The sequence below is a fragment of the Ornithodoros turicata genome, chromosome 4 (genome assembly GCF_037126465.1).
Source record: "Ornithodoros turicata isolate Travis chromosome 4, ASM3712646v1, whole genome shotgun sequence".
NCBI classification, from domain to species: domain Eukaryota; kingdom Metazoa; phylum Arthropoda; class Arachnida; order Ixodida; family Argasidae; genus Ornithodoros; species Ornithodoros turicata.
This window is the reverse complement of record NC_088204.1, coordinates 20431262-20574284: the sequence shown is the minus strand read 5'-3', so window position 1 is coordinate 20574284 and position 143023 is coordinate 20431262. Positions and strand designations below refer to the sequence as shown.

General features: G+C 47.7%; 5 protein-coding genes and 1 long non-coding RNA gene across 12 annotated transcripts; 1 reads left to right on the top strand and 5 right to left on the bottom strand.

The window, feature by feature from the left end:
• Positions 1-9891: 9891 nt before the first annotated feature.
• Positions 9892-12988, bottom strand: LOC135392781 (uncharacterized). Of its 2 annotated transcripts, XR_010422218.1 has the most exons (4): positions 12624-12988; positions 12357-12546; positions 11768-11845; positions 9892-11660 (listed from the first exon to the last, which is right to left on the bottom strand). It is a non-coding gene; the product is annotated as an uncharacterized LOC135392781 (long non-coding RNA). The 2 variants fall into 2 exon arrangements; XR_010422217.1 differs by lacking the exon at positions 12624-12988 and having other exon boundaries at positions 12357-12613.
• A 1298-nt stretch (positions 12989-14286) lies between these two features.
• LOC135391292 (zinc finger protein 664-like) lies at positions 14287-26621 on the top strand. Its single transcript, XM_064621503.1, has 4 exons — positions 14287-14386; positions 16680-16787; positions 19475-19582; positions 24860-26621. Exons 2-4 carry the CDS (start codon positions 16685-16687, stop codon positions 26137-26139), a joined length of 1491 nt encoding a protein of 496 aa, XP_064477573.1. The 5' UTR covers positions 14287-14386; positions 16680-16684; the 3' UTR covers positions 26140-26621.
• Positions 26622-31839: 5218 nt separating this feature from the next.
• On the bottom strand, positions 31840-77355 carry LOC135391289 (low-density lipoprotein receptor-related protein 1B-like). 4 transcript variants are annotated; one of them, XM_064621498.1, is made up of 30 exons: positions 77078-77355; positions 70025-70153; positions 67237-67355; positions 61626-61685; positions 61408-61494; positions 61301-61360; positions 60354-60425; positions 59839-59898; positions 59526-59762; positions 56860-56913; positions 54353-54511; positions 52899-53063; positions 51830-52063; positions 51172-51207; positions 48542-48664; positions 47264-47302; positions 45890-45925; positions 45596-45643; positions 45470-45517; positions 45364-45408; positions 44927-44986; positions 44809-44850; positions 44559-44591; positions 44433-44459; positions 42787-42909; positions 41807-41929; positions 34989-35024; positions 34148-34180; positions 32450-32569; positions 31840-32385 (listed from the first exon to the last, which is right to left on the bottom strand). In XM_064621498.1, the coding sequence occupies exons 1-30, from the start codon at positions 77338-77340 to the stop codon at positions 32264-32266; spliced, it is 2793 nt and encodes a 930-aa protein (XP_064477568.1). In that variant the 5' UTR covers positions 77341-77355; the 3' UTR covers positions 31840-32263. The 4 variants fall into 4 exon arrangements, with proteins under 4 accessions (XP_064477568.1, XP_064477571.1, XP_064477569.1 ...); XM_064621501.1 differs by having other exon boundaries at positions 70025-70179; positions 77078-77166; XM_064621499.1 differs by lacking the exon at positions 45890-45925.
• Positions 77356-78752: 1397 nt separating this feature from the next.
• On the bottom strand, positions 78753-87518 carry LOC135392779 (pancreatic lipase-related protein 2-like). Of its 2 annotated transcripts, none has more exons than XM_064623500.1 (10): positions 87365-87518; positions 85153-85427; positions 83899-84045; positions 82676-82784; positions 82249-82368; positions 81324-81452; positions 80973-81233; positions 79887-80007; positions 78969-79142; positions 78753-78882 (listed from the first exon to the last, which is right to left on the bottom strand). In XM_064623500.1, exons 1-10 carry the CDS (start codon positions 87435-87437, stop codon positions 78795-78797), a joined length of 1497 nt encoding a protein of 498 aa, XP_064479570.1. In that variant the 5' UTR covers positions 87438-87518; the 3' UTR covers positions 78753-78794. The 2 variants fall into 2 exon arrangements, with proteins under 2 accessions (XP_064479570.1, XP_064479571.1); XM_064623501.1 differs by having other exon boundaries at positions 78753-78879.
• A 9315-nt stretch (positions 87519-96833) lies between these two features.
• LOC135391288 (pancreatic lipase-related protein 2-like) lies at positions 96834-114632 on the bottom strand. Of its 2 annotated transcripts, none has more exons than XM_064621496.1 (10): positions 114493-114632; positions 112475-112749; positions 110054-110200; positions 108754-108862; positions 104910-105029; positions 100258-100386; positions 99902-100162; positions 97958-98078; positions 97050-97223; positions 96834-96962 (listed from the first exon to the last, which is right to left on the bottom strand). In XM_064621496.1, the coding sequence occupies exons 1-10, from the start codon at positions 114563-114565 to the stop codon at positions 96875-96877; spliced, it is 1497 nt and encodes a 498-aa protein (XP_064477566.1). In that variant the 5' UTR covers positions 114566-114632; the 3' UTR covers positions 96834-96874. The 2 variants fall into 2 exon arrangements, with proteins under 2 accessions (XP_064477566.1, XP_064477567.1); XM_064621497.1 differs by having other exon boundaries at positions 96834-96959.
• Positions 114633-128829: 14197 nt separating this feature from the next.
• Positions 128830-132829, bottom strand: LOC135392778 (uncharacterized). The gene is made up of 2 exons (XM_064623499.1): positions 132164-132829; positions 128830-129663 (listed from the first exon to the last, which is right to left on the bottom strand). The coding sequence occupies exons 1-2, from the start codon at positions 132797-132799 to the stop codon at positions 128860-128862; spliced, it is 1440 nt and encodes a 479-aa protein (XP_064479569.1). The 5' UTR covers positions 132800-132829; the 3' UTR covers positions 128830-128859.
• Between the last annotated feature and the right edge of the window lie 10194 nt (positions 132830-143023).

Sequence of the window (143023 nt, the reverse complement as noted above, 5' to 3'; positions counted from 1 at the left end):
AGGATGTACATTTGCAGAGTAAAATCAGAGTAGTCTGTGAAAATTTATTGTCCCGAAATCCCCGCTTCACTGTGTTTGTTTTCGTCGCCATTTTGGGTGGCAGTGAGGTGTCATGGCGACCCCCTTGATAAAGAGCATACCAATCAGTGGAGCGAAACTCTGATTGACAAGTCGAGCCTCTTCTTGTGACTCCTCCCAATGGCCAGACTCCCTTTTAATATACGGCTCTGACCAGCCCCACAGACTGGCTCCCTCTAACGTTTCACACGGACTAAACTAAGGCTACGTAGATGCCAACTCTAGAGCAATATGATCTCTATCAAGACGGAGTAGTTGCGGTACACAAGTTGTGGGCTGGACGTCAACAACTGTGTGTATTGGCATCGAGGCGGAAGACCAGTCACAAGGACTGGCTCCCATATAACTACAACACTCTCTCTGTATTGGCATCAGAGCGGAAGACCAGCCACACAGACTGGCTCCCTCTAACGTTTCACACGGACTAAACTAAGGCTACGTAGATGCCAACTCTAGAGCAATATGATCTCTAGATTAATATGTGTGCTGGACGTCACCATGCAACGAACGAAGACTCGCGGAAAGCTGCGAACGTGACAACGGCACACTGTACTTGGCCACCTAAAAGTGAAGCACATACGTACCTCTATCATCTTCAAAGAGGACCGAAGATGTCTGCCACCGTCTTGCAAAGTGCACAGCTCCCAGCACAGCTCTCTCTCTACGAAGAGCGCGACGAACCCCTGCTCGAACAAGATTTAGCACTTCTGCTACACTACGGATGCGGCCACCCTGTGCTGCAATGCAGCGAGAAATCCACACCTGGTAGTTAATCTCAACTGCCAGAAGGAGGAACTGTTTCCTATCGCGATGCGGGACGGGAGGCTGAAAGAGCGTTTGAATGACAGCCCACCGAATGCGTGACACACCGAACAGGACTTCAACTCTGTGCCCTATGGCACAGAGTTGAAGTCCTGTCCTCTATAGTATCTCTTCTATACTATCCTCTATAGTATAGAAGTCCGATACTCTATAGTATCGGGCACAAGGCACTGATGAAACGCGTGTTCCGCAGTTTCGTGACAAGCACAGAATGGACAGAAAGGAGTGGTGACTCCGTACCGAGCAAGACGGTCCCAAAGCGGTAAAACGCCGTGTGCCAAGCGCCATTGCAGGCTAGCCCGACGTGCGTCGAACCAGCCCGCGGTGACAAGACGCCAAGCAACCTGCCGGGGCACACCAAGGCCCACAGCCGGCGGAGGCATGGCAAGAAGCTCCAAGAGAGATTTGTACAGTCGCTTCACAGTCCAGGTAGAAATGCGTTCACCTGGGTAGGACTCGCGTAGGCGCCGCATGGAGGAGGCATACTCCCTGAGGTGGGGTGCGACAAACTCAGACCGAGGCCTACTCAGCGAAAAAGCCGAAAAAAACCTGACATCAGGACCCAGGAGGAACTGTAACAGATCATGGGCAGGGTGGCACGGCTCCATGAGCGCATCAAAAATACCTTTAAGACCAAGGGCGAGACACTTGGTCTTCATATGTGGAACCCATAGGCCACCTAACTCCCGCTGCAAGCACATGCGGGCGCGTGACACCCATTCCACGCTGCCACCCCAGATGAAACGAAAAGCTGTGCGAGTAGCAGCTACCAAGATCTGACGAGGGGGAATAACGACACTGCCATGGTACCAGTACTTACTGAAAAACCATGAGGCGGCAAGACGGGCTCGACACGTGATAGGGAGCACCAAACCTCTGAGATCAGCAAGAACGGGGACACTGCGCTGGTGCACCCTCAGCCATGAGGACGGCGACAGTCCGCGACTATTAAAGTTATATCCTAGTATGCGAACATCGTCTTTAACAGGAATGCCAAAGGGCGCAGGGCACGAAGGGGTAGCATTAAGGAAGAGCAAAACACTCTTCGCCCGATTAATGCGCGCATTTGATACGTTGCCATAGGCATCTAGAACACCTAGGACAGCGGTAACAGAAGCTTCATCTCTAAGTATTAGAGATAGGTCATCCGCGTACGCAAAAAGCGGAAGAGCTGTAGAGCCAGGTAGTTTGAGCATACGTGAAGGGAGGAAAGTTGCAAGAGACTCCAAAAGTGGACTAAAGACCATGGCGTAGAGAGCAGGAGACAAAGGGCAACCTTGCCGCACACCGGACTTTATTGGAAAACGGTCAGACTGAGCCCCATTTAGCCCGATCGTAGCTGAAGCTCCGGCGTACAGAGTTCTGACCCAGTCAATAACCGTAACAGGGAAACCAAAAGCGTGCAGGACCTGGTACATGTACCCGTGGTGCACCCTGTCGAAAGCCTTCTCTTGGTCAAAAGAGGCCAAAACTGCAGGTTGGATGCGACTATGAGCCCAATAAAGGGCATCACGCAACGCAGAAGCGTGGAGCTGGAGGGACCGTCCGGGGACAGCGCAGGCCTGCCAAGGAGGAATAACAAGGCCCAAAACAGGAGAAATTCGTTGCAATAGCGCGTTAGAAATAATCTTATAGTCCGTATTCAATAGAGACACGGGCCTATAAGCGTTCCGATTGAGCCTGCGAGACTCGTCTTTGCAGAGCAAGATAATAACGCTCTCGCGCATGGAAGGACACAAGAGACCGCCCGCCAAGCAGCTATTGAAAAGGATAGTCAAAGGACGGGACAAAGTCGACCAGAAGCATTTATAAAATTCGGCAGGAAGTCCATCAGAGCCGGGAGACTTTCCAGTGTGCAGGGCCTTGACTGCAGCCGAGTATTCAGCTCGCGTAAAAGGGTCGGCGCTGAGAGCAAAGTGCTTTGCACAAGGCAAGAAAGAGCGGGCCTCCTCAGTGGGCAGGATCGCAGCGTCGTATAGGGTCGCAAAATGTTCTCGAAAGAGCGACCTAATGCCATCGGGCTGCCCACAGACAGACCCGTCAGACGCCGACAGCTCCCCAATGACACTCTGAGGGCGGCGATAGTAACGGCCAAGGAGGAGGCGGGAACAGCATGATTCCCGTGACCAACGCTCAACTGACTGGAGCGAGGCAAAGCGATCCCAGGCCTGCATTTGCAAGGCAGAAATCCTTCGCAGGACTTCCTGTATGGCCTCGTCATTTCCAGGGCTCCTAGACCCCGGATGGCGCAGTATAGATAGCACCTGCCGTAGATGCTGCATTAGCTGCCGACCCTCACGCGGACGTCTCGCCCGCCACTGACGAAAAAGCCTCGCGGCCCCGATCTTCGTCTCCTCCCACCAGCCTGGCGTGAAAGGGGGGGACACACAACGAGCCTCAAGCCATGATTTCACATCATTGCGAATTTCAGAGTCTTCCAATAGCGTGACAGGCAGCCTCCAACATCCTGATCCAGCGCGATAATTGCAGAAGCCATTAAGGACGAGAGAAACCCCCTCATGATCCGACATTTCCCCAGACGGAACAACAGCACACACACTCATGCGCGACACAAGTGCGGGAGACACGTAGAAACGGTCAATACGACTATGTGCACCACGAGAGTTGGACCAGGTATACTGGTACTGCCCCGGCTGCAAGTGCGTGAAAGCGTCCACAAGACTTAAATCCCGGACCAACTGAGACAACTCCGCGTTTATAGGGCGACGACCACTACCATGGCCGTCAATGCAGCAGTTGAAGTCTCCCGCAACAATTAGATTAGAATTGCCAAGAAAGAAGCAGTCGAGACTTCGAAAGAACTCGGCCCGTTCAGCCCGCCGAGCTGGGGCATACAAATTAACAACTCGAAGGGATGACCCGCCGAGTTGTAATTCAACAGAAATAACACGCCCATCATTATCACGATCATACCAACGTACGTCGCCTCGAAATGAAGGAAATAATAAAATTGCAACACCAGACTGATGCGGAGATCCGTGGCTGAAGAAAGGGCGCACCCCATAGTCTGTTACTAAGTGCCTAATAGTCCATGCCGATAACACGGGTCCCCTGAAGCAAGAGGACATCAACACCTAAACTACGTGCCCACTGAATAACGGAAAACTGCTTTCGGCCACTGCGAAAGCCCCTGCAATTGAGCGTTGCCAGAGAGCAGGCCATCAAAAACCAAAGAAGGCAAAAGAAGAAATAACTCATTGTAGCATTAAAGAAGCGACTGGCAACAGTGCCCCAGATGCCACAGGGAGAGACGCCCTGCGCTTGACTGCGGTGCGAGACATTTTCACGGCCCGACCATCATTGTCAACACTTCCTGGTTGCAAGCCACTGGGCGAGCGCAAAGCCCCTGAGCCCGTTACACCACTCTTCGCATCAGAACCGAGGGCAACCACAGAATCGGACACCCTCCTCTTAACACCGTGGCGGGACTCTACCGCTGCATTGTCCGCACTAACTGCGCTTTCCATGCTCTCCAGCGACGAATCACTAGGAAACCACGGAGTCTCTGAACCTCCCACGCGCCCTGACCGGGCCTCTCCCTGAACGACGATCCCTTTGCCCGACAGAGCAGGTACAACACGCACCTGGGACGCGCACCCTGCTGCTACTGGCCCAGAAACGTCGACAGGGGCAACAACAGCAGAACGCGAACAAGTAGCGCTCGGCTCCATCGAAGCAGACACCGCGGGCCCCATTCCTCTACCCTTCTCCCCCTCCCCCTCTACCACGCCTTGGCGCTCGGACACTGCGCCGCCGGTCTCTGAGCCATTAGGCATGACCCCCACACGGCTCGCCCATGTCCTTACCGAGCATGAAGCAGACGGATGACCTCCCCCACAACGACGGCAGGGTCGTTCGCATGAGCTGTGACCCACCTCACCACACCTAGCACACGCAGGTGCCGGGCAAGCTCTTTTGAAGTGACCAGACTGCCCACACCTGAAGCAGACTCGCCGCATTCCGGGATAGCGAATTATAACTCTTCTACCCCTAAGACGCAGGAAGTTGGGCACCGGAGACTTCATCTCCATCACCACACGGCGATTGCCGGTCTCGATGGAGCTCAAATCAGGGTGCTCGTACTTCTCCCGCACAATGTCCTTCACTGCAGTGTATTGGCATCAAATGGAAGGCCGGCCACAGGGGCAGGCTTCCTGCAGCATCTCAAATAGACTCGAACAACATTCTGAATACCAACTCTCGCCCAGCGACTAAGGCTGGTCAGAGATTGCTATACGTGTCCGTTTCGCCATGCAACAGTCCATGACACTGGAAAGCTGCAAGTGAGAGAACAACACGAGGATGTGGACACCTCATAGGTTAACATGGAACTTGCCATTGTCCACCCTGAAGAGGATGTCAGAGGTCATCCAGCGACGGTGAAACTCAACTGCTCCAAGCACCGCACGCTCCCTGCAAAGAACTTTGCGAATACCGGCGTTACCGGCAACAACTGAGGGGATTGATATATGGCAGTCGTCGAAAGAGAGACAGCAGCGGGCGGCGTCTATCATATATCCAGACGCACATTTGTAGCGGTGTCTATTCAATTACACTAGCTCGTAGCACGTGGTCAGCGCCTTTTGCGCACGGTTGATCGTTGTGCACCAAATTATTCAAACACAAACGAAAGTCGTAAGACGCGTGCTCCAAGCGCAATAATAGTAATAACGCACCGTTTCCAATTTTTCTGTGGTGCACAGAGTGTGTCATCTAGCTGATAACCAGAACTGCGACAGTATAAATTAGTGTAATGCTGGCTTTGTGGCCAGCATGTGTACTTGGTTGCAGTCGCTCAAGGGAAATGGCGTCAACTGTAATCAAGTCAGCAATTCTGCTTGCTATTTTTATGAGATATGGAACTGGAACGCGGGTTAAGGCGTCCCGCTCGTTGATTGTGGCCAAGGTCGCGCTGAGGATTGGGAGGTGGTGGGTTCGAATCCTACCCCCGGCTGTGCTGTCTCAGGTTTTCCCAGGGTTTCCCGAAGACTTTCCCGACGAATGTCGGCACAGTTCCCCCTGAAGTCGGCCCAGGACGCATACTAACCCCCTGCCCCCTCTTTCCTGCTGTCCTCTCTCCAGCTGTCCACATCGGTCATAGCCACAGTTCCTTCCCGGCGCTAACACGAAGTAAAAAAAAAAATGGAACGCTATAAACTGCGTCTGTTCATAAATGGCTGGTACAAAACGGAGAGCGCCCACATGGGCGTACAGACATGAGGGCCTGCCCTCCCTCCCCCTCTTGGAACTCGAAGGTCACTTGTGGAGATTTTGTGCTCTTAAGCTATCGTTGGTCATGATTATTCTCAGATGTCATCATATGAACCTCTGAACACCCACGTACACCGTACACCGCAGCGTCCGTCTCCAGGAAAGAAGGAAGGAGTGAGGGGGGAAAGGGGGGACGCTTTGCCCCCTTGGAAAAAATCCTGGAAACGCCCGTGGGCGCCTTTCTACTACACTGCCAGCCATTATTCCGACGTTTACGCGACTCTCGAAGACTATACCGGTGTACTGCAGGCGCCTTAGTCGCGCGTCTTGGTTTCTTTCTTTAGTGTGTGCGCAATGCTATCGCGTACAGGCGTGTAGTCCCGTGCAGCAGCGTAGCCAGGAAAAAAAAAAAATGTTCGGGAGGTGTTCTACAGGAACTTTGCAAGGAGGAGAGGGAGGGAACTTGTTAGAAAATCCACGGGACCAGTGTCGTAGCTAGAGGGAGGGTTTCTGAGGTTTAACCCCCCCCCCCCCCCCTCTGACTACGACACTGGTCCTGTGTATTTTCTAAAAATTACGGAGGCTTTCTTTGGCGCATGGGACAGAACAGAGGCGTCGCGTGAAAGGCTCCTTGCTAGCCTTGAAATTCTCCAGTTGTGTGGATCTGCCTTCGCTAGCCTTCTTGCCCCCGGCTTCGGTAGGATGCCACCAATCCCACAGCAATGCGGTTCCTACAAGCAACCTGGAGGCTGTTACAGAGCTACTCTGTACAAACTCCCATTATCCACTGCCCGAGAAATTTGCGTATTATCGTCTCAGGGTGGTGTTGGTGAATAGACCTCTACCCGAGAAACGCCCACATGACGTTGGTAGACAGACTGACACCGAAACAAATCGGAAGGGGAGGGCTGGGTTCCACCACCTTGGTTCCACGTATGTTCTGAGGCTGGAACAACATAGAAGGGACAAATACATACAAAGCCTCAATTTCAGTGACTTTCATCTTTCATCGTTAATTTCTTAGGCAAATTGAGGCTTTGTATGTATTTGTCTCTTCTATGTTGTTCCAGCCTCAGAACATCAGTTCTTTCATGTTCATCAGTTGCAGCTTGCGTCGATCCATCGTATGAATGTGTGTATGAGTGAGCAAAAATGTAAGAGTGAAAGGAGGATGAGTGAGAGAGAGTGGTTGGTTTGTCCCTTCAGATGACGCACCCTGGAAGTCGCTGAGAAGGCGTGTTAGCTGAGCTCAATTGGTAGTGCCCTGGACCAGCAATCCAGAAGATGTAGGTTCGAGTCCTACAGCTGGGCTAACCTTTTCAGTGACTTTCATCTTTCATCATTACTAGAAGAATTATTTCATCTCCACTTCATGACAGACTTTACATATCGCCTTCAGAATGCTACCTCATTCTCTGTACACTACCACCTGCATCACTTCGTCTGCGCTGTTTCACGCTTTACCGCATCATAGACTCTGCAGAAAATACTTTGATCACCAGAGGTCTTTGAAAGCCAAAACCTCTACGGAACAAGTTAAGTCCGCCAGTTTGCAGACACGCGACAGTGTGTCGACGGTCTGGTCGCTGAACACGATCGACGCGACCTTGATCGAAGACAACGGTGACGCCGATGTTCTGCGAGAGCTGAGTACTTGGCGACGACGTTGTGTATAGGGCCAGCTTATCGGCGTGCGCGTTGACGATGACCCAGCGGACATCTTCACGCTATTCAACAAGAAGGACAGTGTACAGGGGTCTTAGGTTCGACATCGAACTCGAGTACGGTTGTGGTCCTTTGTGACCGTCCACGTTAGACCCGATGCCGGCTTAGTCCCTGGGGATTGCGTAGACGCGGAGGTCTTGCAGCAAATCAGCCAGCATTACAGATGTCGAGCAGGCCCAGTAAACCAGAAATATCCCAGGTACGTCCCACAAAGGTCGCACACGTCGCATATATGTCCGCCACGTCTATGCGACGTTACCTGTACGTCCACCCATGTGACTTTGAAAAATATCTTACTTTCTACATCCCTGGGACATCTCATAGATGTAAAAAGAAAGGAGCAAGCGCGCGTTATTTTTCAGAGACATCTAAAGGCACGTGACCCTTAGTGGCATGACGTAAGCAAAAGGGAAAAATGTTGGGTTTACTACCTTATTTACCAAGTAATCACATTATACACGGTAGCTTGAGTTAAAAACAAGATACTTGTATGGATGGGGTGTCAGGAACGTTCACTGGTATTCGCTGACGTCGTTTGCAGACTTGCAGACTCACAAGCTATCTGCAAAAACGTTGTAACCGTTGCAAACGTCATACGCCGGCTACACTTTATGAACGTACTCCAACAATTCGTATTTCAGTATATGCTCGTTCTGGTATCTCTTGAAATCCGCGTACGCGGTGGAGGGGCCAAAAAGGCAGCCTGCGTCTCATGGTGAAAGGCGAAAGAACATTTATTAACGCGCGGTCTGCATTCGTCTTGGATCAGGCCGAAAGGCCTCTGGGCTGCCATTTACCACACTACAATACGCTTATGGTGCCAAAAACCTATTCGCTCCGAGATCGAACGGTGTCGGCGCGCTGCGGAGAACGGAGAACTATCGCAGTGTGGGCGCGTCGTCTGCTTTTACACGTTTATTCCGCGTTCAGTGCCGTATGCGGAACCGAATAGTATCGTACCATCGCGGCACAGGTGATCTTCCGGTGAATATACACAAGAATTACGAAAAAGGACCATCAAATCCGAACTTCGTCCCACGTGTTATCCACACTAGAGTGGTGACAGTATCGCCTCCTATAGGTCGATCTCGCAGCGAATAATGTAGCCTTGAAATAAAACATTGTTACATATCTTATGAGAATGTGTGGCACCCCACTGCATAGTATATAGCACATTTCTGAAATAACACATTTATAGCAATATGTGCACATTTGAGAACATCCTGTGAATATCCAAATATTCCGAAGTTGACGTCCGTGGAATGTGGAAATGGTGGGACAAACCATAGTCGCCAGGACGTACATGCGATGTCTACGGGCTCTCTGCAGTGATCCATGGGATATCCAAACATCCAATTTGGGATATCAGGTGGACATCTCCTAGACGTCTATGGTTTACTGGGGGCCAGGGAAAGGTTGTAGGTCAGAACGGCGAAGAGTCCGACCAGCATATCGTAACTTCTAGTTCACCATGGTTGAACACGAGGGTTGACGACGACGACGAATACGTTTCGTGTATCTGCCTTCACATCGCTTCCGGTGTACCGTCATGTGCACCAGCGAGGGAAATCCAATGTATATACCGTATTTTCACGCGTATTAGCCGCGGCATATGCGCGATTTTTTTTTTTTTTTCGCGGACACTCTGCGGCTTATTTGCGGGTGCGGCTTATCTGGTGACTATTTTTCCCTGGTACTTTCCCCATACCCCGAATTAAACGAAAGGGCCGACAGTGCCTCATGTTTTTCGGAACAGGACCGCCCTGCCAGTGCACAAATAATACCGAACAGAGGCGGGTCCACATTCGAGTGGACTGACCTTCCCAATACATTCCCCCACGCAGCTTTAACAAAAGGGGTGAAAGTGATTCATGTCTCCTGGAACACCAGTAACCCGTCAATCCACGAAAAACATGCAACAAGGGCACAATCCGATCTTAGTAGAACACTAGAACTGACCTCCTTTGTTATACATCATTCCGACACCGGAATGTGGACAGGGTTTATGGCCTTCCCTACACTATAAAGTCCGTAACCCATAAATAGAAGTAAAAAACTTGCAAACTTTTTACCTCTATTTCTAGAGGTAACTATGTTACCTATACTCTGAATAACCCTTGTACACAGGTTAAAGCATAACCTGTAGTCACTTTCCACGTTGCTGCCCATGTAACTCTTACACAGAGGTTAAAGTATAACCTATACCCACCCACTGCGTTGCTAGGTTTGTAACCTTTATCTTAAAGTTATTCAGTGAAGCCATCTACACAGGAAGGCGGGGTGAGGCGTCCCTGAGAACATTGCACGAACTCCCAATAAAAGAAGCACACCACAGAGAAATGTGTCCTAACAGTATTGGGTAATCATAACTATGCGCTCGCGGATGCCGATTTGCCTGTACCTGAAGCAGAGTAAGCTCGACACGCGCATCCTTTTGGAAAAATAAAAAAAAATCACAATACTAAAAAAAATTGTGGAGCTCAGTTGCAAAAAAAAAAAAAAAAAAACGAGTAAGAATGGAACCACTGAAAACAAATTAAACGCATGTCACGAGTTTCCAAAAACCTCACGGAACTAAATATCGTTCACTGCATGCCGCTATGTAAAGTATTTCATTAACTAAAAGGTTGTGACACGTTCTCAAGGACACCTTGCCCAATAAAACGCAGGAAATGCTAAACGAAAATATGAAGCTTTTCTTTGCAAACACAGCGTTACTTTATTATCAACGGTTCATACTACATAGTATTCAACGCAAAATACTCGAAAAATATACTGTAAAATTCTTTATCATCTTCATATGACACATGGAAAGACCATTCAAAGAATGAATTGTAACATATTAAGTAGGAGTAATATTAAAAGTTCAAGATGCAATACACTTTGCACTGAAAGTCAAAATCGAGTTCACAAGTCTCTTCTTCAGTGGAGCAAAATATCTCCGAAGGATCATGCAGAGAAAAGGCATATATGAAATATGAGTATTACTAAACTGCAGAACACCTTGCACTGAATGTACATATAATGGAACTGAGTTGACAAGTCACTTTTTGACTTTAGCAAAATAGATAATTCGTAGTCATCTTCATATGACGTGTAGAAAAATTATCTAAATGAAAGTTTAATGAGATAAAGAACCCCAACGCATTTTGCACTTAAGGCACGTTACAAAAAATCAGGGGTTCCTCATAATGCAACTTCCGAACCTGATCTGATTTTACCAAAGTGGTGTCAATCTGCACACCCATTTCCTGAAACAATTCCTCTATGCTGCTTACAACGCAATCGACAACCACCTTGGAGCACATGTGGTGGCCCTCTGGGTTATGGCATAAATAGCCTTTTTTTTTTCAGATTATTCTTCGAACTTTGATCTGTTCTTTCCATCTGCTCAAGTAGCTCACCTATACATTGTGTTGGCTGGCTCATCCTGTCATGTTATGTCATCCTGTACTCGTGTGCTTAACTAAATACAAAAATTCAAATGATGTATGTATCTTGAGATGGTTTCAAACGTTGTTCCACAAGTATCACAAGAAGGGAGAAAGCCACACCCAACACACTGAACAACGTGGTCACAAAGGCACTGGAAATACCTAGTCGACAATCTACAATGTTGGCAAATATAGGTTCGTACATGGCTGGCTGGCTGGGTTTGCGACGAATCCCGAGCTTGCGGAGAGTTGTGGGAAGGACCTGGTTTGCTGCTATCTCTCTGAGCCTCTGCAGAGTTATAGACTGGGATTGGGCTGCTGCTGTATTTCTGCTGGACTGTTCGTATGTACTTCTGTGGCACAAGATACCTAAATATAAACCGCAACGTCAAAAGGGGGCGCGCTGATTATTTCATTTTTACACGTATCCCCACAGTTTACGAGTGCAGGAACCATTACCCACACTATTCACTTACCCTCTGCCACAATACTGCCAGGTAACTCATGGCTGTGTCCATCAAATTTGGAACTAGTGGAGCTGCGCTATGGGTTAGCTGCGAAGAACAATTTTTTTTACTGCAATATTCTGCACAAATTGCAAGGCCATAATATATCGGGTGCTTTTAGTCCCACCACTTTCTGTGCTATTGCGCCGAATGCAATTGTAACATTAAAAATGCTTTGCTCATGACGTCTCAAGTTCAAAACAACCTGCGAAGAGCCAAATGATAACGGTTACACAAGTCTGACGTGGAAACGCGCAGCTTGCTTATCCTCCTTTTCGGAATTCTATCATGTAGTCACAGGCAACCAAGTGATGATAACCGACATTTCAGTGCAATGACAGAAGAAAAAAAAGACCAAAGCGACCGTTAAAATAACTGGTTAGGAATCGACTTAAACAATAGTGAAGGAAAAGAACGAATGTCTAATTCAGGACGAGGAAGAAGCAGTCGCAATTATGATGCGTCTTTGGGATCACTAAAAGCGAATGCATCAAGAAGTTTCACGCAACGCAATCACTTGCTCAACGCATGCATAAAGCGCGTTCCTCGTGTTACTAACCTGTTTCACTCAGTGCTGCATGCTTGGCTCGTGCATGGTGACAATAACAGCATGCTACTTCCAGTGCATGTCCATTTTCATCCATTTCTCCAATAAATGCATCACGATCACAGCCGGCGTCCGTGCAACGTCCCTGTGTGAAACCTCGAATGTCTGTGTGCGTCCGTCACATCATATATCCACCTGCGAGCTTCGCCCATGCAACATTGCACTAACATGAGAGTGAACTACGCAGGAATGTAATAGCAAATGCAGAAGGTTACTTACTATCTGACTTTGAATTCCGTTGTTTCCAATGCAACGGATGTCGAAGCGGCGAGGTACCACACAGCAAGCGAAACGCTCCTCCCGCTTTTTCCTGATACACGCTGTTGCCAACTGCCACTTGACGTGCAACCTCCACCTGCCGACTTTCGCGAAACTGCGGACCACTTCGCTTTTATAAGTAACGCTGGTAACTTCTCCAAAAGCGTAACGCCGTCCTTAGGGGTAACGCCACTGTTTCTCTCGCAATGTAACCTGTAAGAGGGCAGCGCACGTCCGCATGTAACCTTTGAATGGGCTGTAACCTTTACATCGAGCACAAATAACTTGTATTTCACAAGTTAGGTGTGTATCAGAGTAACGTTAGAGGGAACTAGATTAAGAGTGTACGGTCTCCTCTGTCGGCAGACCCACAGGAAGGGTTCAGTACACCTGACATCGGGATAAAACGTGGTCAGCTAAGCGTCAGTTCTGATTTGACCAGAGCAGCAGCATTCGTGAACACGGGCACGGCAGTTAGAGGTGAGGCATGGCTCTAACGCGAAGGCACAGCTACGACAGCGGCTTCAAACTAAAAGACGTCGACTTCGCGGACCAATACGGGAACAGGACAGCCGGCAGGGAGTACGGCGTCGACGAGCGTTGAGCGTCTCTATTGATTTTGTATGTGCATCACTGGTTTAGCGCACAAAGCAGTCGCGTCGTATTACCCGCGGCTAATCTGCGAGTGCGGCTTATCTTCAAAATTTTCAAAATGTATCTAAAAACGAGTCCTGCGGCTTATCTGCGGTGCGGCTAATACGCGTGAAAATACGGTATATAAACTGACTTTTTTGGGGGATCGCCCCCCCCCCCCCTGGATCCGCCACTGGGAAGAATAGAGGACTCATAACAGACACAGCCTGACTTTTCCTCAAACGTTTTCATGTGGTTGTGAAACCATTTCCAAACTTTTGATAAAATAATGTACGTCAAAGTCACAGTTTGCGATCCCGCAGCTGGGCGAGCTCCTCCGTCATTTTCAATCATTCCCCTTGTCTCCCGTTTTTGGAGTGGAAAAAGGAAGTGCATCCTTTTCGGCTTCCATGACGACGCAGGCGGTTGTGACTATAGTGACGTGTGGATGAAAGATGGAAGTCACTGAAAAGGTTAGCCAGCTGTAGGACTCGAACACCACATCTTCTGGATTACCGGTCCAGGCCAATTGAGCTAAGCTAACACACCTCCACAGCGACTTCCAAGGGCGCGTCATCTGAAGGGACACATCAACCACTCTCTCTCATTCAACCACTCACTCAATCAGTTCTCTCTGTGACTGAGCAGCAAAGTGCTGAGAAATTCGAGACGACTCGGCAGACCGGCCGGCAACACTGCGCCACGCCACTGCACGGATAGGGGTGCTCGGTAACACAGACACATAGAGTAACAACCATGTCCGTAGCTCTTCATGGATTGCTTCATCCCACTTGTCTTCTCATCGTTTCAGGAAATCACACTTGAAATCAGGAAATCAATACAGTTGCGCAACAAGACTAGTGATGTTGTTGTTCTCTTAATATTTGTAGTTTATCCGAAATAACCGTGGGGGCAAGTGATTCCGTATTGATCAAGAAATAGCCCCCATTGCACTACGTCTTCTGCTAGGCACCTTACGATAGGTGAGAAACTTGTTACCTTCGTACAGACGCTGCACAAATTATGGAAGTCAAGGGCGTTGCTCTCGGTGGCAGGTGGAAGTTCTCGTGCCGTTGCTGCTACTTGCTGGGGTAATGAACAAGCACAGAACAACAACCATGAACAAAGCATGGCATCCGTGGAATGGATTGTATCGTACTACATGGCGGCATTCAGATGAGATATTTGTAGTCCTTGCGCTAATCTGATACTTGCTTGACACTGACAGAAATGAGGAGTTTCGATTTCAAAATGGGAACTTTCGGCACCCTGGTCATTATTTGAAAAGAAAGGAAAAACGGAAGGACTATCTCAGTCTCCAATTATTTCGTTTTTTAATAACTCCAATGACTTCGTTAAAGCAGCCGAAGTCACATGCTTGATGACACTGAATAATGTCATCGATGTCATGTATATGACTATGACAGAGGAGAATGTATTGCTGTAAGACACAGAAAATTCTGAGCAGATGACAGCTCAGACATTGTACTGCCTTATGTCAACCTACTTAATGTACTAATGTGACTAATGCAATGTAACAATGAAGCCTCACCTTCCTGACTTAGACGTGTTCCGTGAGTCCTTCACAGTTTTGTTTTATGAAATTAGGGGAATCACCACACAGTACACTTGAAATACACCTGCAATACACCTGCAATACAATGCACATATCGTATGTGCCATATTTAGGATGTCGTACAAGTACAAAATAGGAACGTCGCAGAAATGGTCCTCCACAGTAGGTGTTCTTCCCACAAGAAATTCTACAAAAGATTCCTCTTCTGAGTGTTTATTGTGTGTGTTGTGTTTGCATGAGGAATGTTTTTGTCAAATTCTGTTTTGGACGGGACATCAGTGCAAGGTGATACGATTCGTAAGACAACTCTTACCAGGGCGATCAATTCTGGAACAACTCATAGCAGCCACTTGGAAAATATTTTCCACAACTGTTTCGACGCATTATGGCCCGTGAGCTGATGCGCCATTAAAACCTGAATGGTCATCCGAAACTGCGAGCTTATTGAAATGAAAATGAAACTTTTTCAAAAAGTTTCCTTTGTTGTTCCTTCGAAACAACAACTGCCAACCCTCCAATCGAAATCGAAAAAGATATGCTAGGCACAAATACTTCCTTGTTGCAACGAAACCATGTACACATAGGGGAATATATAACAGACAACTGCTTACGTGAGATAGGTATTTCCAGTCTGTATTCATATTTTGTTGTTGATGTTGGGGATCTCTCTGCTTTCTGTGTGTCTTTTCACAATGACTTCGCCAATGCCGACATCGGAAGGCAGGAAATAAACAGACATGAGACTCTAACAGTGGGGAAACCCTCACGATTGAAGATGATGTGTTATGTATCATGTAGCCTTTCTCCTAGTTCAAGGTAGTAACAGATTATGATGCATGATGCAAGGTTATGCAAGGTATGCAAGGTATGATGCAAGGTTATGATTAGAAGTTCCTCGCAGGAAAGAAATTTGTACGATAACTAGTAGTAACTATAAAGTAGCCAAAAATGGCCAATTTCCCTTGTATGTAGCCGATTCAGTAGCCACTGGTGTGGAGGCATTATATCACATGAAGTACACTTTAGCATGCATTAAAACGCCAGCAGGGAAACAAAACAGCCCAACATTACGGGAAACAGAATTAACACACTCTGCGTACTTCGGCATTACATGGTGTGTGATGAAAACGCCAGATTTATGTGCGCAGGAGTCTCAAATGTAGTGGGAAGAAGTATCCACAAAAATAGCAAGGAAATAACGAAGTCACCATTGCCCAAATTTTGGCGCCACACCAGACAGAAAGTAGCCAATTTGGCGCAAAGTAGCCAAGTTCTGCAACCCTGTTACCATATATTCACATGAGTGACATTCCCTAGAATACATCAACGGAAGGTGTGAAGAACGTCACAGCTTTGGGCTGCCCCATAAGCGCATCAGCACTCGACAGCAAGCGTCTTTTTGTGCTCAGCTAACTGTAGGGAATGCCTTACGACACTTACAAACAGTTTCAGTTTCTGCAGTAACCGTCACAAAATTAGAGTCATACAGTATTTCTGCGGGTTCCAGACATTAGCAAATCAAGACATCACGCACATTCTGCTCCTCGGACATTGCATGTTCTACAACAAGAGGGAACCCAACGGAAATATTGTAAGCTACACATTATTATGAAGGATTCGGCAGTAATTAAGTGGGCAAGAAGCCAGAGGCAACTGCTTGAACTGTAACATAGTTTGCATTTGTGGTATACTTGAAAAGCAAAAGACAAAGAAAAAAATATTGCAAGCCACTTTTTTATTGGGCATTCTGCCAAAGCTAATGAAATCTGGAGGTTAACGGTCTAAAAAACTGTCTTGCTCTTCCTTAGAACCAATGTATGCAAGTACATACATCAAGCAGGAACCTCCGGACGAAAGCCTCTCTCCACCAGGAAACCGTAGACACACTGAGGAACTTATAACAGATGACTGTGCAGGTGAGATATTTATGGCAAGCCTATAGTGGTACCAAGTCGGTAGCCAAGTGGCTATCAAATGGTGTCCAGAAAGACCAGAGTCAACTGCATACACTCAAATATAGTTATCATTAACGGTACGTCCAGAAAGCACACAAACACACACAAAAAAAGAAGAAAAAATCAACCATAACTGTAATCCACTTATAGCTTGCACTCTTCCAGAGTTAGAGAAATCTGAAAGCGAGGAACTGCAAGGACATATTTTCATTACCGTTTCCATTTTTGTTCTTGAAATATTTCCATTTTTACTTTGCGATACCAGTTTCTGTTCATTTCACTTTCTGTTTCCATTACGTTTCCGTGCCTGGTGATGAAACTCCTCTTATAGAGCTGCCCAAAGTGCTGGACACTTCTTTCAGGTCTGTAGCTTTTGCCAAAGCACTGCTTTAGAGTACATAACATGTACACACAGCACAAGTGATTTTCCCTTCAGTAAAATAGTGCATAGTTCTGAAGAAAAATCTATGGAAACGTGCTTTCATCGTGTATAGAGTCCGGCGAGACGACATGAGTGCAAGCAGACCTCCTACCATGGCGCGATGGTTGCGGCATGTCGAAAAAAGAAATTCTCTCTCATCAGTGTCAATATCAGTGTTTCTATTGTGCACTTCAGTGAATCATCCTGAGCTGCCTTTGAGGAGTTTACGGAAATTGAAATTCGTTTGCACAAACTCAATTCAATTTTGTATCTTACTGGTGCCTACAAACAACCAGGAATGGCTTAAGTGTTGGTGTACCACACTAAAAGAACAAACAGCAAATTAATGCGTGAGCATTACTCAGTAAGCATAACAAAATCTCTGTTAAACTTGACAAGATTTCATATGACAACATCTGAAGCCCTGTGAACACACATGCTCGCTAGAATTCATCGCTCAAATTAGAGGTGCGTGAATATTCAAAATTTCAAATGTGAATTGAATATTTGCGATGTTCGATTCTTATTCGTCGTCAAAAATTTGATATTCGAACTTGTTGTATATTTGTAACAGTTCGAATATTCGAATTTACTCGAACATCGTAGCAGAATACTAGAGGTGAGTGCGGGTAAGCAAACTTGGACCCGCATAGTACCCGCGCCCGCTAGAATTTTACCTGGGCGACACGCACCCGCAGTGCTGTCTGTATACCCGCATACTCGCACTGGGACCCGCAGGGGGAAGTGTTCCTCATCCATTTTACCGCTGTTCCTATTTTAAAACAATGGAAATTCTGAGTGTTGGATATGTGTCTCGGACGGCTTCAATCGTATTCCAATAAAACTACAATTCAACAGAGCCATATATATCTGCATTAATAATCGAACTCGCCCGCCAGCACTTGCCTGCTGCGGTCTGGCACATGAATTTATACGGCCAACGACATAGGGCACTGCTGAGCTCGCGTGTGACAGAGACGGATCACTTAGTTGGCAATGGAGTGAGGGTAATGCGGGTATACCCGCGGGTATATAATGCAGGTATACCCGCATTACCCGCGGTAGCATTGCGGGTACACCCGCATTTTACCCGCTACCCGCAGCGATCGCGAATTCCTACCCGTAAATCGTGACGTTGTGCGGGTAACTACGGCTGCCCGCGGGTATACCCGCACCTGCGCTCAGCTCTACAGATTACTATAAAACTGTTGCGGGCAGTGCACTGGGATTTCTGTGTTGCGGTAACAGCGATGAACATTAATATGGTAGCAGAACAGCTGCAAAGCGACGCGCGGAGCTTTCGAGGTACGCTCATCTGCGAATGCATCGCTAGACGCTCAGTGACCGAAACAGAAAATAGTGTGCAGTGGTGTGCAGCTGCCATTAAAGTCCGCCCCAGCCTAATTCAAAACAGCGGTACGCTTCATGCATTATCAGCACTGTCGAGGCTTTAGTGGATTGCAAATGAACTCTGAACATTCGTGTGAGGCCTACAGTTAGGGGGAAATTCTGGTTAAATTACGAAATTTTGCTGCCGTTTAGCTGAACAACACTGTTCACCATGCCACTGCATGCACAGCCAGAAACCACGTCTCAAAAGTGTTATTTCGGTTTTCGATTTGTGGTAGTCAGCGATATATAATAAAATTTTTCAAATAAAGAACTACATGTGTGCATATTGTATTAGCAACCATCCAGTCAGAAATCAATGTTGTGTTACATGATTGTTGCATTCACAATTGTTAACTTTGTCTGGATTCCCACTGGCAGAAGCAACCAAATATAAGCAAATCCATTGTGAAACCATAACATGTACGTCTTTTGCTAGAAACGTCATTCTCGAAAGCGGCTTGTGCTAAAAGCATCTTGTGCTAAAAGCATCTTAGGCTCCTGACTGATGCATCCCAAGAATCCCCTGAGTTTGTACCTGTGTCTGTCATGTGTCATTAAAGGTATAAAGTGAAACAAAAACAAAAAACACTCATCTCATTATTACATAGCATTAGTACCCATTGCTGGAATTCAATACTGGTCAATCATTTTAGTTTCCATTTCTGTTTCCGGCAATGCAGGAACGTGGCATGCGTTTCTATTTCCAGTATCGTTACCGGCTTAAATTTTGGTTATACATGTATGCTTTTTCATTTATGTTAACTTTACCAATACCTTCCCCTATCTGAAAACCATCAGGGGAAAAATAAAAGGAAAGCATTTTTCTCCGCCTTAGAACCAGTACATTCAAGTGCATACATCAAGGAGGAATCTCTCGACCAAAGACTGTCTTCACCAGGAACCCATGAAGACACTGAGGAACTTATAACAGGTGACTGTACAGGTGAGATATTTATAGCAATCCCACCTATAGTGGTACCAAGTTGAGTCATGTGGCAGGACTGCATCCCATTGCTGGCTGTCTGGGATTTTGCATGGGATTTCTGGCAAAATTTCAAGACAAGTGTCGACCCCGTTCCCCCGGCTTTGCGCAGGAGGGATACTAATTCCCTCTCCCTCGCTTGCGTGTGCTGTTCCCTTTCCATTCTATGTATGTCTGTACATCACTTATGGCAACAGTTGCTCTGTGGTGCAGCTTGGGACAAAAGTTTACGGAACACCGGGGTGTCACATTTCTCCATTGGAGTGGCACCCTAGCAGCAAGCAGGGGTGGACAGACGTACCGGGAGGTGGACAGGATAGCAGGTGTTTGTAGCCAGCAGGGGGCCACTACGATGAAGAAATACGCCAGTGCTGTGTTCCGTAAACTTTTGTCCCAAGCTGTACTGACTGAACTAAAGTCAAAACGTACCAACTCGTACGGAAAGCTTTGTTTGCTGTTCAGTCACAAAGTGGCTGAGCATTGTAGTGCGAATGTACAAGGCAAAATGTACAAAGCCTATGGTGAAAACGATACATAGGGTTGGTACAGTGCTGGACAAAAGTTTACGGAACACCTCCACGACGTTTCTCCCTCATAGTTACATGCTAGCAGCGAATGGTACCGTACGGACTTGCAAACAGGTGACTGGGTTATCTAGCCACATGTCTGTAAGTCCATGCAGTCCCATTCGCTGCTAGCGTGCCACTCTGTGGAAGGAAGGCGGTGGAGCGTGTTCCGTAAACTTTTGTCCAGCGCTGTACTTGCACAGCTCTACGGGGAGGTATGGATGTTCCGACCCACTTCAATACAACAAGAACTTAATTTTATTGAGAATGAATGGGGTCTGCAGTTTTCGGTTTTACCTGAATACGGCAAATTTTCTGCCGCGAATTTAACCCCGAATCGCACATTTAGAGATTCGGGTAAAACCCGATTTCTTCCCGAACCGGAGGCCCTTTTTGTCGCGCTGCGTGGAACCATGGCACAGCACTGCACTATTGGAAGAGAGGGAGGGATCACCGACGAAAGTAGGTGACACCGTGGCCGTGAGTACGAAACACATGGCACGTTTCGGCAGCGTCAAAACGCATGCCGTGGCCTTGAATGCGCGGCGAAGAAAGACCCACTGACGACCACCCGAAACGCATGGGAAAGGGACAGGGCGAGTGATGAGTGCCAATGTTGTCACATAAGTCGACGTGTTCGTGCGCGAATATCAGTAGCCGATACATTCACGCGTACATTCTCCACGAGTTAAAGAGACTATGTTTTCCGAGGTCACATGCACGCGCGCGTCGTGAAGTCGTCGGAAGAACATTGCGGCGCGCGTAGCTTCCGGCAGACCCGCACCCATTCAGGATAGCTGTACTGCCCCGCGTCCGAAACCGCCCAGCACCCAACAACCTAATAGCAATTTAGATAGTTCCGTAACGTAACGGAACTCCGACGCTCTTTTCTTCTGCTTCGGCATGGAAACGTAAACAAAAGCGTTTCTCGCGTGAAGACTCGTAGCAGCGTCACACTATTGGGGCTATCGCATCCATTTCAGGTGATTCCGAAATTTCAGTACCACGATATTCCTCTGTGATCTCTGATAATGGAGCGAAAGCCCCGAGTGAATAGGTTGCATACTTGCTGAGCAATCTGATGAAATACATCGCAAGAGCAGCATTCTGGAAGACCCTCTCCACAAAAGCCCCGAAGACGTCGCGCGTAATTGCACCAATGAGAGCACGTCTTCCCGCACAGGTGATCGGTAGGCGTCGGATAGGTGAGCGTGCCGGCGAGTGTCGGTTGTGTCTAGATCGTCAGAATCAGAAGGTGATGCCGCTTCGCTTGAGGAATGCAGTAGTTGTGAAATTGATAGATACCTCTGCACCCCAGTGGAACCTCCCGAACATGTATGCTGTACAGTGAAACCCGCGTATAACGATATTGACGGTAATCGCTAATTCCATCGTTATACGGGGTACATCGTTAAACAAGGGTTGACCTAAATAGCGCGTCTCGAAAAGTCACGCGCCACCCCGAGTGTAGCAAAAGAAACAGATGATAAAAAAACCTCGAAGCTGTGTAACATGGCACTGGCTTGGGAAAACAGAGACCGGAACTCGTGGAGGGAACCAGGGAACATATCAGGACAACTTCTGGCGACATTACGCGTCACCATTCCGCAAGTCGGCTTCACCTAACGCCTACGTGCTTTAGGAAAAGCTCGCTTTAGAACACTCGCGCGACTCGTGGGTGGAAAGCACGTGCTGGGCCTTTTGAATCATCTTTTCATCATCAATTTGAGCAGCATTGGCCAAATACAGAGATACAAAAGCATTACCACCGACCTCTTTCACTAACAGTATTGGGAAATGAACAGTCCCTGTTTAGTTTCTTGCCTCAATTTTTCTTTTGGTTTAATTCTTATGATACGAATTTCGGATGATTCGTGGCGTTCGCCACGACGACACAAGGTCTGACTCGGCAGGCACTTAAAAAACAGTCCCAGTTCGTCGGCGTTGTAAACATCGCACGGGGCATACTCCCTCAGGACGGTTTGCAGCCTCGTTGCTTGCCAATTGGTTACGGCGCTCGGATCCACTGCAGCCTCCTCAGCGCTGACAGCTTTGAAGACCAGGCCGTCTCTCTCTTTAAATCGCGAGATCCAACCGTTGCTACATTTGAAATCCGCAAGTCCGAGACGCTCCGCCAGTTCGTTGGCTTTCGCCTGCAGGATAGGGCTGCTTACCGGTAGATTAGAATTTCTGGCTCGTTTCAGCCACAGGAGAAGTGCCTCTTCCACACGCGGATGCGCAGCTTCCCAAAGCCTTTTCCGCTTCGCTGTAAAGCCTTCCCCGCTTCGCTCTAAAGCCTTCCCTGGAATCTTGTCTTTACTTTTTACGATCGCCGCTATAGTACTTTTTGCGATGCCATACTTAGTCGCGACAACAGTCTTCTTAAATCCCGACTCCACTTCGTCGATAGCAGCCAGCTTTTCCTTCAGCGAAAGCGTTTTATACTTGGCCCTCGTTGACATTGGTTGCAGCACACCGCGGACACCGTTGGTTTCACTTCTCGCGAAGAGGATGCACGCAACACGCTGTTCTGAGTGGACAAAACGCAAATACGCAATTACCGGCCACGCTCGCACGTGCACCTTCTGAGAGGCACACTCTGCTCTCGGCTCTCCCTCTCGCACGGAATCCAAATTAACCGGAGTCGAAGTTTGAATTAAGCGGGCTTCAAATGCATTGAAAGCATAGCAGGCCAAACAAAACTTCAAAATTTGTTTGAATTAACCGGGAATTTGAATTATCCGAGTTCGAATTAACGAGGTTCTACTGTATAACAAACGCCTCCCCTGCATGTCTCTGGTTACCATTTGCCCTTGGAACAATTTGAACACAGTCGGGCTTTAGCCACTTTCTTTTTGCAGCTAGCCCAATGTGCACTTGCAGTAAACCTGCTTCGTCACAAAATTCCACACAAGCTTCATCGACAAAATACGAGGTACAAAGGTGCCGAATGGGCGATCCTTCTACCTTGACAGGAAGCCTGCATTGGTACAGTCATGTGTATATACGTAGTCACAGTCGTGTAGTCATACGTACATAGTCACAGTCATGCAATCATATATACATGCTTGTGCATCGTAATGAATTCAAAATAGTGTATTAGTGTGTTGGTGTTAGATGTTGAATAAATTTTCTCAAACAGCCAGACAGCGATTGCTGCTTCCCGGTTTAGCTGGCGTCCCTGTCCTTGCATCCTTGAAACGTCAGTTCTGGGCTAGCCTGACATGGTGTTTTCCAGCCAGGAACACAATACTGCGTAACCAACACTCTGCCACACATCGCAACTTTGCTATTAAGCAAGAGTGTTGGTTACGCAGTATTGTGTTCCTGGCTGGAAAACACCATGTCAGGCTAGCCCAGAATTAACATTTCACGGATGCAAGGACAGGGACGCCACCTAAAACGGGAAGCAGCAATCGCTGTTTTGCCGATGAAGCCTGTGTGGAATTTTGTGACGAAGCAGGTTTACTGCAAGTGCATATTGGGCTGGCTGCAAAAAGAAAGTGGCTAAAGCCCGACTGTGTTCAAATTGTTCCAAGGGCAAATGATAACCAGAGACATGCAGGGGAGGCGTTTGTAGAACCTCGTTAATTCGAACTCTGATAATTCGAATTCCCAGTTAATTCAAACAAATTTTGAAGTTTTGTTTGGCCCGCTATGCTTTCAATGCATTTGAAGCCCACTTAATTCAAACCTCGACTCCGGTTAATTCGAATTCCGTGCGAGAGGGAGAGCCGAGAGCAGAGTGTGCCTCTCGGAAGGTGCACGTGCGAACGTTGCCGGTAATTGCGTATTTGCGTTTTGTCCACTCAGAACAGCGTGTTGCGTGCGTCCTCTTCGCGAGAAATTTCAAGGAAATGGGTCTTTTTACACACAAAGCCATACACGAAGCAGATGATATCTCGGAGAGAAATTGAGGGAGGGCTGCGCTGCCCTTGCATTGGTTGAATTATCTCCTGCATCACGATGATGTCAACGTTAGTTTTCTGAAAGGTTGTGTGATCGAAAAAACTTGCTTATTTAAGGCTCAAGCATTTCCCAGGCTAAAAAATTGGCGAAATGCAATATTGAATGGTGCCGTGCAGCCTCCTAACTGTTTTCGACCCATGTCTCCGGATGCGATAGTCCCCTTACGTGAAGTAGTGCTTTAATCTATGTGCAGGTTTGCATTACCGTGCAGATTTGGATTACCATTCCGTTCAATGCAGGTTTGAATTGTCATAGACCTTTTAACACCATCCTCATTTTGTCGCAGATAGTGTTATTACATAGTTTGGAAGCTGTTTTCTTTTTACATTAGTGATATGTCTAACAAGCCTGATAAACCTGATTTTTACCAGTATCATATAATTCCAGGTATTTTACACCCGAATTCGCCCTAATTGGATGCTGCTGTTTTCCGTTCGATTTTTATCCCCCTCATTGGGCAAAAAAATATTTCCTGAAAACCTCAGACCCTAATTATGAATTCTCTGTTGAGGATGAATCCTCAATTTCTGTTGACACCGTACGCTTCAGTTGACCTTAGGCAGTACATATAGCACGCTGTGTAATTCTGGACACCTCTCTCAGAAATACTATATCCTGGATCCAACCCTTGTTGCAACTAAGTGACTTTAACAAACCATTAAACAAAGTATTCCCTTTAAAGCAGCCCTAATTTTCATTTCAGGAGTGGTTCTCTCCAGAGGTGTTCTTCAAATTAAAAAAGAACCCCAGGACTCCTGTGACACCCCAGATTCAAGTTGCAGCTCCTCAGCTACACAGTTCATAGACTCTTCTCCGGATCATCAAGTCTCGAGAAGCACAAATGGTGACCTCGCATTCTTGAGTGAACAGAGCCTAGTGCAAGAAGAGGACAGTGCAGACTCATCACTGCAAGTGACAAAACACACGAGAAACAGTCTTGCGAAACGGAGGCCATTCAAGCGGGACAAATGTGAACTCCGAGACACACCGTTATCTCGGGCCCGGGACATAAGGGGAGACGCGGGACCACAGATACGAACAAAGCCTTTCAAATGTAAAGACTGTACCGCCACATATGTTGAGCCTGAGCAGCTTAAGAGACACTGCGTGCTCGTGCACGCAGGAAAAAATCTGCACAAGTGCGAATTCTGTTCCGCAGCATTCGGCGAATCCAAAAACCTGAAACGTCACATGCGAACGCATACGGGAGAGAAGCCGTACAAGTGCGAACTCTGTCCAGCGGCGTTCGGCGAGTCTAGAAACTTGAAGCGTCACGTTCAAACCCACACCGGAGAGAAGCCGTTCAGGTGCGATCGCTGCGGAGCAGAATTCAGCCAGTCTGCACACCTGACGCGTCACACGCGGATACACACGGGAGAGAGGCCGTACAAGTGTGAACTGTGTTGCGCGGCATTCATTGAATCCAGAAAACTGAAGTGCCACGTGCGAACACATACCGGGGAGAAGCCGTACACGTGCGAAGTCTGTCGCGCGGCATTCAGCGAGTCCAAAAACCTGAAACGCCACATGCAGACGCATACGGGGGAGAAGCCGTACAAATGTGAACTCTGTCCCGCGGAATTCATTCGGTCTTCCGACGTGAAACGTCACATGCAGACGCACACCAGGGAGAAGCTGTACAAGTGTGAACTCTGTCCCGCAACGTTCGTTCGGTCTTCGTACGTGAAAAGCCACATGCTAACGCACACCGGGGAGAGGCGGTACCGGTGTGAACTCTGTCCCGCCGCCTTCAGCCACTCTCACGGTCTGAAGTGCCACATGCGTACCCATACCGGGGAGAGGCCCTACAAGTGTAAACTTTGTCCTGCAGCGTTCACTCAGTCAAACGGCCTGAAATGTCACATTCGGATACATACCGGGGAGAAGCCGTTCAAGTGTAAGCACTGTCCTGCAGCTTTCGGTCACGCTAACAGCCTGAAATGGCATGTGCGAACACATACTGAAGAGGCAGTACAAGCGTGAACTTTATCCTGCAGCTTTCGGTGATGCTAGCAGCCTGAAACCGCTAGCGCGAGCACATGCTGGGGCCTTCATTCTCGTCGAAAGTAATCCACCCGCTTATTTCCTCTGTAAGCTGCAGTTAGTTGCAAAATAAAGAAGGCGTGAAGAATAAGAGTGGTAAGTCACGTGCCGTCAACCACTGCTCGAGCCTTTAAAGCATGGAATTGTGTTGCACCAGGGAGACTGCCACAAGAAAATGCCCCGTATCTGTGATGTGCTTTTGTGGAGGTCTTGCACGAGTTCTGCAAGGATGCCAGATCGTTGAAATAATGGCACACAATTATGATTAAGACCCCTGGTTTTCAGCTGTGGCAAATTCAAAATTATGCGGCACTTGACTTGTAAGTTCCGCGATTTTCCGCTGCAAGCACTCGGCGGCTGCTTGAAACGGGAAACAGTCTATTTGCTTGGATAATGTGTGGACAAAAATATTTTATAAAGTTACAGATTGAAAGCACTGTTGTGGCTCAGCATGACGTACATAATATCTTGTGTTCTCCTCTGACAAAGTCAAAGGTCTGTCACGTGCAATCATTTTATAATTTTATACCTGCTGAAAGATCTTTCAACATTTACAGAGTTTATAGGAACTTTATAGGAATTATAGGAAGGAGGAATTACAATACATGCCCTGTGGAAGTTATAGAACACCCTTTTTGTTTCTGGGCTATAGGCATAGTTTAAGAGTCTCTAAGCTAAACTAAGCTCTAAGCTCTCTTAAACTATACTACAATCTGTCTGTGCTGATCTTGCAGCATGGGCAGTTTCGTAAAGCAGGCTTTACCTAATGCCGAGAATTTTAAGGTGAAGCCCACTTTCGGGCGGCGTCTTTCGCATTCGTCGGATATTCGGAAATCCGAATATTGGGTACTGTATAAGTAGTAATTTTCGCGAGGACCTATTTTTTGCGAAATTCGCGAACGCCCTTTTTTCGCGAATTTAAAGTCCCGCGAAATATCCGAACCAATGACAGAAAAATACGTGAAATATGTAAGAAATTTGACCCAGGACGCTGAGGCAACTTATGTATACGGAGTTTCTTACGCTGTTACACTGCATTGCCTCGCAAAGTGTTCAGTTCGCCGCTGCAACTGGAGACTGTAGTCCCGCCTTGACGTACGAATCCCGCGCGGATGTAAGCCTCCCGTGATTCCGGTTCCTTGTCAGCCTGGATCATCCAGCAAGTGCGTATGCACTCTGCCACGCGTATAGACCTTTGCAAAAGTTGTCGCATCACTACCAAGTGCCAATCGCACCTGCTCGGTGCGATGACAGGAATGACGGGAGACAGGGCAATTGGGTAATGGCACAGATACGAGCCGAGTAAAACCCCCTAATCGCATTCCTTGCAGTCAGAAGTGCTCAAAAGGAAGACAAATTGAACGAGTTACCCAGTTGTGATACCTTTTATTAGCTTCTTCTAGGAAGTTCAAGGTGGATGGCCCCTAAGATGCAGGGTGGACGCAGCGCGGTACCGCGAATTTAAGGTTCCGCGAATAATTGCCTGATCCTGGCTTCTCACAAATTCGCGAAATATTGAGCCCGCGAATTTAAGCACTTATACAGTATTCAATTCGCGAATGAAATACTTCGAGTGACTGATATTTGAATATCCACGCACCCCTAAAAATGGGGATTCCGTGAAATTCCGTGTCAAACGAAGGATTCCGTGATGAATTCCGGATTCTGCGATATTTCGCGGAATCGCGGAAAACGCGGGGTCTTACATATTGTCCATTACTTCAGTGTAATCATATTTGTAGCAGTCAACTGCCTTTTGTAGTTAAAAGTAGTCTCACATGTGACGTTCCCTATGTTAATGAGCTCGTGCCTTGGATTTTGATAGAAAGTGGAATACTATACATTCCAAAATCATTCCTATTGCTTGAGCCACAAACTGCTTGCAGTGGCCCGTCCAAAGACTAAATATATTGCTTTCTGCACATAAAAAGTACACATTTTGATGGTTTATGACGAATAAAGTCAGGAGGTGAATGGCAGTAGCACAAAACTAGCACAGAGGTAGCATAGCTTTGGCCACCGGTGCTTCAGCACTTCCCACGAAATAGTATGCTTATAGCGAAGGCCACATTGCTTTGAGTTTGAGGAACGAAGATAAATGCAGAAAACAGACACTACACTTCTCTGTTCCTTAGTATGTTCAGTTACAAGCCAGTAGCAGTGCAAGGGGCACGAAACATGGAAGTTTACATAGACGCCTCTAGCGTTCTTGGCGTAGCACGTGACGTGGAACATGACGTGCAAGTAATCTGGTGGATTTGACGAGAATAGTACCCCTGGAGAGACACCGTAGAAGTGTGAACTTTGTCCTGCAGCATTCAGTCTCTCCCACTGGCTGAAGTGCCATGTGCGAACACATACTGGAGATCATTCAAGTGTGAGCCTGCAGGTTTCGGCGCACATTGCATTCGTTGCGTCTCAAACTCTGAAATGCTTTGTGCAGTAGAAGAAAGTGCATTATAGCCTCTGTTGCTGCTGCGCCATTAAAATACTAGTAGAAGAAAGAAGCCTGTCGGATATGAGCACTGTGGAACAAGATTTATTTGGTCTGCGCATCTGAAAGATCGTGTTTATAGAGGATGAAGTTTTCGAGAAATATGTATATTTTTTTCTAAATTCGGGATGTAAAAAATCGGGTAAATAAACACGCGCTGTAAATTCATATGAATTCGGGTGAAAAAACGTCCACTATGCTAAATTCAGCGAGAAATTCAGAGAGGTGCAAACGGTGATGTAACTGTATTTGCTGCCAAACAAGTTAGTGTTCTCAAAGCTTGACCTCACACACGCTTACCAGCAGCTCGACTAGACCCGGAATCAGCTCAAGTGTTGTGCATCAACACTGTCAAAGGTCTCTACAGGGTAAAGAGATTGCCTTTTGGCGTCTCCGTAGCACCAACTCTTTTCCAGCGTTTTATGGATACTCTCTTGGCTGGTCTTGCTGGTGTGAATGTCTATCTGGACGATATCCTGATATCCGGGAAGGATCAGCAAGAGCACCTCGAACGCTTACAGGAAGTACTCACAAGGCTTCGTAAAGCAGGATTGAAGGTCAAACGTGACAAATCCCTTTTTGGTGAGATCGAATTCCTCGGCTACAACGTATCAGCGTCAGGAATACATCCTACAGCTGAAAAAATTGAGACTCTCAAGAACGCACCTGTTCCAACATGTAAGACAGAGTTGCAGTCTTTCTTGGGAATGGTCTCATTTTACGCCATATTTATCAAAGATCGAGCAACTATTGCGGAGCCCTTGTACCGCTTACTTGCGCACAGAAAAATAACCGTTCTTCGAGAGTTCTTCGTAGTGCATGAACCTTTTTCTGAACCTTTCCTATATTCGACAACGACAGAATGGCTAAGGATTCGTCACACACGTCGGCTCCTTTCCATCCAGCCACGAATGGTCAGGCCGAGAGAATGATGGCAGAGACCAAGAAAGCGCTCAGCAAGTTGACGCAAGGTAGCATTACATGCCGTCTCTCGAGATTTCCCTTTCGGCAGCACACAACACCACACGCGACTACGGCAACATCACCAGGTCAACTTATGTTCGGTCGGGAACTACGCTCTGCCCTGCATGCCATGCATCCAATTAAGTATGACGCGGACAAGGAATTGTTTCTCGACGACAGAAATAATTTCAGCATCAATGAGGAAAGTAATAATATGGAACTTGCTCGGAAAACCACGTTGGCTCCAAGCTGCCATAGTGCATCGTGTTGGACCTAGGTCCTATATTGTCCGTTTAACAGATTGCAAGACATATCGTCGGCATGTGGACCACATCCGCAGACTTCAAGTCAACGACGGAGCCCCCGAACAGATGACCGCAGCGCACAGCATGCCGCTTCCGCCGCCACCTCTCCCTCAAACCACGACAGCAACCACTGAGTACTTCGCCCCATCGGGGTTATCAAGAGCGCGTGCGTTCGTTCGATCGGCGACATGATTCTCTTTTCTGTTTCCAAGGGATAAACTACGTTCGCATTGCCTACGTCTCCATGTTCCCCTCGAGGTCTACGACGACATAACACCTGCTATTGAAAGAAACGTAGGGCCGAAGGTCGCGACCCTTTCAGGGATCACCGTAACCCCCTCAAGACCGTGGTTATCGGGCGCGACCTTGTGGCTTCGAGCGTAGTGGCTTCAACTCTACCAAATAGACGATCGAGTTCAGAAAATCCCAGTGCTCTTTGCGCACGCATTACGTCCTGGGCGCTTGCTGAGCGGGGAAACGAAGAATAATCCTTCACATTTAGCTTTCGCTGACCTTGACACGTCGTGGACAACGGACCGGTAGGGGAGAAATCGGAACAGTTTGGAGACCTGCTTCTTTCGTATTAGTAAACTCCCACAGTTCAAAGCGGCGCTAAGCACTCTGGGATTTTCTGAACTCGTCTATTGGTGGCGCTGTCGAACACCATTACGTCATTTGTTTACAAATAGGGAAACGTCTATTGGGAATAGGAGGAGAGGCCGAATAATGATCGAGCCAGGAGCAATGCTTTTTCAGAGCCCCGAACAGCGGAGTAGCAGACAACATTCCTCTGGACCAAGCAGCGAGCGTGGCCCCTGTAGCGTCAGCGCGACGTCCCAGGCCGATCACAGGCTGGTATACTGCTCTCCACCTACGTCGCACGGTCGTTTTTTGCGGCGTACTTTACATTCAATTTCTGCGATAATTATGACTCTGTGGTGTGAATTACTTCTCATGATGCATCTTACTGACCTACTTAACAGTTTTATAGGAAGAAAACAGTGGTAAAAATGACTTCTGTGCTACTTTAAGACAAATGTCGGTACAGTTCCCGGTGAAGACACCGCAGGACGCACGATCCCCCCTGCGATAGTCTTGACATTACCGGTGGTCGGCTTCGGCAAGCAGGTCCACCACCACTAGTCGTTTTCCAGTAGATGCGCGCGCGAGACTGTCTCCCTTTTAGACGTCCTCCCTTTTAGACGTCCTGCTCACAATCAGCGTGTCAGCATTAGGTCCGGTACCCACATGCGGTAGAGATATGCGCAGCCGCTTGCCGCGCGTATGCATGCCGCCCCAGCCAGGGCCGGTGCTAGGGGTGTGCGGGGCCTGAGGCAAAGGCGCATCGCGAGGCCTGTTTCACACCAGCGGTAATGACAAGATAAGAAATGATAAGATCTTCGCAGCGGGAGATTTTAGCAGTACGGGAAATGGCAGCAGGAGAGAAGGGTGCGAAATCCTCGGTATAGCTGGCAGGGTTGGCGGATTTTTCTTAAAAGTGGGACTTTTTCTCACACATGACGGAACGGCACAATTAATCCGTTTTAATCGAAGATCGCGCGTGCGATTAAGTGCATATTCGATATATATATAAAAAAAGTAATCCCTGGTTGAGGGCTTCGTGCGCGGGGCCTAAGGCGGTCGCCTTACTCCCCCCCCCCTTCCCCCTATCGCCGGCCCTGGCCTCAGCTATACTGCTTCCGCCCAGAATTCTCCACAGCGAGATCTCGGCCAACTCCAGCGCCTCCGAGACCGTGTGTGACAAGATAGCGAACGACATTGAGCTATTGAAACGCAGACTTTGGGTTCACTCACTGTGGCGATAGCGCATTATCTTGTGAACAATGTTTAGCTTCCCGACAAAATGACAAAATCATGTAGGCAGCAATGACATTTTATTTCCTTCATAAATTCGCCGGTTGAAAAACGTGAGCACCGCTGCGACACCCCTTCCAGCACGACGCCGTCAATGCTCCCCGTGCGGGAGGCGGGAAGGCTTTGTGTCTCCTACCAGCAGAACCCCAGGCGAGCCCCTCCGGCCGCTGCTGCATATAGTCTCCATCGCGTGGGCGACGTGATCGGGAAGGCTTTACGATACATCACGTCGTTCATGCGACCAGGTTTAAACATTTAAACAGGTTTAAGATTCTGTTTTGCTGTTATTGCACTGCGTACCTTTTATTACAAGAAAATTAGCTAGCGACTCATTATTCGATTCAATCAATTTTCGATAGTCACTCATTTCGCTATTGACAATGGTGAACTGTTCACGCATTCCCAGTATAGATAAAACCCGGGGAAACTAATCGCAGTTCCTCTCATCCGAGGCATCTTCACAATCGACGTCTCCATCGCAGCGGAATATCCGTTTGATGCACGTCTTGTCCGTCTCGCACTGGAAGTGGGAGCTGGGACATTGTTTCGCTGGAAGAGGGAATCATTTCACGAGTTTTATTAAATGACACATCGTTTTAGACAGCGTCCTTACCGCAGTTCTGCTCGTCAGAGCCGTCTTTGCAATCCTCTTCGTCGTCGCAGACGAGAATATTCATGATGCAATTCCCTCCAGTCTTGCACTTGAAGTAGTCTGCCGGACAGTCGGGAAACTCTGCACGGAAACGGTACGCATTCAGTGCCCCGGATCGAAACGAAAGCTGTAGAAACGCTGTCGTGTGCTTTCTTCCGAAACCAATCGCCGCATTCAGCGCATGCGTGTTGAGGTGCTTCTCCTCCGTGCTGTGCACATGGAGCGCATAGAATGTGCAAAAAAAGATACAGCATTCATTACATTTGCTTCTAACTGATAGCAGCTTCTGTCATGTCACACTCAAGCGTGAACACAAAGCGTTTTTGCCATCAGGCTCCTTGGACAAAGAGGCCAGGGAAGACGCGTAATGGCTGCCACTTGCGCTGCCCGCATGTATGTGAACACCCTAGCGGCCCGCGTGTGCCGCACGCATACGTACGCAGGACTGTGCACGCTACGAAACGCGCAAGAGAACGCAAAGGGATGCAATCATAGGCCGCGCTCCATGTAGAAGGAGGAGGTGGTTTGCTGCCCTTCTCTGTTCTCAACATGGCTGCCCTAGTGAGTGCAGAACGAGATGCGTGGTCCATTTGATAGGATGCTGTGGAATCAGGAGCTAATCGTGAGTTTTAGTATAGGGCAAAGTGAGGCTACTTGAAGACGGGGGCAAGTTTAGGACAGTTAGGGTTTTTCGTGCCGCAGTTTCTTTGCAATAATTTTTTCTAGTCGGACACCAGGGGACCAGGGTGAGCACAATCGTTGGTCGTTGTCTGGGCTTTGAAGTAACGTGTTGGCGTTCTGCACGTGGCTTTTTAGAAAGACGTCAGACGCTGTTTTGCAGATGTGGTCGAGGTAAGAGGGGCATTTTTTTGTCCCATCTGTAACTTTCGCGAGCATTGACTTCCAATTTGCTCACTCCTGCTCCTCGGCTAGTAAAATATGACATCGCCGTTATGATGCTGTGTCACTGTCCTATGTTTCCATGTGCATTACTCGTGGCTGACCGTTTCGGCTGGCCCGAACAAAAGACCAAATTTAAATCCGGCATTAATTTTTACATGTCCTCAACTTATCCATAGGGTGGGGCAAGTTAATGAAAATACGTAGCCTATCATTTTTGGCTAGTACGAAATACATGGTTTAGCACCACAGTAATTTGTGGATCATTTCTCAAAGGTTTGGGGATTCAGTTAACGAATTATGGTACAATTTAGGCGATTATTGTGACTGTTATTAACAATATAGTTCAACTGTCTTCAACACAGAGCACCCTACCCTATTCTACGCTATTGTCTTTACGTACGTAAGCGACAGCGTGGTGGTTCTGCGCAATGCGCAAAGGTCTGTTTATGTCTTGCGCGTGCGCAGAACCACCAACGCTATCGTACGCAAAGGCGATGGAGTACGAAAACTCGCCAATATGTATAGAGGTGGAGAAGCGCAACAACTCCTACGCGGACTATAAAGACTCCATCAAGCGTGAGAACGCCTGGGAGTCATTGGTCGGGGCTCGCGGTTGATGGCAGTGCCCGCGTATATGTGAACAGTCCAGCGCATTGCAACGCATACGCCACACGCAATAGTATGAGCGTCTTTCGTGCTGGAGTGTCACGATATTTGATGACAAGTTTTCTGATTACGGGTGACTAATATACTTACTCAGCCGTTCTTCTTCTGGCGCAGTGCTTCCTTCTGAAACATCAGTACGCACGTAGTTGCATACTTTGTAAACGTCACGTGACACAAACAACGTACACGATGTACTACTTGGACGCGGTGGTATTCCTTGCGATTGAGGGAATGACAGCGGACGGACATGAAACAAACGACAAGACTACATAGTCTCTGTTCGAAATATAGACGGCTCTCGTGCTCGGAAACATTTCCTTATCATTTATATCCCCACTCATAGATAAAGTAGTAGTTGTTGTCCCACCCTTCCACGCGAGACGTGTCCTGTATACTTCATAACCATCCGTTGTCGTCCCTCACCTCCCTCAATCTCAAGGAGCCTCAGTGTCCAGAATCAGTCCTGGGAAATAACTTAGTTGCAAGTAATCACTTAACCAGCAACCGTAATTAAAGACCTTTCTCTCAGGGAGAAACCTTCATGGTGAATGTATATCGGCTGCATGTATAGAAAGCTTAATGAGGTCAGTGCGAAGTAATTACATATCAAAACCGTTAGTAATCTGATGACAGATGACACAATTATGGACATAGAGATGCATGGTGGATGTAAGATCATTTGGAAGGCCGTTAATGTATGAGAAAGGGAAGTGGGCCAAGGACAGAACATTGTGGAACCCCAGAAAGGACATGCGTTAGACTGGAGTCGTTGTTGAATTGCTCTCTGAAAAAGAGTGCTCAGTGAATGATTACTTTTCACTAAGTTACTTCCCAAGATTATCCAGATCCATTTCGTTTGTCGATTATATGTGCAATTTCGATTATCCAGCCAGCTATAGCTTGCATCCCACTTTCAACGAGAAATACTTACTGAGCGCGTTCAACGAAGGCGATGTGACTGCTTTAGCTGAGGTGAGAGAAGAAAGAATATGAAGAATGGAAAGAAGGTTGGAATTTCCGAAAATTGAATTGAAGTATGTGCGAACGAAGGCGCGATTTATGGTTTCCCTCATGTCTCCTTGTCAAGAAGTGTGGCAATGCTTAGCGGCCTGTCATTGGTTCCCTCAAACGATCTCCGGCGATGGTTAGGCAAATCGTTTGGGCCAATGACAGCCCGCTCCTTGAGAAGGAGAAAAACAGGGAAAGGGAAAGGTAACGACATCTTTCATTTCGCGGGGCGAAATTCTCGCACCTTCGTGCTCCTCTAAAGTGTGCCACTAGGTAGTTCGCTTGCTCCTGCGAGTACTGGACATATACGTCACTATTTTGTTACGGTTCCTATATTACCGTTTCATGTTTTTTCTGAGGGTGTGACTGCAAGTTGCTGTAGTTGTCATTGGAGGGATTACTTTCGGTTAGTCACGGTTTCAGTTAGCTGAGCAGCGAGTGCAGGTCTTTTGTATCAGAATGGCGTGCGTGCAACATAGTTCACTGGCAGAAACAGATGTGGGCGCGTGAGAACTTTGAATTGCGATCGTCCTGGACCTAACCGTCCCGTAGTACGTTGTCACACCCGTAGCACCATACAACCCTAACGTTATCCTAACAATCCCAACTACTATACTTCTACCGGCAAACCCGTCAGCGCTGCGGGGAGAAAGTTTTGTATTTCATGTGTGGTCCTTTCCGTTTCATTATACATAACATTCTCTGGTAAACATAAACAAGCCCCCGCCACAACTCCACAACTGCCACGACGATCCTTCCGCGACTAAGGACACTAGGGACCAGCCGCCATGCAGAATTATACTTCTGTATATCTCGCCGCTTACTATCACGGTGCTTTTCCCTCTTTGTGACAAGCCTATGTCAAATTAAAAGGAAAAGTTATGATTTCTGACTCCAGAGGGCCCCGGCTCCCCTTGCACCGGATGCAAACCCGTCTTTCCTCTTTGACAGGCCCCTGTCAAGTTTTATCGTTCAGACAGTCGGCAATTTCTTCATAGTTTCACGTACGCCTTTCAGTTTTCCTTTTTTTTTCAGCTACTTTTCTCCGTAGGGAAGTACTTCCCTGGGCGCCCGTCCGGTTTCTTCTTACGAATGCTACTTTCATTTTGCCAACCCTAACCTTTTTTGGGGGGATATTTGCTGGGTCGGACGACCACATTTGGGCTGGATTGCCACTTCTGCAGGCCGAGGTGCCTTGCTTGGGTCGGCGACCACCTGTGGCCTGGATAGTCACTTTTAAAGGCCAAAATGCCTTAATTGGGTTGGATGACCTCTTTTCGGCGCGTTTGCCACTAACAAACCAAAACCAACGTGTTTTTGTAGCTTCCTCTTGACGACTGTAGGGTCGGTCTCGTTTCGTGCAGGCATGACCACCATGCAGACTCCCCAAAAACAGGAAAACAGGATCCAGACCTGCGACGCATGGTTGAGTCGCTTGCGTCCACGGTGGCCTCCCTGGGGCAGCTGCTGCCACCACTCCCGGCGGAGGAGGTGGCCATCGAGACCGAATCAGTGGCTGGGGAGCACAATGATGAGGACCTCAGCACCGGGGACCCCTTGCGGCTCACCGCGCAGCTACCACCACGTCCCCTTCCCAGAGCTCGAGGATGCTGACCAATGATTGGCTGACAGGATTGTCAGGTGTGGGGCCCCTGGAAACTCCACCTGTGCTCATGGAATTCATCCGGAACCACTGGGGCCCCGAAGGCTGCCAGGAGCGCTTCCGGAAGGCCCTGGCGGACTTCCCACGGCGGGAGTTCCCACTCTTCACAGTGCAGTAGCTCAACCCCAAGATGCCAGCCCTGGCTCGGGAGGCTGCCAGAAGGCGAGGATCCACTGAGGGTGACCAAGAGATTGGGGGGGGGTTATCACCGGGACCAAGCACTCCACGACGCCCAGGCAGCAGTAGTGTCTGCGGTGGGGCCCCTGGTCGCCCTCCTTGAAGGATGTATAGTGGCGGGCCGGGACACCTACTACCCCCTGGGAGAGGGACCAGGATATACCAGGGTGGAGCGGCGGGTAGTCACCGACCATTTGGCCGCTGCCTTCCCCCACTTGGGCAGGCTGTTCGCCTCCCTCGGGTCGGAATGCCGGGAGAGCGTCCTGACCCGCATCGCCTCTGACCTGCGGTCCATGTTGGGCAAGGAGCCTCATTTGGAGGAAGAAGGGGCTACCCACCTGTTCGGCTCCGGGTTCTTGACGCAGCTGAAGACACGGAGCGAAACGTATAAGGTCTTCCGGGAGGCCCGCCAGGGACCATCCAGGAGCCCAACGAAGGGACCGGAACCAAAAAGGAGCCGACTGCTGGGCCCCAGCACATCGGCCCCCACACTGACCAGCCCTTTCCTAGCAGACCCTTTCCTGGGGGACCGCAGTGGGGGGGGGGGGCAATCAGAGGTTCTCGAGGTAAGTCTACACACTCCTTCCCCATTGCCTCTGGGAAACTAGCTGTTTTCCACCGAGCTTGGTCTCGACTTACAAAGGACCCTTGGGTCCTGCAGACGATTGCAGGTTATCAACTAGAGTTTTCCCAAATCCTCCCTCCGATAATCCGCCCTCCAACAGTCAGGTCCAGGCACACCCGCAGGCCTCGCTGCAGGTTTTCAACAAGTTAGTACGCAAATGGGCCGTATCCGCCATCCCGGTTCGCGAAGATCGCTTTCTGTACCCTTTCCTGGTTGTCCCAAAGAAGGACTCCGGTTGGAGGCCTATCCTAAACTTAAAGCACCTCAATTATTTCATCCTCCACAAGCATTTCAAGATGGAAGGTTGGGAAGATTGGGAAAGGACTGCTCCTTCAGGGAGATTTCCTGGTTCGAATAGATCTGAAGGACGTGTACTTGTCCATCCCAGTGCAAACGTCCGATCGTCGCTGGCTCTGCTCTCAACAGCACGGCGTATGCTATCAGTGGAACGTTCTACCCTTCGGACTGAGGTCAGCCCCACGGGTCTTTGCCAAAATAAGTAAGCCAGTGGTAGCCTTCCTCAGGTCTCAAGGAATACGTCTTGTTATTTACTTGAACGACCCGGCTAGCGTCCTCGGCACACCTCGCAGTGAATTTGCTGCACTCTCTCGGTTTCATCATGAACCAAGCAGAGTCTCGGCTTTCTCTATCCCAACGGCTTTGTGGGTGTGTAGTCTTTGTGGGCTTCGAGATCCACTCAACCTCCTTAGCAGTGGCCCTTCCAGAAGAAGAGCCCTTCTAGAGAAAGGGATAGCAATCGAAGCAGAACTGGACAATCTGCTGCGAAAGCGGTTAGTTGCAAGACAGCTGGCAAGATTGATAGGTCGCTTAGCAGCTACTTCTCTGGCAGTCTTAGAGTCCCCTCTGCTCCTCCGGTCCCTCCAATTCCTTCTGCATGGGACACTGAATGGGGTTTCTTCGAGACCACGATTACGCTCACCCAAGAGGTCAGAGGTCAGGGAGGATGTGACCTGGTGAAGCAAGGTTCTCTTGTCCCACCCGTTTCGCAGGATACACAACTGTCCACTATAGTGCAGACTGTTCATTCGGACAGCTCTCCCCTAGGTTGTGAGGGGCATGATCTCAGGACCGAATACTTGGGCGTCAGTGGTCCAAGGAGCAAGTTTGACTCCACATCAACGAGCTGGAGTTACTAGCCGCTTTCCTGGGACTCAAGGCTCGGGTCCTGGGCCACAGTTCGGGGTGCATTCTTCTTCGACTGGACAACAGAGCAGCAGTGGCAGACAGCCATCAACCGTATGGGAAGTACCCGCTCCTCCCGCCTCAACAAAGCTGCCGCTAAGCTGTGGACATGGTGCCTGCAACGGAACCTAATAGTCCGAGCTCAGCACGCCCCCGGGAATCACAATGTGCTGGCCGACCATGCATCTCGACTTCAGTTCGACAACAGCAGTTCGAAGCTGAACATCCGCATATTTGGAGAGATCAACAGTCTACGGGGCCCAATTCAAGTGGATCTGTTCGCGGACCTGTCGAACTTCCAAGTGCCCCAATACTTCAGTTGGAAGTCGGACCCGGGGGCAGCGGGGTGTGGATGACTTCAACCAGAGCTGGTCACGGCCAGGCCTCTATGCATTCCCACCGTTCAACTTGGTGAGCCATTGCATTCGGAAGATGCGCGAGTCCGGGAGCTCTGATCATCGTAACCCCAAGTCTGGCCGTCCCAACCGTGGTACCCTTCACTCTTGCGCCTTTCCTTTCAGGCCCCGCGGACAATTCCAGCGCTTCCAGACCTGCTCACGAACCCCCAGGGTCCAAGGGCTTCAGTTGGCAGTGTGGAGGGTGTCCAGCGACCCTCTTCTGATACAGGCCTTTCAGGAGAGGCTGCCGAGTTCATCACAGCCGCCACAAAGCTCAGTTACCCCTCTTGCGGGCGAAGGTACGATAGCTGGTGCAGTGCAAGGGCGCTTAATCCATCTTCTCCCTCTCTGGCCGAGGTACTGAACTTCCTGGCCCACTTACACTTTGTGAAACACTTGGCCTACCGAACAATCAATTGTTATAGGTCGACTTTGTCACAGGCTATTGGCCCGTGCGAGGGCTACACCCTTGGAGAACACCCAGCTGTAACAAGACTGCTGAAAGGAGTTTTTAATCTGAACCCTTCCCGTCCAAGGTACTCATCTACATGGTCGGTAGTAGCAGTCACTTCCTTTTTCAGTTCTCTAGGGACCAATGAGTCTCTCTCGCTGCGCCTTCTAACTGGGCTATGCTCTTAGCCTTGACTACTGCGAGTCGCTCCTCGGACCTTAGCCTGGTCTCCTTTGAAGGCGTTCATCGTCAGGTCTTATGGTTGGGAACTTTCCCTCAGCTGACCACGAAAGACATCCAAGCCTTCCAAGCCTTGGCCCTCTATGTTCATCCCAACCTTTCCGCAGGAGCCCACCCTCTGCCCGATCCTGTGCTTGACGGCCTACATCTCTCGCACAGCTCCCTCCCGCGGTGATTGTTCCCGTGGTGTTTGTTCCCTTATCTTTTTGACCGTTCAAAAGCCTTTCAAGAGGGCAACTCGGGACACAGTAGCCAATTGGCTAAAACGCACGTCAGAACTAGCGAGCATCAATGTCACTACCTTCAAGGCCCACTCCACTAGAGCAGCAGCAACTTCTGCGGCTCTCGACTGGTCCCTCTGACTGTGCGTTCAACCGCTTTTACAGGCGGACTTCGCATCCCAGAGCTAGTTTTGGTCTGCAGGTGCTGTCTCCGGTGTGCACAGAGCTTTGAACAGGCACCCTGTTCGTCCTGTTCACCCTGATAGTAGGCGTCGATATATACAGAAGTATAATTACCAGTTCTAGCGAATGGTACTTACCTGAAGACAGAGCAGGAATTATACGATGTATAGGGAGACACTATCTGGGTGTCTCCCCGCCCTCTCTTCCCTTAGGTTTTGAGTTCCCACCCTGTGGCCTATTCGGTAGATAAATGCCATAAATTTCTTTATTTTCTCCTTTCAGGCAGAGTCAGGCCAGAATGGTAGAGTGTCCATTGGACGTCCAAATACTTGGCATTTGAGAAACTAAACCCCCTTCTGTGCTCACCCTACTCCTTTGTGGTTGTCATTACTCACACGGTGGACTCACCGGGCCCTTCTTCGGGGAAAAGCAGTTGTTCGCCCTGATAGTAAGTGTCTCCCTATACATCGTATAATTTCTGCTCAGGTAATTCAATCTTCAGGTAAGTACCATTAGCTAGAACTGGTAATTATTTCCTGATTTGTTGAACATGGGAGGCGTACGCCTTTTTTGTGGCAATTTCAATTGACACAAACAGGCGTATACGACCCTCTCTCCTCAAATCAGAAGCGATAACTGCATCAACCAGTCACGCAGAGCGTATTTGCTGTGAAACCGGATGTCGTTTTGGCACCAAACCGGAAGCGGTGAAAGTGGCACGTATATTTAACTTATACATCTCCTATATATATATATATATTTCGCGGTCGCCCGAACCCCTTTCTTCCAGTATATATAATATATATATATATACATATATTTCCTTATATACATGACATTCTCGGGTAAACATAAAAAGCCCCCGCCACAACTTCCGGTGCCACGAAAACTTGTGGTCCTTCCGCGACTATGGATGCTTGGAACCAGTCGCCATGCAGAATTAGGGCCAGTTCTCACTTGGCGACGTCCGACGCGGCGTCGTGAGCGGGCGGCGGAAGTAGAGGCGCATTTCCGCCGCCCCGTCAGCGCGCACGATTTTCACGTTCCCACCACTGTGGCCTTCCGTCGTCCAAAGCAGACGAAAAATCACGGGGCGTGGCCTTTCTGTGTCACCTAATTGGGCACTAGCTGTTCTCGGCAGCTCTCGCCGACGTCGTGAAAGAAGTTCGGCATGGCAGATTTTTGGCTCGACATCTCTCCTCTCCCGGCTCCGGAAATGCGCGTCTATTTCCGCCGCCCGCTCGCGACGCCGCGTCGGGCGTCGCCAAGTGAGAACTGGCCCTTATATCTTTCGCTTTCCTGATTTGTCGAAAACAGAAGGCGTACGCCTTTTTGGGGCAGTTTGAATTGCCACAAAAAGGCGTACACGAAGCACGAAGGGAGTTGCCTCAAGACGAGAGCCGCCGATATTTCGAACAGAGACTGTTGTTCTGGTTGTTCTTCTAGGGCAGTCTCTGTTCGAAATATCGGCGGCTCTCGTCTTGAGACAACTCCCTTCGTGCTTCCCTACCGGTTCTCGCTGGATTTCTACTTGGCCACAGTACAAAGCGTTAGCAACAGGTATGTAAAAGGAAGCTCACAGCAGTTGGCTTCGTCGTGCCCATCCTTGCAGTCGACTACTCCATCGCAGATGGCATTTTTAGGAATGCAGGTCACGCCGTCGCCGCAGGTGGTGTAAAATTCGGCTGGCTCGCAGACCTTTCCTTTAGGTGAAGGAAGAGCAGAGAGGGTTTTAGAGAACCGTAAGTGGACACTCTGAGTGTATAAGCGCTTGCACGTAACTGGTGAGGTTCCCGAAACAGCTGGGCGAGCTTCGTCGGCCCGTTAAACGTATATCAGCCCCCGACTCAGCGGGCTGCGCTCTGATTGGCTGACAGCGATACGCGGTCGGCATCCGAGCGGAGGCAACGCCACCTAGATATGCTTAATGCCTGCTCTCCCTCTTTCGCTACGTGGACACGCTACGTGGTCAGACCTCGTCTGCTACCGCGATTCGCGGTTCTGCGAATTCAAGATCTCGCATATGATTACAACTAACTTCGCAAATTTGAACCTGTAGACTAAATGTGCAACAAATTTCCAGCAAATTAGTCTTGAGAAAAATATGGAACCGTTTCGCGCTTGATTTTGTTTTCTCATTTAGTACGCGGGATCGTTCGCTATACTCGCAGACGACAGTGGCTGCACATGCAGCTGACGATGGCTCGTCTCCATGGCTACGACCGCTGAAAGCCCGTTCGTGATTCGCTGCGGCCGTTGAAAACATGATCCTGATTGGCTGACTTTTAGTTGCTACGTCACGTCGACGAGCGTCGGCACAGTTCTCTTAGAAGTCGGCCCAGGACGCACATTCCTTTAGGGCGTTAGTCGTGATGTTGCGCACCTCCGTGAGGCCGACAACCCTTTCACCACCGCCACCACCACGGACGAGTAAGCTGGCTTTCTTTATCTAGGTGATGTTGGCGGAGGGTGCTTACGATTCTCTAAAAGTTCGTTGCGTTTAGGAAATGTGTTTGCGCGAGGACCCTATGTTATTACCATGGCAACGCACGGAACTCACTGCATTTCTTTTCGTCCGAACCGTCAGAACAGTCTTCGTTCCCGTCACACTTCCAGGAAAGGGGAATGCACTCGCTGTTGTCCACGCATCGGAACTGGTCCTTCTTGCAAGGCACCGGACGGTCTGAACGTATGCGTATAGATATACAGGGTGTGTTACGTACACTGTTAAAACAGAACTTCACCACATAGCACGCTCCTAGCCAACCATCATTCGGAATGATATCATTCTGTGTCCTTATTTGCTGAAAATGGGACGAGGCGCCTATCTGGGACACATTGTATGCATGTCCCAGATAGGCTCTTCCCCCTGTTTTGAACGAATCATGACACAGAATGATATCATTCGGAATGGTGGTTGGCTAGGAACGTGCTATGTGGTGAAGTTCTATTTTAATAGTGTAGGACTGACCACAACTTGATTGTATTCGCAGATTGTTTTTCTTTTGGAAAAGGCGTTGAATATGTCTATTCCCGAATGGGCCTGCTCAAATGTGGTGGTGTATCAGTAATAGTGGGGCCGTTAATTAACTTGCATAGTTAATCTTCATAATTACTGAAAAAAGGTTTACCGCGCAATTCGAAAGTTGTATAGCACAACCCAGAGGAGTCTAGTCCGCTAAAATCGAAACCGCAGTCCTTTTCTGTACCCTAGAAAAAAATATGCGAAAATGCATAATTTTTGGAGCGTTGCGAGAGCTCTGCGGACGCTTTTTCCTATCGCTCTCATGCCGTCACTATTTCTCAAGTGACATGAAGCTGCAGCAGCCCCCGCTTTCTAGCGTCCTCGTCAATGCCGTTATTTTAGCTTCGTTAAAACCTGGTAGAACGTGCACATTTATCGAGCAGGGGAATCAGTGATTATATTCTTGTTATTTGCGTGGTTTTTGGAAGTAATGGATTGGAGTTTTTGTTGCGTGACATTGCGAACTGTATTTCGTGGGTGTTGAGCAGATCAAACCAGACATTGGCGGGCACAAAAGGCGGCATTTTGATGAGAACGTGGGCTGTTAAACAGCACCACTATTCCCCCCTGACACTTACTCCTGGGGACATAGCGGGCTGTTCCATGCTTTCAGGAACATACTTGTGTCAGTTGAGAAAGGGTGACACCGAGATGGGGAGAGGAGAAAGTGGCCGCAAAACCCGCGCAGCGATCGAATAGTTTGCATTTTTGCACATTTTTACTAGAGCACAGAAAGGCGCTGTGGTTTCGGTTCTTGCGGGGTAGACTCCTCAGGGTAGTGCTCTACAACTTTGCAATTACGCGGTCAACCTATTTTCACTAATTATGAAGATTAGGCCTTTGATTAGGCCCCATTGGGAATAGATATATTCAACGACTTTTGCGAAAGAAACATCAACCGCGAATTCAATAAAATTCTGGTGAGGCTTACGGGACGCACCCTGTATATGCGATATATGCGTACCGCGATAATAAGCACTACAACGAATATGACATTTAAGATTCAATTCAATTCAATTTATTTCATATTTACGATGTGGGGATGGGGAAAAAGCTGTGGGACAGCTTTCTTAGCAGGGATACTAGCAACATAGCGGTGATACTCGCAAAGCAAACAGTAGAAATCAAACAAGACGCAAAACACAAGGCAGACATGCGAAAATAGAACAAGACCGACTTACACGTTACTGCCTTGAATTTAGGTTCTCCTATGCAGGATCACCAATGCAAAAAGAAGACAAAGAAACATGTAGCGGATATATAACTTCAGGTATCAGATAAGATACGAGAAACCAAGCTATACCTACCTTCCGGCTTCGTCTTCTCGTCCAGGTGGTATTCTGGTGATTATGATTGGAATCAGGAGCGAAGTGAGATAAATACATGGTTCACGTAAGGAGCCGGTCACTTCGGGCTGAGTACGAGGCCAGTTTCTATTGGCGGCTATGGCTAATGGCTGTGACAATGGCTAACGTTGCAGGCTGAATTTTTCTGACAGGGGTGTTGATAGTACACCGTGCCAATGTTAGGAAAAAATCAGAGAAAACAGATCTTTACCCGGATCGTCGTCGTCATCTATCTTGCCCGACGGACGACGACCTGCGACAACGAACACATCTCATGTAATTGATATGACTGCATAAGCAAGACGTAATAACATAATTCTTGAAAATACCTTTCTTTGGACCCTGTTGAGCCCCATCATCCGATTCGTCTTCATGGAACTCTCGGTCCTCTGAAGAAGAAGATGATTATTATTTGGCGATTAGGTTAGGTAATGGTTAGGTTAGCAAAGAAGACTGCGGGAACGTTATTGCGGTGCGTGCAAATCGGGACGAGACATATGCTCCAAGGCCGGCAGAAGACTTCCTGTCAAGATAGCAGAAGACTGCCTTTTCTGCAAAGTTTGTCCATTGAGACGTACGTGCTTATTGCAAGAGGTGCAGAAAGGGCAATAAAAGTCAGCTCTGGAGACCATAGGCACAGTAAAACCCCCGAACTTGAGGGAAACACCACCAGCTAGGTGAGAGATCTCCACCAGCTAACCGCGGTTCTCTCAGTTCTCTCTCAAGTCTGGAGACCATGTTTGAAATGTAAATACGGAACAGTTACCGTCTTCATATTCATCTTCGTCAGTCGAGGGCTTTGCTTTGTTCCCTAAGGATGGAAATGGACGTCTTGCTTAGCAACAGACAAGGTGGTTCAAACTGAGACGCACCGGAATTTTTTCCAGCGCCGGGAGGCATATGCATCGGAGCATTGTGGACTGGTAGGGAGAGAGCGAGAGATTAGGAGAGGGGAAAAGGATATTGTAGAGGATGAAACAGGGTAAGAGCTCACTCACGAAGTGCCGGTTGGTTCTTTCCTAGTGGAACGCTTTTGCCCTCTTCGTCTGCGTAGACAAATGTGAAGTTATACGAATGTTCTTACGCCAAAGCTCGACGGCTACGTTGCGCTACAAATGTCCGTTTTGGAAATGTCGTGGTATAAGCATCTGGACAGCTGCTTCGCCATCATTAGGGCTTTATCTGGACAACATTTAAAAGGCTGGCACTTGGGTCATCGCGAAGGCTTCAGCCACTTTGACCCTTTGTAAAAGTAGCAGACCTTCTCCAATACGGTACCATATGACGCTTACCAGCGATGAAGAAGCGCCTTTTCCGTGGCCGTCCGTCTGTGAAGAGTACCGTTAAGAATTACAGAAGAGCTTTTGGCTATCCACATCTGGCTAACGGTTCGTTCCCACTTGCGGCGCCGCCGTTTCCGGTTCATATACGTGTGAAGTGACGTTCAAGAGCTAGCGAAGGCACTGGTGCAGTTCAACGATTTGTGGTTAGACCAGCAGTGCAAGTGGAAAAAGGACCTTAGCGAGGACTAGCGGAATCGTGCCACGACAGTGAACCCTCGTTAATATGACCACCACCTCATTAATATGACCACCGTGTCATACTAACGAGAAACGCGCCCTCCGCTGACGGCAGAGACCGTTTCGTTCTGGCCATTCTTACGTGCACAGCGTGAGAGCAGCTTACGTGACAACAGCAGCACAGTGTGACCCTAGTCCCGTGGTCACTGCCTTTTTAAGCACTAAAACATCACCATGAGCCAACATCATCATGAGCCATACCAAACATTGGCACCCTACTTTAACACGTCACCCTCTGTCTGGGGTATGTGGTAGCCTCTTCCTGGGGTTACTCTGTGGGTCATGTGACGCTGTCATGATAACGAGAAGATAACACCAGCGTTCGACCCGACACAAATATCCTGGTCATAGTCGGAGAAGCGGATTATCATACTAACAAGGTGGATTTACGTGCTAGCGGAACAGTTCTCAACAAAATCGGTCATAAAACGAGTATGTCAGATTAAAGGGAGACTTCGGAACCAAATGGATTTCAAGCTTGCGGTATCGCCACAATCATTTACACGAACTGAACACAGTTGTGAAATATCTCACTTGAAAACGAATCTGTAATCATAAAAACGACATTTGAAATTTGAAAAAGTCTTGACTCCCACCGGACGTCGATGGAAGTACTACTTCCTTTCTCTGCTCGGCCAACGTCACGGTGCATTAGTCATACCATTCCTGCTCTGTTTTCTGACCCTCGGGGAAACAGATGACCGTTGTTTCTTTCCATCTGTGTCTGAGTGATCTGATCCCCAATCTTCGTCCATTGTTTTGTTCCGGGAATGTAACGCCGCGGCTACGAGTGGCGTGGTATACTACTTGCCCGCTCCATGCAGGGTGACTTAACGCGTTGGCCTTCGGAAGGGAAAGTTTTTGAGACTCCTCTCCACATTCCTGTTTCGGTTTGATTGCTCGCTTATTGGAGGCATAATTTGTCACACGAGAAATAAACAAAGTTGATGACAGGTATACAGTGGATGTTATGCTCCAACTATACGACGTGCAGCAATTTTTTCGCCGGTCGTTCCGAAGTATCCCTTTAACGGGGGTCATATTAACGATGGCTCACTGTATTCGAAGTAATGAGTCCGTACGCACCTTTATGTCGCAGGTTAGCGAGGCGTTGATTGGATCTGGCTGTAAAAGAAATGAAGCAGTCGGCACCATTTTAGTAATACCCCTGCCCACACGGGCTACTTTCGGTCGGCATTAGGCCAATGCTCATCGAACTCAATGCGGATCCGGCGCTGCTACACGGACACGTTCGAGCACGATCGAACTCAGATCCTGCTTAACCCAATCCAGTTTGTTAAATGAGATTCTCGAGACGGCTTGAAGACCGCCATTGGTCTCAGAACTTAGCGAATTTTTAGCAGTAAACAAAAACGTACATTAGTTTGCAAATGTTCCTGTACCAGTCCATGGAATTTCACGCTGGCAACAATGATCATGGGCGACGTCACATTTGTCGATCTGTGGAATAATGTTGTCCACCTGAGAAGTGGTCCTGACCTGACCTGATATAACCTAACTTAACCTTAAACCTAATAACTATAAAGTATCTTTCTCCTTGCCACAAAGTTAGCAATCGTGATCGGCCGGGTTCGAACCTGTAACTTTGAGTCGCCATGGCGTAAGTCGCTTCCGACGTATACAGAACAATTTTTAGAGAGAATTTTACGTCCCATCTTGTATGCGGATCTTACAAGGCGGTTTGAGTATATTACAGAGTTCATTTGCGCGGCATCATATAAATGGGTATACGATTCTAGACACACTGCACTCTCAGAAAAAAGGGTGGAGTAGTTACACCTTTTAGGAGGTAATAGTTGTTGCATATGTTGTGCCTAAAAGGTTGCAAAGTTCTACCTGCTACCTACGAATGATAGGGTTACCGCTTCTGATTCGGCGAGCGAGGGGACGTACGCCTTTTTGTAGCAATTTGGATATATGATAATTGCTTTTACCACCATTTTACACCCTTTACCAGACGCTGCGTTGACCTAGGTGGTAATTATAAAAGTTACCTTTTCACACCCTTTTTTCTTAGAGTGTGTCTGTAGTAGTTTTGTGTGTGTTTCATGTATTGTGTTTGCATATGTACATACAGATGTACGTACCTAATTTGTAACCCTCTATCGTGTTATTTGTAACCTTCCCTCATGTAATGCACCAACGGGGCCCCTGAGGTACCGTCATGAATAAATAAATATGTCACATGAATGTCACAGCCATCATCTTGCCAACACATGTCTACTTTCGTGAACTGGCTGAACGTGTGCGCCATACGAGACGAATGCCGCTGTCCGGTAGTGGATCAGCAGCGCTGTTGCGCGGGATAATGTGCTGGTTACAATTACGAGGGCAAAAACTCACGGCACATTTCTTCGTCCGATCCGTCTTCGCAGTCTTCACTGCCATCACAGAGCCAACGCATCGGGATACACTCGTGGGTTGATTTGCAGGCGAACTCACGACTCCGACATTCTTCCTTCTCCCCTTGTCAACGTAGGACAGTAAGATTAGATTATACACCTCTGAACCATATTGACAGTCAAAAACACAGAAAATCACACTAGACCTCTACCCCAGAAACGTCATCAAGACTTGGTAGACAGACTGAAACCGAAAAAAAAAAAAAAAAAGGAAGGGGAAGGCTGGGTTCCACGAATGGTCACTTGTCCGCTGCCTCTTATAGACCCCTCCCTGTTTGTAAACAAATGACGTCATAGTGTTCGACAGCGTCACCAATTTAGTAGAATTGAACTACGCTCGAAGCTAAGGGCGAAAAAGGTCGCGCCCGAAAGCCACGGTCTTGAGGGGATCAGGATGGCCCCTGAAAGGGACGCGACCTTCGGTCCTGCTTTCTTTGAGGCAGCGAACAAGTGCCCAATCATGGAACCCAGCCACCCCATTCCGATTGGTTTCAGTTTCAGTCTCTCTACCAACGTCATGATGACGTTTCTCGGGTAGAGGTTTACTGAAAGAAAAATAGCACCCAAGTCGCGTCCCTTTCAGGGACCATGGTAAGCCCCTCGAGACCGTGCCTTTCGGGCGCGACCTTGTTCGCCTCTAGCTTCGAGCGTATAGTTCAACTCTACCTATTTGTTGGCGCTGTCGAGCACTATGACGTCATTTGTTTACAATCAGGGAGAGGTTTATTGTTGCGCAATACTATATACATGTGCGGTAGCAGATGTGAGACGGCATAACAGAAATAATCGGAATACACAGAATTGGACAGATACTTGTAAAAAAGAAAGTTATTCGATTGGTGCACCGGTTCGCGAATTATTTAGCCCGGGGATTTAACTGAGACACCCGTATACAGGGTGTCTCAGTTAAATCCCCGGGCTAAATAATTCGCGAACTGGTGCACCAATCGAAGAACGTTCTTTTTTACAAGTATCTGTCGGATACAACCTACAGGCTGCGCACCGTGTGAATGAGTGGGAAGCGCTCATTATTTAAATAAAAATTCAAATGAGTTTCGTGAAAAACATAACTTCTAAAGCAGGGCGCCGTCGGCATTAAAATGCCTACTACCCCTTTTGGGACCTTCAGTGGACACCTTTTAGAGAAAAATCTGCCACCGAAGCGGGTCATTGCGATCATAACAGAGAAAGGGCGCATATCAGTCAGATAAGCGGGGCGGGGACTGGCGTAGCGTGTTTGACGCTGTTATTTTTTCTCCAGCACTCCCCGTTGCGAAGTAAGCTCACGAACACGTAATTCATTGGTGGATAAGGGAGTGGAAGAACGTCCTTTTTCGCTTCACCGCTACCAGCCGCGACAAAAATATGTAAACCGAAACCAATTAATTACTGCAACAAATGACCCGCTTCGGTAGCAGATTTTTCTGTAAATGGTGTCCACTGAAGGTACCAAAAGACGCAGTACCCATTTTAATGCCGACCGCGCCCTGCTTTAGGAGTTATGTTTTTCAAGCAACTCATTGGAATTTTTATTTAAATAATGAGCGCCTCCCACTCATTCACGCGGTTCGCAGCTTGTAGGTGGTATCGGACAGATACTTGTAAAAAAGAAAGTTCTTCGATTGGTGCACCCGTTCGCGAATTATTTAGCCCGGGGATTTAACTGAGACACCCTGTATACACTGTTAAAACAGAACTTCACCACATAGCACGCATCTAGCCAACCATCATTCCAAACGATATCATTCTGTGTCCTAATTTGTTCAAAACAAGGAGGAGGCGCCTATCTGGGACAAGCATAATGTGTCTCATATAGGCGCCTCCTCCCATTTTCAACAAATCAATGCACAGAATGATATCATTCGGAGTGATGGTTGGCTAGGAGCGTCCTATGTGGTGAAGTTCTGTTTTGTGATAGGTCTGTTTTGTGATAGACAGTGATAGGTCTCGCTTCAGCGCAGCTCCTCAGTTACCCCCTTCCTCTCAGCCTCTGACGTAACCTAACGCGGCACATGATTGGCCGCGCCCCCAGCACAACAAACTGGACACGGAGAGCCCACGTGGGTCGGTTCACGTGGGAACGAAGCAACGAAGTAACAGCAACCACAACATGGAGCACGTTGGTTATTCCGCGCCGACCGGCGAGTGGAGGAACGCTGCCCACGTGATTTTTCCGCCCATTTCCCTCCTGCGCAGAAGTTCAACTTGCATAGAGTATGGCTGTTCCGCTCAGAATAATTACGTACGAATTTGTATATTTACGAGTAATGAATATTTACAGTGACTTCCATATTCTGGCACAGCTTTGTTGCGTAAAAGCCATTGTTTCGCGGCGCTTGAGACATGAGGGTCGTGCTCTTGTAAGAATGATAAAGCTATGTCCGACTAAGTTTGTGAACCGTGGATGAGGAAGTTGAACAAACACGTGGTACATAGAATAGAGTAAACGGAGTAGCACCTCTGACCGGTAATCAGAGGGTGTGGGTTCGAATCCCACTGCTGATAACATTTCTTCAAATGCCGTCATTCAACACAAGCATGTCGTTGTAGTCCTCGGAAAAAGGGGCTTACCTTCTTTGTCTCCGTTCAGAAGAGATTTCCTCGACTCTAGACGGAAACAAAGGAAACGACATTGCACGTGATCGGCCAAACACGACAGAAAATATTGACACCTCCGACGACACTAACCGACACTGTAGGCATGGCGCAGCTGTGTCTGAATAGTGTCTATATAAAAATTACCCCCATATATCACCGTTGCGACACTAACCGAGGCGACCAGCTGAGAGCAGCTAACTGAAGTCGCTGAGATAACCTCAATGATGATAAGCTAAAGGGGCACTAAAGTGTCAACATTTATCGAAACGGAATGACGACAGATGGCGTTACGTTGACACCTGCACAAAAGGATCGAGATTCATCCGTTGTGCCGTTCGTGATTTTCTCCCTCTTTCTCAAGAACGCCGACCATGAGGAGCGGGCTCTCATTGGCCAACGACGTTATCCAATCTTCGCAGGAGGTCGTTTGAGCAGACAAATCGGAGGCCAGTATCGGAGCGTATTGTCGCGCTCCCTGAGGTGGAGAGGGAAGGCCGACGAATCTTCGTACTTTAGTGCCCCTTTAATTCAAATGCATCGTAATAGTTTTCGTAATATCGTACGTATATCGCAGACAACGATACGGCAGGCAGCTTCTCCTGAATAGGAGAAACATAAGTGCTGAACTCACTGCAGTTGTCTTCGTCCGAACGGTCTTCGCACTCAGCTATTCCGTTACACACAGATGACTTGTCGATGCATCGGTTGACAGTAGCGCATTTGACGAGGGGAGTCACGCACCGAGCGCAGCTGCCTTCGTCGGATTTATCGGAACAGTCGAATTTTCCGTCACAGAGCTTTTTCTTCAAGACGCAGCTGCTCTGGTCGCTGCAGCTGACGAAGGGTTCGAGACATACCCGCTTTGCTGCGCATCAAAAAGACCTTCTATGACGTTTGCAACCTGAAACTGCAACATGAACAGGTCCAGCAAAAGCAGAAGGCGCTAGCTAACAAGGGACAGCGTAGTCGAGGAATTCTGGTGCATATCCGATTGAGAGCAGACGACTGCGTCACGTGACTCCAGCGTTCAAGTGGATACTGCAGTGATCCGATAAAGTTAGACGTATGTGTATTGAAGCAGAAACATCGATATTTCGAACAGGGACTGTCCTGTAGGAGAACATTAAAACAACATTATCTGTTCGTATTATCGGTGCCTGATGCTTCTCCTTCAACGAGTCCCTCATAGGTTGGCTAAAGCTGCCCTCTAAGCCTTTGCCGTCGGAATCCGAAAGCAGATATCCGAGAGCCGCTAGTTTTCGTGCACTTCCTTTACATGATGTTAGTATGCGGACGAGTTTCAACGGCTCCCACAGTTACACAAGGATAAACAGTCTATGGGCGTACTGAGAGGGGGCAAGAGGGGCGGTGCCCCCCTCCCCCCTGGAACTCCGAGGTCACTTGTGAAAATAGTGCGCCCTTTAGTCATCGGTCGTAATGATTTTTCTCATATGTCATGATAGGAACCTCTGAGCACTCACACAGCTCGCAACGTCCGCCTCCAGAAAAAGATGTGGTATAGGGGGGTGGGGGGTTGCACTCTTGCCGCCCCCCCTGGAAGCTCTTTGCCCCCCTTGGGAAAAAATCCTGGGAACGCACATGAAACAGTCCATATGTAATATACTTTCTGTATACTATCGGCCTCAGTAAAGGTGTACCATTCGGTTATTATGACTTATGTGAAGAAGTTCGCGACTCACTGCAATTGACTTCGTCGGATCCGTCTTCACAGTCTGCCGTTCCGTCGCACCTCCACTGGGATGGAACGCACGTCCTGGTCGTCTTGCAGGCAAATTCAGACTTCGTGCACTCCTCATCGAGTGCCTCGAACCTGCGGCTTCTTACGGCGCCCTCCGGCGGTAAACCTGCCCAATTATTATTACCGGTGTATCATATTTCAAGTGGTTAATTCACCTGAATGAATCGCAATTTTGTTACGTCACTTTTCGGTGTCAAACCTTTTTTGCTAGTGTAAGAAAAAGCATAAACACTGCTCACAAAGCCGAAGTTCTCGAGGATGGCGTATTGCGCACTTAGCAGACGACACTTAGCAGACGACACCGTCTGCGTCTTACGAAATATTTTGTGGCTGTGTCGCAGGGTGTTCCCCACGGTTAGCGGTGTACGTGAAGACACAACGTTGAGCGCTCGCGCTCACGTGGCAGCAGAAAGCTATGACATTTTTCGCATCTTCCGCTGGAGTATTCTGGAGAATGTCGCTCGTGTCAATACACGTAAGTCTCGTGTCTTCGGAGTCGTACAGAACTTATACCACTGCAAAACACTCTTCCCCTATGTGACGCCGAAGTGTAATAAAAATAATTTCTAGTTTTGAGAAGTATGAAGTCATATATGGTGCGCAACCTGCCCCATATCTGGCAACATTGCTCCTCGAAGGTAATTTGCCATGTCCTCACGACAGCTGCCGGAACCCTTCCAACGCAGTGTGGAGAGCGGAGACCAGAAGGTGCACGCGCTGTTGCTAGGGGACAGTCACCAGAGTTGGCAGTGGCGTCACCTGCTCTAATTGGGTTCTTGCGAAAATTCGTGCAAGTGTGTACAGTGATCCCTTGCGAGGTCGATTTATAATGCAAAATAAGTTAAATATTTTTTTAGCCCATAGTGGCACTTTAGCGCTTCTGCCAAGGAATCAAACTTTGCGCGACAGATTCAACCACGTCGTCTGCTGCGATATATCCGCCATCATAACCGCGTATTCACACGAGCGACATTCCCCCAAAATACTCCAGCGGAAGATGCCCAAAGCGTCATAGATTTCCGCTGCCGCGTATGCAATGGTATATGTCCTTTCGTGCTCTTCCAACAAATATCCTGCGGCTCAGACACAAGATGTTCCGTAGCATGAGGACGACAGGGCGGGTGGTGTCGTTAAGTTAAGGGACCGTTGATCTCGGTTCAAATGTTATTCGGCTGTTGGTGAAAAACCCTGCCTTAAAAACCTCCTTGCAAATCTCACCGCAGGTACGCTGCTACGATCACGCTTGAAAATGTGCGGTTCGTTCAGACCCTGCATTCAGACCCTACAGGTTTCAAGCATGCAAAGTACGCCCTCAACATTCATAAGTGTTGGCTGAACTGAACGAGCATTTATCTATCGCGAGACACATCATAAAACATGAGAAGGAAAACTGACCTGGAGATGAAGCACGTCCGAAGACAGGAGTGCGGGTGAATATCCTCGCTGCTGGTGACGGCTTCGGGGTATGAGGTCTCCTCTGAGGCGGTCCAACGTGTTCCGCACCAGGGTGCGGCTGCTTTGAAGTCTGGGGTCTTCGGTGACCGTCGTTTCCACCTGCAAGTGGCACTTGTTACACCGCTTGGTGGTATTTCAAGCGCCCAGCTGTGCCTAAACCTACTTAAACGCGAGGAGAAACTACACTCTTAAAAATGAACTTCACCACATAGCACGCTCCTAGCCAATCGGTATCTGCCCTGATTTGTTGAAAATGGGAGGGGTACGCCTTTCTTGTGACACTTACGCTGTTCATAATTGTCACAAAAAAGGCGCATGCCTCCCGTTTTCAACAAATCGGGGCAGATAACGATATCATTCCAGATGATGGTTGGCTAGGAGCGTGCTATGTGGTGAAGTTCATTTTTTTGGCTATAGTCGTGACGATGCCCACTTGAGTGCGGCCAACAACGGCAAGCTACCTCGACCCCCCCCCCCCCCCCCCTCATTGACATCAGTATATCTGCGTGCGGCCTTCGGTGTAAGCTACAATCCCAACCACGTCCCAACGACGCACGAAGTTCCTCCTCCTAATACTCTAATGACAAGTACAGGGTGTATGCAGAAAAACGTGACCCGCATTTAGGCACATAGCTTGTTGCCTACCTAACTAACGAGCTTCCGGTGGCGCACGACGGCGCATTTATGCGTGCGAAATCTGCAGAAAAATTGTGGAAGCCATATTCAGCTTAAAAAATAAACGGAACAACGAAAACGTCGGCTTCCGTGCATCAGAATAGGGCAACATGGTGGACAACAGGGTGTATGTGAAAGGGCAGCATGGTGCACGTAGGAGAGTTGTGTTCAAGTACCGCTAGGGAAGCTATCGGTGCATAAATCGAAACGAGGTCCCACATGGATGCTCATCGGCAGTACCCCTAGCGGTGCCTGCACATAACTCTCCTGAGACCGAAATGCACTACCATGCACTGTCATGACCGCCCTATTCTAATGCATGGAAGCCCATGCTTTCGCGCTGTTTATATTTTTACACTGAGTATGGCTTCCAGGATTTTTTTGTAGCTTTCGCACGCATAAATACGCCGTCGTGCGCTACCGGAAGTTCCTCGGCTAAGTAGCCAACGAGTTACATGTAAAAATGCGCGTCACGTTTTTCTGCACACACCCTGTACAGTCGTACATAAGTATACGTCTCCGTTCGTAAAGACTCGGCGCTCCGTATACATGCCGTTGTCATCGCTTCCGCTTTGGTGGCAAAACGGCATCCGGTTTCACAGGAAACACGCTCTGCGCCAACCACTGTGCCGATTGATACAGTTATCGCTTCTGATTTGAGGAGAGAGAGGGCCGTATACGCCTCTTTGTGGCAATTCAAATTGCCACAAAAAGATATACGCCTCCCGTGTTCAACAAATCAGGAAAGCTATAGGTATAATTCTGCATGGCGGCTGGTTCCGAGCGTCCTTAGTCGCGGAAGGACCGGAAGTCTTCGTTGCGCCAGAAGTTGTGGTGGGGGCTTGTTTACGTTTACACGAAAATGTCATGTATAGCAGAGCCTTCCCGAAGTCTTTATGCGAGCAAATTAGTATAATCCGTTCTCGTTCCGGGTTTGATCACCGCCGCCAAATCTGCACTGCAGTACCAACAGGCGGAGACAGAGCCTTTCTGTTGTCACTGAGGGGCCTTTTTCATCCGGGACAAAGGCAATTCAATCGTGCGTTTATATTACCCTCGAAACCCCCGGAATTCTTTTCGCTGTTCCTTTTCTTCCTCAGATACCGTCTTGTAATCTTATGCACTGCAAAAGCAGAACTTCATCACATAGCACGTTGAAGGCCAACCATTGCACAGAATACCTTTATCACTCGCTTTTAGCCAATCAGCGGGCAGAACGATATCGTTCGGGACGGTGACTGTCTAAGAGCGTGTTACGTGGCGAAGTCGTTTTTCGAGTGCGGTAGTCCGTGATTTCAAAAAGCGCGCCAACTCCAACCATTATTCTCTACACTTCTCACTTCTCGTCTACGTACTGGAAGTGCTTTAGTGCTTTAGTGCTGAAGCGGCGAAAATAGCAAGAACATCTATAGTAATTTTATAGGTACAGCGTGCGCTGGACAGTTTCTAGTGTCTGCAATGAACCTGCCGGAATTCCTATGGTTGCCGCAGATCAGCGAGATAAGAACGACTACACACTCTAAAAACAGAGCTTCACCGAATAGACCGCCTGCGCTAACCATTGCCACGAATGATAGGGTTATCGCTTCCGATTCGATGAGAGAAGGGGGCGTACGCCTTTTTGTGACAATTTGGGTATATGGTAATTGCCACAAAAAGGCGTACACCTCCCTCTCTCCTCGAATGAAAAGCGATAACCCCATCGTTCGCGGCAATGATTGGCGCACTACGTGCTATGCGGTGAAGTTCTGTTTTTAGAGTACACTGCTTACCCAAATTCAACGGCATGTCCTCGAAGAAATCGGGTGTATTGTTGGCACTGCCATCTGGTTAGAAACGAGAGAGAGAAAGAGAGAGAACTGGCAGGTATGATGCAAATCACAGTGGCATGGTAGTATCAACAACAGCGAAAGAGCTATTTATTTGAGCTCGCCTGCCGCAGTAAGATCCTCTATACGTACACGCCCTACGATGGCCCATACTTCCGCTACTTATCTCCGCACAGACAAGCGCAGTAGCGCTTTCACTCCTGCTACGACGACGAGAAGACGGTACTCTTCACATGCCCTGACACACGAAGCGACAGCCGCCGCTGCCACTTTTTCTCTGAGGCACGTGACGCCAACGTGACTTTCCGGAATGACCAATGTGCATGGCACGCCTTTTTCTCGTTCCTTCGCGTTATCTAGCGCCAAAGGAGAGAATGGTTTCGGCGCGATGCGACGTACGGGATAGGATTTTCACGAAATTGAGCCCTTAAAGGGGTTGCGAGTCCAATCTCGAATATTACACGAAATCATGGTTGAAATGTAGATTGATGGGTATCAAAAGTCTCCGTCCGTGTGCTCCCGCGTCATGGAGTTATCCCACGGAGATCCTTTCACTCTTGGCCCGCCTCCTCCTCGTCCGACCTCGGTATGACGTAGTAACGAGTGCGCAACGGAAGTGCGTAGTATCCCGTCCTCATGTCGAAACCTGTAAATGGGAACGCGGCGAACGCTGGGACGCGGCACGGCAAAGTGCTCGCAACGGAAGCGGGTGAGCGGAAACGCTATGACGTAGAGCCATAGAGCAACCAGTCAAAGCGAGGATTCCCGCCTATTTCATGTGCTCGACACCGCTTAGCGCCACGGTCGGCGAGGCCTAGACAATGAGATTTTTAAAACTCGGTAGCATAAAAAAATAGGATGTGGAACTTTGCGCGTGTTCGATGCGTGCACTGTTAGAAATGAACTTCACCGCATAGCACGCTCCTAGCCAACCACAATCTCGAATGATATCGTTATCGTCCCTGATTTGTTGAAAACGGGAGGCATACGACTTTTTTGTGACACTTATGATAATTGTCACAAAAAAGAGTACGCCTCACGCTTTCAACAAATCAGGGCAGATAACAAATACCATTCGAGATTATGGCGGTGGATCGAGGTGAAGTTCATTTCTAATCGTGTGTGGTATCTCAACCCCATGCCATGTCCTGACGTTATAGGCAGTCAGAGCTTCGTTTATCTGCGTCGTGCACGAACCTAATATGAGGCCTGCAGTATGGTCGACAAAATGTGCACCACCCGGAGGTATTGATTGTACGGCGTTCGCCAAGATAAACTTCGGGGCTTGTAAATAAGATAAAACAAATAGGAGCAGTGTCGGGAAGAGTAGATGTTACAGGACGTATTATGCCCCAAAATTTTATGTCGATACTGCCACTTGGTCAGTTTCTCTGCGTATAAAACGTGAAAATTAAAAAACCGCGGCTGCAAAACATTCGCAGTCGTTATACCTGTGTTTCAGCTCCTTCCGTCAGATGGCGACACAGTCGAGCGCGGCGTTGCAGGCGACTTCGCACAGTTGTCCTCTATAGAGCCCTGCACGGGCAGACTTTTCCGGGCCCGACCCGGCCCGAAATTTATAAGAGAAGACACGGCCACAAGCATAGAAGAACTCTGTTCAACACCACAACAGCACGAGACCAAATTAAATCCAGGATGCACGCGGGCAAGCGCATTATCGTTACATTACCAAGTTTTTGAGGAGGTAGAGGATGCTGTCGACGAACTCCTCCCAATCCTTAGCCCCCTCACCAAGTTTTGCGAACGTGTTTTTGAAATATGTGAGGAGTCAGGAGCAATGAAGTGGCTTGGAGGGTCGAATCATACGGATAACGCAATGTCCTTTGCTTGTTTTTGCAAATATATGCACAGGAATGGCGCAAGGACGTGATGATATGAACTAATAGTCCTGGAATAGTCCTACACTGTTAAAACAGAACTTCACCACATAGCACGCTCCTAGCCAACCATCATACCGAATGATATCATTCTGTGTCATGATTTGTTCAAAACAGGGGGGAGGCGCCTATCTGGGACAAGATAATCTGTCCCAGATAGGCGCCTCCTCCCATTTTCAACAAATCAATACACAGAATGATATCATTCGGAATGATGGTTGGCTAGGAGCGTGCTATGTGGTGAAGTTCTGTTTTAACAGTGTATTAGTCAATGGAATTAGCTGCGTGACACAGTCGAGCCTGACTCTCGGAAACATGTTTGTCGGCCTGGGCCCGGCCCGGCCCGGCACGCCGTGGTGACGTCTTTTGCCGGCCTGGGCCCGGAGCACTCAACCAACCGGGCCCGTGCAGGGATCTAGTCCTCTGCATTGAGTTCCACTGGTTCACTTCGTTTCGATATCGTCTGCAACGCCGCATTCAACCGTTTCGCCATCTGACGGAAGGAGTTGAAACACGGGTATCGCAGATTCGAAATGTTAGGCAGCGGCGATTTTCACGATTTATCCACAGAGAAATGGACCATGTGGCAGTATACGTCCTCTAACATCTACTTTAGGTTTCCGACAATGTTTCTATTTGTTTTATCTCCGTTACAAACACCGAACCCTGTACTTCCACTTCACGAGTCATTTCAAAGCAGCAACGACTCACTGCAGTGCAATTCGTCGCTATGGTCATCGCAGTCTCCGACGCCGTCACAAATAGCAGTGCTCCGAATACATCTTTCTACTTGGTTGATGGAGCATTTGAAAAGTCCTTTGCGGCAATGAAGTTTAACGCAGCTCTGTTCGTCGCTTTGGTTCGGACAGTCCGGGTGGCCGTCGCAAACACGGATAGGATTAATGCAAGTCCTTCTATCTCCACACGGCACGTCGGGTTTCGTGCAACCTGAACGAAAGGAATGAGTTGACTGTCTGCGGAGTAGTAGGCAGACAGGATTTTTCTTTTTTTTTTTTGCTCTTACCGTGCGGAAGACGAGCCAGGAAGCCTGCGAATTCGTTGTGCATGATCTTTTGATCATCGTCTAAAAATTAGGACGTCGTATGACTATTTTGTCGCGTGAGTTTATAGTCTAGGAAGCACGTATCCCCACGAAGTATTCTAGTGTTAGGGGAGGGAACTCACTGGACGCAAGATCCGCCGCGTCTTATGCTGAGCATTCGCACGACGTTGCAGTATCGGCTTCAGCCGGCATATATCAGATGACACCATTGACCCTGTCGTCTGCTGCGGCGTATCCCGCGGCTCAGCCACAAGATACTCCGTAGCAGACGACACGAAAAGACGCTGACGTTGTCATCTGCTAAGTGTCGTCTGCTAAGTGCGCCGCTCCAGATATTCCGGCACCGTGTGAATGCTCAACATAACACAGAGCGGAACTACGGCCCAGTGGGTATTTTTTTCCTTTTTCTTCCACTGGAATCTTTCGTGAGGATGTCACTCGTGTGAATGCCCAGCAATTGTAATGTTCCTTCCTACCTGTGTCACCCGTGGCATTGACTGACTGGATTGGCTTCCATGCACCCTTCGTTGGTACTACCGTGGTTGTTCCTGGAACAACCCATTTACACCGTCAGGATAAAATAAGTGTGCGCGTGTGTGAACGTTGAGTGTGCACGGACGAAAATGTTTGAATGAATGTGGCCAGAGTGAAGGTGGGTCCGCGTCTCCTGAAAGGATCATCACTATATATGTCGATGAGAACGCGATGCCGGCGTTGTGTAATGGTAGCACGCTTGACGAGATATCAGAGTGGTTTTGTGCTCTATTCCCACCACCCGTCTCATCTGCCGCTCTTGGGATGATGTAGCTGATCGATTATTCTGAATTGATGTTGTTTAATTCCGGCGCTAACGCTACGATATCTATAGGGCGCCGAGTACTGGTGACTATATAAAACACGGATAATTAATGTAAAATCCCGATTATACTCAAAAAGAATACACACAAAAATATCGAATTAAAATCACATCCCTTAACTAGCCAATTTCTCGTACAGAAGTTAAAGTGTACGAACTCGCTACTGGCAAGATCTCTGTGGAATATTAACAAAAAATTGTGTAAAATGCATAGTGTACACATTTTGTATTTGCGCAATGCATTCGTTTAAAATACACTAAGCGCCATGAAATGACGCTTAATGTAAGCAAACCTGGTTTTGCCCCAAATGGTTGTCCCGCTCAGTTGTATCCCATGCGAACAATCCGAAAGTCAACTTTACATCAGCATATCACCGAGCGGTGCTATACTCCCGATATCCGATACAGAGGATGGTGCTCAGGCGTTTGTACTCGGTATACATAGTGTGTGGCCAGGATATAGATACCTGTAGAGGGGCTAAAAGGGGGCTACATAACGATTCCTTCGGTGTAAAACCTTTGACCCCACGCCTACTCTAAAAGTACCCCGAGAAATAAAGAACTCACCATCATTCAAGATTCTGAAGCTTTTCGAACCCTGCGTCGTTACCTGCGTTATCGATTTAACTATATCAATTACGTTAGTTATCACACCGCCCTAGTGTTAAACAAACATTGTGTGCTGGTCTTCAAGTTTTCCATTTGCGCGGTGGAGGAGTCAGCTCTTCTAACCGTTATCTTCGGGGTTTCGAGACCGATTCCTGAAAGAGTTGCAGGTAGGCTTTTTTCGGTGACAACTCCACGAGGGTATACTCCCGGACACAACATTTTCGAACCCACTGATGGGCTTTATAACACGTCCGTGCAAGTACCAGGCCTCTGTCGTACCTACCTTTTGCAGCATTCCCGATGCCCTTCTGGAGCGGCTGAAGAAGTGGCGCAGTCGGGTCCGCTGAAATGGGAAAACAATTATCGAGCGTCTTCCTAAAACAACGAATATACTACGTCACAGTTTAAAATGACTTCACCGACTACGAACGCTCCGTGGCGCCATGCTTAAAGGTTGTATTCATTCGAAAGTAATCGAGCCAGAAGGCATTGGCGTGAAGCCATATGACCGGCCATTGAAGGTGACTAATAACAGTTGAACGACATGTTCTGTTGGGTTAGAGACATTGGGTTCATGACTGGTAAATCCATGTAGAACAACAATTATTCGTGGACGCCAAGGATGTCAGTGGCTTCCTTATCAACGAACATAACCCGGACAATAATTTAGCAACATCGTAGGACAAAGAAAGTTTTTCTCTTTCACTGTGTTGGATGGGCGACAACGACAATTTTTTGTCCAGGTGGCCGTGCGAACACTCATGCGCACCCGCGTGCTACTGTTCTTTATTAAACCTGTAACACTTCCAGCACGTAGTCGTTTTCGTTTTTCCTGCCACTCTACAGGTTATGGGCCCATTGAGCTGTACGAATAGGCTGCGATTTTCATTTCGTTCTTCTCTTGGAAGAGAATGACACGCCGCCAAGTTTATGCTAGTAAAGTCGACGGATGGAAACTACCAAGCCTGGAAATTCAAGATGAAGATGTTGCTATGGTTCCCGAAGATACTTAAGCCTCCGTAGGTGATGCTCCATTTGCCATTTGCCCAAGCACCATTTGCCTTAGCATTGACGACAATGCCACTGTCAACTGTTTCCGACTGCAACAGGAAATAGGGCTTCTACCGGGCACAATGAAGTAACCACTCGCTGACTTCCGATCCACCAAGTTTCCTGCCCAGTCCGCATCGACGTAGCAGAACAGTTTGACATGCCTCAAGTCTCAGCTTTAGCGCTCTTGTGTTCTTTAGATATCGGAGCAGTGTTTTCACAGCGCTCCAGTCCCGCTGACGTGGAATACTGGCACGACGGCAAAATATTTCTATGGCACAGGAGATGTCCGGCCGTGCAGTGGTACTCAAGTCGTAGTAGTGGTACTGCTTGACGGTAGTATAGATCGTGTTATCCTGTGAGCTTCAAATAATTTGAGTCCATCGGTGTGGGACTGCCCTTTGCGCCCGACAGGCCGTAGATAGAGTCACTAAACAGGGAGCATAGTAGCGACACTGAGCCACGCCGGCGAGCCAGCCCGCCATCTTGAGTCAGGCGCGGCTGCGTCGCCTAGCAATGGGACGCCGGTCTCCCCATTCTCCGGTGGAGAACAACGCGCAGTCGAGCCAGCTCGCAACCCAGGAAACCTGTTTTGGATGGAAGTGACTCAACATGGACGACGAGTTCCCGGAAGGAGAAACCACGTGATACGATCGGCCCAATCGCGGACTCCGAACGGCGGCTCCGGCGCGGAAAGGGAATGCAATACTCTGTACCCCTATTTAGTGACTCTAGCAGTACTTGTGGATAAGGACGTCGATCTTTTAATGCGAATCATTCTTTAGATACTAACACCGAAAAAGCGTTTTGTTACGGAGCGGCAATACACACTCCTTCACAATAGCACCCGATTGCCTACGCGCAAGGAGCGCGCGTACACAGAGCGGTAGCACGCACTCGTCCACATTCGCATCCAGAACAATGCAAAACCGATTTCTAAGTGGCGCGCAGCAGTGGCGCTGACGTCAATGACTGCGTCATAAACCATTTATGAAACCCGGTTTTGAGGCACTCGTTGTGTCAGATAAGATGGGGCCTCGCGATCGGCCACCACCCGCAGAAGAGGAGCTCCGCGACCGGAAACTGCGTACGGCAATGGGACAAGACCAAGTCTGTGTTGCTTCTGCACCGTTCTGGCCCACGAGAGAAACTCGTATTCTCAACCCAATACTGAAACACGAGGGTAATAAGGTCGGAAATAATGCAAAGGTGTTGCCGGCGCAATTGCGTCCTTGTATTCATAGTGAGCTGCGTCGTGAGTTGCGATGTGGCTATCTGTCATCGTAACAAAATCGCTGGCCCCTTTTTGTACGCGACGTCGTGAGTCTTCACACACGATGCCTCGCATATCGTAGAGAACCAGCGAAGTAGTTTGTGCAAGATTTTTTTTGGTCTGGTGAAGCAGAAAGCTCCGATCTTGGGTCTTCTCGATTTCAATGCCGTTGTCCTCTGTCTCAAAGGTCTGATTGAGTTCCCATCCGACATCAGCAACGAACGTCGGTGTTTTCATGACAGATCAGCACATCGTCTACATATAGTAACACATACAAATGCGTTGTGCCTACAAACTTGGAATATAAACATGGATCCGCTTGGCTACGTCGGTTTACGCGTTCAGGGAAGACCCTGTTTGCCTTGATATTCCAATCTCTGGCTACCTTCTTGAGACCGTAAAGGGATTTTTGCAACTTACACACAAGGTGTCCCTGAACCCCCCCCCCCCCCCCCCTGCAACAAACTTTTTCGGTTGCTAAATATAGCTGTCTTCTTCGACATCGCTGTGGAGGAAGGCTGTTTTCACGTCGTAGTGCCGAACGTGAAAACGCCGTGTCGCTGCGAGAGTTAGAAGTACTCGCAACGTGGTCAGTTTGACCACGGATGTGAAGGTAACGAAGTAATCTTCACCAAATGTCTGCGAGTACCCCTGAGCAACCAACCTTGCTTTATAACCTTCTCAGTTTCCGTCGTTGACCCGCTTGCATTTAAATGTTCACTTACAGCCAAAGGGCCGTCTGCCTTGTGGCAGGCACGACAAGGGCTCAGGTATGAAGCTGCTCTAGGGACTCAAATTCTTCCTCGGCTTCCCCCGACCGTTGGCTTCTGTCCGAATGAGGTAATTTTTGCATGTCCTTGCAGCTCGCATGATCAGTGACGGATTGAACCGAAGACATATATGCCAGACGATCCCGGGGTACACCACTGCTGGTTCTCTCCGAACGGCGAAGTGCAGTCACTTGACCCTCCTCTATAGTTGGACTGGTGAACGCGGCGGCGGAGGTGGCGTTCACACATCGACCTCCAATTCAGTGGAAGGGCCTGGGGACTGCTCAATGTGACAGGAAGGCTCTCGGCTCTGGTATCTTGCAGGGTCGTGCCCATTGGAAGATGCATGAGCAGCTTGTATGCAAAAAAGTATCGGTGACTGACGTTTCGTCGAGGACTGCGCTGCGTGTCGCTTTGACCTTGCGGGACCCTTTCACAAGAGTCTTATATCCTTTGAGTTTCACTGAACCTAACCAAGGCTCCTTCAATCGCGCACGCGTCCCACTTGTGACGTTGCTCTTTGGGGACATGCATGAGCGCTCTGGTCCTGAACATTCTTAGGCAGTTCCAGGTTCGGTCTCCGGTTGTGCCGCAATTCACAGGCAGTTCTGTCAGGCCTGCTCGGCAATCGGTTCTAGATCTAGCAGGCCGTGAGGATAGCTTCGCCCTAGTAGGTCTTGGGTAAGTACGCTCCAAACAGGACGCTACGCGCGCTGTCACGAGGCTGTTCTTCCATTCAGCGGCGCAGTTCTGTTGCGGGTTCTAAGGGACGGACGTGTGTAGTTGAACACCGCGCTGGTGGAGAAGCTATATCGTCTTGTCACCAGTATACCATTGCCAGCACGAAGGATGTTCGGATAACGTGTGCCAACACACATGCGACATGTGCCAAAAAGTTCGGAGGGGACTTTGGACGGCAACAAATACAAAACTGTGTACCTGGAGTAATCATCAGTGAAAGTCAAGAACCGGTTTCTGCTTGGGGTCAAAGTTCGCATCGGTCCATACAGATCCGTTTTAATTAGATCAAACACCTGTGCAGATCGTGATGCAGCGACTTTGGGGAGCGATGACCTCTTCATCATCCCTTTCAAGCAACTTGTGCACTTCAGCTGATGCTCGCATACATTTATGCTAATCCCATGTGCCAAACTTTGTGTCTAAGTTTCTCACAGCTTCGGGGTCTCGATGCCCTAAGCGATGATGTCATACATGGATACACTCCCGGTGACTGGTAACCTGAGTGAGATATGCTCGCTCAGAATTCCCTGTTACAGGTCGATAGAGCTAGTTCTGAATGGTGCCAGTAGCGACGGTACTCTTGCCTTTAGTGATGATGCAGTGATCGTCATGGAACAAGACTTCTCACCCCAATGCTGTCACCTTCTTAACCGACTGAAGATTACACTCAGGTGACGGGACGTAGAGAGCACCGGTGACTCGCACTTTGTTGAAGACTCCATTGTATTTGGAGTCAGGTCCCCATCGCCCACTCCTTCGAAAGAGACACGCTGTCCAATGAGCCACGGTAACGACCTCATGCTTCAGCGTAAAACCTGCTCTGAAGAAGGTCCGGTCGTTGCACATGTGGCTCGTCACGCCAGAGTCGATATACCAACCACTTTTATAGGTACTCTCGCCAAGTAGAAAGTAAACGTCGGGAGCGGTCGTGTTACCACCCTTACCCTTTGCTTAGGTTGCTGTTTAGAAGACCTCTGTCTTAGTCCTATGCGTGCAGGGAGTCTTTCCTCAAGTGGCCAGTCTTCTTGCAGAAGTAGCACTCCATAGTTGCATCGGTAGCTTTTTCCTTGCTGTATGCTGCGGTCGGCAGTGCGGTTTACTCTTGCTTTCTTTACTTGTCCACGAGTTTGCCCTTCACATATTCTAGTGTGATATCATCGTCTGGTCGAGCGTCAAGAGCAGTGACTAGTGTCTCGTACGTATCTGGTAGGCTACTGAAGAGAAGAGCAGACACTTGAGAATCGGCGATCTCCTGACCAATACATCTTAGGCGCTCTACAAGCTCCAAAGTGTGCCTGATGAACGTGTGCGTCTCGTCTTTTGTTCCAAGTCTCGACTGGTATAACTTATTGCTCCTTATTGCTGAGGATGGCTCGCTCGTGTACCTTGCGGAGTTCCTGCCACATCTCCCGTGCCGATTTGCAATTACAGGTATGGGCAATTTGGCTGTCGTCAACGGAAGCAGAATACGTTTCGGCCACACATGCATCTCAGGAGATACTCCGGATGCGGCAGCTTCTGTCAGACTTCGGGCACAGCATGAACAAACCTACTTGCATCTACGAAGATAGCCAGGGATGCATCAAGATGGCCCTTTGGTGAGGGGATCCGATATAGAACTAAGTATATCGACGTCCGCCACCATCATTTACGTGACTTGGTCGCACGCAAAGTGGTCAGCCTCCAATATTGCCTAAGTAGGAACATGATAGCAGACGGCCTAACACGTCCAGCAGGTAGTTCCTTCCGTTTTTGCTGCCACGGTTAACCCGCAAGGCCAGGATGTATCTAATTAGGAAAATGGAGTAATATAATAAATCCCAGTTAGTTCTCAACTGATCGATCGATCCATTAGGTGCGAATCGAGTTGGTAGCGACTCCTGGCGTCCCTCGCTCCTCCTCCTCTCCTTTGTCTTCAGTCCTCGTCAGGGTAACTTACAAGACGAAGACTCCAGACTGTCCAGTCATGGCTTTCTCGGCGCATAATTTTCCAAATAAAACTACGGTCCACCGGTTACAAACGGTTACGCCATGGCAATAAAAGGTACGGAAGGTGTCACCCTTTTGGAAGGCATATCGATAGGCGAAGATGACTAAGACGACGAGGCCCACGACAACCACAAGGCCGATCAAGACAGTCGTCGATGGACCAGTTTTCGACGTTGACTGCTCCGGTCTCCTGAAAGCATCGTTAACACGTCAATCGATAAGACCTACACTGGAAAAAGGACTGTACACTGTAAACTGAAAAACACCCTTATGGGTGTAAATGGTTTGTCCTATAACTGACACCTCTTTTTACACCATATGGTCTTAGAACACCCTTTTCAGAGGGTGTATTTTGTGTAAGACACCCTTTGAAAGGGTGCTTTTCCTTGAAAATGCCTTCTTTTGCACCCTTTAAACACCCTTTTAGGAGGGTGTTTAACAACTTTACACCCTCCTAGAAGGGTGTTTAAAGGGTGCAAAAGAAAGCATTTTCAAGGAAAAGCACCCTTTCAAAGGGTGTCTTACACAGAATACACCCTCTGAAAAGGGTGTTCTAAGACCATATGGTGTAAAAAGAGGTGTCAGTTATAGGACAAGCCATTTACACCCATAAGGGTGTTTTTCAGTTTACAGTGTACGCACCACACCACTACGATACTAAATTCGGGCGTAGTTCCGTAGTCGGGCTTGTGGCTTTTAAAAATTAGTGAACGTGTTTAAAAGCAAAATAGCGCATTGAATTGTAAGAAGGCTATATACCGAATATAACAAAATAAGACTTATAAACATATATGCTCTAGAAGGTTTTTATATGCATTTGACCATCTGAAGCACTTCTAGCGCAGGAGAAACACGGCAATGCTAAGCCGGACGGCCAACTTAATTGCAAAAGGTCGTTGGGTTGGTTTAGGCCAGCTCACTTTAGTGAGGTTGTGTCAGTTTGGGTTTGACTGATTGAAGATCCGGGTGCGCCCCCCTCCCCTAAAAAACGCAGTGTAGACTGTGCGGGCATGAGACTGTGCGGCCGATTGGGTCCTGAGAACCTCAATAAACATGGCGGATCAGAAACCGGCGGTAAATTTTTATTTCTATACGTTTCGGACGACATACGACGCTGATCCTTGCTTCATCTTATCGGTTATTTTCTCTTCTTTCTGGTAAAATCATCTGTTATTTGATGTTTATTTCCGTTTGTTAAAAAAAAGTCATAAGCGCGGCTACGGAACTACATCCCTAAATTGAAGGGACTCATTCGTGATCATGACGGAGCGAAACCTATAGTTCGTGCACCTTCCCCCTTCTCTCGCCAAGAAGCGCGAAAATGCGGAGCGCCTTCCCATTGGTTTCCTCAAAAGATGTCCAGCGATGATTGGGCAAATCGTTTGAGAATACCAACGGGAGGCCGCTCTGGAGGGAAAGCGCGGCTTCGTTCGCGCATAAATCACGGACAACGCAACGTGACTTTAGTTTATTTCGTATTGCTTTTAAGGTAACAGCATCTTTGGTTCCGCAAGGGAAAGGTACTTTCAGTTACTGCCACATGGACAGATGAGTGCTTACGAATGAGAGCTTGTCACCAAGTTCATTTTCGTTACTTTTTTTTACACTCAATTGCACTCTAAGAAAAAGGAGTAATTTTAGTCCTTCTCGGGACTAAATGCGTTGGATCAAAAATTTGTCACTTTAGGGAGTAAATGTACGGGACTAAATGAATACCACAGAGCTTCGCATTTCACGCGCTGTTCTAATAAGAGTCGCAGGTACGTAATTTGTGTCTATGAATGAAGAGAGCTCGAATTAAACCGTCAACCGTGATATGTCGAGTGATATAAAACCTTGCAACATGCATATATATATATATATATATATAAGGAAAAAAAGAGCCAGAGCTCTTTGGCTGCACGTATAGCAAATGTTTGTAACTCAAAACGTCGCCATGCCAGTACTGGACAGCTGTTTCGGCCTTGTTGGGCCTCATCAACAGTACGCAGGCAGGCAACGTTTGAGTGGATGGCGTCAGAAGGTCACGTAACACGTGATTCCTCCCGTCAGGGTGAGATAACTCACTCACTGAAAGACCAGAGCAAAGCCAGTGAAGTATAAAAGGAAAAAAATAGCCAGAGCTCTTTGGCTGCACGTATAGCATATGTTTGTAACTCAAACGTCGCCATGCCAGTACTGGACAGCTGTTTCGGCCGTGTTGGGCCTGCCAGTACGCAGGCAGGCCCATGATGAGGCCCAACAAGGCCGAAACAGCTGTCCAGCACTGGCATGGCGATTAATAATTACCGACACCCTTTAACATATAAAGTTCCACAGTGCCAGACGTCGTATGGGTTCCACAGGTTGCAATATAATTTAGTTAGATTACTCAATGATAATACATGCGATTTGCTGTCTTTACACAGAAATGATTTGCTAACATATTTTTGTAATTTAGAATAATCACTGCTGTATATAAACGTTACATTGCTGTAGCATGGGTAAGGTTCAAAGCTGATCTTTGTTTCATTCGCTATTTATTATTATTGATGATTGAGTGACATTTCTGTACTTGTTTATCATTGTGCATAGTGTTGAATACATTGTGGTTATTTAATGTGCTGCTGTAGGGGCTAGAGACCTTGTCAAGTTTCCTGTGACTTTTTGCCTCTGCTCTTAGTCACTCGTGTGATTAAATAAATAACAAAAATTCACGAAGAGCACATATTTATGGGTCCATAAGCTGCAATTACTCCCAATTTTACTCCTTTTTTTCATAGAGTGTGAGAGTCCATTATGACATCGAGGGATGTCAATGGCAGCTGTATGTGGGTTTGTAAAGCATATGGCCAAAGAAAGAATAAAATGTCCTCCTACTCGCTCTGTGGAGCTGCCCGCCTCAGTTCGGGCGGGGGGTTCGGCGAAGAACCCGCGCGATGGCGTTGCACCATGACGAACACGGGTAGGACCACGAGGCTGAGTATCCTCTGCTTGGAAGGTCCTTGTCTGCAATGGTAAAAACTGAGCGGACACTGCGTAGAACACAGTGTATTGTCGCAGTGTATAGGTCAAAGGAAAGATTATCATTGCGTGCTCATCTGTTTCAATGACAAATTCGCGAATACTAGAGTGATATTTTCTTAATATAGCTAGTCAGCCCATATAGGAAAAAGTGGGGCTACTTGAAGACGGGGGCAAGTTGAGGACAGTTTGGAGTCTTCGCGTGGCATTTTCTTAGCAATATTTTTTTCTCGTCTGTGACACCATAGGGTGAACACTGTCGTTATCTGAGCTTTGAAGTAACGTGTTGAAGTTCTGCACGTGGGTTTTTAGAAAGACGTGAGACTGTTTTGCAGATGTGGCCGAGGTAAGAGGGGTCTTTTTTTGTCCCATCTGTAACTTCGCGAGCATTGACTTCCAATTTGCTCATTTCTGCTCCTCAGCTAATAAAATATAACCTCTCCGTTATGATGCTGTGTCACTGCCCTGTGCTTCCATGTGCATTACTCGTGGCTGACCGTTTCGGCTGGCCCAAACAAAAGACAAAATTTAAACCCGGCATTAATTTTTTGATGTCCTCAACCTACCCATAGGGTGGGGTAAGTTGATGAAAATATGTAGCCTGTCATTTTGGGCTCGTACGAAATAAATACATGTGTATAAGGAAGCAGGAGACGTCCGTAAGGATCGGTGGCAAACCATTTACTGACAGTAATGGCGGAAGAGAAGATCGAGGGCGGAAGCTCACGAGCTCCCGTGTCCCTGCAATCCTGTCGTCTTCCTTAACACTCCCCGGCGCGGAAGTACAAGTCAATCAGCTTCCAATTTGTAGAGAAGTTGTACTGGCCGGCTTACGGTTTTCCCTCCTGGCAAGTTGATTCTACAGGATCTAACCCTTCCATCTGGGCTCTGTGTTACGTGACTCACACGTCCTAGAGGCCACGATGTTCGCGGCCTTGACTCTGCAGCAATGAGTACTAGGTCCCCGACGGCGACGCTGTGTGATGGTACGGGCTTGCAGACGTTGGCCGATCTCAGGAGGAGGATGTACGTTTTAACCCACTTCTTCCAGCATTGATGAGTCAATTCTTCCCTATACATCCACAGGCGTCTCAACTGTTGCGCTGTAGATGTTGTTCCTGCTTCGGGTTCGCGACACGGAAGCGCGGTGAGCCTTTGCCCAATCAGAAAGTGTGACGGCGTGACGGCAGAAAGGTCGTCTGGATCTTCGGACAGATACGTCAGAGGCCGAGAGTTCATCACCGCCTCCACCTCTGTGAGAACGGTAGAGAGTTCTTCGTAGCGGAGGGCGCTAGGACTGTACGCCAGGACCCAGGACTGTACGCAGGCAGGTTTTGGTACTGCGAATCAGGCGTTCCCAAAACCCACCCCACCATGCTCCTCGCTCCACTATGAATTTCCAGGTGATCCGTCGTGCAGTCAGGAATACGTTTACCTGAGCGTTTTGTGACAACCAGGCAGGGGTGAGTTCGCGACTGGCTCGCTTGAATGTCCGAAAATTGTCTGAATATATAGTGGCGGGTACGCCCCGTCTTGATACGAACCTTCTAAGAGCCATTAGGAAATCCTCGGTAGTCATAGACTTCGTCAGCTCTAGGTGAACAGCCCTAGTGACGGCACAGGTAAAAATCAGGATGTAGCACTTTCTTCCGCCGCCTTTTGAACACTTGTAGTACAGTGGACCCGCAAAATCGGTGCCTGTCACTTCAAATGGTGCGGACTGTGACAAGCGGTCTCGTGGTAGCGGAGCGGTAACTTCTGTGCACGCCTGAACCTTTGCTCGTCGGCAAGTGCGACATCCATTTAGGATCCTCTTCACAGCCTGACGACCACGGAGAACCCAGTACTCTTCCCGAAGCGCGGCGAGTGTCTCCTGAACTCCAGCATGCAGAAGCCTGACATGAGCCCGGAAAACTAAAAGAGCGGTGAACGGGTGGTCAGCGGGAATGACGATGGGATGCCTTTGGGTTTCTTCAAAATCGCTGTACTGAAGGCGGCCCGTTAAACGGAGAACACCATCGTCATCATGGAAGACAGACACATTTTGTAAGGACTTGTGCACCGCGGGATGAGAACCGAAATTTTGACGCTGTGCCGCTGTGACCCAGTATGTTTCCGCTGCAACTACCTCGGCGGCCGTCAAAGGTCCCCTCCTTTCGGCTGTGGTATGCCTACAGTTGTGCAGAAATCTTGACACCCAAGCGGTAACTCTCAGCAGCCGGTGGAGCGAACTGTATTTGGCAACATCCATTAGGGTAGTAGTAGCCAAGATGGGTACGCAGCACGCCGTCTGGGCCTTTGTTTCGTTTCGTACCTCGACGCAGGGTTCATCCGGAGTACGCCACGCTGGAGGCCAAGACTCTTGATCCATAAGCCACGAGGGCCCCTGCCACCATGCACTGTTGTTCAGCAATTGGAGGCATGAAGTGCCTCTCGTGAGAAGATCCGCGGGATTTTCTTTGCCGGGGCAGTGACGCCACTGACTAGGCTCCGTACCAGCCCGTATCTCCGACACCCGGTTCTGTACAAAAGGTTTCCAGTCGTTCGTCGATCCGTAAATCCAGTAGAGTGCTATCTCAGAGTCCGTCCATAGCACCGTGGGTACGGTGGACAGAGATAACGTCGTCTGTAAGAATCTCATAAGCCTGGTCGCGATGACGGCACCCATTAACTCGAGTCTCGGTAAGGAGACCGTTTTGACCGGGGCCACCCGAGACTTTGCCAAAAGAAGATCCGCACTGTAATGACCGTCCCTGTCGAGCGTCACCAGGTATGCGGCCGCACCGTATGCTCGCGGACTCGCGTCGCAAAACATATGCAGCGCGATGCTGCCCTCCGACATCTTCCCGCCGAGCCGCCGTGGTAACGAGACGCGAAACAATAAAGGCACCTGCTGGCACCAAGACGACCACACTCCCATCAGGTCTTCTGGTAGTTCTTCGTCCCAACTCATCTTGGAGAGCCAAATCCGTTGTAGCAAAATCTTGGCTGTCAACACGAAAGGCGCCACATAGCCCAAGGGATCATAAATGCGAGCCACTGCTTGCAGTACATACCGTTTGGTATTCGACCGTTGCTCCAGGAACTCCGATATTGACTTCAACGGATACCGAATTTCATCTGTCTCGATATCCCAAACGATTCCTAGGACCTTCCTTAGTGGCGACGTGGTCGAACTTCCTGTCCCATCGGCGTCAAAGGTAGCCCGGAGATGAGCATCATTGCTCGTCCACTTAACCAGTTTCATGCCCGCGTCGCGGAAGATTCGCCGCGACTCGTGGTAAACAGTAAGTGCCTCTTCCGGCGATGGCATACCAACAACGAGGTCGTCCACATAGAAATGGCTGGAAAGTAAGGACGCCGTGCGTGGGTATGTCTCTTCTGCTGCTCTCAGGTGGTGACGTATAGTGGCAGCGAGAAGAAAGGGACTGGACTTGGCTCCAAAAGGCACTCGTGTCATGCGCCAGATTTCTACTGGGGGCAACGGTTCGCCTGCTCGTGGCGTCGTGGCATACCACAGAAAACGCAAACAATCTCGGTCAGCACTGTCCAGCACGATCTGTAAAAACGCCTTCTCTATATCCGCTGTGAGAGCCACATGATAAGATCGAAACCGCAACAGCAATTGCAGAACGTCAGGGTTAAGGTTAGGGCCGGCGTGAAGAGCTTCGTTGAGAGAGAGAGAACCGTGAGCCTTCGACGAGGCATCAAACACAATTCGAACCTTTGTTGTCTCGCGGTCCCTTCGGATGACTGCGTGGTGCGGCATATAATACAGAGGCCCGGCCACCAACTCCGGTTGTAGGACCCGTTCAGCGTGTTGAAGACGCAAATACTGACGTATGGTGGAATCATATTCTTCCAGCAACGTTTGGTCTCTCCGTAATCTTTTGATGGTACTATCCAGCCTCTGGACCGCCAGCTTCTTGTTGTCACCCAATGCTTCAGGCGCTTCCGACTTCCAAGGCAAGCGCACGGTGTAACGACCGTTTAACAACTGCGCTGTGGACCGGAACTTGCGCAGGACAGTGTCACCGTCGGAGTCGGACTGGTGGCGATCAGTTATGCCCAAATGCTCTAACTCCCAAAAGGCGGAGAGTTGCTGGTCGATGACGTTGGTATCTTCCTGGTGCACCTCAACATGGAGAACATGAACCGACGGGATGCGACAGTGACCACCGCTGGCATTTCTGCCTGAGCCTTGAATCGTCCACCCAAACAGAGTTTCAACAGCCACCAGGTAATCTGATAAACGGGCGGTTGCTCCAGTCACAACTCCCCAATAAAAGTCCACTCCAATTAATAATGAAATATCGGTGGGAGATGAGGGCTCGTCAGCAAGCTGTAGACCCATATTCTTGACGTGTTGCGCTGAATGCGAATCGAGAACAGGCAATCCATCGGAGCAGATGTCGGGGTATTCAACCGCCTCGATTGCCATACATGACGCCGAAAATTGGCTGCGCAAGAGAACCCGCACGCATCGATACTTCGTGCAGCTTGACGCAGTGTTTCCAAGGGCCCCAACATGCAAATCTTCGGATCGAAGCAGTGTACATCCGAGCTTCGTCGACACATCCTGTCGAATAAAACTGCGTTGGCTGCCGCCATCCAGAAGTATGCGTGCGAGACTTCTCCGGCCATCAGTTCCTTCAATCCACACCTTGGCTGTTTGCAGAAGGACCGCCGCGCCTGCCAAAACGGCAGAGGATGACGAAAGAGATGTCACAACAGTTCCCGTAGACGCATGCACCGTCGACGGCTCTTGTGCTGTAGACTGAGACGACTGCGGGGACTGCTCAGTGCTGGACGAGTTGACTCCGGGGCACAGCTGAGTAAGATGACGTCTATGGCAGCGATCACACTGCAAGACCCGCCTTACCCTGCAATCCTTCGATATGTGCGACCGTCGTCCGCAAAGGAAACACCTGCCCTCCCGGCGCAGGATCAGTCGTACTTCCTCAGGGCTCAAACCAGCAGTGCATCCCTCCAATCGATGCTGTCCGGACTTGCAAAGCACACACGTAGGAGTGCTTGGGGCAGCCATTGCAGATGCTGGATCTGAGACAGACGACGCGGTTGCTGTCAGCGAAGATGCAGAGGCTGGGGTCGGCTCCCTACGCTTGGGAACGTCATCTGCCTCCCTTCGGGCTCGTTCCCGACATTCAATCTCATTCTCCAGGAAATCTAGTAGGGATGATAAAGAGTCGCCGTTGGTGTCCTTGCCTTTGTCCTTGGTTCGGTAGAAGTCCATTTCGAGGTCTCTAGGAATCTTCTTCAAGATGACCTGCCGAAGCGGAATTGCGTATTGTGCTGTCGTAACATTTAGGCTCTCCAGGTTCCTGATGCGCACTGTAACAGTCTCGTGGAGCTCACGCAACCCCTTTACGTCGGTGCTGGACCGAACAGTCCTGAGCTCGAAAAGGCGCCCCATGTTTTCGGTCACAAGAAGCTCGTCCTTCCCAAATCGCTTCTGAAGTATGTCCACGGCAGTCGTGTAGTTCTCATCGCTAATTGAGAGACCTTCAATGGCACGGGCTGCTGGCCCAGAAACGAGAGAAACCAGGTACTTCAGCTTGTTGACATCAGTGAGACGTTCGTTTTCATGAATACTCGCACGGAACTGGTCCCAGAACCCCTGCCATTTAGATAGGTCGCCGCTAAAGGTGTCGATCCGCAGCTTCGGTAGAGTGACTCCGGTAGAGTGACTCCGATCTCCTGAGGAGGATCGTCGAGGTCCCGTAGCATTACCGCCGTCACTTGCGGGAGCCAAAGATCGGGATGCGGTCGTGGGGTCTAGTGCGGAACACACTTGAATGTATAAGGAAGCAGGAGACGTCCGTAAGGATCGGTGGCAAACCATTTACTGACAGTAATGGCGGAAGAGAAGATCGAGGGCGGAAGCTCACGAGCTCCCGTGTCCCTGCAATCCTGTCGTCTTCCTTAACAACATGGTTCAGCACCACAGTAATTTGTGCATCATTTCTCAAAGGTTTGGGGATTCACTTAACGAATTATGGTACAATTTAGGCGATTATTCTGACTGCTATTAACAAAATAGCTCAAGTGTCTTCAACATAGACCACCTTACCCTATTACGAGCCTCATCCGTTCCACCTACCAGGACATCCTAAATCGTCGTGCTCATCCTATAGGACAGCCTGGGACGAGCCTAATCCATGCCATTACAGTTCATTCAAATATCTCGTACAGGAAGAACCATCTTGTGGGGACATCACTAATCAAATGCAAGGGAACTATCAAGCGGGGTATTCCGCGACATTTTTTACTGAAGTCGTCTTTCGAAATGAGCACTTCAAAGTATAGTCCAACAGTGACCAACAGTGAGACAGCAGTGGCAGGATGTTCTGTATATCCGGTATGCTCCTGAGCGGCGCCGACCTTACATAGCTGTCTGGTGTTAGCCACAAGGTTCGTATGCCCAGGCCTTTATGTTTCAAGCCAGCACTGCATGCGCATACTTGCGGTAAGGAAAGCGAGCTTCTCAGACAGATGGCGTGAGTGGCATCAATTAACTAGATTCTGCAGTTAACACTGTTACACTGTGCTGAGAAAAGCTGGAAGGCATGGTACGAATGTCATCCAGGTCAACGTGCAGGTCCTATGTGTGATCTGTCGGTTCGTTCCGATGTCTACAGTACGTTACAACACCCGCGATCATAGCAGAATACAACAGTACACACTCCATTGTCTTGGAATTTCGTTGCAGGCGACAAGGTAGTGACACGAAGGAGAATTTGGCAACACTTTTGAAAAGTAGCAGCAAGGGCTTTGTATAATCGAGAAGGCTTCATAACCCGCGAAACGACGTGACCGCATCTTTTTAACAAATCCGACTGGTGCTGTCAAAGCGTGTCGTGTACGCATACGAGAAACTAGTCCACTTACCTGGACCAGTGAAGTCTTTGGTCAGTTTCGCGAAGACAATTTTGCGAGGCCTCGTTGTTCCTTCTTACCGGCCGTAGTTCAGCTGTTCTGAATACGGCCCGCGTCCGCACGTGCACCCGCACGTGTGCAGCCGATTGTTCACTGCGCGCTTGTTTCGCTTGGTTGTCGAGTACATATACGACAACCGTAGTTTCGCATGAGATCAAACCCGTGGAAACAACACAGGGCACGGATTCCGCAAATAACGGGATGCGGTTTTGCATCAAGGAACCAATAGCCTCTCTTTCTTCATTGATTTTAGAACAAAAAAAATCTTTACGTCTTTCTTCATTGATGCCCTGTCAGACTCCCAAGGCAGTTCCTTTGTTGCTAGGGTGTTTTTGGGTACTGTGGTTACAACCGTAGGTAGTTAGGCTTTGTGTCTATCTATAGATTTGTAGGTGACCCGTGTTTCAATCCCAGCTGTGTTGTCTAAGTGCTTCGGTTCCTTCATGCACCGTAAGGCCAATGTCGGCATAAATCCGCCTAGGAGCCTGATGCTGAACTCAACATATAACGTTCATTACCGCAATTTTTTTTTTAAATGACGCGCTCAGGACTAACCGCGACAGCACATGGAAACCGTTTGAAAAGGCAGCGATTTGAAATAACACGTTGCGATTGGCCTTCGCCCGTGAGCTTACGACGAATCATGGTAAAGTGTTCGACCATGATGTTCGAGTGCAAGTAAGGAGACTTTAGCAATAGATACACCCAAGACTAAAGTCATGACACCCAAGACCAAAGTTGCCAAGCAGCCTGTCTTCGATAACAGACATGCAGATGGTGCGGCTCGCTATACAATGGCTACGACCAGTGGCCCGTTGTTGAGCAGCTCTAAAATACTTGTTGTTGTCGAAGGAGAGGGTGCGAGAGTTACACCCGCTTCTGCTGTGGAAAGAGCAATGCTTACATGTACTTAGTTGTGTAACGCTCAAGAACGAGCCCCAGACTGCTGGTAGAACCATATCCATCTTAAAAAACAACGTAAATAAAGTTGTTGTGCTCAAAAACTATTCTTATCCACAGCAATCCTAACTGAATCTTTATAGGCAAGTAAGCAGCATTGTGTCCTGGCCCACACATTTGTGTGGGTGTCACTTGTTGCTGTTACTTGTCATTTGTATTGTTACTTTTTGTACGTTCGTGTCTCTTGTACAGGTTGGGACAAAAGTTTACGGAACACGCGAGCGACGTACTTTTTCTTCGGTGCGACATCCTAGCGGCAGCCGGAAGCGGGTGAGTTCACTGTTTCGGAGGGATGGAAGGGTGCCCTGTGAGCGACACACAGCCAGCGGGAACATGTACTTCCCAGGCACACCCAAGCGACACTGGAGCGACCACTGCGTGTCGCTAACAGCGCATCCACCCACCCCTCCGAAACAGTGAACGCACCCGCTTCCGGCTGTCGCTAGGGTGTCGCACCGAAGAAAAAGTACGTCGCTCGCGTGTTCCGTAAACTTTTGTCCCAACCTGTACGATAACAGTGCTTCGTGCCTAATAACAAAATAATTTAGCTCCTTCGTCATGTAACTATAGGTTTTTGACGTATCTGAATAAAAAAAAAATTCTACACACTTTCTCATTCGAAAGTCGGATCTACCTACAGATCTACACAGACAGCAACATCACATGATTCTCGTTTACAACATATTTTATTTATGAGGCTCCACGAGTGTCAGCAAGGAAGCAGATGAACAGACTGATCAGATTGAATTCCGTTCGTGACAGTTGGGCACAGTCTCTCCGTAGGCTCTCCTGTTCTACTGTCGACGGGAAAAGAAATCCGAAATGAATTCCGGCATACTCTAATTTCCCGCTGAACGGAGTAAACTGAATGTGCGTGATCTACCTCTGTGGTGCGTCGACGTTCATCGAGCTGATCCTAACCTCTTGCACGTAAATTCTTGGTCTGTACAGGAAGTCGGCGCTGACGTACCTAAACAGCACCGCTCTCAATTCCCCGACGTCTACGCGCGTCGTCGGTGTGAATCTGTAGCTCGTCGCGGGCCGCAGCATCAAGACGCTGGAACAAAACACGTGAAGGGCGGCCACAACTCTATACACTCTTAAAAATGAACTTCACCACGTAGCACGCTCCTAGCCAACCATCACCCCGAATGACAACGTTCTCGCCCTAGATTTGTTGAAAACGGGAGGAGGAGCCTATTTTGTGCCGTGCATAATGGCACAAAATAGGCTCCTCCTCTCGTTTTCAGCAAATCAGGGGCGAGAACGTTGTCATTCGGGGTCATGGTTGGCCAGGAGCGTGCTATGTGGTGAAGTTCATTTCTAAGAGTGCACGTACACTCTGAAAACAGAGCTTTACCGCATAGCACAGCTCCTAGCCAACCATATTCCCCAATGATATCGTTCTCTCACTTGATTTGATGAAAACGGGGGCGTACGCCCCCTGTTTTCAGCAAATCAGGGGAAAGAACGATGCCACTCAGGACGATGGTTGGCAAGGAGCGTGCAATGTGGTGAAGTTCGTTTTTAAGTACTCTTAAAAACGAATTTCACCGCATAGCAAACTGTACACCAACCGTTGCCACGAATGATAGGGTTATCGCTTCTGATTCGAAGAGAGAGGAGGGCGTACGCCTTTTTGTGACACTTTGGATATATGAAATTGTCACAAAAAGGCGTATGCCTCCCTGTGTCTTCCAATCACAAGCGATAACCCTATCATTCCTGGCAATGCTTGGCGCACAGTGTCCTATGCGGTGAAGTTCTGTTTTCAGAGTGTGTAGTGCTGTAAGTGGCTTACTTGGGTGTTAGAGTCAACATTGCCTCTCCGTTCGTGCCACGTAATATTAGGTACAGGCGACCATTTATTATGGGAGCACCAGGTATGTTCGCCATGTGCACAGAGAGGAAGTATTGGAACACTGAAATGAACAGTACAAAGATAAGTCGGTACCATCATGTGGAGACATAGCCAACCATCATTACGAGTGACTGCATAGAAATTCATAGTAAAAAACGTAGGTGCTAGAGAGACATGCGGTCAAGGGATTTTTTTCTGCCAATAAATTTTGCCACATATTGATAATATTTTTATTTCATTTCAATTGACGGAAAGTTAATTTCTTGAATCGAACTCCGAAATTTCCCAAGGCAACCTAACGTTTTCTTTGCGGAAATGAGTTCCCCGTGGTCATTTTACTCAGTACACCACATCATCCCACTCGTAATGCAATGGCAATTGCCGAAATAAATTCGCCGAAAATTAACCCTTGGCTCCGCCTCCTTTTTTGACGGCTCGTAGCCTGAGCGCAAAGCTGCGAAGAAAGGAGGCTACATTGACACGCCACACTAAGGGGGAAAGGGTTACAAAAATAGGAGTTCAGAAGATTTTATGAGCTCCCATGCGGAGCAAAATAAGAACAAAAGATGTCATTAAAACTTTGTGCACTCTAGTAGCCAACTATAGCATAAAGCTGCTGGAAACACAACACGTTTTCCTCTCTTGTGCTCACACCTAAAGCCGCTGATCTGATCTGATCATGCGGGCAACATCACGTCTAATGCAGGGGGATAATGTGTCCTGGGCCGACTTCACAGGGAACTTTACCGATATTTCCCTTAAAGGGTCTAAAGAAAACACCCAGACAGCACAGCTGACGATTCGAACCCAGGTCACTTAAAACAGAACTTCGCCACGTAACACGAAGAATGCCAATCACTGCATAAACTGATACCATTATCACGAGTGTCACAAAAGGGCGTACACACCTCCCGCTTAAACAAAAAGAAAAAAAAAACAGGGGAGAGCAATGATGTTACTCGGGATCATGATAGGATAGGAGCGTGCTATGCAGTGTGCCAGGTGCACATAGCGCATAGAACTTACAGCAGTATCGTGGTCGTGAACTGGTGTCGAGGAACATTCGAACAGAGCTGGAGTCATCCTTGAAGCGACGCCATCGGCCGGCGTGGAAACCAAGCGGCGCACACTTGGACCCATCGAGCCCACATTCGGCGCACCATCCACTATCGAATAGCTCGTTGGAGAGACAGGCATGGGCGACTGGCAGACATCGGTTCTCGTTGATGGACTCTAAGAAGTACTGCACTGCCATGTGGTGGTTGCAGGTGAGTGCAGCAAATTTGTCTGCGCGATTAGAGATAACTCGAAAGGTCACTACGCTTGCATAGCCCGCAGGTCTTGCGCCTCAGAGCTAGCTTGGAATCTCCGACTTACCACTGATTGAGAGTCCAGAAAGAACAAGTTTTGCCGCCTTTGTGATGTCCCCACAACCCGGCATTTGCTCCCCGCCGTTCGGATAGAAGTCCAGGTGTCCAACTGGCTCGCTCATTCCGAAGCCCTCAACTGGAAAGAAGAGAGGGTAGTCCGAAAATCGCACCTTTGTGGACGGGAAGAGACTGTTAATCAGCAGTGCCTTCGAGTCAGTTCGAGAAAGGAAAGGCCTGAACTGCGGCAAGTCGTATAGTTGTTTTCTGTTGCGAGAAGTGAATAGACGGCTTCACTCTAAAAAAAATAGAGTGTGCCCAGCTCTTATGAGGTGTAAAATATTTGTCACTGGGGTCACTCATTTTTAGCGTAAGTTCACTTCTTGCTTCGAAAAGTGTTACACTGTTGCTCATGGGTGTAACTTAAACCTGCAAGTGAGAAAAAATTACTTTGGATGCCGAGTAAAATTATGTTACTGTGTTACTGCTTTTTGTTCAGTGATGAAGAGTGTCCCTTTAGCGTTCATGCCCTGTGCCTGACGTCGGCTTGGGCGTCTACACACTGAGAGGGGTTACCTGGACGGGAGTACACACGTTGAGACCTGGACCGACAAAGGATGGCTCACTAACACGACATATTTTGGTGAATCCTGACAAGCTGCGATTTTCGACTACAGATAGTCAGCGGACGAGAACCTGCATGTTAGCGTGGTATAACAACGTCACAGTCGTCGTAGCAGGGTAAAGAGAGTATCGGAAGAGTAAGGCGTGTGATCAGGGGTAAGATGGGCGAAAAAAAGTATAGGAAGAGCGCAAACGTAATAGTTACACTCCATCTACTCTTATTTACTCTCTTTACTAGTCACTCCCAGGTAAGGTAGTTACAGTAGTAAGGTAGTCCTTTACAAACATGTCATGTGAAACATGGTACTTACTTAAATTCTCTTTGAATGGAGAACTGTCCGTATGGATAATATCAACAAAATCGGCATCACTTCGGTCAATCCTGACTTGTGGCGGCATGTGCTGGAAATAAGGTTCGGCTGGATCTAAGCCTGAAAGATAACGGTAGAAACACTATAACGACCGATCTCGCAGAACGTTTTGCGTTTTTCTCGTCCATGCGCTGTCCGTTCTTCCGACAGACAAAAGACGTAGCGAGCCCAGCGTGACGCAGCAGAAACATGGCAGGCAGGGTCATGAGTCAGCCTCCTGATCTGTTCTTCTATGAGGTCCTGCTGCGTCACGCAGTGACGTCAGACTTCATCAGCACATCCTGAACGCGTTCCTGTGTACACAGCAGCACAACATGATCTTCCTTGCCCCTTTCTCCAAAAGGCAGGTAAAATATCTTTGTATTACCCGTAATCCGGCCAACTTTGTTGATCCTTTCTCCCGCGTATCCTGCGATGTGGCTTCCGAGACTGTGGCCCACGATATGGAAGCTCATAGGATCAACGCCGAATGCTTCCTAAGGATAAAGGACAACAGTGACGTAAACAACAATTAAATGCGTCTCAATCAACACCATCCAACAGACACTGCCTGATCGCTTATTAAGAGTCCGCCCATTACGACTGTGCTTCGGCGGCCGCAACAACCGATACCAGCTGTCATCAGCCGCTTCTAAAGTCGCAGCAAGCCTGCGTCTGAAATCGTGTGAGGCGGTTGACTGAATCCCGACGTACAGTGGGGTACAGGAAGAGGATTTCTTTATGGCGTTGGCTGAATGGTCGACATCTCAAAGGCCCCAGATGTGTACGTATTGCTCCTGAAGAGAGCAAACGCTGTAGCCATCTTTCATGAAATAGCAAGGTTCGAATATTAATGCTGCATTCGTATCTAGTGGCATCTGTGTACTGTGGAACCAGAATCCTACTCACTGGTAACCGTGCCAAGACTATTCTTTGGACTTGCACACACCACTGTCGTCAGCAGTTGACTGCTGCCATTTGCTGACCCCTACACTTCGTGGACAGGTCGCGTTGCTGGGTTTGCGCCATCGGCGTTCCCATAATTCTTTTTTAAGGGAATCCAGGAATTTCCATGATTTTTTTTTTCATGCAACACCCTCACCGCCTTTCCTGGAGGCGGATGCTGCGGACTGCGCGGGTGTTCATAGGTTCATATGTTCGGGTCACATCCCAGTCTTGGCGTGGTGGTGGCGGTAGGGGTGGCGTTCTCGCCGTTGTCCGCCCCACAGAGGTGGGCAACGTCAAGACTAACGCTTTGGAGGAATGTGCGTCCAGGACCGACTTCTAAGGGAACTGTGCCGACGTTAAAATGATGCATTACCAACAGGTCACTTATGTTCCCATATGTCTGCCAATCGTCGCAGACGATTTCAAATACAGGCTCTCTATGGCAGTAGCTTCCCATGCGGCTGATGGCGGCTCGTCTCCATAACTACGAAAAACAAAAGCACAGTCGTGATTGGCGGACACTTAATTGTTATGTCATATCGTTTGAGCGATCAGGTTTCGTTTCTAGGTCGTGTTTCCAGCATGCGCAGTCCACGCGGTATAGAGGTAACTGACGGCGTCATAACCTGTATAGGTGTATCTATACTGCTAAAGTCGCCTTACCTGTAACTTGGTTATAAGCAACGCTATTTCTGCTCCGACTAATCGGGTATTAGCCGTTGCCTGAGTGTAAGGCATGCCATTTCCTCCTTTCCAGTCGACTACGAAGACATTGTAGTTGCCTTCAAGGAGAAATGCTGTCGCCATATCCTGCAAGGGAAAGCCTCTTTGAATCCCTTATGACATTATAGTCGCATATAGTGACATATCGCGACATTATACTCTACTCAGACTGTTATTGACGTGAAAAAAAGAAAAGGAAAAACGGAAAGAGGAGTGGGAACTTCGTGTGAGGAATGTGCAGGGCGTTCCACGATAGGATGCCACTCAATTCCTAAGTACTTCACTTCAGTCCTTTTACTTCAGAAAATTATAAAACTACTTGGAATACATTCATACAGACGTTTGCCGTTTGCATTCGTGCTACGTACTAATTAAGCTAATTAGCATCTAATTAAACCCGAAAAAATGTCGAGCAAAGGCGGCATTTTTGCAGAAGGCCTCAGTCTGAGGCGAAAGTCTATATGAGTGTATTTCAAGTGGGTTTGTAATTTTTTTGAAGGAAAATCTTGTCTTTTTTTAATTCAGTGACGTCCTCTTGTGGAACACCCCGTGCTATATATGTCTCGTAGCTCGATAACATCGCACAAACTGAAGCGCTGGTCGAAGAATGCAGACAAGCATTAACACAACAGACATTGTTAAGAACGGAAGGAGGCTGTCCCAGCTCAACCCGTGTTCTACTAACAACATTTACCTCTTTTCTTACAAAACGTGCAAAACGTTCCCAAAGGTCCACGCCCTCTTGCTCCTCTTCCTTCTTCCTTTTCCGGACAGCTTAATCCGTAACAGAGTAGTTATGATTACTTTTCTCTCCTCTTTAGTTTTGGAAATAGGCAAAATTGCACGGATGGTGAATAATCTCAAATAATATGTAACTATAACGTCGCAAGAAAAAAGAACAATGAATGCGTGCCGGCGCAAGGACCTGAACCTTGACCCAATAACTATATAGTAACGTTACAACGCTATAGTAACGCTATATGTCGTGGGGCTAAGGGCTTTCTTGATAACCTGCTATATACGACTGCATGCAGGCGCTGGATTAGACGCTGTTTCGTCGCAGGGGACACGCGTTCTTTGTGGGGAATTCGCCAGGCCAAACGCGACCCGATAGACGCTCAAGATTTGTGAAGCACGAAACCGTTCTCTGCTCGACTGGAGGTCCGAGTCTAAGAATCCGGCCGCCAGTCGTACCATCATCCACTTGACAATCAAGATGTTGTCCAAAAATCCGTGAACGATGATCTTCGTCGCTCGGGAAGCATCGAAGGGAGAGCTTCGAACATCGTCCAAGCTGCTTGACCACCGGAGGACGTGTCCTGCTCCGTTTTCACGGGCGAAGAGCATGAAAGCAGTGTTCACTTTCGAGCGGTCTTGAGGAAGAGAGTTGACAGGTCTGTGTACCGGGTCGTAGAAGACACCGCCGGTGCTGAAGCAGCCCAACTCGTCGTAGCACTTTGTCATCCCAGCTACAAAATGACCAAATGTGGGAAATTGAGCGATCCAGTGAAGGCACATTGAAACGAAAGCCTCAGATAGTCTGCTGCCGATATATCCAACATACGCTGTTGTGCTGTACTTTTGGAGGAACAGCCTATGTACGATATATCGGCAGTTCTCGATCTGATACTTCCGCTCCAATGCACAGCAAAATGGGTTTCCACAATAGGGCGGCGCTCTAAATGAGAGTACACGGAATACATCCCTAACTTTTACTCTCCTTTTGCACTGTAATGAAACACAAGTAAAACGGAGCTTTACCGCATGACATGTGCTTCTAGCAAATTCATCATCCCAAATAACGTCCTTCTGTCCCATGATTTGTTGAAAGCGGGAGACGTACACCTCTTTGTGATGCTAACGCAGTTTGTATTAATTGTCACAAAAAGGCGCGTACAAATCAGGAGCGATGGCATTGCGCGTGTTATATGTGATGAAGTTCTCGTTTTACGGCGCAAGCTTTACTCTTCCCATGTTCCTTTATCTCACTTCACCTCGCGAAGGCTACCGCTACACTCCTGACGGTACATTAACGATATACTTTAAAAGACATAGGAACATTTATCTCTACTTTTACACTTCTTCACCTTTTACACTGTTAAAATAGAAACTGCCACCACATAGCATCCACTAAATAGCCAGTCATCATTCCGAATCCCCTCGTCTAGCCAGTGGACTGTCACAAAGGCGGTGCTCCGCTTTCTGCGTGATTCGGGCCTCCTGGGCTCCCTGTGAGCCACCCTGTTAGATTAGTTCGTTTCTTTTGTTCTTTTTTTTTTCCGGGGGGGGGGGGGGGTGCGAATAGCAAGCCAGCGTGCTGCCTGGCCGACCTTTCCTCTTTCTCCATTCTTTTTTCTTCTTTCTTTCTGCCAATAAATACCCCCTCGTCTATTGTAAGCGGGAGGGCTAAGCCTTTTTCTGTCGTTCTCACTTTTTATTTTATTTTTATTTTTGTGTATACTTGGCATTTTGTATTAATTGCCCAAAAATGGAGAACACCTGTTCTCATCAGGTTGGCAGACAGAACGAAGTCATTCTGATTGATGGTCGCCTCCGCCGGGATTGGTATCGGGGCTGTATCGGAGATGGGTCGCCTCCCTTGTTGTATTATTTTTAAAATTCTCTTTGCGCTAGGCAATGTACTTTACTAAATTTATTTATCTGTCAAGTCTCAGCAGTCGTAATGGTTGTGGTACAGAACTGAATTCCAGACGCAACGTCAATTCTTTTAAGGTCCGATTTCTGCGTCCAGTCTCACCCTGAAGGGTAACAGCACCGATCTGTACTTCCCGCACCGGCTGTGCCGTATGGGGTTTTATCCTGGACCTTCCGGCAGACTTTCCAGACGAATGTCGGCACAGTTCCCTCACAAGTCGGCCTCGGATCGTCGAAAGTCCCTCATGGCAGAGAGGGGGGGAGGGGGGGGAGCCCTAACCCAACCCAACCCAACCTAACCTAACCTATAGAGGAGCCATTTATGTGCTTATTAGGAACGACTCGGTACGGTATCACAGTATACAGTATCACATAGGATAATTGGGTGGATATGGTACCTATTCGGGTTAATTTAGTCTGCTACTTTTTAAGCTGGTCGTTTTCACTCTGCACGGTAACAGAGCTGAAAGTGAGTCAGTTTCGGACGACACGTACAGATAAAAAATGTGGTGTCGGTACCCTCGGAGCAAAAGTTCGGGTGGGGGGGGGGCAGGGTCCCCGGAGAGAAAACTCAGGAGGGAGGGGGCGACGGCACCCTCTGCCCCCACTCCTTCCTGCTGTCCTCTATCCTCTGTCCACGTCTGCACACCGCTCATAGGCACAGTTGCTTCGGGGCGCTGACACACAATTAAAAAAAAACATCTGGTGCCCTTACCATTCACGAGATTTACACAGTTCAAGGTTCACTTACGGTTCGCTTGAGGCCGCGCTGTACCGAAGAGCAACACAAGGAAGTGCAGGGACCATCCGTGCGAAAGGTTCATTATATTCAGAGTCACAGCTAGAGCTCTTCAACGTCTGTGAACTTTCTAAACTACTCTCTTTCCTTGCCTAACGCTATCGTGACAAGTGCCTTCACCGACCTTGTAACGACTTTGTCACCCTTTTCCGGTTTCCTGCTTTATTGAACCGGCGGCAGACTCCACGTCGTATCAGCATGATAAGGGAGTGCCTTGAACTATAGGTCTCTCGGGCGTGTAACTTTATAGTGCGAACAAATTTCGCTTGATGCAGCCAGTGAAAAATTAATCGTGTTTTATTATTTTAATAAAGCACTCCTTTCCAATACAAACGCTCAGAATGTAAGGGGACAAGACAGCGGCATACCCCCAAGAACACACTGTCAGCAGAGGGCTATCACAGGGTTGTCAGACGGGGATAAGGATGACGTCTCTGGGATGTCAAAGGCTGATCCTTGGGGTATCATGACATTGCCAGTTTTGGCGTATGAGATGATGTTCCTGAGGCTGTCCCTTGGTCATCATCAGGGACCAATTTAGGACAGTTTAAGAACACATGAAGAAAAAGCTTTCCCTCACACCACTTCCATTTGTTTTACTTTGCAATTTTCTAGCATGCACAATGTCAAGTGCTTACAGAAATTACATCAAATTGCAATTGCACCAAAATTATGGTTGCATATCTTTTATTGTTCCTTAGTGACAAAAAACAAAAAATGGTAACGTGCGTTTCACATTACAACAAATCGCATGTAGCGGGCAGCCTTTATAAGACACTGTACACTTCGATGTGGTTCGTGCACTTTAGAGACGGGACCTCACAGCATGACACGAGGTCAAGGCCAACAATTGCACAGAGTGACACTGTTATCGCCGATTTCACAAGAGCGGGGTAGGGGACGCGGATAAATGCAAAGTGTTACAATATGGCTTACGTCTCACATTTTCAACCTTGTGTGAGGCCGACAACGGCAAGCCCTTTCACCATTATCACCACCACCACCACCACCACCACCACATTTTCAACCAACCGAATGATGGGCGGCTAGGAGAGCGTGGTGTGTGGTGAAGTTCTTCTATAAATAGCTCATCTTTTTAGTTGCATCGGTTGTGGGGCCTGAAACTGAAGTAGGGCTGCGGTCCGCGTTGACCCTGGACTACGTCGTACAAGAAGAAGAAGAAGAAAAACTTGAGGAGGAGGGGGAGGCCCTCCCTGTTGTAGGGGTGCGCGAGGTTTTGGAATTCTCTTTTCTTTTCTCCCATCATCATCTTTAAAAAATGAAGTAGTTGTTGTTTGGTGACTTTTGTGACCTTCATTGTGTTAACGTTTGATGGCTTTCACTGGTAAGCTGCATTGGCAGCTACGAAGCAGTTGAATGACTTCTCGAAGACTGACAGCTGTCTCTTGGTGATCGAGTGGGTTTGAGAGCGTTGGGACGAAATTGGTGGAGCTGCAGCAGGCGTCGAAGATTGCTCTGCAGATCTTATGGCTTTATGCTCTCGGACATGCTATGCTCTGTTACATTATGTTACATGAAATCTTAAGTGTCACTCACGTCAAGGGACGGGACGGGAAACAACTGGAAAGAAGTAACTCAAAGTAAACAGTAAAAGGATGGTTAAAGTAAAACAAACACACACGTATGCATGACCAGCGGCACGGCAAGAGGAGACTGGGAGGTTGTGGGTTCGAATCCGACCATCGGCTGTGCTGTCCGAGGTCTTCCCCGGGATTTCCTGTGGAAAGGTTCCTCAAAGCTTGCGAGATTCAGTTCTAACTTACCAACGTGGTCATTTGTGGATATGCTGCAATGTAGGCACAATATTATTGGTCGCAACTCAGACATGTTGAGGCGTATCAGGAAAAGAAGTGCGCTCGGACTTGCCAAACTATGGACATTTGCACCAATACGCCGTGGAGGCGTAAAACCAATGCTTGAAAATATTTCATTGCTAGTTCAATTTGATTTTCGATGCAGCAACTTCCGTGTGCGTCAAAAGCCGGATGTCAAATGCCGTCGGGCCGCAGAATATCAGATTGCGCGCCGCGTATCCGAGACCCCTTCCTTAGTTGATCCGAGTTTACTTAGTGTCCTCACCCCAAAAGGAAAACCAGAAGGAAAGCATTCGTATTTATTGAATTTGTCTAACGCTAAAAACGTTTAATCCTTACGAGACACGTCACCAGAACAAGACACTATATCCCAGGTTTCCGAATGCCACTAGTTTTGGCGGCTTCCAGCTCAGTATTGCCATCGCTTGAGGTAGCCCGCAATACTTGAGGGCTCAACCTGCGACTCCTTGGTCTTCCTCCTCTTTCCAATGGCCTCCTTTCTTTTCCTCCTCCTCTCTTCCTCACTATCGTGTATCGCTTTCGACTTTTTTTTTTTTTTCATTCCGCTCAGCATCCGTGATAAAATAGTTCATCGCGATCGGATCGCCCATCTTATTTTCCCGAGCAAACACCCCAGGGTCTATCGTCGAGAGATCACCTTCGCCGTCCTTCTGAAGTTTCTTGACGTCAACCTCGGTGTTACCCTGCGAATATGCTAGAAACACCAAAGTATGTTTGTTACCCGTCGTTGGAAACGGTCCGCTGTACACGATGAGTTCGTCACCCGAATACACGTCTTTCGTGACGATGTTCACTACTAGCCAGTACTGCCAGTACATGATTGTGATGTCTGTAGGCGCAAGGGCGTATAGCTTCCCATCCTCCATGTTGAAGGTGACATTCAGCGGTTCCAGCCAGAGGTACTGGGCGACGAGGTAGTTACCCATGCGAATGACGCGCCCGTAACCGTAATCGACGTCAATTTCGCCCGCTGGAGGACTAGCCAAGAAGTGAGGCAGTATGCCTGCCCTGTTTAGGTTGTCAATTATGGTTCCATTGTCCACTCCAGAAGAACCTTCTGGTTGCACTTCAGCTCATTGGCAGGAAGAGCCACACTCTGGGCGAAAGTGAAATTACAATTCGGACACTGAAGCCGAACCATTACACAGCAGGATAGAATTATCATTCCCGATTAGTGGAAATCATTCAGCGTACACTTCTATGACAATAGCCCCTTTTCACAACGCTTCTGCGCATGCTCTGTGACCATAACGGCGCTGAAGAAGGTTCCCTACATATTCAATACTGCTGTGCCTTGGCGCGCGCCGGTCTTGTTTCGCTGGACAGCCGCAGGATACGTCGCGAGTATGAAAAGGGTTCATTACGGGGTATACCAGCTCCCTCTCCCCACATGTATCCCGTATGGCGCATATTTGAAGCTTTTTCTCCGTAACCAGCGGTCAAATTTTAATGCGAGCGGTCTTACTGGAAAGGGCACGACAAGATCTGTAACATGTGTGGCTCGGAATTTTGAAATTGTTCAGTTATTTTATGACCGAAGTCTGGGCAGAAAATCAACATAAACAACGCCAGCCTTGTCCCAGAAAACCTAGGCCATGACCTTACCCGCAGACGGGGTGCTTCCGAGGCCTGCCGCGTGTGAAAATGACGAAAAAGAAGTAGCGCGAGCCATTTGTACACTCAGGAGACAGAAAGTCCCGGTTTGACGTGATTACCCCTCGTACGTATATGGCCAGTCTGCACTCAATACGTGACGCCATTCACTTACACTGTCATCATTTGCTGCGCTTCTTTTCTCTAGTTCCAAATCTTCTTGTACAGCAGCATTCGACTCAACGGAAAACTTTCTCATCACGAGAGGCTCAGGAGTCCCGAATCCACTACGGATCATCTCCCATGTCAGTAGTAATAGGGGGTGTCCAGGCAACTTGGTGTCCAGTTAGCTATATGGACCCCTGGGCCCTGCCCTGAGCCCTGCGCGTATTTTTCCCTGCGCGGCGCGTGTGCGGAGAGTTGTCCACGTGATTATCGACGGGGGAGGGCAGTGTGCGCGCTTACCCTCTCATATTTTTCAGCCTGGGACGACTTCTTTCGTAATTTTTCCACCAGGGTCGACTTGGTTCGCGTATTTTTTTACGCACCCAGTGGGCGGCGCTCGAGTGGAGGCGCTTACCGGTGGGTGGCGCGTGGCTGGAGGGCTGCGTGCGCACTTACTCTTCAGCCTGGGCAGACTTCTTTCGTCATACGTGGGCCCACTTCACAATTTTTTCCGATACAACCGATGTGTAGTAGGCAGTTTACATGCAAAGGATAGCCATACAGAAAAGTACAAGTGAAAATATATTTATTAAAGTCATTAGTGTCAGAAATTATGTTATGACTCTGTGTGAATGAGAAAAACTTAGCAAAAAAATCTGATGCAATAGCATTGAAGGGATATCACATTTTTTATTAGTGATAATCACGCAAGTTTTCAATTAAGCAGCACATTTTAATCAAAGAAGATATTTTTAATGAATACGATTACAATCAAAATTAAAAGTTTTATTATAAAAACTCTAATATTATTATATGTGACCACCATAGTGGAGCTTTAATTACAAGTGCCAATAGTTAATTGTGTACAGCAGAGAACCTGGAAGACCATGGGACAGGAACACAAGACGAAATAAAATCTATAACACTACAAAGAAGATATTCTTAATCAAACAACAGAATAATCTAACACTATCATAAAATCATCCTCGTGACTTAATCTAGTCGAACCCCATACAATTTTCTTTCTAAGAGACACTACAAACATCGATTTGTTTTATGAATCCAACACAGAAAATAATAAGCAAACATTTTTAGAACTATTGTAGATTCCGCATACAAGTTCTCGTGTCTTCAATTCCATAATTTGCACCATATCTCCGAATACGACCATGTCTAGGACGTATTGAAATGCGTCGATAAATGAATCGTTTCGCGGCTTCTCCTTTTCGAAGCAACTTTTTATCAGGTCCTCCCATGACGTGTGGTAACGAGTACACAATCCGTCCATCTCTTCAATGTATAGCAATTGTCTGTTCTGTTTTGTAGTGTGCCTCGACATTTAATTAAATCATATCGGTGCTAATTTTACTGATTAAAATTTTATTATCAGGTTTATAATGTTCCACCTGACGTTAGAATTATGAAAGTCAAGTTACAAAAAGATATGATGTGTAAGGAAAAAACGCGTGCTTTCAATGATTCTACGTACAAGACAGCACTAGAGACCCTCCTTCCCTAACTTGACTTGTGGGAGCGAGTTTATGGTACCAAGACCATTGTTGGATTCCCCTACTCCCTGCGGGCGTAACCTTAACGAAAGTGTACGGGAACTCAGCTTCCCTCTCTCACTTCGTTTCCACTAGTGGGCCCTGAATGAAAAAGACGTGTTTCTGTGATGTATATTTGCGCTGCGTGATTATGAAAAATGTTTGTCTAAATTAATTACTGCTTTGACTTTGTTTCAGATGATCACTCGATTGATATTAATAAAAATATTCTACTAGATGGGAATGTATTTTTAAGCTGTGTGCGTTGATTTTCACTGTACCAAACACAATAATTTACATTTCAGATGAGTTGTTTGTGGCTTCTGTGTGTAGAAATTACTGTTGCAAAGTTATCATAAGAAATTATGTAATTAAATTTGTTTCTCGTTTTCGAATTAGTATTGTTTCTATCACTACATAAACTTGACTTTCACTCGATTGATATTTTGCTTCCACTAGTGGGTCCTGAAATGAAAAAGACGTGTTTCTGTGATGTATATTTGCGCTGCGTGATTACGAAAAATGTTTGCCTAAATTAATTACTGCTTTTGACTTTGCTTCAGATGATCGCTCGATTGATATTAGTAAAAATATTCTACTAGTTGGGAATGTATTTTTGAGCTGTGTGCGTTGATTTTCGCTGTACCAAACACAATAATTTACATTTCAGATGAGTTGTTTGTGGCTTCTGTGTGTAGAAATTACTGTTGCCAAGTTATCATAAGAAATTATGTAATTAAATTTGTTTCTCGTTTTCGAATTAGTATTGTTTCTATCACTGAATAAACTTGACTTTCACTCGATTGATATTTTCTGAGTTGAGAATAATGAATGCCTAATAGTTGTGTCTGATCTGAAATACATTGAATGCAACGTTTCTCATTTGGTATTGTTTGCGCCGATAATATTTTCTCGTTTGCTTAGATAATGTTTCTATAAAACCTGTTTGCACTGACATAAAAGTCTATTCTTAGATTTTTTTGCGTGCTATTGTTTTTTGATAGAATTCTTATTGTGTTCTTGAGAGTCGAATAATTCCAATGTCTATGTGCGATCAATAAAAAAATCGTCTCCGTACATCAGTCCTAAGAATATTTCCTTTTGGAGGAAAGAATGTGAAAAAGAGAGAGGATTTCCCCACTCCACAGATTGACAACAGATTCCTCCCTTTGGGCTGTATAGATGGAGAGAGTGACCCCACAGGGCTGCATAGAGGGAGAGAGTGACCCCATCGGGTCTCCAGTCTGGTCGTACTGTGTAAAGCATAGCTGTGATGCGTGTTTGGATAGCTCTGTCAAGGTAATGTTTATAGTGTCTGAGTAGTGTGAAAATTCTATATTGTTAGCTCGCAAGGTTGATTTTATGATAGTTCAAAAGATATATTATTTCAATTTCAAATTGTAATGTTTGAGAGTTTGTTTCGCTATTATTTTCCTGTGTGTTGTTTACATGTTGGCAGATGCATCGTTCAAAGCGTTTCTCTGCTATTCATCCGTGCATGTTTATCGTTTTGATTGATTGCTTTTTTTTTATCATTTTCTTCTGTGTACCTCTTGTTTGCTTTTGGTTCTGTACTAGCTATTGATTGTATTTCTCATTATTTCATTGTTTACGTGTAGATGGTGTGCCATTCATAGTGTTTCTCTGCTATTCATGCGTGCATGTTTCTCGTTTTGATAGATTCTTTTTCAAATATTTTCCTGCATGTTGTTTATCGTTGGTAGATGCACTGTTTAGAGTGTTTCTCTGCTATTCATTCGCGCATGTTTCTCGTTTTGTTAGATTGTTCTTTAACGATTTATCATTTGTGTACCCCTTGTTTACGTGTTGGATTTTGGCGCTCTATTAGCTGTTGATCTTGTTTCAATAATATTTTCTTGTCTGTTGTTTACACGTTGGCAAATGCGCCGTTTAGAGTGTTTCTCTGCTATTCAGCATTAGCTCTGTGCTGTATTAAATTATTCATCGTGTGCTGTTCAAAGTGTTTCTCTGCTATTCATCCGTGCATGTCTATCGTTTTGATAGAATCTTTTTCATTTATTTTCCTGCATGTGTCTGTTGTTTACATGATGGGTTTTTGGTTCTCTATTAGCTGTTGATCGTGTTTCTCATTATTTCCATATGTCTATGCTGTTTACTTAATAAGAAATTGATTAAATGTGTAATGTTGGAACTTATCTTCCCTATTGCGCACGAAAATGTTCATAAGTGTCAGGCGTACGCCTCCAGTCTTCAACAAATCAGGGCAGATATTATTAGAGTTGGTTGTTGGCTAGGAGCGTGCTATACGGTGAAGTTCATTTTTTAATATATTTTCTGTGTTGGATTCATAAAACAAATTGATGTTTGTAGTGTCTCTTAGAAAGAAAATTGTATGGGGTTCGACTAGATTAAGTCATGAGGATGATTTTATGATAGTGTTAGATTATTCTGTTGTTTGATTAAGAATATCTTCTTTGTAGTGTTATAGATTTTATTTCGTCTTGTGTTCCTGTCCCATGGTCTTCCAGGTTCTCTGCTGTACACAATTAACTATCGGCACTTGTAATTAAAGCTCCACTATGGTGGTCACATATAATAATATTAGACTTCTTATAAAAAAACTTTTAATTTTGATTGTAATCGTATTGATTAAAAATATCTTCTTTGATTAAAATGTGTGGCTTAATTGAAAACTTGCGTGATTATCACTAATAAAAAATGTGATATCCCTTCAATGCTATTGCATCAGATTTTTTGGCTAAGTTTTTCCCATTCACACAGAGTCATAACATAATTTCTGACACTAATGACTTTAATAAATATATTTTCACTTGTACTTTTGTGTATGGCTATCCTTGTGTATGGCATGTAAACTGCCTACTACACATCGGTTGTATCAGAAAAAATTGTGAAGTGGGCCCACGTATGACGAAAGAAGTCTGCCCAGGCTGAAGAGTAAGTGCGCACGCAGCCCTCCAGCCACGCGCCACCCACCGGTAAGCGCCTCCACCCGAGCGCCGCCCAGTGGGTGCGTAAAAAAATATGCGAACCAAGTCGACCCTGGTGGAAAAATGACGAAAGAAGTCGTCCCAGGCTGAAAAATATGAGATGGTAAGCGCGCACGCGGCCCTCCCCCGTCGATAATCACGTGGACAACCCTCCGCACACGCGCCGCGCAGGGAAAAATACGCGCAGGGCTCAGCGCAGGGCCCAGGGGTCCATATATCTAACTGGACACCAAGTTGCCTGGACACCCCCTATTACTACTCATGTCCTGTTCCCTCTTTTGAAGATGCGGGACAGTTTCGCAACCGTCTGGTTGCTGAATCTTACACGACCTTGATCGAAGACAACGATGACATATTGCCAATGACCAGCAAGAGGAGAGTACTCGATGACGACGCCGTGTTCGGCAAGCCTTTCGTCGTAGGCGTTCACGACGAACCACTGGACGTCTTCCGTCTCTTCCGCAACCAGAAGGACCTGAGATGTCGAGATCGGTATCGCTCGTCATCATTTTCCGGCTCTTTCTTCCCAGCAACGATAGCCGAGTGGAACATTCTCCTCCGGAACATCGTATGTAACCACGACATACGTTTCGGAACCAGTGTTTCGCTTCCGTTATCATAAATTATAATAATAATTAGGAGTACATTTGTCATCGCTTTACTCGTTCTTGTTACTTTTTCCACGTTCATGTGTGGTATACGATAACAGTGCTTCGTATGTAATAACTGAATGATTTAGCCCCTACGTCATGTAATTACCCGTCAGGGTATTACTGTTACTAATTTAGGCTTCCAAGGGGAGGACGGACAAAGAAGGCGACACACAAGAGAAACAGCTTACTCTCAACGGACGGATTTAACGCAAGGAAACAAAAAACAACCTCACCTACAAGATATGATGACGTCAACAGCAATGACGGCAGGTTTAGCACACTCAAACGAGAATATCATCTGTGCAACTCTCAGTAAGATAATCAAACTCCACAGAAGACAAGGCGACGGGGAGCTGACACAATCGGGGCATTGCTGAAAAATGTTGACGGCTTCGTCTATCTCCCTCGTTGTCTGATCGGGATGCTTATGCCCTTGGCAGCCTGGTGGCAGCCTAAATTTGTAATGTTACACAAACTACCTCAACTTTGTACTTTGGCCCGTCAGGGTACTTTAACGTACCCAAAGTAAATAAATAAATGAATTCTACACTCTTTCTCATTCAAAAGGGGAATCTTCATTCTCTACAGATCTACAAGGAACAGCAACTTCACATGAATCTCATTTACAAAACCTTTTATTTATGAGGCTCCACGAGTGTCAGCAAGGAACCAGAGGAACAGACTGATCAGATTGAATTCCGTTCGTGACAGTTGGGCACAGTCTCTCCGTAGGCTCTCCTGTTCTACTGTCGACGGGAAAAGAAATTCGAAATAAAATTCCGGCATACTCTAATTTTACACTGAACCGAGTAAACTGAATATGCGTGACCTACCTCTGTGGTGCGGCGGCGTTCATCGACCTGATCTGAACCTCTTGAACGTAAATTCTTGGTTTGTACAGGAAGTCAGCGCTGACGTACCTAAGCAGCATCTCTGTTACTTCCCCGACATCAAAGCGCGTCGTGGGTGTGAATCTGTAGCTAGTCGCGGGCCGCAACTCCACGGCGCTGAAAGAAACACATGAAGGACGGCCACAACTCTACACTCTAAAAACAGAACTTCACCGCATAGCACGCGGGGCGCCAACCATTGCTACGAATGATACGGTTATCGCTTCTGATTCGAAGAGAGAAGTTGGTGTACGCCTTTTTGTGGCAATTTGGGTATATGAAAATTGCCACAAAAAGGCGACGCCCCCTCTCTCTTCGACTCTTAAAAATGAACTTCATCGCATAGCACGCTCCTAGCCAACTATTATCTCGTATGATATCGTTTTCTGCCCTGATTTGTTGAAAACGGGAGGCGTACGCCTTTTCTGTGACAAGTATGAACAGCATAAGTGTCACAGAAAAGGCGTACGTGTACGCCTCCCGTTTTCAACAAATCAGGACAGATAACGATACCATTCGAGATAATGGTTGGCTAGGAGCGTGCTATGCGGTGAAGTTCATTTTTAAGAGTGTGGTTGGAGCACAGCGTGCTGTGCGGTGAAGTTCTCTTTTTAAAGTGTACGAACACTCTGACAACAGATCTTCACCGCATACCACGCTCCTAACCAACCATCATCCCGAATGACACCGTTCTCTCCCTTGATTTGATGAAAACGGGCGCGTACGCCCCCGTTTTCAGCAGATCAGGGGAAAGAACGACGCCACTCGGGATGATGGTTGGCAAGGAGCGTGCAATATGGTGAAGTTCGTTTTTAGCAGTGTAGCACTTATGTTGGCTGTAGGTGGCTTACTTGGGCGTTACTTTCAATATTGTCTCCCCGTTCGTGCCACGTAAAGTCAGGTACAGGTGGCCATTTATTGTGGGTGCACCAGGTATGTCCGCCATGTGCACAAGGACGAAGTACTGGAACACTGAAATGAACAGCACAAAGAAAAGTCAGTACCATCATGTGGAGACATAGCCAACGATCATCAGGAGTGACTTGAGGCTCGCAACTGACTTGTTGAAGATTGAAGACACGCGCTTTTTTTTCGTGTATTCACAGGAGCGACATCCTCATGGAAGATTCTATGGAGAACATCCTGCGACACAGCCGCAATACATTTCGTAGCAGACGACAGGAAAAGACTCCGGCGGTGTCGACAGGTTGACACGAGAGACGCTTGATACGAAAGACGCTACGCATATTCAATGGCCCTTGGTTCCAATGGTAATTGAAGATTGCACGCGTAACAGGGATATTAGTTGTTGTAAAAGGGCGTACGCCCAGCATCACTTTGTCATTTCTGTGCAGCGGCTGGCCTTCATCGCGTTATTGTATGTTGTGAAGTCTTGTCTTTTCTTAGGAGCGTATGGGTATACAGGGTGTTTCAATTAAATCCCCGGGCGAAATTAATCGCGAACAGGTGCACCAATTGAAGAACCTTCTTTTTTTTTTTTACAAGTGTCTGTCCGATACCACCTACAAGCTGCGCACCGTGTGGATAAGTGTGAGGCGCTCATTATTTAAATAAAAATTCAAATAAGTTTCGTGAAAAACATAACTTCTAAAGCAGGGCGCCGTTCACTAAAATGGAAACTACCCCTCTTGGGACCTTCAGTGGACACCTTCTGGAGAAAAATCTGTCACCGAAGCGGGTCATTTGTTGGAGTAATTAATTCGTTTCGGTTTACATAGTTTTGTCGCGGCTGGTCGCGGCGAAGCGCAAGAGGATACTTGTAGAAAAGAAAGTTCTTAGATTGGTGCACCCGTTTGCAAATTATTTAACCCGGGGTTTAACTGAAACACCCTGTACAGTTATCGCTCCTAATTTGAGTAGGGTGAAGGAAGTACCCGTTTTGTGGCAATTAACATGTATCCAAAGTGTCACAAAAGGGGCGTGCTTTCCCCATTTTCAACAAATTATGATAGAGAACGATATATCAATCTGCATGGCAATTGGCTCTTGGCGCGTTATGCGGTAAAGTCTCTCTCTCTCTCTGCCTTATTCTCTTTCTGCAGAAGGCAGGTCTTGCTCAACGACCCATCTAACACTTTGCTCTCCCCGACGAACTCATGCACCCTCTACGCATCTCCACATTTCATCCTCTAGCCTCCATCCGTCCTTCTTTCCTTTTTTTTTAGTTGTTTAGTTTAGTTTTTTTTCTTAGTTGTGACGACGCGCACTTATGTGTAGCCAACAATGGCGAGCCGATCCTGCCATTACCCCCCCCCCCCCCAGTGTCTCTCTCTCTCTCTTTTCTTCTAGAGTTTAGCGGGACTGTCCAGAAGATTTTATGAGCTCCCATGTGGAGCAAAATAAGTGGAAAAGTCACTAAAACTTCGCACTCGAGTGGCCAACTATAGCATAATGCTGCTGGAAACACAACACTGGTCATGCGGGCAACGTCAGGACTAACGCAGGGGGATAACGTGTCCTGGGCCGACTTCACAGGGAACTTTGCCGACATTTGTCTTAAAGCGTCTGAAGAAAACACCAAGACAGCACAACCGATGCCCGGATCCGAACCCGTGGTCACTCACAACGGAACTTCGCCACGTATATAACACGAAGAATGCTAATCATTGCATAAAACGATACCATTATCACGAGTGTAACGAAAGGGCGTACACCTCCCGCTTAAAAAAAAAAAACAATAAAAAAACTGGGGGAGAGGAACGATACTCGGGACGCTGATAAGATAGGAGCCTAGCTACGTAGTGTGCCAGGTGCACATAGCGTATACAACTTACAGCAGTATCGTGGTCGTGAATTGGTGTTGAGGAACATTCGAACAGAGCTGGAGTCATCCTTGAAGCGACGCCAGCGGTCGGCGTGGAAACCAAGCGGCGCACACTTGGACCCATCGAGTCCACAATCGGCGCACCATCCCCTATCGAATAGCTCGTCGGAGAAACAGGCATGGGCCACTGGCAGACATTGGTTCTCGATGATGGACTCTGTGAAGTACTCCACTGCCATTTGGTGGTTGCAGGTGAGTGTAGCAAATTTGTCTGCGAGATTAGCGATGACGCGAAACGTCACTGTACGTTTGCATAGTCCGGAGGTCCTATGCCTCACAGCTAGTCTGGAAGCTACGACTACTCACCATCGAATGTAAGTCCAGAAAAAACAAGCTTTGCCGCCTTTGTGAGGTCCTCGCAACCCGGCATATGTTCCCCGCCGTTCGGATAGAAGTCCAGGTGTCCAACTGGCTCGCTCATTCCCATGCCTTCAACTGGGAAGAAGAGAGGTTAGTCCAAAAATCGCACCTTGTGAACCGGAACAGACTGTTAATCAGCAGTGTATTCGAGTCAGTTCGAGAATGGAAGGGCCTGAACTGCGGCAAGTCGTATATATTTGTTTTCTGTTGCGAGAAGTGAATAGACGTCTTCACTCCAAGAGAAAATAAAGTACACCCAGCTCTTATGTAGTGTAAAATCTTTATCACTGAGGTCACTCTTTTTTTAGCGTAATGTTCACTCCTTGCTTCGAAAGCGTGTTACACTGTTGCCCAGGACTGTAACTTAACCTCGCAAGGGGGTAAAAATTACTCTGCGTTGGATGCGGGGTAAAATTGTGTTGCTGTCCTTCACTTACGTTGCTTCGTTACTGCTTTTTCTTTATTGATGAAGAGTGCCCCTTCAACATTCAGTCCCTATGCCCAACGTCGCCCTGGACGTCTGCACATTGCGAGGGGTTATATGGACGGGCGTACGGACGTTGAGACTTGCACTGACAAAGGACGGCTCACTAACACGCACACATTTTGGCGATCACTCACGAACCGGACTGTAGTCAGTGACGACGTAAGACATACACTTGACCCCGCCCCCACACAAGAATCGCTCCGCGCGCGCGAATGTAGGGCGGTGCGACCAAGCAACACCACCTAGATACAGAAAGCCTACGCGCCCGTCGACATGACGTAACAATTAAGAGTCAGCCAATCAGGATCGTGTTTTCAATAGCCGTAGCCAATCACGAACAAGCTTTCAGTGGTCGTGGCCATGGAGGAGAACCACCGTCGTCCGCGGATTGCGATTGAACGTCTACGCATATGGAATGGGAAAACTTGGGAATAAAGTGCAAAACGGTCTCAATCTTTCTCAAAACTGATTTTCTGAAAAGCGTCTTGCATTTTTTGTCTAAATATTTAGGTCTGCAGGTTCCATGTGAGCTGCAGTCATTTGCGAGTTCTCGAATTCGCAGAATGGTGAATCGCATTATAGCAGACGAATTCTGACCATTCTGACTATATATGTCCACGTAGCGAAGGAGGGAGAGGAGACAATGTGCAGGCTTTCTCCATCTAGGGGTGCTAGACACGTCATATCTTGAAACACGAAGAAAGTTCAAGAAATGGGAGGGAGGGCAACCATTGGATGCTTTCCGTGGCTCGCGTGAGCGCTCTTGACTGTCAATCAAACCTCAAGTCAAGGTTACCGAGACGCACGCACTTTGAAATATTTTCATGACGTCAAATGGCCCGGGGGGATGGTGTCTTTGCAGATTTCACCAATGTAAACAATTCAAGAGATATGAGGAAAGACAGCCGTTGGACAGTTTCCCTGACCCGCGTGACTGCCCGTGTTGCCTATCAAAGCAAAGTTCAACGAAAGAGAAAATGCAGCTTTTGGCAGGAGTTCCGTGGCGTCAAAATGACGTTGCGCAACTTTTTGTTTTTTTTTTTCCACCGAGAAACGTTCAAGGAAAGACACTGGCGAACTTTGAAGTTTGTGAGAAAGATTGCGGCCGCTTTTATTGCCGTGCCTTTACTACTGAGCCTCTGACTCCACATTTATCGTGAGTATCGTTTGAAATGCCAAACGAGGATTTTTGCCAGTGTTACCGACTGTCGAAGAACGCTGTTCGTTCGCTGTGTGACCACCTGCGCAGAGCCTACACTCTCAGAACGGAACTTCACCGCATAGCATGTTTTGCGCCAACTACAGCCACGAATGATATGCTTATCGCTTCTGATTTGAAGAGACAGGGCGACATAGGTATTTTTAGAGCAATTATCATATATCCAAATTGTTATACGCCCCCTCTCGCTCTTCGAATCGGAAGCGGTAGTCCTATCATTCGTGTCTATGGTATGCGGACAACGTGCTATGCGGTGAGGTTCTGTGCTGAGGGTGTACACTGTTAAAACATAACTTCACCACATAGCACGCTTATAGCCAACCATCATTCCGAATGATATCGTTCTGTGTATTGATTTGTTCAAAACAGGGGGGAGGCGCCATTCTGGGACACATTATCTTTTCCCAGATAGGCGCCTCTCCCCTGTTATCAGGACACAGAATGATATTATTCGGAATGATGGTTGGCTATAAGCGTGCTATGTGGTGAAGTCATGTTTTAACAGTGTAGGATTCACGCAAGACACGCTTCTCGTCACGGATAACGATACCATTGCGCACAAGATTGTTGTGTTCGCCACGTATGACACTGTACATACCACACTCTTAAAAGTGAAATTCACCGCACAGCACGCCACTATAGCCAACCATCGTCTCGAATGATATCGTTATCTGGCCTGATTTGTTGAAAACGGGAGGCGTACGCCTTTTTTTTTGTGACACTTATGCTGTTCATAATTGTCACAAAAAAGGCGTACGCCTCCCGCTTTCAACAAATCACACCAGATAACGATATCATTCGAGATCATGGTTGGCTAGGAGCGTGCTATGCGGTGAAGTTCATTTCTAAGAGTGCATGGCTGCAGGTTCCGTGATGTCCTTTTTTTTTTTTTTTTCACGTTGTCTCCTTGCTGTACAAAAATGAGATTTTCCATTGAGACGCGGAGGAGGACAACAGCTTTCCTTCTGATTGAGAGGTGCATCCTAAATATAAAATGCACACAACAGAGATATGAACACTGCATGTGCAGGGCGTTGGAAAGTGTCGGGGCTCTTCTATATGCAGCGGAGCGGCACCTCGAAATGAGCGCTTGCAAGTGCACCGAACGAGGGTTTTTCGGACATGCGACTTTTCGGTCCCTTTTACCATGAAGTGGTTGTGTCGTCGCAGTGCGGGCACTAGTCTGTTTACATGTGCTCAAAGTTACACAGGGTCATTTTGAAAAAGAAGCGAGCAGATACATAGAAAAAGGAAATACGAAACAAATAGTTTTTTTAGCCGAAAAGCGTTGTTGTGTTTACTGATCCCGAATACACGTATAGCACACATGCCGATACAGCGGGTGCGTCATGTAATGTTTCTCAAAACAGAGGCTTTAAATTCTACTTCGGGGTGTCACTGGCGCTTGTCATCGACAAACTTTTGGTGTGACTTGCACGCAGTTGATCGATTTTCAGTCACGAGAAATATTCTGAATAGAACTCTGAAATGTGCCAACCGCAACCTTTTTGTTTTGTTTGTTTGTTGTTGTCTTTCTTTGTGTTTTTTTTGTCCGTAACAGAAAGGGCATTTCGTATTCTCAACAAATTTCAACACAAAACACATCACCCTACTACAATAAAAATAGCTGGGGAAAATTTTCTTTGCGCAAAATCTCGACCGCGTTAATTACTCCGTCACGTAATGTAGAATACTGTGGAAAGAAACGATGAGTCTCCTCTTCAGTTCCCTCTTCCAAGCTTCTGCTGATAGCGGCAGCAAGGTTGAAACGATGCAGCTATCTGAAGCATCAGTTAGGAGGTTACAAGATACGCCGAGTCACCGGGGGCTTCGTCTTTTCGAATTTTTCATCTTTTGTTTTTCTGTTTCCGTTTGCATAACTTGACGGAGGTATGCACTAGAGTCACTAAATAGGTGACTAGTGACTCTAGTGTGCACGGCCGGCACTTTCCGTGAATCGTACAACAGTTTTTTTTTTTTTTTTTTTTTTTTTTACCATTACCCAGTAGCGCGGGTGTTTTGTGATGTCATGGGATCAGGCCACTAGTCATGCTCTTTCTGTATGCACTCAGTTTGGAAGAAACATTGATTCGATTCAAAATCGAACATATAATTTCGTACTCGATTCGGAACGCGGTTATGCGCGTGGAGATCCGAAATATTATAATGTTCGCGCAGCCGATATATATTTGACAATGTCTGATTTGACTTTAAGGTCTTCAAGGATGTATTGCTCTGCATTTCACTCTTCACCGGAGCGTACAGAAGCGGTGCGCTTTCTCGTTCTTCATTCTATCACGCTCGTGCCAGTGGGCGGGTCGCTCACAGACTGATTTTGATCGGCACTGACGCAGACCCAACTTCAGGGAAAGGGAAACATTTTTCTTGAACTTTGGAAGTTCAAAACTCCTCCCCGCGCGACGTCATCTTTTGAACTTAGTTCTTCTTTGACGAGTCTAGCACACTAGGTGGTGTTGGGCCAAGTGGGGCCTGGGGAGGAGAGAGAGAGAGCTGGCACTACATCGCGAAGCGGGGGCGTCGTGCAAAGGCTGGTGGCCAATCGCAGGAGCCTTCCACGGACAAGTGTGCGGTCCCAATTGTAAGACCTAAGTTCCCACTGACTATAGAACTCAGCTGGCGAGAACCTGATGTTAGCGTGGTATGGCAACCTCATAGTCGTCATAGTAGGGTAAAGATAAAGGGCAAGGCGGTGTGATCACAGGAAAGATGTCGAGTGTAAAAGTGATAGTGACGCTCCATTTAACCTTATTTCCTCTCTTTTTCTTCTTAGAGCATTTAGCCACTCTCAGGAGCGGTAGCTGTCCTCTTTTACAGAGACATATCGACAACTGTACGAAAGCATGTGAATATCGTGTGAAACATGGCACTTACCTAAATTCTCTAAGAATGGAGAACCGTCCGTGTGGATAATATCAACAAAATCGGCATCACTTCGGTCAATCCTGACTTGTGGCGGCATGTACTGGAAATAAGGTTCGGCTGGATCTAAGCCTGAAAGATAACGGTAGAAGCACTAAGGACGGATTTAGACGTCCGTTTTGCTCGTCCATGCGCTGTCCGTTCTTCTGACAGACAGAGGACGTAGCGAGCCCTACGAGACGTAACAGAAACGTAGCAGGCAGCCGTGAGCCATCCTCGTCATCTGCACTTCTATCGGGTCCTGCTGCGTCGCGCAGTGACGTCAGACTCCGTCTCACATCGTGATCGTTCGTGTGTGCTGAATCTCGCGTTTATTATCAGGGCGGGGTGGGGGGTTGGGAAGGACTCTGGAGTGCGTATAGATAAGAGACCTGTTTTACACAATATACAGGGTGTCCCAGCTAAATGCGAACACATTTAAAAAAAAGATATATATATATTCCACTTTTTTCGAGATGAAGTCAATTGCAATATAGCCTATGCTGAAGGGCACTCAATAACAGGGCACCAGCAAGCTCCTAAGGCAATGTCCTAATTAACTTTCAATAATGAACTTTTTAACTATAAAAACTACGAAGTTGTCACAATGAGAACACCTAGTCCCTTCGGTCACCTGATTCCGTAGCCGTTTTCAGAACAAAAATGCGTCCGATTGATCGTCCGCAAAAAAATTCGTGAAGGAACACTTTTCTTTTTTTTTTTCTTCATTGCGCATCTCCAGAGACGCGTCTTTCCTTCACTCCCAATGTGAGACGGTGAAGAAGCACAGCGCCTCATGCATCGAAGATGAGCATTAACTTGCGGAGACAAAACAGAAACAAATGTATCGGGTGACGCTATCGAAACTGCTCCTATCTTGGGTTGAATTTTCTGTTTTCTTTTAATCTTTTTCCAGTACTCAACAGGTGAGAGTGTGCTCTTTCACCCTCTCACATTTGGGGTGAAGGAAAGACGTGTCTTCGGAGATGCGCAATGAACAAAATAAAGAAAAAAATGGCGTTCCTTGACGGATATTTTGCGGACGATCTATCGAATGGATTTTTGTTTTGGAAACGGCTACGGTGTTAGGTGACCGAAGGGACCAGATGTTCTCATTGGGACAACTTCGTAGTTTTTATAATTACAAAGTGAATTATTGAAAGTGAAGTAGTGCATTGCCATAGGAGCTTGCTGGTGCCCTCTTAATGAGTGCCCTTTGGCATAGGCTAGATTGCAATTGACTTCATCTCGAAAAAGGGATATACCGAGTGTCTCAGTTAAATCCCCGGGCTAAATATTTCGCGAACAGGTGCACCAATTGAAGAACTTTCTTTTTTTGCAAGTATCTGTCCGATACTGCGTAGAAGTTGCAGACCGTTTGAATGAGTGGGAGGCGCTCATTATTTAAATAAAAATTCAAATGAGTTTCGTGAAAAACATAACTTTTCTAAATCAGAGCGCCGTATGCATTAAAATGAGTACTGCCCCTTTTGGAAGCTTCAGCGGACACCTTTTCGATAAAAATGTACCACCCAAGCGGGTCATTTGTTGCAGTGATTAATTGGTTTCGGTTTACATATTTTTGTCGCGGCTGATCGCAGTGAAGCACAAAAGGACGCTCTTCCACTCCCTTATCCACCAATGAATTCCGTGTTTTCGAGTTTACTTCGCAGCGGGGAATACTGAAGAAAAAGTTTGGGCCAGAGCTGTGCTAGTGGAAAGCATGTGATATCAAGATACTATTCAATAAATTGTGTTTCGTCCGTGCGATCATAACAGAGAAAGGGCGCATATCAGTCAGATACGCGAAGTGCGGGACTGGCGAAGCCTGTATGACGCTGTTATTTTTTCTTCTGCACTCCCCATTGCGAAGCAAGCTCAAGAACACGTAATTCATTGGTGGATAGGGAAACGAAACGCATCCTTTTACGCTGCGTCGCGACCAGCCGCGACAAAAATATGTAAACCAAAACCGATTAATTAATGCAACAAATGACCCGCTTCGGTGGCAGATTTTTATCGGAAGGGTGTCCACTGAAGGTCTCAAAAGGGGTAGCACCCATTTTAATGCCGACGGCGCGCTGCTTTAGCAGTTATGTTTTTCACGAAACTCATACGAATTTTTATTTAAATAATGAGCGCCTCCCACTCATTCAAACGGTCTGCAACTTCTAGGCAGTATCGGACAGATACTTGTAAAAAAGAAAGAAAGATTTAACAGAGACACGCCCTGTATATATTTAAAAAAAAACCTGTTCGCATTTACCTGGGACACCCTGTATACGGGTCCGCCCGAATCATTTTCTTTGTGCAAGAAGCAAGAACGCGTGGTATTTGTTGTCCACTCTTCAACTCTTCAACCAGAACTTCACCACGTGGCACGGAAACATCATTGCACACAATGATACTGTCTTCACCCCAGGTCTGTGGAAAGCGCGGGGCGTACGCCCTTTTCGTGGCAATTACAATGACTGCATAAGTGTCACAAAAAGGCGGCGCGTTTTCAACGAATCGGGGGAGAGAACGACATCCTTCGGGATGATGAATGGCGAGGAGCGTGTCATGCGGTCAAGTTCTGGAGTGACGATGCCCACTTGAGTGCGGCCAACAACGGCAAGCTACCTCGACACCCCCCCCCCCCCCCTCTGGAGTGCAAGTCTGAAGTACACTCTTAAAAATGAACTTCACCGCATAGCAGGCTCCTATGGCCAACTATAATCTCGAATGATATGGTTATCTGCCCTGATTTGTTCAGGACGGGAGGCGTACGCCTTTTTTGTAACACTTATGCGTTCATAATTGTCACAAAAAAGGCGTACGCCTCCCGTTTTCAACAAATCAGGGCTAATCATTTGGCTAGGAGGGTGCTATGCGGTGAAGTTCATTTTTAAGAGTGTACACTCTTAAAAATGAGGAGGGGGGGGGGGGTGATGGCAGGATAGGCTCGCCGTTGTTGGCCACACAGAAGTGGGCGTCGTCACGACTATAGCCAAAAAATGAACTTCACCGCATAGCACGCTCCTATCCAACCATCATCTCGAATGACATCGTTATCTGCCCTGCATTCTAAAAACAGAACTTCACCGCATAGCAATTTGGATATATGAAAATTGCCACAAACAGGCGTACGTCCCCGTCTCTCTTCGAATCAGAAGCGATAACTCTGTCATTCTTGGCAATGATTGGCGCCCAACGTGCCCACACGTTGACGTTGAGAGGTGACGTTGCCCACATACGTGAGGCCGACAACGGCAAGCCCTATCACCACCATCACCACCACCATCTGTTTTTAGAGTGTGATTTCTTGAAAACGGGAGGCGTACGCCTTTCTTGTGACAATTATGAACAGCATAAGTGTCACAAAAATGGCGCACGCCTCCCGTTTTCAACAAATCAGGGCAGATAACGATATCATTCGAGATGATGGTTGGCTAAGAGCTAAGTTCATTTTTAAGAGTGTAGGTGCATGTTTATATGCCTGATCCATTAAGAGTGTAAGATCTGCCGGTGCCAAAGACGTAAATTTATAAAGGAGTCTTTCACTGCTCTTCTCAAGTGCTCGGACGTTCGTTTCTTTTACCGACCGTGCATCTCTACTGAAAAACTCACCGTATGCCCTGTTCTGATTCGTCTTTGCGGATCAGCAATGCAGGTAAGCGGGTCTTTGCTGGTGGTATACAGGGACTCTCATCCACAGAAACGCAGGAAAACGTATAGCCTAACACTAATCGATACGCATACGAAGACCACACAACACTGCGTCATGATCTTCCTTGCCCTTTTCTTCAAAAGGCACGTAAAACGTCCTTTGTATTACCCGTAATGCGGCCAACTTTGTTGATCCTTTTTCCCGCGTATCCTGCGATATGGCTTCCGAGACTGTGGCCCACGATGTGGATGCTCATAGGATCGACGCCGAAAGCTTCCTAAGGATAAAGGACAACAGAGGCGTAAACAACAATTTAATGCATCTCAATCAACACAATCCAAGAGACACGGCCCGATTGCTTATTGAGAGCCCTCCAATCACGACTGTGCTTTGGCGGCCGTAACGACGGAGACCACCTGTCATCAGCCACTCCAAGCCACAGCAAGCCGTGCGTCTGAAATCGTGTGAGGCGGTTGACTGAATCCCGACGTACAGCGGGACAGGAAGAGGATTGCTTTATGACGTTTGCTGAATGGTCGACATCTCAAAGGCCCCTGCAGATGTGTACAGTGCTGGACAAAAATTTACTGAACACGCTCCGGAGCATTCCAACCTCGGAGTTTCGTAAACGTATGACCAGCACTGTACGCATTGCTCCTGAAAAGAGCAAAGGCTGTAGCCAGCTTTCATGAAATAGCAAGGTTCAGATATTAGAGCGTCATTCGTTCCTAGTGCCATCCGAGAACAGCTGGAACAACTCACTGGTTACCGTGCCAAAGAGATTATTTGGACTTGTGCACACCGCTGTGGTCAGCAGTTGACCGTCGAGCGCTATTTGCCGACCCCTATACGTGGACAGCGCGTTGCTGGGTTTGCGCCATGATTGCCATGATTTGCCCAGGATTGTTTTTTTTTTTCTTCTTCTTTTTCAGGAGTGGGGGCAAAGCGTGCAACCCCCTCATCGCCTTTCCAGGAGACGGACGCTGCGGGCTGTGCGGGTGCTCATAGGTTCATATGTTCGGGTCGCATCACAGTCTCGGCGGGGTGGTGGTGGAGTTCTCACCGTTGTCCGCCACACAGAGGTGGGCAACGTCACGATTATAGCGCACTGGGGGAATGCGCGTCCTGGGCCGACTTCTAAGGGCACTATGCCGACGTTACAATGATGCATTACCAACAGGTCATTTATGTTCCCATATATCAGTCAATCGCCGCAGACGATTTCAAATACTGGCTCCCTATGGCTACCAGTGGCTTCCCATGCGGCTGACGGCGGCTCGTCTCCATAGCTACGACAGCCAAAAGCACAGTCGTGATTGGCGCACTCTACATTGTGATGTCACGTCGTTTGAGCGATCAGGTTTTGTTTCAAGGTCGTGTTTCCAGCATGCGCAGTCCACGCGGTATAGAGGTAACTGACGGCGTCATAACCTGTAAAGGTGTATCTATACTGCTAAAGTCGCCTTACCTGCAGCTTGGTTATAAGCAACGCTATTTCTGCTCTGACTAATCGGCAATTAGCCGTTGCCTGAGTGTAAGGCATGCCATTTCCTCCATTCCAGTCGACTACGAAGACATTGTAGTCGCCTTCGAGGAGAAATGCTGTCGCCATGTCCTGCAAGAGAAAGCCTCTTTGAACACCAAGTCGGCCTACGCCTGACTAACCTTTCCTCCCTCCCTTTCTTTTTTTTTCAATAAACATATCCCCCCCTCCTCTTTGAATTCCTAATGACATTATAGTCGCATTAGTGACATATAGTGCCATTATACTCTTCTCCGATTGTTATAGAACCGAAAAAAATAAAATAAAAAAAACCGAAAATGGAAAGGGGAGTGGGAACTTCGTGTCAGGAATGTACCGGGTGTTCCATGAGAGGATGCCACTCAATTCCGAAGAGAAGGATTTGCCTCAGGACGAGAGCCGCCCATATTTCGAACAGAAACCCTTCTTGGCCCAGAAGAAGAACAGTCGCTGTTCGAAATATCGGCGACTCTCGTCCTGAGGCAATTCCCTTCATACTTCCCTACACGTTCGCTGGATGTCTACCCGTCTAAATTCCTAAGTATAGGTTTTACTTCAGAAAATTATAAAGCTACTTGGAATACATTCATACAGACTTTTGCCACAGATTGAGGCCGTTTGCATCCGTGCTACGTATTACTTAAGTTAATTTGCAGCTAATTAAACCCGGATAAATGTCGAGCAAAGGCAGCATTTCTATTTCTGTTCCGCAAACATATCACCGAGCGCGCTTCGCCTAGCGACTGATTTCCGGCTGTCAAATTGTTGTTGAAATCTTGCGAAAAAAAAAACGTAATTTTGATTGGAATAGTGTGTTATGGTCATAGGCTTCCGAATTCAGGAAGAAAAATGCTGCCTTTGCTTGACAATCTTTCAAGTTCAATTCTTCAAATTAGCTTAATTAGTGCGTAACACGAGTGCAAACGGCCTCAATCTGAGGCAAGAGTCTGTATGAGTGTATTCCAAGTCGTTTTATATTTTTTTAAAAGTAAAATCTTTTTTTCATATAGTAATTGAGTGACGTCCTCTCGTGGAACACCTTGCATAGTCGTTGCTTTATGTCTCGTAGCCCAATAACATCACACAAACTGAAGCGCTGGTTGAAGAATGGAAGAATGCAGCTCAGTTGTCTCGCGACGTAAAAACCCAATTATCAATTATCAATTATCGAAGAATGCAGACAAGCATTAACAGAGCAGACATTACATAGACAAAGCATTAACAGAGTACACATTGTTAAGAACGCAAGGAGGCTGCCCCAACTCAACCCGTGTTCTACACTCTTAAAAATGAGTTTCACCGCATAGCACGCTCCTGGCCAACCATCATCTCGAATGATATTGTCATGCCCTGATTTGTTGAAAACGGGAGGCGTACGCTTTTTTGTGACAATTATGAACAGCATAAGGAAGTTCCTTTTCCGGACAGCTCAATCCTCACCAGAGTAGTTATGATTACCTTTCTCTCCTTTTTAGTTTTGGAAATAGGCAAAATTGCACGGGTGGTGAATAATCTCATATAATATGTAACTACAACGTCGCAAGAAAAGAGAACAACCAATGCGTGCCGGTGCAAGGACCTGAACCTGGACCCAACACTCTTGAAACAAAGCTTCACCACATAGCGCGCTGAAGGCCAACAATTGTACAGACTGATACCTCTTCTGCTTTTGGTTTGTGAAAAGCGCTGGGCGTACGGCTTTTTGTGACAATTAAGATTTCTGCATAAGTGTCACAAAAAGGCGTACGCCTCACGTTTTCAACAAATCAGGGGAGAGAACGTTGTCACTCGGGATGATAGTTGGCTACACTCTAAAAACAGAACTTCACCGCATATCACGTAGTGCGCCAATCATTGTCGCGAACGATATGGTTATCGCTTTTTGGATTCGAGGAGAGGGGGAGGCGTACACCTTTTTGTGGCAATTATCATATACTCAAATTGCCACAAAAAGGCGTACGCCCCCTCTCTCCGCGAATCAGAAGTGATAACCCTATCATTCGTGGCAATGATTGGCGCACAGCGTGCTATGCGGTGAAGCTCTGTTTTTAGAGTGTAGGAGCGTGCTGTGTGGTGAAGTTAATTTTTAAGAGCGTAACCACTGTCTTTGAGTGTATCAAAGGACCGTGCTATAACTGTAGACTATAGTAACGTTATGTGTCGTGGGGCTTAGGGCTTTCGTGATAACCTGCGCTATACGACTGCAGGCGCTGGATTAGACGCTGTTACATCGCAGGGGACACGCGTTCTTCGTGAGGAATTCGCCGGGCCAAACGCGACTCGATAAGCGCTCAAGATTTATCAAGCGCGAAACCGTTCTCGGCTCGAGTGGAGGTTCGAGTCTAAGAATACGGCCGCCAGTCGTACCATCATCCACGAGACAAGGAAGATGTTGACCAAAAATCCGTGAACGATGATCTTCGTCGCTCGGGAAGCATCGAAGGGAGAGCTTCGGACATCGTCCAAGCTGCTTGACCACGGGAGGACGTGTCCTGCTCCGTTTTCACGGGTGAAGAGCATGAAAGCTGTGTTCACTTTCGAGCGATCTTCAGGAGGAGAGCTGACAGGTCTGTGTACCGGGTCGTAGAAGACACCGCCGGTGCTGAAGCAGCCCAACTCGTCGTAGCACTTTGTCATCTCAGCTACAAAATGACGAAATGTGGGAGTTTAGTGATCCAGTGAAGGCACATTGAAGCTTAAGCCTCAGATAGTCTGCTGCCGATATATCGAACAGACACTATGTACTTCTGGAGGAACAGTCTACGTTCGACATATCGGCAGTTCCGGGTCTGAGGCTATCGCTTTAATCCACTAAAAAAAAATAATTTCCCCAATAGAGTGGTACTGTAAAGTAAAAACCTAAACTTTTACTCTCCGTTTGCACTGTAATGTTGCACTCACAATGAGTTTCCGCAATAGAGTGGTACTGTAAATGAAAGCACGCAGAGGAAAAACCTAAACTTTTACTTTCCTGTTGCACCTTAATGTTACACCCTTCAAAGCATTGCCGCATGTGTAACATGCCGCATGCAGTAACTGAGCTTTGTCGCATGATATATACTTCGAGCAAGCCATCATCCCGAATAACGACGTTCTCCCCCCTGATTTGTTGAAAGCGGGAGACGCACACTCTTAAAAATGAACTTCACCGCATAGCACGCTCCTAGCCAACCATCATCTCGAATGATATCGTTATCTGCCCTGATTTGTTGGAAACAGGAGGCGCGCGCCTTTTTTGTGACACTTATGCTGTTCATAATTGTCACAAAAAAAGGCGTACGCCTCCCGTTTTCAACAAATCACGGCAGATAACGGTATCATTCGAGATGATGGTTGGATAGGAGCGTGCTATGCGGTGAAGTTCATTTTTAAGAGTGTACACCTTTTTGTGATAGTAACGCAGTTTGTGTTAATTGTCACAAAAAGGCGCGTACAAATCAGGAGGGATGGCCTTCAGCGTGTTATGTGGCGAAGTTCTCGTATTACGGTGCAGGCTTTACCCATCCCAGGTTACTTTATCTCACTTAACCTCGCGAAGGCGACCGCAACACTTCTGACGGTATATTAACGATACTTTAAGAGAGACGGCGGCAAGGAGACATAGGAGCATTTACTCTACTTTACACGTCTTCACCCTCTACACTGCCACCACGTGCACATAGCCAGCCATTATTCCGACCCCCCTCATCTAAACGAGAGGGCTAGGCCATTTTTCTTCCTTTTCCTTTTTTTTTTTTGTACTTTGTATTTTGTATTATTTGTCCAAAAATGAAGAACACCGCACCTGTTTTCATCAGGTCGGCAGACAGAACGTAATCATTCTTATTTACTTCACTACACAACACAGCCCGCGGGCTGTGCTGGGTAGTGAAGTATGTTTTAACAGTGTACGTTATGCAGTGAAGTATTTTTTTTTAAGAATGCAGGGTTCGCTCCCTTGCCGTATGATTTTCAAAATTCTCTTGGCGCTATGCTATGCACTTTACCAAATTTATCAGTCAAGTAGCAGCAGACGTGATGGTTGTGGTACAGAACTGAATCCCAGACGCAACGTCAATTCTTTTAAGGTCCGATTTCTGCGTCCAGACCCACCATGAAGAGTAACAGCACTGATATGTACTTCCTGCTCTGGCTGTGCTGTCTAGAGTTTAACTAGGGATTTCCGGCAGACTTTCGTGACGAATGTCGGCGCGGTTCCCCCTCAAGTCGGCCCAGGACGCATACTAACCCCCATGTCCCCCACTCCTTCCTGCTGTCCTCTCTCCATCTGTCTATGTCTGTACGCCGCTCATAGGCACGGTAGCTTCGCGGCGCTAGCACAGAATAAAAAAACGGTCTAGTACCCTTACCATCGATGAGGTCTACACAGTTCAAGGTTCACTTACGGTTCTCTTGAGGTCGCACTGTGCTGCAGAGCAACACGAGGAAGTGCAGGGACCATCCGTACGAAAGGTTCATTATATTCAGGTTCACAGCTAGAGCTCTTCAACGTCTGCGAACTTTCTGAACTACCCTCTTTCCTTGCCTAACGGTATCGTGAAAAATGCCTTCACTGACCTTGTAACAACCCTGTCACCGTCTTCCGGCTTCCTGTTTGATTGAGCTGGCGGTATCAGTATGACAGGGGAGTGCTTTGAAGTATATAGGTCTCTGGGGGGCGTGTAACTTTCTAATGCGCACAAATATCATTTGATGCAGCCAGTGAACAATTAAAACGTGTCTTATTATTTTAATAAAGCATTCCTTTCCAATACAAACGCTCAGCATGTAAGGGGGCAAGACAGCGGCCTACGCCCCAAGAACACGCTGTCACCTGAGGTCTATCACAGGGTTGTCAGACCAGGATTGGGGGTCTGATCCTTGGGGTATCATAATCAGTCTTGGGTAAGTTACTTCTAGAAAGTAACTGAGTTGCAGTTATAGTTACTTTCTTGGCTAAGTAACCAAGTTACAGTTATAGTTACTTTCTTGGTCAAGTAACTAGTTAGAGTTACAGTGACTGTGAGAAAGTAACTTAGTTACATTACAGTTACTTTTTATAAAAATTACCGTGAGAGGGTGATACAGTCGTTAAAAACGTACATTTATTTACATTAACTTAAGTGCGATAAAAGTATTATTGCACTTAACCGCGAGCTGTATAAGTCAATATGTGGCTCACCCACAGGGAAAAATACGTACGTAAAAAAGGATCGACATTTATTCGAGTAGCTAGTTACAATTTGCAGTTACATTCACAGAAATAGTAACTAGTTACAGTTAAAAGCTACTTTTCTGGAACTGGAACTAGTTACTGTAACTAGTTAACCCCAAAAGTAACTAGTTACAGTTACAAGTTAAAAGTAACTTAGTTACTACCCAAGACTGATCATAATATTGCAAGTTTTGGTATATGAGATGGAGTCCCGGAGGCTGTCCCTTGCTCATGCACAGGGATCGACTTAGGACAGTTTAAGTACACATTAAAGTGCCACTACGGACTAAATCCCGTGTCTTGAGAATCCTACTAAAGTTATGGTACTGAAATCAGCTTGCCTCACTTTACATTCCTGCAAAATATTTTGACTCTACGTAACGCGAAAGCTAGAGAAATTTAATTTTGATTTTTGAGAACTGTGACGTCATGTTATGCTCCGATGGAGCGCACGGCTCTTATCTGGCAACGTTGTTGCCCTTCGAGTCTTCCGGGGGGGGCTTACTTTTTGCACTCGGGTAGCGGAGCCCCACGTGACATACCAACCGGCCGCTCCGACCTTGGAGAAAACACAAAGAAGGGAGAAGTCATCTCTCCCATTTTCCAGTCTTTCGATCAGCCTCACATGACTTCTCTACCACGTGACCCTCCCCGGACGCCGGCGTCGTTTCAAGGAGAAGGGTGCCCTCTGCAGAACATGACATCATTGCAGTTTGTGGGCTTATGATTACGTCACTCGCTCGTTGCGTCATCGAAACCTGTGGAGGCTCAACAGGTCTTCAAAAATTGATAGAAATGCACAGCGTTCGTAAACAGGATTGAAATTTCGCGTATAGAATCCTTGAGGCACTTTCTTTTCGTGGACTAAATAAAATAAACGCTGTTTTCTGAGCCCTCACTCCATTGCTTTGTTTTGTTTTACTTTGCTAGTTCTGGCATGCACACCTGTCAAGTGCTTACAGAAGTTCCATCAAATTGCAATTACACCAAAATTATGGTTGCATATTCTTTATTGTTCCTTAGCGACAAACCAAGATGCTAACGTGCGTTTCACATTACAATACAGTGTGTCCCAGAAAGCGTGTCGTTAAATTATATATATAAAAAAAAGAAGTACTCCACCGAGAACCATGTAGTCAGCGGCATTTGTTCTTACAAGGTTTTTTCCACCTCTTGATGTGAATTTCATGTAACGTAAGTTTATTTGTGTAAATTTTTGAGAACTGAACTCGGAAATTTGCCAAGTAAATGCCACCCCAACAATGTTAAGAGCGCACCGAATTGACAGTGATATTCAGGAGCTATCCCATCGCAAAAAATAGCCGAACATCATCCTCTTCAGAGCACCCCGAGCATAGCGCGCGATGACTTTTTGAGCGCAGTCGCTCTTAGTCCGACGAAAGGGGGTTCGAAACCCATACCAGAGAGTGATAGTAGAAAAAGTGACAGTTCCTGAAATTGGGAAGGGGAAGCCATGATCCCAGCGGAAGCCTGATGCGGTAAGTCATGCCTGTGTTGTTACTTTCTACTAAATCGGTGTGGACCGGGTTTCCAACCTCCTTTCGTCGGACTAACAACGATTGCGCTGAAAAATTCGGCGCACGCTAGGCTCCGGGTGCTCAGTAAAGCATGATGCGTTGCTATATTTCCCGATAGGATAGCTCCTCAATATACCTGTCAATTACTTTATTTGCTTTACCTTTGCCAATTACATTGAATTTGAGTAAATTCGGCACGCTCTTCACATTGGTGGTGTAAAAAAGTGACCTCTACTTGGCAAATTTCAGAGTTCATCTCACAAAAATTTACACAATTAAACTTACGTTGCATGATAATCACAACAGGAGGTGGCAAAAACCTAGTAAGAACAAATGCCGTTGACCGCATGATTCTAGGTGGTGTAGTCTTTTTATTATAATTCATTGACACGTTTTCTGAGACACCATATGTATATCGCATGTAGCAGGCACCCTGCGCACTGCTGATGATGGCCCAAAAAGGCCGAAACAGTTGTCCAGTGCTGGTATGGCGACGGTTGAGCGCTTACAAACACATACACTACGTGCAGCCGAAGAGCTTGTGCTACTCCCCCCCCCCCCCCTATAATACACTGTGCCTGTTGGGATTGTTTCGATCACTTTTTACTAACGTTCTTGGCTACAGCGAGCTAGGGTACAAGTTGTCGGGTTGGACGCATCCGCCACACAAAGCGTTGCCTTCAGTACAAAAGTCCCCAGACGCGCTCGAGATAGATTACCCATACATACGAGGTATGGGGGCGCTAGTGACTTTACACATAACACTTCCTCCCCTTCTAATATGTAAGTTTGTTAGGTGGCCTCACAGACCTCCCACTACGGGTTACAGTCCCGTGTTCTTGTGCAGCCGTGTTACTAGGAGAGGATTCTTGCGATGGTGAGCTGCTCTGGATGGGGCTAGCGGTCGTTCCTGTCTCCAGGTCACTGGAGGCTGTTGTCAGGTCACGAGTCCCTATGTTCCAGTCGGACCACGGGAGGGTTGACGATGCTGTGTCAGTTACCTCATCGTCTAGCTTAGCCTGCCACTTAGAGGGTGAATCTGATTAAGACGTTTCCAGAGTGCACTTTTCACCCTTATTACGTGGTATCGAGGTCCCAAGGACTTCACAATCTCACCTGCTCTCCAATTCTTCCCCTTTCCATAGTTACCCACGAGTACCCTTTGGCCCTTATTATACTTATGCTGTGCAAAGCTCCCTGCAGTGTTTCTATTGTGGGCTTGAATAGGTCCACTCTAGTTCGGATATCTCTACCGAGAAACAATGTTGCCTGAGATTCCTCTGGTGTTGCTGTTGGGGCCCTGCGGTAGTGCATAAGGAGTTCTTGCAGCTTGCTCTTCAGGCTTCCTGCTGTTCCTTCCATCTTTTGGAGACCATTTTTTATCGTTTGCACGTATCGTTCAGCCTGTCCATTTGTGGCTGGGTGAAATGGGGCCGTGACCTTGTGCTTGACGCCATTCCTTTCGAGGAAGTCTTCAAATTCTTTCGATTTGAACTGTGGCCCGTTATCGCTCACCAGGGCTTCGGGAAAACCAAATCGACTGAAAGCCTCTGAAAGCAATTCGATGGTCTTGCTTGTGCCCGTAGAACAAGTGCAGAAGCCTCGGACCACTTGGAAAATGCGTCAATGCAGAGGAGAGGAGGCACTCGCCATCTATGGGTCCGGCATAATCTACGTGAACTCTTTGCCAGGGCCTTTCAGCTTGTTCCCACTGAAGCACAGGGCACGCGACTGGCATGTTCTTGTGCAGGAAGCACTGTGTGCAGTTCTTTACCATGGCTTCTATATCTGCATCTACTCCAGGTCACCACACCAGGGCCCTACTCAGTGCCTTCATACGAGAAATTGCAAGCTGTCCCTGGTGTAATTCTTGCAGAACCCTTTGGCGACAGGCCTTTGGAATGACTATGCGATGTCCCCGAAGTATACAGTCCCCATGTATTGTGAATTCCCCAGGGCTTCCACCCCATTTCCAGTTCTTGGAGGTTCCTGTTTGTAGCTGCTGGCTCAGTTCCTGTAGTTCAGGGTCCTGCTTTGTTGCTGCTGAGATTTCTTTGTAGGTCACGGGTAGCTTTTGAACTTGTTACGACTGGAACAGCTCAGCCTCGTCGAGTTGGGCACACTCTTCGCTGGTGCAAGGTAGTCTAGAGAGTGCATCAGCATTCCCATGCAGCTTGGTGTTCCTGTACTTTATGTCGTATTGGCACCCTTGCAAATACAAAACATAGTGTTGCATTCGTGGCGCAGCGAGTACAGGTATGCTCTTGTCTGGAGCAAATATCGATACTAACGGCTTGTGGTCTGTGACCAGTGTGAAACGTCTTCCGTACAAGAACTCGAAGAACTTTTTTACTCCAAACATTATGCTTAAGGCCTCTTTATCTATCTGAGAGTACCTCTGTTCGATGCTGGACAATGTTCGGGACGCGAAGGCGATGGGTCGCTCTTCTACGTTTGGAAATATGTGTGAGAGCACCGCTGATACCCCATATGGTGAAGCGTCCGTTGCTAGAAGTACTGGTAAGGTGTCACTGTAAGGCACCAATACTTTGTCTGATGCCATGACATCCTTGATAGTTTGAAATGCTTCTTCGTAGTTTTTGTCCCAGTGAAACTTCTGTTGCTTCTTCAATAGTCTTAAAGTCACTTAGGGTACGCGATCGTTGCTAGGTTCGGTACAAAGCGTCCGTAAGAGTTAATCAGGGCCATGAATGCCCTCACTTGGGTTGTGTTCTTTGGTTGAGGCACAAGGTGCTTGCTTAAAACAGCTTGCACTTTTTCTGGTGCTTTGTGTACGTCCTCTGAGTCTGTCTTATAGCCGCAGTACTGCACTTCGGTCTGAAAAAATGCACATTTTTGTCGGTTGACATGGAGTCCATACTCCTGTAGTTTGTGCAGCAGTTGTTCCACTTGTCTCTGGGCATGGAGATCTTCAATCAAGTGCAGTGGTAATTGTTTTCGTTGTTCATTTAGCTGCACCCAGACCCAGACCACACCAGCAGGTTTTACGAACTCCTTAGTTGCTGTCTTGAGGATGACTGACGTTTCTTGTATGGGCATGTTGGGCAGGACTCTTTTGAATTTATTGATGGACATACTTGAAACTGCGACTCCTGTATCCACTTCCATCAGTGCATAACCAGCATCTTCTATGCAGACTTCCACTTTGATTGCATTACCATCTCGCTGTGGCCTGCAGTGGTTTAGTGCTTCCAACCCAAAAACTGGCTTCAGCTTGTCCTTGCTTTTATTTTTGTCTTGTCACGCTTGTGTCTTGCCCGGCACGCCTTCAAGATGTGTCCTTTCTTTTGGCACCCGTGGCAAATTGCTGACAAGTATGGGCACTTTTGCGAATTGCGCTCGTTGCTTCCGCACCTGTAGCAAGGTTTTCGCTTAGGTGTTTCGCTTTTGTTCTGGACGGTTTTCGGTTTGCGAGATTCGTCCTGCCGTAAGGCGTGCACGTCTTTCCCGTTGTCCATCTTGGAAGCTGCCTCTGTGGTTATTTCCATTGCAACCGCCTCTTGAAATGCTTTCCCGAAATCCAGCTTGTCGGAACAATATAGTAGTCTCTGCTTGATTTTTTCGTCACGTAGGCCAACGAGGAACTGCTCATAAAGGTTTTCATCCAGTGTGCCTCCAGAAAAGCAACAGTTGACCGACAGACGCTTCAGTTCCGCTGCGAACTGTTGGATATTCTCACCCTTCGTTTGCTGCCGCTCCCGAAACTTGATTCGTTCGGCGTACTTGTTGGGGGCACGATTCATGTGAGTATCCAAAATTAGGACTATCTCGCCGAAAATCTTATCTTCGCGTTGCGCTGGCACCACGAGGTTTTGTAACAAACTGTACGTTGCGGGTCCCATCAACGCCAGTACAGCAGCCTTCAGATTCTCTGCTTCTACGCCATTGAAAACGAAGTGCTGTCGTAGCCTTTTTATGTGGTTTGTCCAGCTTTCTAGTTGCTCGTTGAACTCACAGAACGACGCCGCCATGTTTCGAAACGCAGTGCGTCCGGCTTCGACTTCTTGCAAGCTTCTTCCACAGTAATGAACGCTGTCGCACTCACCTTGAGAGCATCCTCGTCGCCAACTGTTGTGATTGTTTAGATCACTTTTTACTTACGTTCTTGGTTACAACGAGCTAGGGTACAAGTTGTCGGGTTGGACGCTTCCGCCACACAAAGCGTTGCCAGGGGCGCCAAGCTGTAGTAGAAATCTATTGCAGCTGAAAACTCACGTGACCTCCGGAGCTGGACCAATGACTGAGGACTAGCCACCCTATTTTTTCTTTTTTGATTGTATCGCGAATGACGCAGATGACGTGTCATCCGTTTCTCTCTCACTACTTTCCTCCTCTCTGCTCTGCTTCCCGTCTTCTTTTGTTGTTCCTTTTTTTCTTCCATTCACTGTTTTCTTGGTTCGCGTCTCTCGGAATGCAGTGGGAGTTACAGGAATACAACGGAGCCTTGGTTGTTTTTGTCACATGAAGTATTTTATTGTGCGACATACGGTTATGCAAGCAAGGCGTACACAGCATGACTGCGGTAACGAAAACAACATGACATTAATATTTCTCCGGAATTTGCTTGAAGAAGACTGATAATGTAGGACTGCCTCTGGCAAGGACTGCTACTGGGGACTAGAGCTCAGTGGCTGCAAGATGAAAAAAATTGGTATCAGATATACAGCTATGCATGTGAAAGTTGCATTGTAAATAGAAAGAATAAAGGCGCTATTGAACACGAAAAATAAGAACGGTGGTAGGGTTGTGAGAAGCTCGCAGCCCATCCAGTGTGAGCGACTTTAGTACAAAAAATACCTTTTATTGCGCTACTTCACAATGATATATTCAGGCCAAATAGCCTGACAAACTTGGCTTCTGGGCTACGTACAGAACAGCTACTGTCAACGTCGGACGAAACTTGTCGAGCGAAATCACCGAGAATCAGACTGACAGCAGCGTCATACCTTTATACAGTACGACGTGAGCGGGTATAACATTTAGATGATATTGTTTCACGAAAAGAAAGTCTACCGTCGTATCTGCAAAGCAACGCTGTCTGTCTCGGTCACAGCGTATTCCGGTCCCGATTTACGGTAACTGTTAAGCAACTTATTCCCAATACACGAAGGGAATGCGGTGTTGTAAGGCAACAAGCAATGACAAATGACTTACCAGTCGGCAGTCGTTGACGGGGTATCGGGTACGAGGCTTTCGGACGCTCGAATAGTTTCTACACCACGAAGCAGAGCAGAAATGTTGCGCAGGCATCTTCCCTGGCAGCTGTGACTGTTCGAGGACACTCACATGATACAGCTTGCGTTTTTAAACAGGAAAAATCAGAACTCATAGTCCAACCCAACCGCTACACAACACGAGGCGTCCGAAACGGACGCGGCGACTCCGTCGGTTCCAACCACTGATCTCGATTGTAAAAGGCTGGATGCTGGATTGCGGATACGGAGCGCGAGCGTGAAGAAACCGGCCGCCATCTCACTGTACCCACAACAGTCGCCGCAGCGATCATGGCAACCTTTTGCAATTACGGTCGTACCAAAGGTGCTGGCAAGGTTACAGGACCTAAATTTATACAGGTGAGTCACTCTTTATCGAGGAATAAATAGGCGTCCATTCTGTATATTTAGTTGACCATTATGAAGTGTTTTTTTGCCCAAAACGAGCATTGGATGCAGGTTGCTTGATCGCTCTTCGGACATTCAATCGAGCACACTTGCATTTTACCCGGCGGCAAATACAGTTTGAGTGCATAATATGCTTGAAAGAACACGTTACACTACACCGGTAGTGTTGTCATCAATATATGTGCGAGCACTCGAGCGCTTTTTTGCATGCATTGCTAGCATGGTACACGGTGTTCTCTGCGGAAGCAAGTGCCACATTCATTTCTTTGAATTACCTTCACGCACAAGTTCGGTATTACGTCGTAATGAGACCACGATTGTCACCTTTTTTCATGTATTGGTATTGTTTTGTGCCTGGGTTTGATTTGTGACAAAGAATCCTACGTAACGGTGGTGTGGCGCGACTTGAATAACGCCTTTGTGTCTGAGCTGTATCGTCAGCTTGTTACGATAGTAATAATTTGTAGCGTGTCGTGCTATTTGAAGCAGTTTTTAAGGCAAAAGTGGTCTCTCAATACAGGTTTCGTCACGAGGGCTACCCAGTGAATAATCTGTGCAGTGTGATACGGCTGGGTGTACAGGTAAGTAGTCACGTTCCTCATCCACTGGTTTCTACTTTTCAGGAAGGAACAACCTCAGTGCACGCACTGTGGTTAGCCTCTCTCAAACACACCTTACACTTTAGGCTCCTTCACCCAGCAATATAATAATTAGATATTATAATTCTTTTAGAAGAGTTCCCCATATTCTTTTTAGAATAGTTTTTAATCTTTTTAATTTTTAGAAGATACAGGGATTGTAAACCATGTTTTAAACTGATGTTTTAACGTTTGCCCAATGCATTTATTAAACAACATATTCATTTTTAACTGGTTGCACCCAAACCAATGTTCTGATGTATTATTTCCTTTGTTGTCGATGCACCATAAAAATTGGAATAATCATCATCAATGCAGGTTACTTCACAGCTGCCTCGCATACTCAAGAAATGGGTGCAGAACCAGCGTAATGCCCACAAACTTTGACTACCACAGCATCTCCGAAAGTAAAGGCATATGTGTCACATGGGATTTTTAAAGGCATTCACAGTATACAGGGTGTCCCAGAAAACGTGTCATTGAATTATAATAAAAAAACTACGCCACCTAGAATCATGCGGTCAACGGCATTTGTTCTTACTAGATTTTTGCCACCCCTTGATGTGAATGTCGTGTAACGTAAGTTTAATTATGTAAGTTTTTGCGAACTGAAGTCGGAAATTTGCCAAGTAAAGGCCACTTTTTTACCCCACCAATGTGAAGAGCCTGTCTAATTTACTCAAATTAATGATAATTGACAAGGATATTCAGGGGCTATCCCATCAGAAAAAATAGCCGAACATCATGCTCTACGGAGGTAGCGCGTGACAAATTTTTCAGCGCAATCCTTGTCAGTTTGACGAAAGGAGGTTGGAAACCCAGCCCACACCTGCTATGTAGAAACAGATAACACAGGTATGGCTTATCTCGTCCGACTTTCGCTGGGATCGCACTTTCCCCCTCCCAAATTCAGGAACTGTCACTTTTTCTACTATCACTCTGTGGGCTGGGTTTCGAACGTCTTTTCGTCGGACTGCGAGCGATCGCGCTCAAAAAGTCGTCGCGCGTCATGGTTCGGTGCTACGAAAAGCATGATGTTCGGCTATTTTTTCCAATGGGATAGCTCATGAATATCACTGTCAATTATCATGAACTTAAGTGAATTCGGCACGCTCTTCATATTGGTGGGGTAAAAAAGTGACCCTCACTTGGCAAATTTCCGAGTTCAGATCGCAAATATTTATATAATTAAACTTACGATACATGACATTCACATCAGGAGTTGGCAAAAATCTAGTAAGAACAAATGCCGTTGACCGCATGATTCTAGGTGGCGTAGTTTTTTTATTATAATTCAATGACACGTTTTCTGGGACACCCTGTATAATTCCTTGTATGAACTGTTGTAGATCTAAGCAGCTTCTACAGTACACTCTCAGAAATTAAAACTTGTCAGGGAACTGTGATAATTGTTTCAGTTAATAGGCATGCACATATACGCTATAAGAAAATTATTTATTGAGAATGCACTTCTCTGGCTACTCATGTTGTTTACATCTACTGTTGATCACATTCATTTATCACATATTTGATCACATTAAATTTTAAATTTACCATATATGAGAAAATATCAGGAGGGAAGTTGCTATTCATTGCTCACTCCAACCTAAAATTGAGTGCTACAAACTTAGAGAGCGTACCTGACCATTGTCATTCCTAAAATATATATTGTCATTGTAGCAAGGTTACAAAACAATAAATGTAGTCTTTTGCGACCTCCCTGCACGTTCATTGTATCCTGAAACGCAAAAGTGCAAGAAATAAATCTTGAACTTGAATAAACTTGATGTTGTATAAACTTGACATAAAATGTTGAATAATATAATGAATGATATAAAATATTGAATAAACTTGAACTCGTATATTCTCTTTACTCATCATCAGTGATCTTCATTACAAAAGCATATCGTGTTAGACTTTTTTGTTTGCGTTTCACAGACTGGGTACACGAGGGCCAAAATGACACAATCACAACTGTTTCAAGCTCCAAATAGTCCTGCTGCAATTTGAAGACCATATGTGGAGCTGCATTTTTTGGAACATGCTCTACATAAGCATGACAAAGTCAGCACTGGATAGCAGGACCCCGTCCCCAAGCAGCTTTTCTCACGCTGCAGTTGTATTCAACAAAAGCATGTGAGTGCTGGAGAAGGACATTCAGTTTGGCACAACCGCGCGTGCAAATAATCAGAACAAATAAAGGAAGAAGCAAACAAACATAGAAAGGCTGTACTTCAAAAGAGTCCTGTGTCTCAAGGAAGTGTTACCACTTTCTAAGTAACTTAATTGATTAAGCTTACATCACTGTCCTAACACTGTCCTAACTTACTGTCCTAACGAGTGTGATCTAATTGCGTGAAGTAATTATTTGGGCTGCTTCGGTGTGTCCATATTTGCGAGGCAAAGCACCGCTGTCGTTTACTAAAAGACTCTTTCTAAGGCGATGCTTGATATAAATCATACTAAACGCATACACGGCTAAAACAACGGTTGTGATTCTACAGAGCGATCTCTTTCTGCCATGCGAGTATCTCTTGTCCCGGGCCGTTCTTTATGGAACAATTTTTGTCCAGAACACAGTACGGGATATTATATACATCGTTGTTAATAACCTCAAGTCGTTTCTTATTGAAATATTGGCTGGGAAACGTGCTGTAGTACAATCCCCAGCGCTGCACTGCAGTGACGGTCTAGTTTCGGAATGCAAAACATAACGTAATTAAGAATCGAACGGCAGGACACCTGTGAAACACGTTAGGATACATCAGTATACTGGCACCTTACAAAATTGTGTGATGACAAACAACGACCAATGCTTGCAGCGCAATAAATACTCACAATCTCTGGTGCCTCCCATTGTTTTCTATGGGCACACACAGCAGTTTAGGGCCCACCAACATGGCGGCCCGAAGGCACGCCTCTCCCCCACGAGCCCCTCTCCCATGCGCGATCCAGCCTTTATACATAGAGATCAGTGGTTCCAACCAGTGTTGCCAAATCTCGTTCGCAGGAAGTCGCTAGTGGCGCCCCGAAAGGTCGCTAAAAGTCGTTAAAATTGAAACTGAAAGTCGCTAAAAAAGTCGCTGCCGCTATTGTGCCCTTTTTCTTCGTTGCATGTTATGAAACAATATGGTGACAGCCCTACCAAGATGATTCAGCGAATGAGCGCAGTGGATGGCCAAGAGAGAACATGAAGAAATGGGCATGACTGGATAAGAATGAGAGAAAGTAAATTAAATTCGGCACCTTGAACATCTTCTGCAGAACCTTTTCTCGTTTTGTCACCGGGGGCACTGAACATGGTTTGTTTATTGCTTACAAAAAGTTCCGATGCCTTCTCGTGTTTTTGCGACCTGCTTGACTTACAACCTCGCATAAATCTCACGCTTGCAATATAGGTGCACAGCACCCTTGTGTCAGTCTTTGACTGGACGAAGCTACCCCATGAATACTGGCAGCATCACTCAGCTCATGCGGTATTTCTGATGTTACTTAAGAGGTATTTTGGAAAGCGCTTGCGTCTAGGCCACGTGGCGCGTCAGAAATGGGGCAAACTGGAAACAGCTCAAAGAAACGACCGCTGCGAAGAACAACAACGAAACTGCACCACTGCACGCTGCAGGGAACACGCTGAGAGATCTCCGTTACAGGTGATTGGCCCTGAGGAGTTAGGGCCAGCGAAAAGTGGCGCGATTTCATATTATATAATATGAGATCGCGCCACTTTTCTCTCTCTTTTCTCTCTCAAACTTGAGTTTGTCGGCCACTGAAATGTCACAGGAAAATCACGATTCTTCCTGACTTTAGGAAGGAATGTCTGTGTCGCTAAAAAGTCGCTGAACATGTCAGAAAGTCACCAAAAAATCCGCTAATCCCAAATACAAAATTTTGTCGCTAAACAGACCCCGAAATCCGCTAAATTTAGCGACTTTTTCCCATATCTGGCAACACTGGTTCCAACCGGCACAGCCGCCGGTGGTGGTGGTGGTGATAGGGCTTGCCGTTGTCGGCCTCACGTATGTGGGCAACGTCACGACTCACGCCCTGGGGGAATGTGCGTCCTGGGCCGACTTCTAAGGGAACTGTGCCGACATATGTCTGAAAGCGTCTGAGGAAAACCCAGGAAAAACCCCAGACAGCACAGCCGGCACCGGGATTCGAACCTGGGTACCTCCCAGTCTCGACGTGACATGGCCAGCACAGCCGCCGCGCTGTCGCCTGTTTGAGTGCTCGCGAACAAATTTGAGAACGGCCAATCATCGCTCAGAAAACGAATTCATTCTCATGGGAACCAATCAGTAATCACTAGCCACCGGATGTCTCCATGACGTTCAATTTATGCCGTTTCTGACGTCCGATGACGTGAAACGCATGAAGCGCCTCATTTTATCCCGCAAAGGAACTGGCGAGTTTCGGGCCCTTGGCGTTGCCTTCAGTACAAAAGTCCCCAGACGCGCTCGAGATAGATTCTCCATACATACGAAGTATGGGGGCGCTAGTGACTTTACACATAACAGTGCCCTTCGATGTTCGTGCCCTTTAGAGACGGGACCTCACAGCATCACACACGGTCAAGGCCAACAATTGCACAGAGTGACACTGTTATCGCTGATTTTACAAGAGCGAGGTAGGGGACGTTCCAATATAGCTTACGTCTCACATTTTCAACCAACCGAATGATGGATGGCTAGGAGAGCGTATAGTGTGTGGTGAAGTTCTTCTATAAATAGCTCTTCACGGCATCTTTTTAGTTGCATCAGTTCAGGGGCCTGAAACTGAAGTCGAGTTGCGGTCCGCGCTGACCCTGGACCACATCGTACAAGAAAAAGAAAAAAGGAAAACAAATTGGGGAGGAGGGGGGAGGCTCTCCCTGTTGAAGAGGTGCACGAGGTTTCGGGCGTAGAATTTTACTTAAGTTGTTGTTTGGTAAGATTATGTTAACGTTGGATGGCTTTCACTGGTATAAGCTGCATCACCAATTGACAGCTATGAAACAGTTGAATGGCTTCTCGAAGACGGACGGCTGTCTCTTGGTGATCGAGTGGATTTGAGGGCGTTGCTGGGACGAAATTGGTGGAGCAGCAGCAGGCGTCGAAGTCTGCTTTGCAGATCTTCTGGCCATATGCTCTCAGAGATGCTATGCTCTGTAATGCCATTACGTTACATGAAACTTCTTAAGTGTCACCCACGTAAACGACAGGAAAGAACTATTTCAAAGTAAACAGTGAAAGGATGGTGAAAGTAAAACACACACGCACACATGACCAGCGGCACGGCAAGAGGAGACTGGGTGGTTGTGGGCTCGAATCCAGCCATCGGCTGTGCTGTCCGAGGTCATCGCTAAGATTTTGTTGGAAAGGCTCCTCATAGCTTGCGAGATCCAGTTATAACTTAGCAACGTGGTCACTTGCGGTTACGCTGCAATGTAGACACAATATTATTGGCCGCAACTCAGACATGTTGAGGCATATCAGGAAAAGAAGTGCTCGGGCTTGCCAAACTAGACTATGGAGGCGCAGAACCATGGTTTGAAAATATTTCATTGCTAATTCAATTTGATTTTCGATGCGTCAACTTCAGTCTTGGCGGCGTCGAAAGCCGGAGGTCAAACGCCGTCGGGCCGCAGAATAGCAGATTGCGCGCCGCGTATCCGATACCCCTTCTTTAGTTGGTTCTCCTGGTGTCCACATCACAACAGGAAAGCCAGAAGGAAAGATCGATCAGTTAGTATTTATTGAATTTACCTAATGCTAAAAACTTGCCTAAAAACGCTCTTTACGAGACAAGTCACCAGAACAAGACACTCTATCCCAGGTTTCCGAACGCCGCTAGTTTTGGCGGCTTCCTGCCCAGCGTTGGCATCGCTTGAGGGCTCAACCTGAAACTCCTTGGTCTTCCTCCTCCTTGCAATGGCCTCCTTTCTTTCCCTCCTCCGCTCTTCCTCGCTATCGTGTATCGTTTTCGCCTTTTTTTCCTTCAGCTCAGCATCCGTGATAAAATAATTCATCGCGATCGGATCGCCCATCTTATTTTCCCGAGCAAACACCCTAGGATCTTTCGTCGAGAGATCACCTTCGCCTTCCTTCTGAAGTTTCTTGACGTCAACCTCAGTGGTACCCTGCGAATATGCTAGAAACACCAAAGTATGATTGGTACCCGTCGTTGGAAACGGTCCGCTGTACATGATGAGTTCGTCACCCGAATACACGTCTTTCGTGACGATGTTCACTACTAGCCAGTACTGCCAGTACGTGATTGTGATGTCTGTAAGCACCAGAGCGTATAGCTTCCCGTCTTCCATGTCGAAGGTGACATTCAACGGTTCCAGCCAGAGGTACTGGGCGACGAAGTAGTTACCCATGCGAATGACGCGCCCGTAACCGTAATCGACGTCGATTTCGCCCGTTGGAGGACTATCCAAGAAGTGAGGCAGGATGCCTGCCCTGGTTAGGTTGTCAACTAAGGATCCGGGAACTATGGTTCTATTGTCGACTCCGGAAGAACCTCCTGGTTGTACTTCAGCTCGTGGGCAGGAAGAGCCGCACTGTGGGCGAAAGTGAAATTACAACTCGGACACTGAAGCCGAACCATTACACAGAAGGATAGCATTATCACTCCCGATTTGTGGAAATCGTTCAGCGTACAGGCCCGTTCCGACATACAGCGCTTTGCCCCAGAGCACTGGAAAACAGCGCTGTTTTTCCCTCCTCTTCCGGCTGCGACTCGATGGAAAACAGCACTTGGCGAAGTTTAGCTTCGGTGAACTTTCCCATCGCTGTCTCCCAGCGATAGGCTCCCTGAACCAATGAGAACGCGGTGCCGCGTTCACGTGACGGGGCTGCCTTTTTTTTTTCGCTTCTTGTCGCCGTGACTGCACGTAGGCCTAGTTGCACGTTGCTCTGCACGCTGAGATAAGCGCTGCAAGTGCGAACCCCACAGAGGAAATACAGCGCTGTTTTGCAGTGCTGTGGTGCAGCGCTGTGGAGCAAAGCGCTGTATGTCGGAACGGGCCTTACGCCTCTGACAATAGAGCTTTTTCACAACGCTTCTGCGCATGCTCTGTGACCCTAACGGCGCCGGAGGGGGTTCCCGACATACTCATGGCGCCTGTCCTGCTTTGGCGCGCGCCCATCGTGTTTCGCTGGATAGCCGATTAGAGATGCGAAGCCCCGAAAAAAACCCGAACATTTTGGGGGAAAAACAGTTTTTTTTTTGTTTTTTTCCTCGTCTCCGGAAAAATCGCCCAAAATTTCAAGGTGACAAAATTCAAAAATGTAAATTTTCGTGCCTTTGATGCGTTCCTACCCGCCAACAGTGCTTTAGGTGCCTCTAATCCGCCAACAACCACCAACTTAGAGCTCCATCTGGCCGCTCCAAGCGATCGCCGTCGCGTTCACATAATGTCGGAGTTCTGCTTTGAGTAGACGGATTGTTCCAGGTTGTTCCAATTACCTATCACTGCGTAGACAGCAGTCTCATGGAATGCTCTGCTCTGCATTTATGCCTAGAGGATGAACGCTACTAAAGCCTCTAGCTCATTGTATGCTGTGGTTTGGCCGGCAATGCTTCGACTCAGCAGTAACCACATCTGTTTCCATTTGTTCAAATTTTTCGGAAAAAAACACTAAAGAAACCGGTTTTCGAGAGATTCAAAATTTCCTTTCCTTTTTCTTCGTAACCAGCGGTCAGATTTTAATGCGAGTGATCTTAAAGGAGTACAGAGGGCCATAAAAAAAAAAAAAAAAAAAGGTTAAGACATCTGATGAAAGTGTGTGTGTCATTATACCGAATAGCGCGAAAGGTTTTGATGTGTGCAATTTGTTTCCCAGAAAAAAAAACTCACATGAACATGGCTCCGCGCGTTCACCCTTAACTCGCCACTCCAGCTATAACGAGGATGAGGAGGTATGATGCCACGTCACCGATGACGCTATAAGGAGAGCTCGTTCTGGTTCGCCGGTCAGTGGGGGTCAGCGCCTTGTCCCTTTGCCACCGCAAACCAGTTTTACCAGTTCTCCCGGAGAATTCGGGATAGAGAGAGCGGCCGAAGCATTACGGGGCCAGGACAAAGACTTTTTCAGAACCCCGAACAGCCGAGTAGCAGACGACAGCGGGGTAGCAGACATTTCTCTAGGCCAATCGGCGAGCGTTCTCCTTATAGCGTTAGCGCGAGGTTTCAGGCAGATCAGGGGCTGGCACTGCTCCTCACCACAGTTGCGCACGGTCGCTTTTTGCGGAGTATTTCAAATTCAATTTCTGCGATAATTATGACCCTGTGGTGTAAATTACTTCGCATGGTGCATCTCACTGGCCTACTTAACAGTTTTATGGGAAGAAAACTGTTTTAAAAATAACTGTGCTACTTTGCTCTGCTGACTGTGCTACTGGAAAGGGCACGACAAGATCTGTAACGTATGGGCTCGGAATTGTGAAATTGTTCAGAGTTATTTTATGGTCAAAATTTGGAAGGTATCCACAAGAAGCTTAAGACAAATTCTAAAATTCCAGGTCCTACACGCCCCTGATCTTGTCGTCCTCTATCCAACGATACGACAGGTAACAAAATTTGACCGTTGATTGCTGAGAAAAAGCATCAAATCGCGCGCCATAGAAAATGCACGTGGGATAGGGAGCAGGTATTCCCTCTTTTAACATAACTGCGTAAGTGTCACAAAAAGCGTACGCCTTCAATTTTCAACAAATCAGGGGGCTTAATCACTTCATCGTCGTTACGGTCGTTACAACTTAACGTGTGGCGGGAAATTCAAAAAGGTGGGCACGTGACACTGCGCGTGACGTGTACAACGGCCTTCACGTATCGCGCAAAGAGCGCTGTGCACGTGTTTTATCACGTGCCCACCTTTTTAAATTTCCCGCCCGCCTTTTTGAATTTCCCGCCACTCGCTAGCTTGTAACGACCGTAACGACGATGAAGCGATTAAGCCCCCAGATTCGGCATTATCGCAGGCTATAGGTGCGTGTTATGGACGTTTTTAGAGTGTATATGGGCAGTCTGCACTCAATATGTGACGTCATTCACTTACACCGTCATCGTTATCTGCGCTCCTTTTCTCTGGCTCCACATCTTCCTGTACAGCAGCATTGGACTCGGCGGAAAACTTTCTCATCACAAGAGGCTCACGAGTCCCGAAGCCAGTACGGACCATCTCCCATGTCCTGTTCCCTCTTTGCAAAATGCGGGACAGTTTCGCAACCGTGTGGTTGCTGAATCTCACACGACCTTGATCGAAGACAACGATGACATATTGCCGACGACCAGCAAGAGGCGAGTATCCGATGACGACGTCGTGGTTGGCAAGCTTCTCGTCGTGGGCGTTCACGACGAACCACTGGACGTCTTTCTCTTCCGCAACCAGAAGGACCGCGTAGAAATGTCGAGATCGGACATCGAAGTCGAACGTTGAAGTTGGCGCGTCATTCTTCGATTCACTGAGGTCTCCGGTGTGATTGGAAGGGTGTACCGCACGAACCCGGAGGTCTGGTAGCAAGTCCGTCAATGCCATGGAAGCTGAATGAGCAGGGGAGAGGACAGAGGCTGCGGCTGTGAAGGCGAGGAACGCGGCAAGCATCGCGACGGTTGCAACGCGGATATCGAAGTGTAGCACGAGCACTGGTATCCTTCTTCTTCTTCTTCTTCGTCTTCCTCCGCAGTGGCGCATAGCACGGGGCAATTGGCCACGGATCGTGACATGAGGACCCAATGAGGACTGGTATCTTCTTCTTCTTCTTCGTCCCACGGAGAATGGCCATTAGCCCCAAGGGAGATCGGCCGGCTATGAGGACGTCCAACGGTAGTATAACTTGACCGTGACAATTTGGGTGGGGAATGTGGGGAAGGTTGGTGGAGAAAGTAATGATGATTGAAGTGGTGGGGGTGCTGAAGTTCGCTTGTTTTGGCTCCATGGCACGAGGGCAAGCGTCGTGCATGTCGTGGTTATTTGCGTAATTGACAAGTAGAGGCATTGTGGTATTCGTTAGCAGTAGACATTGTAGTGGAGTTATTGTGTAGTAGTCAGTGTAGATGCGTGGCTGTGTGTTTGGCCGTAGCTTTCTATTCCAGGTAAGTAGGATCCCGCGGGGTTGGATACACTACACTGAAAGCGTGGCGCGAAGTTATACTTGGATTAAACCAAAGCAGTCAGATGCCATTGTAAGCTTCGGCCACCCTTTGCAGACTTATGTTGCTTTGACTCGCCTCGTGCGGGGGAGCCACCGGAATTTCTCGGACCTAATGGGCTCCTTCGGCGTGCACGGAGCACACGGCGTGGTAACACTCAGTGGGTGATGGTGGGTGGGAGGGTGAATGGGTGGATGCAAAGCTGGGATGATGCAAAGGTGGGCTAGAAGCGGCGCGAGCGAGAAAGGAAGTATGCAAGCCCAGCCGCTACCGACATATCCCAGCTGGAAGAGCTGGAGGATCCAAACGAAAGGAGGGCTGCTAGGGACACGGGAACCCCCAGCAGACGGAGTGGAAGATTAATATAGGCCTCCCGAAGCCTAGCGTAAGAGCTGCATTGCATGAGGAAGTGCTCTACCGTCTCGTCCTGGCCACAGTGGGGACACGCGGGGGATGAGGAGCGGCCGGCTCGGTGGAGATAGAAGTTGAGGGGGAGGGCGAGGCAGCGAGCGCGCGTCAACGAGACCTCTGACTGCCGAGAGAGACAGGAATTCGGCTTCCACGGGAAGCACAGATGGGCGTACTTAGGGCGCAAAATGGGGCCAGAGGATATCCGTGCAAAATGTTTGTATCTAGCGATACACACGTGTGCAAGGGGGGGGGCAGCAGGCCAATAACCGCCCCAGAGAGGGACATTTTTGCGAGGCAGTCAGCGGTCTCGTTTACGGCAAGCCCACGGTGACCAGGGACCCACGTTATGATGATATCGCGTATGTGCGAGGGAGCGAGCGTAAGCAGAGTGGAGAGCAAGTTCTGGGAAGGAGTCGCCAAAGCGGAAACGACTGAGAGTGAATCTGAAAGCAAGAGCACCCTTTCCCAGGTGGGCGGGACCCTTTTAAGAGCTAGTATCATAGCGAGGAACTCGCTATGAAATGGAGGGGTGAAATCTGGGAGCCGCACCGGGAACTGGAAGTCGAGCTGAGGGAAGAAAAGGCCGACCCCAGAGCGCTCCTCTGAGACAGAGGCGTCAGTTGCGACCACAAGATGTAGTGGAAATCGATGAAGATGGTTCGTCAGCACTGTCTGCAGAGTACGCAAAGGAGCATGACGAACACTCGTGGGGAAGATGTCAATGACACTCACAGAAGGAGGGTCCAGCGGGGCCCCAAGTGGGAGGACATCCAAGAGCGAAACCTTTAATGGCAGAAGGAGTTGCTGGGCGAAAACTAATTGCGGGGTATTTCTGCGGTGCCACTGCCGAGTTAGCCACAGCCGGGCATCCTTGAGAGCCGCATTATTTGACAGCGCAATGGGGTTCTGGCGCTGAGACAGGAAGACGCTCACAGTAAGTAGCCGGAACCGAGCCTTGAGAGAAGGCAACCGGGCCTCAAGGAGAAGTGCATCACTAGCCGAATACCGGGAAAGGCCCAAGCAGAGGCGGAGGGCCCGCCGCTCCAAAATGTACAGTTTGGTTAATCGCCAGTCAGGCAGGGAAGAAAAAAGGACCGCTCCAAACTCCAAAATGGGTCGCACGTAAGAACGGTACACGTAGAGCAGGGCATCTCTGCGCATGCCGACACGGGGGCTAGAGCACCGGTGGAGGACGCCGATTGCCTTCGTTGCCTTTAGACACAAGTGATCTATGTGGTGACGCCAGCTCAGCGAGTCGTCGTACCACATCCCCAAGTACTGGAGCTGCTTAACTTGACGGACCGATTGCAGGCCAACTTGCAGGTCGATGGTGACTGGAGTGTTCAGCGAGAACACGAGCATGGCCGACTTGTCCACATTCAGGGAAAGGTGCATAGAGCTCATCCAGGCTGCCAGGGTGTCCAGGTAGGCTTGAAGCTTGGCGTACAACTCAGACAATGAGGGTGCCGAAGCAAAGAAGGCAATGTCATCCGCATACGTAAAAGTTGTAATGCTCGGGTCACATGGGAGTGAGCTCATCAAAACATTGAATAATATGGGAGAGAGCACCGATCCTTGGGGGACGCCCCTACTCTGGGGGTAAGATGAAGAAACTAGGGAACCAGCAGAACAGAAGAAACGAGCGATCACAAAGGAAGGCCATGACCCAAGCAATCAGGTAAGGGGGAGTGTTAGCGTTCACTAACTCCTGGAGGAGCACCGAATGCTCTACGCTGTCATAGGCTTTAGCTACATCTAGAGCCACCAGCCCAGAGAGAAATCCCCTCTCGCGGGCAAGGCGGATCTGGCACTCGAGGCTGGTGTGAGCCCACCAAATGGAGCAATGCTCGCGAAAACCTATTTGTGTTTTGTTGAGAACACCAGAGGACTCTACAAACGCCGATAGCCGGCGGTGAATGATACGCTCGACAGTCTTACAAAGGACTGACGTCAGTGCAATTGGCCTAATATTGTCGAGAGAGAGGCCCCTGGAGGGCACCTTCTGAACGACGACGATTCGAGACCGCCTCCAGCCCTGGGGGATCCATGCGTGCTCCAAGGACGAATTCACAATATTCAACAATACAGAGCGATGGTTCGCCCAAAGGTGCTTAACCACCGCCGCACTAACCCCGTCAGGACCGGGAGCACTGTTAGGAAGAGCCCTCACAGCACATTCCAGCTCCGCGGGGGAGACAGCATGAAACCCAGAGGATGGAGCTGGAAGGGCAGGTAATACTACGGCTACCGCATTCGAGAACCGCTGGGCAAGCCGCCTCGCGACTCCTTCGAGGCGCGAGCTAGAGTCGGCATCGGAAAGGACGGTTAGAGCGGGGGGTGCAGTGGAGAAGGATCTGCGGATAAAAGCAATGTGTCTGTGTAGCGCTTTCCTGCAGTTCGGTGCTGAGAGGAATGAGTTGCGACCCGAATAAAAGTCACGCTTGGCGGCAGCAATTGTGCGTTTATAAAGAGCCTTGAGACGCTGAAAATGTGTCCAGTTCGCGTAGCATGTGTTAGCAAGCACTTGTTTCCAGGCTGCCTTGCGGCGTCTGAAGGCTCTCGTGCAATCACCGGTCCACCAAGGAGCACAGCTGGAGGAAGTACGTTTCTCCACCCTAAAAGTGGACTGCTGCAGAGATTGAGAGAGAGAGGAAAGAGACGAAATTGCCTTGTCCAGAGGAGGGAGATCGTCGCTTCCAGCCAGCAATGAAGCAAGTTTCTTCTCTTGCAGAGAGCGGTTACAGTGGGACCGCACAGAGACAGTGCGGAGGACAGGAGACAAGAGCTCGAAATAAATGGGTAGGTGATCGCTGTTGGTGGACGAATCGATGGCTCTCCACGAAGACAGCTTGATCCGGGGAGAGCACAAGGTCAAGTCGATCGCAGAGCGCGCAGTCCCTCGGAGAAACGTAGACGATCCATCATTAGCCACAGAAAGGTTTCGCTGGCAAATCCAAGCTCACAAGTCCCGGCCTCGCGAGTCGGTCTTATGGCCCCACTGGACATGGTGGGAGTTGAAATCCCCGGCTACTAAAACATCACCAGAAGCCTTGGACACGGCAGCATCCACGGGCCCGGCGGAGAGAAAGCCACCAGGACAATAGACGTTGATGATAAAGATATTCAGGGACGGCGAGGCAAGGCGAACGCCGAGCACTTCGCAGCCCAGAGATGATTGCTCATAGAAAACAGAGGAAGAGTGAATGAGGGATGTGGAAACAAGTGTCAGCAGGCCACCACCGCAGCCAGCTGGTCGGTCTAAGCGGTACGCATGAAAACCGGGAAGAGAAAATGACCGAAAAGCAGAAAGCCAAGTCTCTTGAAGTAAGATAACATCTGGAGAACAAGAGGAAACTAGTGTGTTAAGGTCTGGAAGGCCGTTGAGTACAGAGTAGCAGTTCCATTGGAGTATGCGAAGGCTATCCATCAGCGAGTATGGATTCAGCCACGGCGGTGGCAAGGACGTCACTACTCACTTGCTGTTTACGACCTTTCTTATTGCGCTTGCCTTGAGGGGGGCCCGATCCTGAAGCAGCAGGGGAGGCGCCGCGCTTGGGCAAGGAACGTACGGAATCTATGTCGGAATCCATTTCGGAATCCTGGCAGTCACCCGGGGGGCGAGCAAGAATGGGCGTACAACCTAGAGGCGGAGTTGCCTCGGCAGGCACCGAGCCGCCAGGACCACGAGCCACAGAAGCAACCCGCGCCACTGAGGACACAGTGTCCTGGAGGGCAGCAGTTAGAGAAGCTAGCAGGGAGGTGAGAGAGCAAATGTCCTCTTTTAGCTTGCCGACAGCGGACTCCACAGCATCACTAATCATTTTCTCAAGTCTCTCCGGGGCAAGCCCGGAAGCCTGAGTCCTAGCGGCAAACGAATCACCACGACCCTTAAGCACAGAAGCAGCTTCGACACGAGAGCAGTGACGTGAATCCATAAGATCCAAGAGAGCTATTTCCTGATCGCGACAGGGACAAGCCGGGAAATCAGCGTTGTGATCGCCTCCACATAGACAGCACTTCAAAGAGGAATCAGGGGAACAAGCAGATTCGTCATGGGAATCACCGCAGCGCCGGCAGCGCATCTCGGACTTACAGTGCTTAGTGACGTGGCCAAAGCGGTAGCAGCGCTTACATTGCAGCGGTCTACGTCTGAACAAATCCACGCGAAATATCAGCGGCCACGATTTTATCTCCGAAGGACAGTTGTGCCCCGCGAAGGTCACTATGACTGACTCTGTAGCTACACGACCGTCGTTACCGGGTGCGCTACACCAGTAAGCTTCAAGCACCCCGAGATGGGAGAAGAGGTCAAGGAGCTCATTGGCAGGCAACGAGACATCAACCCCCTTCACCACCCCTTTGACGCACGCTAAGTGATGGGGAATGTAGGACTTGACAGGAAGGCCTCCGAATGTAGAGGTTTGGAGCAAAGACCGAATCACGTTCAGGTTAGAAGACCTACAAACGATGCCGTCTTTTCCGTACTGACGTACCTCATTAATATCCTTAAAATCCTACAGCTATGACGACGAGAACGTACCTCTTCCTCTTCCTTACTGAGGGAGAATATATACTTATTCGTGACACGACACTGGTTCAGTACAGCTGCCATCAAATTGAGCCATCACGCAGGAACACCTGCGCGGACGACAGTGCCGCGGAATGCTTGCTGCTGGAATGTAGGCCAGGGGTATACAGGTAGAGCGCATGCAGCATGTCCGGTATTGAGCATGAGTGCGGGCCATGCAGACCGACTATAGGTGCGATAGCTGCCTAACTGAGCATGTCATGCCGCTGCCGTGAAGCGGTGTATGTCTCGACACATCATCAGATCTATGTTTCGGACGCAGTCTCAAACTCAGACGCGAACGCACCGCGACACTACTTTCTGTGAAAGACACGGATTTTATTTGCAGGAGACCATACCGGCAGCATAACAACCTAAAAACTGCTGCCGGTGTGGGATTTCTGCAAATGAAATGCTTGTTCCCGGCACTTGGAATGTGTTTAGAAAGACACGGACTGGCGCGTTACAGTTAAGTCTGGCAGCGGCTGTACATGGATTGAAAACATAATGCATATACGAGACATACCTAGCCGGCCACCATCGAAGGAGTGTGCGAGCGGTGCCGGTACGCAAAACGTAATCTCTATTATGATAGTAACCGTGTATTCACACGAGCGCCTTTTCTGACTGCGCAGCGACTGAAGGAGGAGAAGGAGGTATCAGCGTAATCACCCAATCATCAAACCATTCGATCGCAGGCGGGGCTTATCGTACAGCAGAATCTAGGAACCGCGCACGTTCTTATCTTATTTTTCGCGAGATATGAAAGAGCCTTGTGCAGCATCACTGCGCTCGGCAGCTCCGCCCGTCAGAAAGAACCACGCGGATAGTTTGTTCGCGGGGCACAGAATCTGACGACTGACGCGCAGAGCCTTCCGGGAGGACGATAGAAAAAAAGAAAAAAAAAAGTCACCTTCTGTTGCCAATGTGACAAGCTCTTTTGTTTTTATCTAATACAACCGCTAGAGCAACACTCGATTTGGTGGAAACTTGCCGATGAGCAATACCGAAATGTACCATGGAAACATGCCATGTGAGAACAGATCGTTTTTGAAATGAAAAAGAGACACCTGGATGCCGAAGCAACGGTATGTATGTACACCAAAGCACGTTTTGGGTCCCCATATCCACGGCGTAGTCGTTGTATCAGTTAAGAACGCGTTAATTATTAATAACGAGTTGGCTGCATGCTCGCATTCCAAACCAAAAGCTATCGGCTCAGGATGCTGGTAGTTTCGTTTAAAAACGAGAAAATGTGGGAGCAGTCACGCCAGGTAAGCCAAAGGGGCTCAAAATTTATATTTTAGGGCTGTAATTACACAAGCTTACAGGTAGCACCCTGTGTTCACCATTACGTCTTGCAGTGCGCTCGCGGGAGGCCACTGTGTGCATACATTGTGTCCTTACAAGCATCAACGAGGACGAACAGTTGTAATAAACGGAGCCAGTTTTCCTCGGTTTCACTATTTTTGCGTGTTTGCCATCCATCGCGGCCACAAAGTTTGGGAACTGCCACAGCGCTTCAAAGTAACGTGTTTTAAATCTGGATAAAGCTAGTGCTAAAAATGCAACATATTGACGAACTTACGTTATAGCGTCTCGCTTTGCCATAGCATTATTTCGTAATTATTAACTGGGGGAGCTTCTTATACAACGCGATATGCAAAAAGTGCGAATTCGTAAATTTCGTTTTGTCCCATAATTTTATATGTATGTATGGGACGGTAACGTACTAACCCCCCCACCCCCACCCCCCACCCCCCAAAAAAAAGAAATCAGGAAAGATCGTAAGGGTAGTTAGTAGAGTGGGAGAGGATCATTTCCAAGACATGTTCTTCTCCCGTTCTAATTGCACTACCAACGGTGCGGGTTCATGGTGGTGAACTTTACCTCGCTATGCCACCGGTATATGCGATGAACGTTTTACTGCAATGAGTAGTGTACGAAGGCAGCAGACACAAAAACATGGCCTGTCCAACGCCTAAAGCAATGGGGCCAATGAAACGCAGGAATTGGAAGCTCCCAGAGGAGGGGATCGTAACTGAACCATCCCATTTCTGCACTCCAAAAACTGAACCTCGAGGCATAGCAGGCTATGCTCCAACTATGGCCACGAGCGATAGGATCATCGCTTCTGATTCGAAGAGAGAGGAGGGCGAACGGTTTTTTGTGTCACTTATCATATATCCGAATTGACACAAGGGAGGGGGGTTATGGCAGGATCGACTCGCCGTTGTTTTCCACACAGAAGTGGGCATCGTCACGACTTTAGCAAAAAGAAGAAAAGAAGCAAGCCGGATGGAGGATAGAGGTGCGTAGAGGGTGCATGAGTTCGTCGGGGGGAGCAAACTGTTAGATGGGTCTTGGAGCAAGACCTGCCTTCTGCAGGAAGAGGGCAAGGTTTCCTGCTTTAGCAGAACGTGCGGCAGAACTACCACACACACACACACCATTGAGACAAAAAGGTGTACGCTCCACTGTGTCTTCCAATCAGAAGTGAGCCATGGCTATTATTCGCGGCAATGGTTGGCGCAGAGTGTGCTGTGCGATTAAGCTGCTTTTACTGTGTTCTAAAGGTGCGACCTTTACGCCAAAGCCGTCTCTGCACTCTTAAAAATGAACTTCACCACAGAGCACGCTCCTAGCCAACCATCACCCCGAACGACAACGTTCTCGCTCTAGATTTGTTGAAAACGGGAGGAGGAGCCTATTTTGTGGCCATTATGCACGGCACAAAATAGGCTCCTCCTCCCGTTTTCAACAAATCAGGGGCGAGAACGTTGTCATTCGGGATGATGGTTGGCTAGGAGCGTGCTATGTGGTGAAGTTCATTTCTAAGAGTGTGCTTTACATCACATTCATCACCGTCACACTGCTGCGGAGTCACGGTAGAAAACGAAGACACACAGCCTTCATAGCACTCTCTCCTACACTCTTTCCCGCTCAGTCTTATTTACGAACGCTTTATGCATTTAGGGGCATGTTTAAGCGCACATAATTCGAAGGAACATGTTGCAGATGGGTTACGGAAAAACGATCACTGGCTAGTACACTGTTAAAACAGAACTTCACCACATAGCACGCTCCTAGCCAACCATCATACCGAATGATATCATTCTGTGTCATGATTTGTTCAAAACAGGGGGGAGGCGCCTATCTGGGACAAGATAATCTGTCCCAGATAGGCGCCTCCTCCCATTTTCACCAAATCAATGCACAGAATGATATCATTCGGAATGGTGGTTGGCTAGGAGCGTGCTATGTGGTGAAGTTCTGTTTTAACAGTGTATAATGTCCCGCATATTCATCTCTATACTCTCATTATGCGCTTTGCTATGCGGAGCAGAACGTATTCAAAAGCGGCCGCATCCATTCTCAAAACCTTGCGGTAGGCACATGGGTCCTCGTGTCGTACCTCCCGTAGAAGGCTATTTTGCAGACCGTGCTCTTTCCTTAAGTTGCTATCTGAAGGAAGTTCGCCGTAGAGCAACGAACTTCACAAAAACGAACGGGGACTTTCAGGACAGCCATAGCATCATGGTGAAAATTTAACTTTCATATAAGTTGGTGTACAGTTGTGTACGGTGTAAGTTGTCCCTTCTTCTGCATATGCTTCTGCATTCACCTTGCTGTCTTGGTTTTCTACTAGATAATGTTTTGTGGTTGAGCATAACTATACGACGGCATCTGTCTGGGTGATTGGACGTGAGGGATATTTGGCTAGGAATAGAGTTCTCCGTATTTTGTAAAAATTGCAGTGACTGAAACGTCGCAGTGGTGGGTGCCGGCCTGCCGTGGAATTATTCGCGTCTTCTAGCATATATGACAACGTGTGCTTGGTTTGCCTACCAGTGGGCAGATCACGTAAAAATGACGTAGTTCTCGGGGAATTCTATTAGGGTCAGGGGAAGGAACGTGCGAATACGACCCCTTGATGTATAGTCCCGTAGAGAACACAAAATGGCTTTCCGGTACTGGAGTCTTGAGGAGGGTCCAAGTCTGAGTTGCAGTCTGTTCACTCCTCCAGACCCTGCAGGGCACTCTCAGAAGATATATCAACCAGTTCTAGTCGATTGTTGCTTCTTTCTTTGCATCGCTCTTATCGTGTGATGTAAGCGGCCCTTGAACATCGTAGTCTTGAGGGCGTGCAGGTAAACGAAGCAGAACTGGAAACCCATTCCCAGTTTGCTTAACGAAACCCTTATTGTCTAACCCCAACTGAAGGGGTAGAGGGGAAGGGGCATCACGTTTCCCTACCAGAAACCAACCAAAGCCACCGTGATTGCTGCTTACGAATCGTAACGAATTTCGTACACTGTTAAAACAGAACTTCACCACAGAGCACGCTCCTCACCAACCATCATAGCGAATGATATCATTCTGTGTCATGATTCGTTAAAAACAGGGGGGAGGCGCCTATCTGGGACAAGATAATCTGTCCCAGATAGGCGCCTCCTCTCATTTTCAGCAAATCAATGCACAGAATGATATCATTCGGAATGATGGTTGGCTAGGAGCGTGCTATGTGGTGAAGTTTTGTTTTAACAGTGTACCTGCAGCTCTGAACTGACACGCTCCGCCAAATGGCGATGGCCGATCACCGCAAGCTTAAAGAATACTGGAAGCCTGAGAAAGAAGAGTTATTCCTTGTGGAGTGTTGCGGTTCCGCCTGCAAATTGCTTCCTATCATCCATTATGACCCTACACTGTAAACTGAAAAACACCCTTGTGGGTGTTAATGGCTTGTCCTATAACTCACACTACTTTTTACACCGTATGGTCTGGAAC

Bases quoted from the DNA above. Each gene is read 5' to 3' on its own strand.
- LOC135392779 (XM_064623500.1), bottom strand. From the start codon at position 87,437: ATGAACCTTTCGCACGGATGGTCCCTGCACTTCCTTGTGTTGCTCTTC. The intron at 84,046-85,152 runs GTACGACTGGCG...TTTCCCTTGCAG, and splicing joins TGATTGTCAAGTGGATGATG to GATATGGCGACAGCATTTCT. The intron at 79,143-79,886 runs GTAAGCCACTTA...GTTTTGTTCCAG, and splicing joins ATGTTGACTCTAACACCCAA to CGTCTTGATGCTGCGGCCCG.
- LOC135391288 (XM_064621496.1), bottom strand. From the start codon at position 114,565: ATGAACCTTTCGTACGGATGGTCCCTGCACTTCCTCGTGTTGCTCTGC. The intron at 112,750-114,492 runs GTAAGTGAACCT...GTCATTTTGTAG, and splicing joins AGTGCGACCTCAAGAGAACC to CTGAGATGACAAAGTGCTAC. The intron at 110,201-112,474 runs GTACGACTGGCG...TTTCTCTTGCAG, and splicing joins TCCTTGTCTCGTGGATGATG to GACATGGCGACAGCATTTCT.
- LOC135391292 (XM_064621503.1), top strand. From the start codon at position 16,685: ATGTATGCAAGTACATACATCAAGCAGGAACCTCCGGACGAAAGCCTC. The intron at 16,788-19,474 runs GTGAGATATTTA...TCTCCGCCTTAG, and splicing joins TATAACAGATGACTGTGCAG to AACCAGTACATTCAAGTGCA. The intron at 19,583-24,859 runs GTGAGATATTTA...TTTTCATTTCAG, and splicing joins TATAACAGGTGACTGTACAG to GAGTGGTTCTCTCCAGAGGT.
- LOC135392778 (XM_064623499.1), bottom strand. From the start codon at position 132,799: ATGCGCCACTGCGGAGGAAGACGAAGAAGAAGAAGAAGAAGGATACCA. The intron at 129,664-132,163 runs GTAAGTGAATGA...TTTCGCCCACAG, and splicing joins GCGCAGATAACGATGACGGT to TGCGGCTCTTCCTGCCCACG.
- LOC135391289 (XM_064621498.1), bottom strand. From the start codon at position 77,340: ATGCAAAACCGCATCCCGTTATTTGCGGAATCCGTGCCCTGTGTTGTT. The intron at 59,899-60,353 runs GTAGGAAGGAAC...CCTAATTTTTAG, and splicing joins CAATGCCACGGGTGACACAG to ACGATGATCAAAAGATCATG. The intron at 44,460-44,558 runs GTAGGTATAGCT...GATCCTGCATAG, and splicing joins CGAGAAGACGAAGCCGGAAG to GAGAACCTAAATTCAAGGCA.